The sequence below is a fragment of the Lissotriton vulgaris genome, chromosome 5, assembly GCF_964263255.1.
Source record: "Lissotriton vulgaris chromosome 5, aLisVul1.2, whole genome shotgun sequence".
Classification (NCBI taxonomy): Eukaryota; Metazoa; Chordata; class Amphibia; order Caudata; family Salamandridae; genus Lissotriton; species Lissotriton vulgaris.
In genome coordinates, this window is record NC_141693.1 from 1,060,364,221 (window position 1) to 1,060,508,399 (window position 144,179).

The 144,179-nt window shown below is 44.9% G+C and overlaps 1 protein-coding gene across 1 annotated transcript; it reads right to left on the bottom strand.

Annotated features, from left to right (window-relative positions):
• Nucleotides 1-1,394: 1,394 nt before the first annotated feature.
• LOC147712008 (calcium homeostasis modulator protein 3-like) lies at nucleotides 1,395-93,084 on the bottom strand. The gene is made up of 3 exons (XM_086920277.1): nucleotides 92,806-93,084; nucleotides 40,565-40,820; nucleotides 1,395-1,976 (listed from the first exon to the last, which is right to left on the bottom strand). Exons 1-3 carry the CDS (start codon nucleotides 93,081-93,083, stop codon nucleotides 1,545-1,547), a joined length of 966 nt encoding a protein of 321 aa, XP_086776403.1. The 5' UTR covers nucleotide 93,084; the 3' UTR covers nucleotides 1,395-1,544.
• Between the last annotated feature and the right edge of the window lie 51,095 nt (nucleotides 93,085-144,179).

The following is a 144,179-nucleotide window of genomic DNA, read 5'->3' on the forward strand; positions in this document are numbered from 1 at the left end:
CAGAACATTTCAGGGATAGACTCATTGTCTGACGATATAACCATGGCAGAATTACATCAGGCCATTGCTTTATTACCTGCAGGAAAAGCGGCAGGGGAGGATACAATACATCTGGAGATATATAAAGCATGTTTAGAGGAATTAGAATCTTTGTTGCTGAAGGTAATGCAATATGTTGGGCCAAATGGAAAAGCTCCTAAATCATGGAATAGGGCGAAAAGAATCTTTTTTTTTTAAAAAGACAAGCCGAAGGAGGAGAGAGGGTCATATCGACCCATCTCTCTGATAAATACAGATGCAAAAATATTTGCAAAAATTTTAGCATTAAGACTGGCCCCTATCATGCCTCAAATTATTAACCCACAGCAACATGTGTTCATAACCGGGAGAGACACTACAACACACGTCAATATGGCCATCACGGCATTTGATGTAGCAGAGACTGAATCCACCCCACTCGGCATGATCCTATTAGACGCCGAGAAGGCTTTTGACCGAGTGGGGTGGGACTATCTCTGGTGCGTCCTGTCCAAAATGGGGTTCGGGGGGCAATTTTCGCGGGGCATACAGGCGCTGTATGATAATCCAACGACCTGCACCAGCTATGGGGGCCTGACCTCTCCAGATTTCTTAATCCTACGTGGCACTCATCAGGGATGCCCCCTTTCACCTCTTCTATTTGCCCTCTCGACCTACAGGTAGCTCTCTAGCTACCTGTGAGTAGCTTTCTTGTGTGCAGCCCAGCCTACTTACTTAGAAACATATGCTTTGTTTAGTCAATATATGAGTACCAAAATTGAAAAGCATGTATTCAAGGCGAAAGGGTGTGCATTTTCAGAACTTTTTTCAGAAGCTGATGTTTGGAGAAAATGGTTGAATTTGCAAAATATATTTAAAGCTGACATTTGAGTGCAAAAACAAGTTTTGAGAAATTAGCATTTAAAGAGGGACTTAGGTTGGGCATTGGGGCTAAACTTCAGAAAATGCTAGTGAAAACTGTACGGTTAAGGATCCGCAGATGTCTTTGAATACAGGAAATCGAAGAAAATTCTAATCCTATTGGCCGAGGGAGCTTTTTCTCCCCTTGGCCATTTCAGATCTGTGGATCCTCAGCATGAGCCATGGATCCAAAAGGATCTGATTGGCTGACTGCAACATGAAAGACAATGTTGCAGCCCCCAAAACCTACTCAGGAACCAAACTGCCCAGTTATTTTAAATTGCTGGGAAAAAGTGTACAAATCTATCTGTGCCTAGGGCTCATTTGGCAGACACTGCTTGAACAGGCTTCACTCGCAAAGTACACTTTTGCTAATTATTTTTATTTAAGAACACAGCGATGACAAATATTCCAACTTGTTTAAATTTAATACATGCTAATGATATCGTCTCTGATCTCCAATGTCCATGTGCAAGTGGGAAATAGTAGGACAAGCTTTGTAAATAGTAAATATAGTAATTTCCCTTCAGACTGTCCTCTGCCCCAGGCGTGTGGAGTCTCTGTGATTTAGTACAGGTTCAACAATGGCAGAATATTGTCCACCACTAAGCGACTTTATCCACAAAGTCCTTGCCACAGGAAGGAGCATGAGTTTTATTCTGTGGAGGCGTGTTGTGGCTTCTGATGGACACAGGTGGCTTACAGTTATACCACGTTTCCAATATCCCCATTAGGTGGTCTGGATATGGTCTTGTGCAGAAGCTCTCTTTCTCTGCCAAGAATTCCATTGCCTTCTTAGAGTTATTATTACTTTTCATCCGGGGTTTGCCAAAGGATTCAAAGAAATGCTTCATGTACTTTTTGGCAAATGAATGGTTCTGCTGTACACAGGCCTCTTCGAAGAACTTTTCTTCCAGGTCAGTATAACAAGCCCAGTAACGCGCTTGAATACTCTCTGTACTGGTGAACAAGGGCCCTAGGAGGCGTGCTAGGGCACCAAGGAAGATGAAGAACAGAACCAGGCTCCATCCAAGGGCCTAAGGATGAAAAAGGAAACAAACACAAGTATTATCAATGTGGCTGCTGAGGGTATGCTGACAGCGATTCACTCACACCACAAAAACTGTGATATAAATGCGAGAAAGTGATGGCTAACAAATATCAAATAATCTCAAAGCAACAAATATATCAATAGAGAAAACAATTATCAGGAAAAATAGACTTGTGCACGGTCAGACGTCCATAAGGTGAACTTTATCTAGGTCCATTGTATTGACTTTTCCCACTAATTCAAGAACTTCAGGGGACGTATTACCGGATTGTCCCACGGGCACAATGTGTATTTACGCCCACTTTGTGCACCCCTGGGGCACTTTGGTATTACAGAAGGGGCCACAGACTCTTGTGCCTCCCCTCTTGTAATATCGATAGCGCTGGCGCACATAAAGTGGCACTGTTATCATCAGAGGGCGTTCCCTCATTTGCAACCTCCTGCAAGGGGATCTCTAACCCCTCTAAAAGTGCTTGCGGGTTGCTGCCTGCCCAGTGAAAGATGGAGTGGCTTCAAAGCAGCCACTCCATTTTTCATAGGAATGCCCTGCTCACAGGGCAGGGCGAGTTCGCGACTGCCCTGAGGGACAGCATATTCATGCTATTATGGTGCATTTTCATTATTTGCACCAGGTGCCCCTTTTAAAAGGTGCGTCTGGCACAAACAATGAAAATGCATCATACATTTAATACAGCCCCAGAAGTTCAAAATTTCATGCAAGAAATCGCCAACTCTTTGGGGCGAACATGCCATGAAAAAGTTCCATGGGGGACGAAACATGTATCGGCTGATGATCATGTACTTAGTTGGAAGCATGTAAACACACTAAAGACAATGAAAATATATCACAACCTTGAACTTGTGGATTGACTTTTCTGGTTATTCGTCCTCTAACATTGTTATGTATACAAATTGTTGGAGTGCTACAGTATATAGTTTTAAGATATTGTGGCTCTTCGTCTTTGGAGTAACTCCATCATTTCCCCTGCAGGAAGCTGGGGCATGTGTTGTGGTAGCATCAGTCTTTAAACAAGTATCCTTTCGGTATACATTCTACCCTGACTAGTTTGAGTACTGTGCGACATATGTTGTTATTGTCACAGCTACCTAAATGTATTTAACAGCCATTCATACATGCACTCTGTGGGGTCATTCGTGCATGGTACAGACTGGCACTATTGATGCATATTACAGTCTGACACTCGTTACTGAGCCTACTTATACTTGTTGCAAATGGGGTCCACTGATAAGTGTCACAATCTTATTTTCTATTGTCATTGGTGACGATTATTGTCTATATCCATTAAGGCACATTACTGGTTAAGCCAATTGATGCATATTCCTTTCTGTGGCCATTTATGCGTATACTGCCGGAATAATGACACATAAATGTCTAGGGTAATGGATTCATATATAGCCTAGGTCCACAGATCCATATAATGTGTAGGGGTCAAAGGCATATTACTGACTTGGTCATCTGTGTACAGTGCTATAAGGGGACACAGAAACACACTACTGCCTGAGTACATAAATGTTTATTACAGTCTGGGTTAATAGGTGCATATAAGGTCTTTGCACATTGAGACATATTACTGTGGTTGGAAATCCTCATCACTGCCCACAGACAATGATGCATGTACTCCCTTGTGCCACTTGTGAAAATAATGCCTAGAGCCAACAATGTATTCATTCTCTCAACCATTATTCCATATGCAGATAGAGGATTTTGATGGATATCTTTTCTGAGACCATTGTTACTCATGCTGCATTAGGGTGACATTTGCCTTTTAAGTGATGGTCTGTTGTGTACATCTAGCATGGATACCTTCATGTGTTATCCATTTGGTGACTTTTTGACAATGTGTTAAATTCAGTAGGAGGTCAGAATTGTACTACTTTAGTTGATGTCACTTCCTGTGATGTCATTGGAGAAGGTAGGTAATCCAATGTTAATTCCAGTGAAATCACTGATTCAGCTAAATTGTGACTCGCACCAAAGAATTTTGAAAAGTTGAGGGTCCTGACGTAAATATGTAATGAAAATTGTGAATTTGTCTGAATAAGATATATTTTTTTTAATTTGTTTATTGGTATTTCACACGTATACATCTTGAAATATATTCTGGAACAACAATGTCAGCATACAAAGTGTACTTTTCATCAACTATTTGTATTGTGGTCTGTTCTCAGGCCGTTCTATTTAGTAGTTCCAGAGATTCTATTATAGATAACATTTTCATTTTATTACATATCTTTTGAGTATCCTCATACAGTGAATCACTAATAAACATAACAACCATTAACAAGATCCCCCCTGAACCCCCCACCCCATCCCTTCCTGATCAGTATCTGTCCGGAGACCCAACCCTATACAAATTTATTTCAGTTTGTTCTGGATTGTTGGATTATTCATGTGCCACACAATTTGTACAGTGTAGTTACAGGCCTTCCCTTCCTGTGTGCTCTTGAGAAATCGACTCCTGACCTTTCTGTAGATCCATCAACATCGTGGTCGATGCCAGTCGGTCCTCTTCAACTTTTTCATCCTTTCTTACAAATTTCATTTGGACCACCGCTACGGTTGCCCATTCACTCATATCTATCATCCAATTTGTAAAATTCGGTGGTTGTGCCTGCATCCATGTTATTCTATACATCTTTTGGCTAAAACCAACACCAGATTAACAAAGCGTCTGCTTAGTTTTTTGTTTTTGGGCGTGGGCAATAGTCCAAGCAGGAACTGTTTAACCTTTTTTTAGCATAGTCCAACCTGCCGCTTCTAGATTCAATACCTCCTCCCAGTAGGGGTGTAACAATGAACAGTGCCAAATCATGTGGAGGAAATCTACCCCTCAGGTTCCACATCTAGGACAGCAATCTGAACGGGTTTGATACATTGCGTGTAATGTGCATGGAGTAAAATAATTTAATGCACTACATTATATTGGAGGAAATTAAATTGTACATTTGCACTGACCTTCTGCACCCCTTCATACACCCTTTTCCATTCATCTGCAGTCAAGGATTCGTCCATTAGCTTTTCTGCTGAAATGGTAATAGCGTTATGGGCAGGTCCTCACGGAGTGCCTGGTAAAAATGTGAGACTAGTCTACCCCGGTGCCATCCCCGTGCCATGGAGAGTAAAGTTTGTAGTATGTTGGTGGTGGGGGGGTTCCTCTGGGAAGCCCTACACTGGATATTTTACCATATTGGAGAAACTGGCCTATCCCTAGGTCAAAGGTGTACCATGCCTCCTTCCAGGACAAGAACTGTCCATTTGCATAGAGATCTCCGAACAACTGGCAGCTGCCATATTTCCAGCGACGAACAGACATAGAGTCTGCTATGGCCTTTAAGGGTCGGATCGCCCATAAGGGCATGTCAGGTGAGTACATTGCACGTTGCATGACCACATCCTCCCATGCTGTCGCCACATGTCGTATTATATAAGGATATTTCTCAGGAACTCGCCCTCCTAGCATTACCAGCTCGGCCAACGAACTACCACCATAAGTGCCGGCTAATAGTGATTTCTCCCAGTTTTTGTCATTATCTAACCAGTGGATTGCATGTTGAAGGTGGGAAGCCATGTAATAAAATTCAAGCCGGGGTACCTCCAGACCTCCCCGCTCCCACATTCTCTGTAGGGTCGCTAATCGCACTCGTCTGCGTTTGATAGCAGGTCCCCGATGAGACTCTCCAGTGTGAGGAAGTGAGATCACGGAATTAGATAGAGGGCATGTTGCAATGTATACAGACAATGGGGCAAAACAATCATTTTAATGATTGCAATGCATCCCATTAGGGATAACTACAGAATTGAACTGACCCCCTCAAACCCGGTATTACGCGACTAATATTAAGCTCATGATATGTGCCAGATGAATACCCAAATATCGCTCTCCTTTTTCTGCCCAAGGTAACTCAATAGATGGTCACAATGCGGTGAAATCTGAGCCGTTCTACCCAGTGGGACCAACCATGGACTTTGTACGATTAATATGGATCCCTGAGATCATCCCAAACCTTTGTATTTCTGATAGTAGTACTGGAATGGATCAATCCGGCTGAATCAGATAGACTAGAGTGTTGTCTGCATATAAGGAGACCTTGTGAGTGGTGTCCCCCAACTGTACACCCCATGGCTCTATCGAATCTCTTAGTCGAATGGCCATTGGCTCCATCGCTATTGCGAAAAGTAGGGTAAGAGCGGGCTTCCTTGTTGGGTGCCACGTCATTGTGCTAATTGTTTTGATACCATTCTTCCTATCCATAGTCTAGCTGTGGTGGCTGCGTAAAGTAGATGAATCCATTGAAGATAGGTGTCACCCACGCCCATTCGCCTAAGGACTTGCCACAAATACGGCCACTCCACAAAGTCGGACGCTTGCTCGACATTTAAGAGCAGCGCCTACTGTCCATCTCCATTAATCAAGGGGCCTGCCATATGTGTGTCTCAGGTTACAGGCCCTGTTCCTGCCAGGGATAAAACCCACCTGGTCGGAGTGGATTAATTGCGACACCATCGGGAGGAGTTGATCCGCCATAATAATGCTTAATATTTTCATGTTACAGCAAACAAATGATGGGCAGAATCCTGACAATGCAAACATTCTACCCCAGTCGAAAGATCTTGGTTAAATCCATTGTTCTTTTGTCCACTACGCCACCCCAGTTTGGACCCAGCCATATGCAAATCAGTCTTGACCCTGGTCCCCATGGGAACAGTCTAGACCGAACTGCCAGGCGAGGTTCTCCCTGGACCGGAAACAAGCATCCTGGGACCGGTTTCAGGGTATATCACCCTTCTTCAGCCAGGCTAGCTCTCCCCAATAAGTCGTCAACATGGGACAATCCCTTCCTTGCTGCATCTCTGGCAGAGCGCTGTGGTCACATTAAAATATGTGTTAATTTCTGCTGGAGTCAGGTATGCCCTATGCAGAATAAAAAATGGAACCAGCTGGAATCGATTATTTCTAGTGCATTTCCAAGGTCGTTCGATCAACTCAGTCCACACCTTCTAAGGGATCTCTCTACCCAAGTCCTCCTCCCATTTGTGCTTCAGCTCCACCAGGGGAGTGAGTCTCTCTTCCGTCATCCGCCATCCGTGACTGCCTTGATGGTACCTGCTGCTAATACTACATATTGGCAAACCATGGAAGTCTGCGATTCAGAAAGACACTCCCCCCAGTGTTTTTGAATGGCCGCTATTAGGGCCGAATGGAGCAGATAATCCCCGCAAGGCAGATTGTGTTGATCCCTCAGAGTCTCGAACGGTAAAAGGGCATTATAGTCATACAGATCGCCTAACGCTGTCAGTCCCAGGTCGCTCCATCGGTTGAGTGCCGACCAATCACCCCCATGTGGAAGTATCATACACAATATTTAGGGTGGTTGATCAGAGTCCTGCGTTGCTCACCGTATTAGTGGCCAGAGCCGGATTCAGCGCCCTTTGAACCGGGGGGAGCGGCTGTGTATAATTGGAAATTTTGTTCACCTGGGCTGCCTTGCCGCCTTTGTCTTTCACCATAGTTAATGCTTTATGTGTGTCCTGGAAAGGGTGTAAACGAGTTGGGGCACACATTCAGATTTATTTATGCAATTGTCACTCGATATGTTACCTGAGTTTAGTTAGGCTCAAGTCCCCTCCGGGTCCGGTTTACAAGGGTGTCCGCTCACCACTTGTTAGGTTCCTCATTCAGTGCCTACAGTCTTTTATATCTGCACTTGGTATGCTAAAACAGTGATGTTGCGCCGAGAATTACCCCACTTATGCTCACAGTATCAGTTTTAGCAGTAGCTCCTGTCCTTGAGCCTCCCCCACACAATGTATGTCTTGGGGAGTTCTTGGTATCTAATCTGGGGTCATTAATGTAATCCTCATAACGGTGCCACTCCTGAGGCGTCCTGAACTCGTCTCACTGGTATTGCTGCCCATGTGTATCGAACCCCCCCAAGGGAAGGTGCCTCCTGTCGTGCAGCGACACGCCCCACTACGTGATTCGCAGGGGCAATCCGGGGCCCCACCAGCTGTCGGCCCCAGCGTGGCAAGACAACGTAATATGCCCTCCGATGCAATTAATGGCGTGGAATGCAATGTGTTGAAATGCTTATGAATTGGGATCCTTACTCCCCTGGCAGTCCTCCCAGGCCGTATATGTCATCAGCAGGGCCGTTCTGCGAATTTCTTTCCAGCCACCTGATGTGCGTAGACGTAGAGACTGGCTCGTGTCGCGCGTCCTCCAGCTGACACAGCTCATGCGCCTCGGAGGCCCGGCGCAAGGTCTCACTCTCGCCCCTGGCTACAGGCCTTACTGTTGTTATTCCCACACTGACGCAGCCAACGACCACACCTTTTTATTCAATGCGGCATCGTCCAAGGAGTGGAACAAACACCGCAGGCCATAGACTGAGTCCAATATCCCCCCTCCCCCCAGTGGGAATTGTGATCTCCGCTACTTTCTGGGACTGTTTGCCGCAGCCGGGTCCTCCGCTGAAAACTTCAAGATGGCCGCACATTCTGTCCTCCTCCCCTCAGCTCCACCGGCTGTGAGTCACCATGGAGCCCGACCCCGATTCCAAACACACATCGAGGGAGGAGAGGTTGTCCCCCATTTATTTATGTGATAGGTTACGCTCTATCGCAAGCAGGATAATTATGGATGGCAGGATGGCCGGAGATCTCTTAACACATGTCCACTCCGCCATCAAGCTTAGCCAAGCCCCTCTTGTCTGAATAAGATGTTCGGAGAAATCATGTGGTGAATGTTTTGTGAATGACTGATGCATTTGAGGATCACCCAGGTGGGCGAAGCTCGAATTGGCATCATATTAGAAGTCCTGGATAACATCAGTGCTGTATGTAACTGGTAGACATATTTCCATGACTTAGGATGATTGCTAAACAGTATAATACTTGATTGATTGATTCATTTTGCAGAAAGGGTTGGCACATAGGGTTATATTTTGGGGTATATGGGCCCTCATTTATGAAAAGTGACGCATCGCTGCATGAAAACAGCGATGCGTCACTTTTCACTGCGCACTCCTTACGACATTCCTGATGCGTCATATTTAATGTATGACGCATCATGTCGCAAGGAGTTACAGATACGTCAGTATTTCTGACGTATCTGTAAGCGCAAAAGTGACGCATTGCTGGAGTGTGTCACAAAAGTGACGCAACTCCAGCAATGCGTCCTTTCACATGGGGAAAGCCCCACGTGAAAGGGCTTGCGTCAGTCTTACGCCTGCTGTGAGGCAGGCGCAAGATTTTGACGCAACAGCGTCCTAAAAGTGATGCAGTAAAATCTCATAGATTTCACTGCGTCACTATTACGAGGATTTTTGCGGGGGAACGCCCCCTCTGCATACATTATACCTGACGCAGGTATAATGTGGCGCAGGGGTTTAAAAAGTGACGCATCTACCTAGATGCGTCACTTTTTAAATATGGCGCAACGAGGCACATTTTTTACACCGCTGGTGCGTCACAAAAAGTGACGCACCGGCGGCGTAAAAATGACGCACAGCCTCATAAATGAGGCCCATGGGTTGGACCTTCAGAAGTTGTGGTTCACCTTGAGCAGTTTGGAGCAAATATTCATAAGGGGATAAGGAAACCGATTTTATGACATGAAATTGCAGGGTAACCTAGATAAATGGTAATCACATTGTAACTGCTGCAGAGAAGGCTTGGACACATGATTCAGTATTTCGTAGGAATAGACCATGCAGTTATTTGGAACTATTCCAATTTTAAAAGAGTGAGATTTTTTGGAAAGAGTCACACTTTGGATTAAGTTTAAGGGACGGGTTATATAATGTTGGAGGGTAGAAGGGAGATTTTACATACAGCTTGACCTTTTCAAAAGAGCGCACCAAGTATGTGGTGGTAGTGAGAAGGGCTTGGGTCAACTGGTGTAGTTCTGACATTGTATTGGCGATTGGCAGGTTTTTTAGTGGTTGGTTGAATCACCAGTTGTCATTGTAGGATGTCTGTTGGATGATAGCTGCCTTAGGCTCTGTGGGTAAGATCTGGGGCTAATGCTGATGGATAGTGTCAACAGGGAAATGGTCGGGTTGGTCTAGTTCAGACGATTGGGGTTTGGCATGCTTTTGAGTGTTTGTTAGCATCAATACTTAAACATTTTAGGGGTTTATTGCAACAGGGAGGTGGATGTCTTTGAATCATAGGGCTCGGGACTGGTGGCGGTTGTCTACGTTTATTAATCTAATGATAAGACAGATGGGGTTAAAGGAAGTTGCGCCCATCCTCTATTGTTTGGCTTTGGAAGGATACCTTAATGTTTGGCAGCTGCGTGAGGGAGACATTCCAACTGTCGTTTGCATTTAGCATTTTAGGGCTCTTGGTTGCAAATCCTGCTGCAAGTTACAATGTCTCTGTCAATCTGGGATTATTTGTTTAAGGTTGCATCTAGGAGTAGAGTTTTAGTAGAAAGGCTGCCTTTAGGTTCAATGCCACCTTTTGCCTCCTGAGAAGTTGATGGGAGGTCGATCAATGCATCTAAATGGAGAGTGACGCGGATCATGCAGGTATTATGAGGCTGATTTCTTGTTAGTTTCTAAATAGTGAAGACAGTTTTGTTCAAATTAAAATCCTGTTAGCAGACTAGTATCTCTTGCACGTTGCTGGTAGTAGAGCAGTATTCTGGGTCACGTTTTACAGGAGGATTATTATGTTCCTTAAACTGGCACAGCTACAGTACATGGATGTTGGCAGGAGAGAAGATAAGGTTTTGGGACTGGTACCAATGCAAAAGCAAAGCTTACTCCAGTCGCACTGTGTGCTCCTTCTTTTCCACTCAGTCCTCTTTCCCTTAGAGCCTGTCCTCTTACCCTTGCACCCTTCTTTTGCATCCAGCAACCTCCCATTGCCGTCCGCACTATCCCTCTGTGTTCTATCCCACAACCTTATGCACCAGTTCCATGCAATTCATTCTTTAGCCCCTCACCCATAAACCCCTTTAAATATGACTGCATTTGTATTGTGTCAAGCTCACAGCAGAAAGGCAGCATGACATCAGCAGTGCAATATTCCTTAATTTAGAGAACAGGTGGCAGCAGTATGTACGTGCTTGTACACACAGTAGGTTCAACATGTGCTGCAGCAGTACGAGATTCCATTTATGTATATTATTCAACTTTGTCTGTTTTGCCACTCCCCCTGGCGTTGCGCCATGCTTGTTGCCTGCCCACACGTTTAGCGGGAGCCGGGAGCTAGAGCATGAGTTGAGAGGAGAGAGCGGAGCCTCATGGACGGCTGACATGGTTCATAGTGGAATGGTTGCATCTACCCCCGCACAGACTGTTATGGTCATTAGTCTTACCGCACTGCATTCCAAGTTTTCCCCTGGGCGCCATTGAGGGCAGTGTGATTCAGCTAACGCCACAGTTGCCTTGGGGGCAGCACCATTGCTGGCTGTTTGTTTGTCTGCTGGTCTGTCTACTGGCCCGCTTATCCCCATCAACGTACCCGAATTACTCATGGAGGCGGGTGGATACGGTGTAAGGCAGGGCAGTGGGCAGGTGGGGCAGTTACTGTGGCGTTGAGCGGTGCAGAGGGCCCTGTGTTTTATATAGTTCTCCGATAAATCTCCAGTTTGCCTCTCCGACTTGCTTCACGCCATTATTGACCTCAGCTGTGGCGGTGAAGGTGGCGGCTCCAGTCAGACCAGGGGGGTGTAAAAAGCAGAAGAGGCCTGTGCAAGGAAGAGCGTTGGGGCAGGATGTGGAGGTAGTTGACAGATGATGATGAGGGGAAATTAATTTAAAAAAGAAAACTACTTACCTTGCACTCAACACATCGCTAACTCGACTGACCGAACCAAGCCAAGCCATATGCTGCCAGTAGTGTCCTGTGTCAGTGATGTTATCCCTTCAACTTTGGCCCCAGGGGATAGAACACTGTACTCAGAAAGTTGCGGTGCAGAGTGGTTGAGGATTTGGAGAGGAAGGATTTTGGGCAGGGGTAAGCCATCTCTGCAAGAACAAAAGCTGCACCCACCTAGAAGGGGTTCCCAGTCCTATCTGTCCCCTTCCACCTGACTGCTGTCCTTATGGGGCAGTCCTAGTCAGAGTACCTCCCTTAGCACACAACATAGAAGAAACCCAAACAGAGCTCAAGATCAAAGTCTGCCACTGGATTGTCAGTAATGCTGACTTTTTATGCATGTAATTGAGGACATATTGTTGGTGCGGAGGATCAGATGAATAGGCCACTTATACAAAACCACAGAATGAGACTGTGTGGTCATAAATTACAGGCATCCAAGCATGGCACTACGGCTGATTCGATTAGGTCACAGACATTGGGCTACAAAGTCAGCCACTGGCATTGTTCCTTTAGGGTTTTTTATAGACCTACTCAGCCCAGTGATAAGAGGGCCCAGCTACAAAGAGAGAACGTGGGGGATGCCTCCCTGTCGCAACCTATAACAGTTTCATGCCTTTATCAGGTTTGGATGCCAACGACTGACTTGTACCAGTCCAAGCAACGGGTAAGGCAATGTGCAACTATAAGGATAGTTGCATGGACACAGGGTAAAGTACTGTTGCAGTCATATCATTGGCCCCTAATGAAGCTCGCTGCACCTAGTAGGGGGAAGAATGATTGATCCCGCTGCAGCCAAAGGTCCCGATCTACTGTTCCATGATGACACTAGTGCCTTACAGGCTAGCATCTTCTACATTGCTCCAGTGGAAAATAACAAACTTTTCTCCTGGAACATTGCAGGTTTGAAGAACAGGATCGCTTATCCGGAATGAGCCCATTTTGTGAACCAATTCGAAATCTGTGCTTTACAGGAGACCTGGGCAACAGGTATCTTATTTCAAACTGGGTTTGTCTGTTTTGATCAAGCTGCCCTTTCAGGCAAGAGAGCCCGACTGTCAGTGGGCTTGGTGACATGAATCAATGTCACACTTGCATTTTCTTCCAGAATAATCAACCTAAGTTTCCCTGATATTTTGTGTTGTGAATTTAAAGTTTTGTAAATGGGCTTCTTTGTGGCCATATGATGCATATTGTAGGAATGATAATCACAAGGCCAGCCAGCAGTTATTTACCTAGTTAGCGGCCGTCTGGCATCTCTCCCACCTGACGCATTTAGAATAGTGATGGGGAATTTTAATTGTTGCTTTGAACCAATTGTTGCAGGGCCTGGTCCCATTAGAAGAGGATAAACTATGGGCGATACCTGCTTTTACTCTACCACCAAATAGGAGGTGGTCAGCTGCTGTTATGCAGCTGAATGCTTTTGTCCTTGAATGGTCTGAGGGCATGCAATGGGAGAACTTCATCAGATAAGTAGGGTAGGGATACATTTAATCAGCAGGGCAGTTCGAGCCAAATAGATTATATTCTGTTGGATATTAGGTTATGGCTCATAGTTGTCGACATGAAAGTGGTACAGTGACAAGATAGTGACCATGCAGCTCTGGACCTCATTCTTCGTTAACTGGGGCTTAATGCCTTCTCTAGTGCCAGAAAGATATTTGATAGGAGGCTTGTCCCCTCAAGTAACTGCCGAAAGCTGAGGTGGAGTGTTATCGGCTCAACCCAAAAGCAGATTTATGTGGTTCTTGTCATGGCCCTGGAAGCAGTCCTATCGCTGGGGGTATGTCTTGGCAGCTGCCGCATAGGGTGACCATTATATAATCCACAATTCTATGTTTTGCACATTTAAAGACGTTTTATGGTGGAATCCAGGTCCCTCCTAGAAAGGCTAAAGTGGCTCCATGGTACACCAAAACTTGCAGGGCTGCGCGCAGAACACTTTCAGATGCCATTAGGCAAGAGGGATTCAGTTAAGGAAGCAATGGCCTTTTATAAAGCCTTGCTAGGCAGGCCTAAACCCTAGTATGAGGTAGAGAAATGGAAACTCCTCCTGTATGCCACAAAACTGAAAGATCATCGGCTGTTTAAGCACACTCTGGCCGATAGGACTTCGGATTCAGCCGCTTTTCTGATCTCTAACATCTTGTCCGCAGCATGGATCAACAATTTTTCGGGGCTGTTCAATGGGGGGTCATGGACAAGGCAAGGACCTGTTCTGACAGTACTGCTAGGACAGTGGAGTCCCACAGTGTGGGGAACGGGTTGCTCATAAATGCTCCGTCTGAACCAAACGGGTGTAAATATCCCCTTTACGTGAGGTTACTGAAGCCATAGACTGGAGCAGTAGCAAGAAAGCAGTAGCAGCTGGCAGCAGGGGTGTATGCTTCGCTCTCCCGATCTGCGTTCCCTGCATGCGGCATCCTGGAATTGCCCTGAGCAGAAATACCCAGCCGAGGACGACGAGGAAGGATTGCTGTCCCGGCCCGCAGCTTTCACTCCCGCTCCCACCTGTTAGCATCGCTCTGCGCCCAGTTCCCTTTAGCCCTGATTTCCGCCCTCATTATCAGTTGGGGGGGGGTCATGGGCTGAGGCACGGTGTGCGGTCACAGATTGTGGTAGTAGCAGTGTGTAGCAGCCCACGACTCCCGTGACTCGCCAGTGGCTCGTGGCTTGATGCCTGGGGGCACGATGACAGTCTGAGCATTTTCTCTTTCACCGCTCACCTTTGGAGGGCCTTTGGAGGGCCTAAGGAGCGAAGGAAGGAGCAGCAGAGCAGAAGAAGGCCCATCAATTCTCTCCTCCTCCATCTCCTCCAATTCTGCCTCCTGCCTCGTCCTGACTGTGTGCGTGCTCTCACCTGTTCTCCCCCAGTGCCCCAGTGCTAGTGCTGCTGCCTTCTTGTTGTGGTGTTTTCACTGCTCTGTGGCTGCTGTGGTAGATGGGTGATCCTGTGGGGGTGCAGTAAGTCAGCTGAGGAAGCGTGGAATTGAGCTGACGAGTTGAACTGGCAGTTTCCTTCATTTTCTTTCATCAGTGATTCACCATGGCAAAAGGATAACAAGCAGTGCAGATTGAGCCTCCAGTGCCTGCAGCTCTACGCTCTACGCCCTTTGTCCTCTTCTTCTCGGTGTCAGACAGACAGCAAGCGGCAGGTAGGGACCATGAGGTGTGGTAATCAGAGTGACAGCAAGGAGCTGGAGCTGGAGTTGGAGTGGAGCAGGCATAACTAGTATACATAGAACATTTGGATGAAAGCTGTGTGATCAACAATTCTACAGTTCCAACTCAGGTTCCGGTGCGCTGTTTGTCGTGTGCTATTGAAAACGGCTGATAATGTTTGGAACCAAGAGGGCCAAGTAGTGCTGGAAGCCGATGTTGTGCTGGAGCTGCATTGGAGTCACCTGCTTGTCTACCTGCCCCCACCTACCCCAAATTCTAACCACCTATTGCCACAGTGCTGCTGTGCGGATTGAGCGGCGGAACTTGGGAGGCTGAAGCCGAAGCAGGTAGCAGGGAATAAGCAGTAAGAGGACTGAATTACGTTGTAATGCCATCTAGGTGTCTGCGCTCAAGTATAAAACAGGAGCAGTCTCTGAGTGCAGTCTCCCGAGTCCTCTCAAGCTTCAGAAAACCATTCGGCGCAGGCGAAATAGGGATCACCTTTCTCATTTGAAATCTTATCCATCAGTAATGTCAATGTTTACAAAAGTGTGAGGTGTTCTAAGCGATGGAAGGGCCTGAATGCAGAGATAAACGAGGTCCAGGAAGTTGAGGTGATGGACACACATGTAACATCAGAGAATGAGAAGGGTATCCTGCCCACTAATCCAGAACTTATGGCAGCTCTTTACCCTGCTGTAATTATACAACAGAACAATACTGGTGGAAAATCTGTACAGCCACCAGGTGAAACAGCTGCTTCACAATTAGGGGGGGGGGGTGTAGTAAATCGGAAATGGAGGTGGATTTGTCGGTGGACAAAGTAAAAGACCCCCCCCAATAAGAATGTGGCAAGAAAAGGGCACACCCCATTATCACCATTGGCAGGATTGGTATCCGTTTTTGACAAACTTCAAGTTTGTTCAAGAGGTAAGAACAAATTTGAGCCTTGTGTTTTGCTACCCAATCTAAGTGATCTGTCATTAAATGTGACACAGTGTATAGAACGTAGCATTGGCCCTGGGCAGGTGAAAATGGAGGATTATACTCTACCGGATATAGCCAAGCAAATGGAAAAGAACAAAGAACAAAGAACTAATGGCACAGCTGCAAAAGGCAGGCGCCTTAGAGATGGATCCAGAGCTGTCTCCGGTTTTAACACCTGGTCAACCACATATGCCTGCTCTGTATAGTAGTACACCTACTAGTTCGTCCCATGCTGTTTTACTAGAACTTTCCGTTGAAGGGATTTCAGGCTTATCAATGGACAAGGGGGCAGATAATAATATTAAATCATTTGAGAAGGTGCAGATGGGGGGTACCTTGAAGATTTTTTACACTTTAGAGAGAATTCTATCTGCAATTTTATCTTTGCTAGAAAAAAGCACAGTAAATACAGATCATGCATTGGATGCCCTCACGCCCATAGTAACAGGGGTTCAAGAACTTAATCAGAACAAGCAAGCCATAAAGAGTTTGGAAATGGGTTCTGAAGTACCCAGTCATGCATGTCAAATATGTAACAGGATGCCAAAGAGTGGTACTAAATTGATGGATGGGGAAAAGAAAGAAGCGAATGTGGGATCTAAAAGCGTCTCTTTAGAGGTAGCCCAACTGTTAGTTTACCCTCAGTGAAACCTCAGGAGAGCGCACAGTTTACTAGTCAAGGGGAAACATCAAATTTTAAAGGCTCCCCAGTAAATCCCCCATTACAACTTTACTCTATTTTTAAAAAAAGTAACCCAATCAACCAAAGCCCAAAGCCAACTGAAGAATTAGTAAATACCCTAGACAGTGTACCTTTAAGGGAGATCCCAGTACTCAATGAAGGCAATGTCAGAATTGGTTGAAAGGGTAAGAGGAAGACCAGGAACCGACGTATCCCTAAATGAAAACAAAAAAACTGCGGTTTCTTTTAGTAAGTGAGGAAATAAATGGTATAAACCTTCCTCCAAGTAGAATGGACACAGGGACTTTGGGGCAATCCAAATCCATACTGAATACGGGTCAAAAGACTGAGCATGAAAATAATAATCAGTAGTTTTGTGCGAACCAGGTGTAGATAGCCGCACAGTGTAAAGAGGGCCAGGAAGAAAGTGGGATAAACCATGAGAAAAGTAGTGACCCCATATTAGGAAAGGTAATGGACATTTTTTGTGAGCCGGTCATAGACCATTCGGTGAACTTAAGTGGTGATGTATTCCACCGAAGTGGGCAGGATACTCTTCTTGCAAGGATTGACCTTGGCCAGGGGACAGCTGGGGTGGGGGACTGGTTTACAATTCTTTTTTGATTTCACAATTTTTTTATTGGGAGTTTCCAAAACAGAATCAAAAACATACATACATAGAATAAAAAACAAAGTATAAGTGACCATGATGTGAGCAGAAAGTATGGTAGTGAGTACATTAAATCGACAAATAATGAAAAAACAATTACATTGATATTGACTATCCTATAGAGTCAGAGCAAATTAAGGCTAAAACTAAAATAAAAGCGATACTTGGAAGTAACATAGCATCATTCATAAACAACACATATAGTATCTACACAGAAATGGTGAATATTGGTATACAGATGTCAACCTTTACAGGGAAAGAGTCCCGGGAATAGGCGGGCATTTTACGGAGTAGGCTCAGAAGTCAGTGTGTAAATGGACCTCTGGGCACGAGGATCAGGAAGTGTGGAGGGGAGAGTCATGGGGGTTTATGTACGCTGAAGTAGTTGTCTAGTGAAGTCCACATTTGTCTATGAGGGGGGCGCCAAGGGGTGTTTTGGAGTTAGATATTGTCAGCACCTCTCAGGTTGGAGATCCAGTTTAACCAATGTTTAAAGGATGCTTTTCGGGTGTCTTTCCAGTTGTTCAAGATTATTTTCACAGCCGCTGTGAACAGCAGGTCAATTAAGGCCTTGTCATCTTCAGATAGCGAAATAGCTTTAGTAAAGCCCAGAACTAGTGTAGAGAGCTCTCTTGTGGGGGAGAGGGAGAATACTTTAGCGATGAATGCAAAGATTTTGTCCCAGAAGGCTGTAACCCATACACACTTTAGTAATAGGTGTTCGAGGTCGCCCTCTTTCTCGTTGCAGTTCCAGCAGGTGGCGTTGTCTCTAATATTATGTAAAAAGAGACGTGCCGGAGTCCAAAAAGCTTTGTGGAGGAGCCAAAACTTAGCCTGGGAAAGAGTAGGGCTTATTTTGTGTCTTGCGGTAGATTTCCAAGTTTTGGCCCATTCCACATCTGAGATTGGCACCGAAGAGTATGATTCCAGGAACTGCCAGAGATGTTTGTTGAGATTGGACTGCTGTGGACTCAGTAATTTATAAAGTCTGGAGACTTGGTGGCCCAGTCTATTGAGGGTAGCTTAGTAGTTTGGAAGGGAAGGTAGCTGCTTGGTTAGTTTTGCTTTAGAGATTGCTACTTTAATGTTCAGAAAGTTATAAAATTCTATTGCTTCTAGATCAAATTTATTTTGGAGTTCTGTAAAGGAGAGTAGGAAAGATTCATTAAATAGTTGGTATGGGAATAATATACCTTTAGCGATCCAGGTTTCATTATTGTGGGAGGGCATGTCTGATAAACAGGCGTGGAGGCTACAGTAGTGGTTTAGAAAGATGTTTATTGGCAACAGAAGTAGTTGTTAACGGGCTAGATAATTGTCTTTGAGGTCTTTGTTGTGCAAATTGGGTGATACTATGCGAACGTTATCTTCCGCATCTTGGGGAAAACAGAAAGCAAAACAGAAGGAAACAAGCAATGTAGTGTACCACTCCCTTTTTAACCCCACATCCCACCTCCCTTCCCCCCACCCCAAAAGTAAAAACTTAGGGTGTGCAACGGCAGTACCGTCTGTGAGCAGAACAGAGATGATAATTAAGACAACGGTTCTTCAGGCAAAACAAGATTAAAGCCTGTATACTTTAGATCCTAAAGCAATTAACCAGGAGCCTAGAGGCAACAAGTAACCAGTCAAGAGTAAGAGTTAGAACTGCATAATCACAATGTCGATATGGATCCAATTCGAGCCATATAGGAGCAGCGAGTATGATCCTGCTTGACCTTAGTAACACTAAATTACGCTGCGCATTAGTGAGTTGTGAACTAGGATTTACTCAAGATGCTAGCAAAGTTTTGGTAGGGAGGTGATTGCTCAGGGAACTCCTTGTGAGCATGGTAGGAGTCATAACAGTCCATCGTCAGTAAGGTAAGCACAACTTGTGCTTAGGACGGTTATTCAGTGACAATGGCAGGTGAAAGACGCAAGTTTCAAGCATGAGATGAGTCTTGGAAATCTGTTTTCCTCTTGTTGGATGTACCGCTTGACCAGTCCATGATCTGTGTCGGGCAGTCCTCCAGGTGGTGTGCCAGATCCCGGTGGTCCGAGAAGAAATGAGGTCTGCCATTTTTGATAATTTTGAATTTAGATGGGCCTGCAAAGGTAAATGGAATATTTTTCACTTTCAGCTTGTCTCTCAAGCGGAGGAACTCTTTCCCCAACTCAACAGTATCCTTGGAGAAATCCTGGTTGAAAATTATGCGCTGGCCTTCCCAGGAGATATGATGGTTCTTCCTTGCGAATTGCAGAATGGTCTCGACGTGTTGGTATCTAATAGGTTTGCAGATCAGGGGACGTGGGCCTTTCCTCCCCTTGTCATTGAAAGTGGGAATCCTATGTGCCCTGTCCAATTCAAAGCCATTTTGGAATTCGATCCCCGTTACCATTGGCATCCATGCCTCTGAGAATGACACACCTGATCCTGCGTCTTTTTCAGAGCTCTCTGGAACGCCAAAGATGCGGATGTTCCCTCTCCGATTGCGGTCTTCCAGCTCGGCGTTTTGTCTTCTAAGGTAGTCGGTGGTACTCTCGAGGCGCTTTATTATTTTTGACGATTGTAGGGACTTGTCTTCCACCTCGCTTAAGCGCTGTTCCGCTTCGCTGAGGCTTTTAATTCATAGCGTTCATATCTGCTCTAATTGCCGTAAATTCAAGCTGCATGGAGTCCGTGTTGCATTTGGTGGACTTGGCAAGGTCATGAACTTCAGCCAATTTTTTGAGGATCATGTCCATGGTGGCTGATATGTCTGCTTTGGCTTTGATGGGAGATTCTGAAGGTGTTGGTTCTGGTCACACCTTTTTGGTGTTGACTCTGCCTTCCCTCTCGGCCATTGTGGCTCTGGTCACCAGCGTTCGGGTCTTGAGCTACGGGTAAGTCGGCACTTGATATATGAAGGGTACAGGGCTGAGTACTGCGACTCGCCTGCCTTTTCGCTCGGACCCCATTGTTGAAGGCAACAAGTTGTGAAATAAGAAGAAGTTTGAGTGAATGGCTGTCTGGCGTGAAGTAAGATCCAGTCTGGGCAGGCATCCGTTGCAGGAGTACTGTGTACGAGTCGTAAGACACAAGTACGCAAGCTGGGTGCGTTATCACGTTTATGGTTTACTGCAGCAGTTGGATAGGAGTAGACCCCATGTAGGTGAGCTTCGAATTGCACCTAACTTCTCTTTCAGTTAGCCCGCCTTGTTCTGCGGTGGTTTTATAAGGCTCATTCAACATAGATAGTCCTGGTAATATGCACCGGGTATGAGGGGCAAGTTGTGTCACACCGCCATGTTATGAGACTTGTCGTAATGTAGGCAGTGACTTTATTCAATGATATTACACTATTTGTGTAGTTTGGTGCAGTTTCACTGCTGGCTGGGGTTCTAGTCTTTTAATGCAGATGGTGCAGAGGGATGTTTGCAAAGGATTGTGGCAGAAGGGTAGGAGCTAGATTGTTAAGTGCTCCTGTCAGGAGAAGCTTAGGCAGTGATGTGCCACCGTTTTAGGAACTTCGGTGAGGTCGCTTGACAAAGGAGCTTCTGCCCAGGGGATTATGCATAGGATCGAAGGATGGAGGTCCCCCCTTGCTGATAAGAGTGGCCGTAGATGTTAGTTAATGATTTTGGGGACCCTTTTGCATTTAATTGCATTCCTGTGAAACAGCGCTATTTCTTCCGACCAGAGTGGTCACAGCGAGCTCAAAGGCAGCATCGGGCTCAGCCGGGTCTCGGGCTCAGACGGGTTTTGAGCAGCAGGGCGCCGCCATTTTAGGACTCCCGTGCAGGCTCCACAGTCGCCGAGGGAAGCAGCGAATTAAGACGAAATCCGTGCCGTACCAAATGAAATTTGAAGCGCAAACGAGGCAGCTCGGTCAGGTGAGCAAAAGCCTGGTATTTTGGTGCCGCTACCTCTAGTTTGGCACCTGAAGAGAGGAGTATTCGCTCCTCTGTCTGCTGAGCAACTCGGCTAGGCAGCCATCGCCTCTGCCGTCCATGCCACGCCCCCGACCGTTCTTAATAACAAAAGGGGGAAGTCAGATAGAGACACAGCCATAGGGAAGCTCAGGAAGCCCGGTTTTAAAACAATAATGAGTACAGAACCTGGAGTCGGGCAAGTGAGCAGGACTTTGATTTTTGTCTCCCTGTTTGAAACAGAACCAATGTTACTGAATAGAAGTGCCCTACTACAGATGTTAACAGAAACCAGTAAAGATATTGAGACAGTCTATTTAGACTGGAAAATCACTCCCCCAAGCACTAGAGCTAAATTTACTTCAGGGATAGTGTCAGCACTGGTTATGGCTAATGCGGACTGCTTTAGGAAAAGTGGTATAGATGTGATCCCTCCTGTATCTCCTAGCCGAGTTCCAGTAGAAAGCGTAGGAACGATTTATCAGTCGCAAGAGTATGGGTGCTCTAATAATAGGGGTGTAAATATCCCCATAAATCTAAAAGATATTGAAATAACAGTAGGGAGAAACTCAGAAGATAGAGAAATTAACATTTTAGAACCAGAAGTCCGATGGCCCACTAACCCTAACAGAGAGAATGAGGTAGCAAAGTGGAGCTGGGTTGCAGGTACCCTGAATTGGTCAAAAACATCTACCATAAAACCCATAGTGCGGGGGTAGCAAAGTGGGAAATATTCTATCCTGGAATGTGGCGGGGGTAGGAAAATCAAGTTATAAACTTAAATCATTATTAGAATTAGACCCAAATATTATTTGCCTCCAGGAAACGTGGATGGAGGAGGAGTTTCAGTTCCAAAACTTTTATGTGTACAGTAGTACAGTAAAAAAATCTATAAAAGGGCACACAAGCGGAGGTTTAGCTATGTTGCTTAGCTGTGATATAGTATGGAATCCTGTGATTTATAAGCATCCATCAAAATTTTGTGTTGTAGCAAAACTGTGGATGGGTGTAAATAACCGGGGGCAAGCAATTTTTCTTTTTCTAGTAAATGTGTATATTACCCCAAGGAGAGTGTCAAACACATTGGTCGATTCTGTCTGTACTTTTGTACAAGGGTTAAGTAACAAAGAAGAATGTTCACCTATAATGATGGCGGGTGATTTTAACGCCAAATTATCCAATAGTGCAGTTATGTCCTTTTCTAACCCAGAACTGGAGGAGGTTTAGGCTATTCCAGATTATGTATTGCCGGTCCACATTTTATTTATTTATTTATTTATTTAGGAAGTTTTGTATAGAGCTAGCCTGATCGGAGGGTATCGGAGCGCTTCACATCAATTGTATAGCAAGACATGCGAGAGCATAACATACTACAATAAGCGAGCAAAGGGAGCAAACCAATAGCAAAACAGTGAGACAGTCCGGGTGTGAGTCGGAGTAAAGAGGATGATGAGTGGTCCATTACAAGGACTTGTTATCTCACAGCTGGGGGGTACAGTGTCCTTTTATCTGACATAAGGTCAGATAAACGAGGCTTGTTACTCCTGAAAATTTTTCGAAGCTTAGACCTGGTAATGTTAAATGGTAGATTCCAGGAGGATTCCCCCACAGCCTATACCTTCCGAGGGCCACATGGTCACTCTTTAATTGACTACATGGCAGTTTCTTTTCAACTATTTAATGTATGTACACAATTTAAGGTATCTGCCACAAACATGAGTGATCATAATATTTTAGTTGTAAATGTGGACACGGAAACAGAGAAGCCTGAACTTTGGAATCAGAGGGAGGAAAAGGTCTCTTATAATCGAAACAATGGGCGCAATTGCTGGTCAAATAATGTGCTTCCAAATTTTAAGATGGTTTTTGAAAATATCGCCTTCATTCCCTCTCAAGAAACACCCGTTCAAAGGTTCGAGAGAATCTTGGCCTTAATTAGATCCTTTGGAAAAAAGAAGCACGTTTTTAGTTCTACTCGATTAGTAATAATACCATGGGAAATTAAAAAATAAATCGGGAAATTAATAGTTTAATTAGAGACCAATTTAGGTTGCCCACGATACAAAGGCAGAGAGAAATAAGTAGGTTGAAACAGGTACGGAAAAGGAAAATAACTGCTGATCAAAGGAGGGTGAAAGACAACAAATGGGTTAGACTCCGAGAGGTGGCTCTTTCTGGAGACTCTAGGAAGTATTGGGCACTGATAGCACCATTTTGTGATGGGAGAGAGAAGTCAAAACCTATTTTAATCCCAGAAGCAGAATGGTCTATGTATATTTCCCAACTCTATGCTTTAAATCCCATAGTTGGACAGAACCAAGAGGTTAATATCACCCTATCTGTTTGGGGTGACTATGAGCCGCCATCATGCACAGAGATTGAGGGTTACATCAAAGGGGCAAGATATTCCAGCGCAATGGGCCCAGATTACGTACCAGTAGCTATAATAAAACAGGATGGTGAAGAATGGGCAAAATTATTGCACCTGTTGTTTGCCCATTGTTATACCTATGGTGATATTCCACAATCCTGGGAGGGAAGTATTCTGATCCCGCTATATAAAAAGGGTCCAAAAAATTCCCCGGACAGTTTTAGACACATTTCGCTCCTGGATGCAACGGGTAAACTGTTTGCAAAGAGTATTCTCACTTATCTCCAAGAGTGGGCATTTGGAAATAATTATATCCCATTGGAACAAACAGGATTCCACAAGAATAGTGGCACACTGAATAATATCTCCATTCTGCAAACGCTAACTGAAAAATATCCAGTAAGTCGGGGTATGCCATTATATTCGGCTTTTATAGATTTCTCCACACCATTCAATAGGGTAGATCGGGGGAAGCTGTGGAGGAAATTGGTCACCATGTGGACACCAGGGAATCTTTTAGGATTAATAATTGCTTTCCACTCTTCTACCTGGACTCAAGTATTATTAGGGGGAACACAAGCCCTTTCGAAGAAAATAGTAAACAACAATGGTTTGAAGCAGGGGTGCCTGCTGGACCCTTTACTTTTTTCCATCTATATTAATGATTTGCCAAGAAGAGTGGGGCTTAGTAAAGAGGACCCTCCTAAATTAGGAAACTTAGATATGAGCTGTCTGCTATATGCAGATGATGCCATAATAATGGATTTAACCCCTATTGGACTACAAAGACGACTTCGTGAGCTAATTAGGTAGACAGAGGATTATTATCTAAAGATAAATAATATGAAAAGCAAAATCGTGATTTTTAGTGATAAAGGATGTAAGGTCAGAAGAAATTTGATTTGGTTCCTGGGAAAAGAGAAATTGGAAGTAGAAAAATGTTATCCATATTTAGGAAAAATATTTACAAATAGGTGTTCAGCAAATAAACATATGGACCATTGCCAAGGCAAAGCTATTTCACAAGCCTTAGCAATCAATCGTCTGTACACGCACTGTGGGAAAAGACATTTCTCACATATTATTTTGGTTTATAAAATAAAGATTCCGCCAACTCTGAGCTACGCCAGTGAAACAATAGATGCACAACAGTGGGCCAAATTCGAGCGAGTGGAAGGACAAATTTGGAGCCAAATATGTAATCTGAATTATGCGGCACCAATTGCAGCGCTTAGGCTCGAATTTGGTCTCCTTAATACATATGTGCTTTCAATGGCCGCGTGCTTACGATGGAGTAATGCACTGTTAAATAGCTCAGAAAATGTGCTTCAGGAAGCATCGTACAGCGAAATATTTACAAATATGAAGGAAAAAAGTGCTATTTTTAGGAATAATTTAAAAGCATCATCAAGGTTTGGTTTAGATATGGAAGGGGTAGTGGTTCTCCCTAAGAGGGCATTGAAAATTATAATAAAGAAAACAATCTACGGGGCCTCTCATGAAAGAGATATTAAACTGTGTTCAAAGAATAGAATATGGATTGTATAGGGGGGAGTAGTATTGTCAAAAATCCCCAACCTTATGTTTTATGGAATCTTAAATATGGAGTGCGTAGGGTGATTTTGCTACTAAGATTGAATTCACTCCCCCTACGAATTGTAACAGGAATCTGGGAGGGTATCCCTAGATATGAAAGTATTGTCATTTATGTAACTCCTGTATACAAGACTTAAATCATGTTTTATTTGTTTGTCCCGCATTTCAGTCAATACGGCGCAGATATTTAAGGAATTGTTTTCTAAAGTATAATATTTTTACTGCAGAAAAGGCCCAAAATTGTCTGTTATCCCCCCATCCGAACTGATGTGTTTTACATTTTTTTAGCTTTTTTAAGCAATTTTTAAATATTTATTAAGGGCGTAAAGATCTTCTCAATATGTTTGTACATAGCACTTGCACTTTTTTTCTCATGTTTACAATTAAGCATATGCACTTTATAAACCATTTTCGCTGCTAGTTACTAATTATTGGATATCACGCACTTTACCAAAATCGTTCTGCTGCTAGACTATTATATATTAGACGATTATCGTCCTATTGATTAGTTTTGGAATTAAGTATGGGCACTATTATAAACTTCTAGTTTCTTATCCTCTAGGATTCCAAGTACCTCACTAAACTCCTGTTTGCTGCTAATCTATTGTAGATTACACACTAAAAGAAGCGTGTTTATGGTATTGATTTTCTTGTTACTGTCATTATGCTGTTGGTTATACAGTACAGTTTAGTGAATAGATAAATTGTCTTTTTACATGGTTCTTGTGTTCACGATCTAGTACTGTATAGCGAATTTTACATTTGTTTATTGATAAGTTTTAATATCGAATGTTTTAGGATAGCGCTTGATTATAAATCCCATGGAATTCATGTATGTCAACATGATTACGCAAAATTCAGACCCTCTTGCACAGGTATACGACTAGTCCCATTGCTTCTGTTAGGATTATACGGGTTTTTAGATGTAATGACAATATGATTTTATGTTGATATCTTTTGTGGAATGAAACGGGCTTTTAAGATGTATTTTTATGTGGATTTCTGCGGAATTCCAAATCATAATAAAATAAATCAAATCGATCGATTCGATCGAATCGGATCACTCAAGGAAAAGCACCGGGGTTAGACAAGGTGCCTAGGGACATGTTTAAGGCAGATAAGGCAATTTGGGGCCCATACTAAGTATTTTAATTGTATTCTGAAAGGCTTTCCCACTCCCCCTACCTGGGCAGGGGCCAAGATTGTACCAATTTACAAGAAAGGCCAACGATTGCTGCCATCTGAATATCGGCCAACCAGCAGCGGCTGTTTCTCCTCGGGTGCAGGGGAATTGATCCTCTATGCCACAAGCATATAATGTGAAAATTGGTCAAAAAAGTCCAGGCTCCGGACTCTTTAAAGGACAGGGATCACATTGCTGATGTTTGTTCATCAGGGGTGGGGCCAGTGCGGGCCAATCCTGATGATTGGCAAATTGAAATGGCATCCAGCTGAGGTCCAGTGTGCATGTGGGGTTGGACAGGTTTCTGACTATGTCCAACCAGACATGCGCACCTTGGACTTCTCAAACCCACACTCCTTTACAGTGTTTGAGAAACACAGCACAGACCATCAGTCTACCTCGGAGTGCTGGACTCCCCCGTCACACCAATCCTGACATTGCTCTCATGCTTTCTCTACTTGAAACTGCATGAGAGTAAACTCAGGATTGGTCATGGTGAAGTTAGAATATCTCTTTGGTACCGCGCATGGAGGCAATGTTTAGGACGGATAATTAAAGAACATAACCAATCATAGAGTAGCTTTATTATCAAGCAACACGGTTATTGGATATGTTTCTTTAAGGTAGACTGTGACACAATGCTTTCCCCTCACACATGGACATTTTTGTGCAGAAACATGAGGCTGACTCCAGTGGGATGCTGGGAAGAATTTGTTGCCCAGAGGACTGGAACCAAGTTGTCCTTGACGTCTACGTGGTAAGCTACCCATCATATTCACTTCTGTTTATATTTGTCATAATAGTCACCACCTGTCCACTCAAAAAGTCTTGTCTGACAACTCTCTATAGGGAGCTGCTGCATCTTTATGTTCTGTGAGCCGCCTGAAGGGTCCCACACTCTCTCCCTGCCTTCTCTCTGTATGCATTCCAAACTAATCGCCTCTGTGACCCGAGGGCACAGTAGTAACACAACATTAACTGCATTGGCTGTAAACGTTTTTAAGCACAATGTATGTCTGTTTGCTTCTAAGTGCTTGATGGCTTACAATATGTGTGTTGCTTCTGTAGAGTGTGACCGTTTTCACCGCACATAAATGAATGACAGATATTTTCTGTAATGTATCTTTTGGAAATCTTTTCTATGCACAGAGGGAACTGTCTGGGCAATTCCCTACAAGCCCACCGTTTTCTAGAACCACTTAAAGTGGAACTTGCAGGAAAAGCACACATTTTTACAAATTATATTTTCTGCTCCATTATTTTGGTAGCTAATAAGAGTATGTGCAAAACGGCAAACCAAAAAAGTGTGTAAACTTGAAGTAGTGAAAATATCCGTACACCTTCACAAATACCATAAAAAAGCTGTGCTACGTTGTGTGCCCCAAACACCGTTGATTCCTCGTGGGTTTCACGTTCTATGTGTACACTAGGGATACAAATATACACAGACAGGAGCCTGCAAAAACCAAGCGTGACGCCACTTGCTTTCTGTCGCTGATATGAATGTCACAGCTGGAGGGTAAGCGGGGTGGGGGGTAACTGGGTATTGTCACATATTCCATGTCTAGAACAACATAGGAGTGACGAAAAGTGCAAAAATGACAACCCAAGGTGGTGTTGCTAGGATTTGCAGCTTCCAAATAATAAGAAGGGAAGTACACAATATAAGGGTGTGTGAAGGAGTGGAAAGTAACCTTTGTTAAAAGGTAGAACCCTCACTCACCAACATAGTTGATGACATGCTTCATCATAGGGTTCCACCAAGGAGACCGAATGTCTCCCTGGTGTGCTGCCACACGTGGATTACAGCGGAGCTGGTATGTAGAGGACGTGTGAGATGGTGCTCAAAAGGATAAGTGAATTAAAAGATGGCGGACTGATCTCCAGAGAAACTTTAATGAAGGGTCAGACCACGATTGTTAAAACCAAGTGATTCGGACACTAATGGCTATAAATTCGAGCCAAATGTATCCTATGGAGTGAATAGGTCGACATGTTTCTGCTTTTAAACGCTAGCCCAGCAAAGCTTTCGTCAGGTCCAGAATAGAAATGAAAATAAAAACTCCCCAGGCGGTAAACGCACCATAAGGCGTACCCTAACCTTGGGGATGTGTGTGCATGTAGAGGTAAACTCACGGTTCTACCCGGTGCTTTTAGCATTACTCACACTCCTGAGGCGGAAAGCCGGGAGGTTAGACTGTTTTTAAAATTGTGCTTTTTAAAACTGTGCTCTGTTACCTTGTGGTTTTGTGCATTTAACCCCTGACGTCTCGACGCTTTAAGCAAAGCGGACTTGGGGCTCTCTGTCATCTGGCCTGGAACGCTGCTCGCCAGCGCCTCGCCCAGACCGCAGGCCACGCCCCTTCCAGGGGCCACGCCCACCGCCCAAAATCTACTAAAGCGACGCTGATTACAAGCGCCGTCTTTAGCATTACTCACACTCCTGAGGCGGAAAGCCGGGAGGTTAGACTGTTTTTAAAATTGTGCTTTTTAAAACTGTGCTCTGTTACCTTGTGGTTTTGTGCATTTAACCCCTGACGTCTCAACGCTTTAAGCAAAGCGGACTTGGGGCTCTCTGTCATCTGGCCTGGAACGCTGCTCGCCAGTGCCTCGCCCAGACCGCAGGCCACGCCCCTTCCAGAGGCCACGCCCACCGCCCAAAATCTACTAAAGCGACGCTGATTACAAGCGCCGTCTTTAGCATTACTCACACTCCTGAGGCAGAAAGCCGGGAGGTTAGACTGTTTTTAAAATTGTGCTTTTTAAAACTGTGCTCTGTTACCTTGTGGTTTTGTGCATTTAACCCCTGACGTCTCGACGCTTTAAGCAAAGCGGACTTGGGGCTCTCTGTCATCTGGCCTGGAACGCTGCTCGCCAGCACCTCGCCCAGACCGCAGGCCACACCCCTTCCAGAGGCCACGCCCACCGCCCAAAATCTACTAAAGCGACGCTGATTACAAGCGCCGTCTTTAGCATTACTCACACTCCTGAGGCAGAAAGCCGGGAGGTTAGACTGTTTTTAAAATTGTGCTTTTTAAAACTGTGCTCTGTTACCTTGTGGTTTTGTGCATTTAACCCCTGACGTCTCGACGCTTTAAGCAAAGCGGACTTGGGGCTCTCTGTCATCTGGCCTGGAACGCTGCTCGCCAGCACCTCGCCCAGACCGCAGGCCACACCCCTTCCAGAGGCCACGCCCACCGCCCAAAATCTACTAAAGCGACTCTGATTACAAGCGCCGTCTTTAGCATTACTCACACTCCTGAGGCGGAAAGCCGGGAGGTTAGACTGTTTTTAAAATTGTGCTTTTTAAAACTGTGCTCTGTTACCTTGTGGTTTTGTGCATTTAACCCCTGACGTCTCGACGCTTTAAGCAAAGCGGACTTGGGGCTCTCTGTCATCTGGCCTGGAACGCTGCTCGCCAGCGCCTCGCCCAGACCGCAGGCCACGCCCCTTCCAGAGGCCACGCCCACCGCCCAAAATCTACTAAAGCGACGCTGATTACAAGCGCCGTCTTTAGCATTACTCACACTCCTGAGGTGGAAAGCCGGGAGGTTAGACTGTTTTTAAAATTGTGCTTTTTAAAACTGTGCTCTGTTACCTTGTGGTTTTGTGCATTTAACCCCTGACGTCTCGACGCTTTAAGCAAAGCGGACTTGGGGCTCTCTGTCATCTGGCCTGGAACGCTGCTCGCAACGACACCTTACTGGTATCCAAACCCACTATGGGTATTGAAACTCTCCCGGACCAGTTTGGTGTCTTCGGCGGGCAGAGAGTGCTTGATATCAAACTACAAAAAAATAAAGTACATGTTTTCAACCCCAGTCATACGACCCTCCCAAACCCGTCCTCCATTTAGAGAGTCTGCACCTTTGAGTATCTGGGTCTCACTCTGATTGAGAATGTTGGCTGGTCTGCTCAGATCTGCAAGAGCAAGGTGAAACTTGAACACAATGCAGGGGGCATTTTGAGGTTTTTTTTAGGGCTCCAGCTTTCGACCCATTTCTCTGGCCATCCACATTTTCAACTTGCAAGCATTGGGTGGGTCTCTCTATGGGGGAGCACTGTGGGGACATGAGAAGATCACTGAATTAGTGGTGGGCGAGAACCAATTTATACGATCCTTGGCGAGCCTCCCTACCAGTACCCCACTCCTGCCATTACGGCTGGATCTAGGCCAAAGGTCCATCGCCCTTAAAGCAGCCCTTAGAACTTTGCTGTACTGGAGATAGATCTAGGCCTCAGTGGACCCTGTTACGTATCGGACAGGATTGGAGGAGCTCCTTCGGTAGCCTGGGGTCTCCAGGATCCCCTGGTTAGGGCATATTAAGACCTTCCTGGTTAAGACGGGTGTGAACATCTGTGGACTAACCCTGGCTGCATTCAAGGGGATGTACTGGAGGTATATAGAGGAAGAATTGAGTAGGATCAGGAGTTTGGGCACTTTGACACTAGCCTTCTTTGAATTCAAAGATAACTTCTTTATTAAAGAATACAAGGACTCCATTGGCAAAAACCCTGTTTCAGGATTTTACCACTGTGCACTTTCACTGCTAACTGAGGTTTCATGACAGCGATCCAAACCTGACCTAGCCTTTTATCCCCAGGCAAAAGAAAGTATTAACCACATATTATTTTTCTGTCAGTGCTATTCAAACAACAGAAAGAAGTGAAGACTCCCACTCTATCGGAGTATGGGGATTAGGAACTTTAGGGTTATCTCCAGAATCCTTAGATCCAACACGACAGCCTTGACCGTGTTCGCTCTGTCCTGCTTTTTTATCAGAGTATGGAGAATCATACAGGGTAGCATTTGGCCCTGAGAACGGCACTGCATTCTGCTGTTGTTAGTAACTTGAACAGTATAACATTTTAACCCAACCCTCTAATTTATTGACCTTCCATAATGGGGTGCTACTGGAACCCAAAAGAACACGCCAATGGCCCAGCCACACTGTGAAATTCCATGACTAATAATGTTTATTCATCAAGTTGCTATATAAGAAATGTCCATCAATGATTTTATCATGGTTTTGAGGATTTTATTGTTTTAAAGTTCTTATGTGAATTGTATCTTTGTGTACTTGTATGGCAGCATTTGCCAAATAAAGAATATGATACTGATATTATTCAGGCTTGAAAATCTCTTTTCAAAACAGAAAAGTCAAGAGAGTGAGATTAGTAGGAAAATCTTTATTATACCTTGGACCAAAATACTGGAACAAACTTCCCCTTTCTCTAAGAGAGTGCTCAATCATCTAGCTTTTAGGAAATTACTTAAAACCACTCTGTTTTGCTTTAAAAAAAAATGCCCCATAGCCTCCGCTGTACAGTTGATATGCCTCCACAAAAGCGCAGAGAACCTCATTGGAGTCGATTCTGGCGCTATACAAACCCTTAAAATAAAATACATAAATAAAATGACTGATGTTGTCAGTGCTTGTTGTGAATGTAAAGGTTTCCTGGGCTATCAGGGCTATACTGGTGGAGCAATCCCAGTGCAGCAAAGTGGTGAGGGCCAGTGTAGGGCTGGTGGGGTAAACCAGAAGGTGGTTTAGGGAAATATTTTGAAGATGGAGGAAGGGTGTGCCGTAAGCCCAAACACCTTAAGGAGGTAGTAGGAAACAAGCATTGGCAAACCAAATAGGTCTCAGCAATGCGCAATCTATTAATTGGCCTAGTCAATGTGAATGTCTTTTAGCCATGTTGTCCAGCAGCACATTTGCTGTTCAGCTTGGATGAAAGTTAATGAAAGCCCAGAATCACAGAATGCTGAGCCGACGCCCAGTCTCTCCACCCCCCAGGTTGAATTTATTGTCCTGGCCCTTCTACCACAAAAAGCGATATGACTGGCCTGAGCGAGTCACATCCTAGCACTTTTTCAGTGCTTTTCGGCCATTCTGAACAGCAGTTGTGCTGCTAGACAACATGGCCAGAAGACATTCACATTTATAAAGGTCAACAGCTCAGGCATTGCTGAGATCTATTGACTTTGCCAATGCTTGTTCGGTGTTGGCGGGGTCTTGCTGAACAGATGTGGAAGTGATAGTGAGAAACAGTTCAGGAGTTTTGAAGTGAAGTGAGGATGAGGCATAATGTTCAGAGCTGCCTGCAGAGGAACTGGGAAACCAGGTTCGAACCTTTGGGTCAGCTGATCAATTTGTGATTATGGGCAAATCACTTGCGCTTCCCCCTGCCTACGACAATGAATGTGTCATTGTGCAATGTCACTGGTGAGCACAGAAAGTGCTCCAATACCATTAGCTGGTGTAAGCACTATAACAAGATGGAGGACGGAAAAAATAGAACATCAGAGATGACGGGTCAAGCAGCGAAGCAGGAGGGAATGGGGAGGTGGGCATGCAACAACTGGGAAAAAAAACTTACATTAAGCAGGATCAGTGACAAACATGAATGTGTCATTGTGTAATATAACTGTAATCGGATGTATGACGTTACAACGCATGCTTTTACCACGCATGCTGTTACAACGCAAGTATTACAACGCAAACCTTTACAACGCATTACACTTGGGGGTGCTGGATAGTGAATAGTTTAATTTACTATTCCAACTCCAGTCCCCGTGGACACTAGGGAAGGTGTTGGATAGTAAATTAAAACTATTCCCTATCCTAGAGCGCCCCCCAGTGTAATGCGTTGTAAAGGTTTTCGTTGTAATACTTGCGTTGTAACAGCACTGCGTGGTAAAAGTTTTGTTGTAAAGGATGTTTCCCCTGTAATCGGCTTGTGTTCGTGCTATGGCAAGAAGGACGACAGAGTAAGCGCTCTAATACCATCGGTTAATGCACAAATAAATAAACCAGTACTGTTCGTGTTTTAACAATTTTTTAATACATGCAATAGTTTATGTACACATGCATGCATTTTAGTGGTATGTTTGTATTTGTACAAGGGAGACGGCCCAAAAACAAAAGTACTCCTATGCTTGAAAACAATTAAAAAATTGCTCCGCATATCAGGAGCAGTGTAAGGAACATGTACTTGGTCCATGCGCTATAGGAGGGCCAAAAACAAGAAGAGGGCACGACATTCACATGCCATGACAAATGGCATCAAAGAAAATGAGAGGGACGCTGAAGTTAACTAATGGTTGGAGATGGGCGGCCTGTAAGCCCACAGATAGAATACAACACACCTCTTCTATTCCCAGCATGTGCTTTCTAGTCAAGACCTAAAAAGAAGTATTAGCTTGCATTAAGTTATTGCATTGTAGAGTCTTGTTGCAGTATTTATACCATGGGTCCATTTTCCATTTCCTCTCACTTAAAAGCAAGTAGAGAGCTGTTCTCTGCTCACAGGCAGACCCTTTGTAATGTGTGTGCTTAGCCTTGGGGGGTCTTTGAAAATATGACCGATATTCATGTGTATATTGTCGCAAAACCCAGAAGCAACGGATCCCCCATAAGTCCATATGTTAAGGAATGCCAATTATATGGTTAGTGTTTTCTGTGAAATGTTGTTCATTTGCTACTGGAACACATCTTCTCTCCCAAATAGCTAACCAATTCACAACAGTTCACAAAGTTGAAGTTGAAGTTAAAAGTTCTTGATAGAGCGCACTGTGACCAAGCGGCTTCCTGGCGCTAGAGTTTAGACTGAGAATCACAGAAGTCTGCCAGGATAAAATCAGCAGGGGTACGCTTGGGAGAACAGGAGAGTCTTGAGCGCCTTACGGAAGTGAGAGTAGACAGGGGTGGATCTAATGGACAGCGGGAGGCTGTTCCGGAAGCGGGGTGCTAGTACAGAGAATCTAGTGCCACCGGTTTTGGATCTGCGGAACCGAGGGACATTAAGGAGAGCCTGATTGGAGGAGCGACTGGGGGTATAGGGGCTAATGAGGGAGTTAATAAAAACCGGGGCAGTACGAGCACGGGCCATGAAGGCCAGACATCCCATCTTGAAGAGGGATCTCTGGCAAATGGGGAGCCAGTGAAGGGATTTAAAAAAAGGAGTGATGTGATGGGACTTGGGAAGATGGTGAATGAGGCGGGCGGCCTGATTCTGAATAGCCTGAAGACCGCAAAGTTCGTAGGCTGGGATACCCACATACAGGCTGTTCCCGTAGTCAAGACGGGAAATAATCATGGCCAAAATAATACGTTTAAGAGCATCAGGGGAGAAAAAACGGGAAACTTTCCGAATGATCCGGAGGGATAGGAAACAGGAGGAAACAACAGAATTAATCTGGGCATGCATGGATAGGTCCTGACTGACTTTAATGCCCAAGGTCTTTACTGAGGCCGCCAGGACTGGAGGAGGGCCAAAGATGGAGGGCCAAAATGTGGCAGACCAGGGGGAGGTGCTAGCGCCTGTCAGGACCAGCTCCTTCTTGTCCGGGTTTAGTTTGAGGTGGTTATGGTTCATCCATTCAGAGATGAAAACAAGGGTAGAATGAAATTTCAGCAGGGAGTCAGAGGAAGAGGAGAGATCAAGTACAAGCTGGAGGTCATCCGCATAGTTGTACACGGAGACCCCCATATCTAGAAGGGAAAGAATCAGAGGGAGGATATAGAGGTTAAAAAGGAGGGGGGACAGGGAAGAACCTTGAGGGACCCCACAAGGAACCAGGCGGGTAGGGGCAGAAAAGCCAGAAAGATGGACCGCCTGGGTCCGCCCTTTAAGAAAGGAGGCAAGCCAAGAGAGATCAGTGCCCCGAACGCCCGCTGCGCTGACACGGCCGCGAAGGATGGAATGACAAACCAATGAGTAATAAGAATCCCTATGGATATTAAGCCAATTTTACGAGTTTATATAAGCGTTGGAATGCAGAATGATCAGTGCTTGATGAAAGGAATTCAAAACTGAGGTCACTAAACATTATTTTGGTAAACATGCTCCTGAACATTGTTCACTGTTAACCGGCAAAGTGTATTGGACGTCTTTGCCACTACTGGTACGCTGTGAATTCACATGCACCCCTGGGATGGGCGCAGGCAAGGGGATAAATAAATGGGACATGGACCATCCAAGGATACACTCATGATCAGTACTGATGTCTCTCTGTGTGTCTGTGTTTCTGTAGCTGTATTACGGATGTTCCCTGGGGCGCAATAGACATTTGTGCCTGCTTTGCATTCCCCCGGGGCACTTTGGTATTAAAGAAGGGGCCTCTGATGCTTGTGCGTCCCCGTCTATAATACTGATAGTGCTGGTGCACATAAAGAGCCAGCGCTATCATGAGAGGGCATTCCTTCATTTTCACAGGGGTGTGGCCCCATGCAAATGATTTGCACCCTCACTGTATTATAGGGACTGGTGCAGAGGCAAAGAAGCTGTCAGGAGGTGCACTGATAGTGCGCCACCTAAAAGGCAGCGCACTGTCAGAGTGCCCGCTGATGGCAGCCCTCTTGAGGGAGTAAAGGGGGTCTCACTGACCCACCAGACATTTCCCTGCAGGCGGGTGCAGTCACTCACTGCACCCGCCTGTAAGGGGATCTCTAATCCTCCTTCAAAATGCAGGCGGATTCCCGCCTGCACTGTGAAACACGAAACGGCCAGCGCAAACAAGGAAAATGCACTGTATCTGTGATATGGCTTCTGGTGTTTATTCAGGTGGGGCTAGCCCTTTACACTGGCAATGACACCAGTGTGTATCCCCATACATGCCACCACATTTGAGCAAAACGTCACTCACCTCCAACAGCACTGCTTCAACCCACCACATTACAGCTGCCATCATATTTGAGGTGGCCAAGGTGTCCCCAGGCTGCCTACTCCCTTGCCGTTTTCGGCTGAGGACCGTAGTGCGGCTGACATGCTGCTTAGTAGTCGCAGTGAGTCACTCGCTACCTGCTCACAATTAAAGTAAGCAAGATTGCTCCATTTTCTGGAAACAACACTACCTTCTAGCTGACAGGCCTCAGCCCAGGCAGAGCGTGGCCCTCCCAGAGCAAGGGGTGGAAGCACTAAAAAGCCAGGGAAGTTCTCATCCCTACTAGCACCATGTGCTCACCCCATTGCCACTCTAGCATTTCTCTGCTTACAGATAAGACTATAAGCAGAGAAATGTGGTCATACAGTGAGCAAGCAGTAGACAGACACACAACACATAGGAGCACCAACCAAACAACAAAAAGAAAAAAAGCAGAAACACAGACAGTGGAAGAACAAGCATATGCTGGAGTGCCAGCAGATAGCACATCTGTAAAGATAAAAATATATACCAAAGAACTAACCATGGCTGATGATCAACAGGAACAGCCAGCACCATAGGCACCACAGCCCACAGACAACGGTGTGCACACACTGATGACTGTTCTGCCATGCACTGCGACAGCCGCTCCTCAGTAGAAGATATGGATAGGGAGGCTGAACAACTACATCCGCACCACCTGCGAAAGCGATGGCTTGGTGAATTGATTCCTAAGCCTGCACTTCAGAGGTGAGGAAATCTACAAACCTATTGTGAACCTCCCCGCAACGTAGGCAGACGATGATTATGACGCTGCGGTGGTAGCTCTAAACACTCACTTTGACACAAAGCTGAACCCAGCTTTCGAGCACATCATGCTTCTGCAAGCCCATCAATGAGAAGACAAATCATTGATGGGTTTTATGCCAGACTGAGGGCACTAGCCAGCACATGCACAGACCAGAAGAAGGAGGTTTGCACCCAGTTCATTCAAGGCCACTGCTCTTCCTTTCTAACACACTTGAATCTCCACCAACCTGGCATCAAACTTGAAGATATCCTTATCTTGGCACAGTTGCATAAATTAGCCAACAGCTTGGTGGAGGAGCTAGACCTTTGCTAGCGAATGTAGCAGCTCCAGCCCCTGAAACAACAGTGACCAAATTAAAAGAAGAAACCATTGATGCGGAATGCAAAAAAACAACAAACCTTCAACCAGTGAGACCACGGTCGTCAAACCAAAGCAAATGTCATAATTACGGACTGGAATTTCCTTGCATTCAATGCATGCTTGGCACAAGAAAATTCGTGCTCCAGCCAGTTTACTCGTGTCTGTTAGAGCAGCAACAGAGGGTGCAGAATGCGAACCCGACCACGGGGAGGTCGCATTCTGAGGCAGTTTACATTGGAGGATTACCCACCAGTGAATGGCCACAGGGTGGTGAAGGGGCAAAATAAAGGCTTGAAAGAGTGAAGATGATGAAATATTCTTGATCTTGTATTCTGCACAGCTTAGCAGAGAAAGGATATCACCACCATTATGTGCTATTATGGTGGGTGGGAGGACCGTCCAATCCTTCTTCAAGATACATATCCATGAGAACCAACCTGATGAAATCATGAAGGATCTCCACCAACTTTTTGAGGGCCTAGGATGTTTCAGAGGTACACAAATCTAGCTGCATATCGTCCTGCTGTACGCCCTATAGCACTATGGCACCGGTGAGTCACGTTCCACCATCAACCACTTGTAGAGGAAGAGCTCCACAAGCTTGAACAGAAAGCGTTAATCCAGAAAGTGTCAGGACCCACACATTATAGGTCACCATGTTTGTCGTTCTGAAATTTAAATCTATGCATCGATATGAGACTCCCCAACTAAGGCAACAGGCGGGAGTGGCACCTGATGCCTACCATGGATGATGTGATTGCAGACCTCAATGGAGCCCAGTGGTTCATTCAGCTGGACCTCAACACGGGGTACTACCAACTGGAACTTGACTTCTACAGTGGCTACATAACCACCTCCTCAACCCATCTATGGCTGCAATGCTACAAACACTCAACTTTGGCATTTTGCCAGCAGCATATGTGTTCTAAAACACAATTTGAGAAATGCTGTTAGGACTGGATGAGTACTGAACATCAGAGACAATGTTCTAATATATTCAACCACACTGGAGAAGCACCACACTAAGAGCCACTTTGACAAGGCTGGCCAGTCAAGGACTGACATTACCTCAACACAAATGCTCCTCCTTTGAATTGCTCATTGAGTTATTCTCATTTGCGTTCTCAAATGAAGGGATAAAAGTAGACCCCAGGAAAGCCAGCACCATCCAAAGTGCCCCAAAGCCTCAGACAGCAAGTCAGAAACTTCTAGGGGATGGCCACATATTGTCGCTGATTTATTCCCAACTTCGGCACCTTGTCAAAATCTCTCAGAGCACTCATGAAAGCAGGCACAGCCTGGAACTGGGACAGTAGGGCTGACTCAGCGTTCTAGGAAATTAGGACAGTGTAGCTTGAGGGCGCCACAAAAGCTTTTGTGGCGCCCTCAAAAGAGAGCCCCAACGACAAATGGAACTGTCCATGGATGCTAGCACGGGCAGTCTATGAGGGCATTAATATACGAGAAAACCTATGGGGTGTGGGTCACTATTGCATATGTCAGTAAAGCATTAACGGATGCGGAGACACTCAAAGCACAGACTAAGAGGCTGGCACTGGTGACCATTGCTGTCACCGTTTTCACCACTACCTGTACAGCTGGAACACCGGGGTGGTTACTGACCAAAAACCACTGATCCAGCCGGCACCCACCGTTGTGGATACAGAAATGGGCCATATCTTTTACAACTCTACAACCTTTATTGTCATCTACCAGGAACAGAAAAGCCCACCATCTAACTTTCCCAGAAGCTAGGAAGATAAGCATTGCGCACAGGCTAGCTGATGAATTTGTCAGAAGTATTGCTCAAGAAGCATGTACCCCAACCATGACAGTGGAGGAAATCAGGATGATAGAGACAACAGTCAGCAGAAAGCAGCAGAAGCCATGCAGCTGCACCAGTGTACGAAGTTCCTGGATGGGGCGAAGATGTGGAACCGGCCTGAGAAACTCAAATTGGCCCAACTATACTAAAGTCCATGACAAACTGAGTGCCACACCTGAAGGATGTATAATGAGAGTGAGCTTTATCGTAGTTCCCAAGTCAGTGTCGTTGGCCCCTGGGCTGCTAAAACAAAAGCAAGACTGAGGTCCAAGCTCTGGTTCCTGAACATGGACTGCTAAGTGGAATACAAGGTGAAAACGTGCATGCCCTGCCAAATCATAGGGGCAGTCCCGTCCCAGTTGCCTCAGCTTGCGGACAAAAGTGAGCATGGACTTCAGAACCTTCCCTGGCGGCCAGATGACTGTTGTGATTGTGGACAGCCATTCCAAGTATCCGGTGGTCAAACTGTCGTTTATAAAAGCATTCATATCTTGTAGGAAGTGATGTCTATGTATGGCTTGTCATCGGAAGTCAAGACAGACAATGGACCTCTGATTCAATAGTCTCGGGATCCAACATAAGAAGATCATGCTGTAGTGGCCTTAGCCAAAGAAGAAGCAGAACATTCAGGACGCCTTTAGAGAGAGCCCCGTAGCTTTTAACCAAGATCTAAGGCACTAAGGTCACAGCCAAGAAAGGGAGGCAAACTGTGACCCCAAGCATCTCCTGGTTCAAGAGTGTGGAAAATCTTGGGAAACCAATCGAAAAGGAGCCACTGGGGAGCTGGAAACTAGTCATGAGGGGCATGCGGGTCAGGGCACACCCTGTCTCTGAGACCCCAGCCGCCCTTGAGCAGGACACAGGATCCTCTGAAGGTAATCTGTGGTACTAGGAGAGATGGGACGGAAGGTCAGCCATGAAGCTACCGATACAATCTGCTACCTAGTCCTGCTTTGAGCCAGTCTCTGTGGGACTACCTGTGGACCATCTAGTCTAAGAGATTAACAGATCTTGCGAGGAAGGCATGCCCACCAATCAAGTTGGGAAGAAATGTAGTGGACCACCTGGTCAGTACTGCCACACTGTGATCTCACAAATAGCCCTGGGAAGGAGGCGGCTGAGGGGATAAATAAATGGGACGTGGACCACTCAAGGGCATTCCTGCAATGAGCACTGCTGTCTCTGTGTGCATCTGTGTGTATGGTGTTTATTTGGGCGGGGCAGGCCCTTTACACAACGGTATGGGAATTACTTTAAGACTTTGCTAAACTTCATAATGATTCTAATGAAGTAGGAATATTGTCTTTGATGGATTACCATAGTGATAGGATCTCCAATTTGGCCCAGATTCACTCCAAAAGGCCACACAGTCCTCTGTGACAATCTAATCTGCTATTATGTCCTAAAAACATGGACAAGATCTTCCTTTGCAACATTTGGACCCCAGAAGCAGAAGAAATCACCAAAATCTGCAGCAAGATGGTATGGGTTTGCTAGTAATGTTGAAAATGCATTAATATAAGCAGGTTACCTGTGATAAGAACTTGAGGAACCTTGCTGCAGCTTTCCTGGACGTAGCGTTCCTCAGAAGCTCCATGTCTTTGCAAGGTATCTTGGCAAGCAGCTGTGCAACGTCTATCCCTGTTGAATTAGACAATCCCCAAAAAGGTTCTGGATCAACAGACTCACTGAAGGCACAAACAATGAACTTCCCATCCAACAGGGAAATTATAATCCACATGATCGGAGGTGCCAGAGCCCGCAGCAACATAGATATCAAAAAACGTCTACATTTGGAGAGAAAACCAATTTTGAACACATTTTAAAAATTCTGTAACATTTTAATAACTGTATTTTAGTCTGTTAAAATAAATAATTATTGCTTATTGCACAGAATATGCTTCATAAAGCCTGATGACTTTCAACCACAGAATGTGTACTTGTGTGTATGAGGTTAAATATAAGTATAGTTTCAGCAAATCTCCTTGTAAATACATATATTGAACAATAATAAAACCAAAGCGCTTCAGTTTGAAGGAGGAAGTAGATAAAGGATGCATGTGAGCAAATCGCAGATTTGCTCATAGGATTGGGCCTTTGAATTAGAATGTCAATAAATTTAGGGCTCCTGCCATTCAGGGATTTAAAGATGATACTTCCCACCTTGAAGGAGCATCTCTGAGTTTTAGGGAGACAGTGCAACTTCCTCATAAGGGGCGTGACATGTTGACACCTGTTTTCCCGGAAAATCAGTCTTGCTGCCTGGTCCGGTACCAGTTGTAGTCTGTAGATTAGGTAGGCTGGGGAATGCCAAAGTATAGAGAATTAACATAGTCTATGTGGGATATTACCATAGCTAAGACTACCTGTATTTTAGCTTCCTGTGTGAGGAATCTACTGATTTTTCTTATGTTTCTCAACTGGAAGAAGCACGTTGAGATCACAGAGCCAATTTGGGTCTTCAATGTGAGATCACTGTTAATTGTTACGCCCAAAGTTTTGGCAGAGAAGGAAGGGGTGGGAGGCTGTCAAAATTCTGTTTGCCAAAGAGAATACTCCAAGGGTTCAGTGATCCCCGCTAGGATCACTTCCATCTTGTCTGCTTTAAGTTTTAAATGATTGCTATTCATCCAGTCGCTGATGAGTAGCATAGCAGTCTGAAATTCGTGGATGGATTCAGGGGAGTTATTGATGGAAAACATGAGTTGAAAGTCGTCCGCATAGTTAAAGGTGCACACTTTCCTTTCTTTCAGGGCATGGATCACAACAAGGAGGCATACGTTGAACAGGTGAGGGGAGAGTGAGGAACCATGCGGGACACCGCAAGTGTTCTCATTTTGGGGGCTGTGAACTGGCCTATGCGGACCGCTTGACATCGGTTTCCTAGAAAGGAGTGGATCCATTCGAGAGCTGAACCCTGTATTCCAGCGCTTCTGACATGATCAAACAGTATATTGTTTTCGACCATGTCGAATGCTGAGGAGAGATCCAGCAGCACCAGAGCCTGTGGAGAACCCCTATCGGCCTCCTTCCGAAGAGTGTCCAGTACTGTCAGTAAGACCGCTTAAGTGGAATGCGCTGGACGAAACCTTGCTTAATGGGGATCCAGATATTCATACTGTTCCAGAAAGGCAGAGAGACATCTGGTCACTTGGGCTTCAAGTACCTAGGCCAGATAAGGCAACAAGGGGATAGGGTTGTGATTTGTCTGAGTTTTAGGGTTGGTCCCTGGCTTCATCAGGAGGGGAATGACAATGGCCTCCTTTAAGGTGTCGGAAACATAGCCGTGGGACAATACCTCATTCAAGACAGACCTGGCTGGGCCAGGGACAGCAGAGAAGGCTTCCTTAAGTTCCAGGTGGGGGGGGCAGCAATCCCTGAGTGAGCCCGATTTTACTTTGGTCAACAGGACCAGAAATACTTCATGACTTATTACTGGGATCTGTTCAAAAGTGAAGGAGTTCTTTAGCACGGTCGAGCATACAGGGGTGGAGCATATGGGGATACTAGCCTTAATTTTGTCTATAAAAATTGTTTAGAGAGTCGCATAAGGTTTGGAAAGGCGTGGGTTTTAGTGTCACTCTGTCGGGATTGGACAGTTCATTAACTATTGAGAAGATTTCTTTGGACCCATTTGTGGAGGTCACAATTTTGAAGGAGAAATATGCTGCTTTTGTGGTCAGGATGGCTTTTTTGTAGTCTTGCAGTGCAGCTAAGTAGATGCTTTTTACCTCAGGAAGGTATTTACTTCTCCACCTTCTTTCAGATGGTCGAAGGGCTAGTTTTAAGGTTTTTATGTCGGAGGAGAACCATCTCTGTGCCACGTGGTGTTGGGCTCGATGTATTTTCCTAAGGGGTGCATGTTTCTTACTGGCTGCTAGTAACCAAGATGATAAGTTTTCCTCACTATGATTAATAGATGATTGGGCAGGCGGGACTGTGTTACTCAATGCCTTGAGGAATTGACTTTTATTGGTATTGTTCCAGCACCTAGCTGCCTCACCATCAGAAGTGGGTGTTGGGGCCCTAGTGAGATTTTTTATAGTAAATTTGATCAGCAGTGCTTAATTTGAGCCAGTGGTTTCCGGTGCTCAGCACTCGCACTTATTCATTGACACCGGTGCTTTTCATGAGCACCAGTTAAGGATACATTCAAATCAAATCAAGTCTTTATTTCGATTTTTAGAAAAATCATAAAAGACATCACCATAAAAGATTTATAACAATGTTGAATAAGCAATATTTAAAAGTGATCATCAGTGATTAAAAAAAGATAAAAGCAATTAAGACAATTGAAACAGGAGACAAGATTTATAAAAGTATATATACAAGGCAGCAGCTTTCCTACAGAAGGGATAAGGCGGGCATTTACAGGGGAGAGCTATTAGGAGAGTTTCATCGTATTGGCTCTAATCACCCAAGCCAATCCCAAATACTTTGCAACGGCTACCACTATAGCTTGTTCCGTGTCCGTCCTAAGAACCCTGGCTACCCGGAACACCAGGTTTTTACAGATGGGGCTCAACCACTTTAGTCTTGGGTTTCTATAGGACGGTCATACAAAAAGGTAGTGTGCAGTTGTCTCCAGCACTTCAGGGCAGAATGGGCAATGCTAAGGATACATTAATCTACAGGGAGATTAAGTGTTTTGCCCAGAATCACAGGATCTTGAGCTAACGCCGAAATTTGAAACTGGTTCCCCACCTCTGAATTTGGCAGCTCTGGCCATTACACCACATTCACTGCCCACTTTCATGGTCAGTAGTTGGTTCTGTTTTAGGCGGTGCTAACAGGAAAAATGGGCTGGTGAAAGCTGCCTCCTGACGAGAGCCCCTGCACTTATATTTGTACTAATTATTCACTGGATGACAGGATATAATGTATGCAGACCTTTACAATTGGGTCAAAGACCGCCCATCTGAATGTGACAGGATATGTAAGTAGTGGCTGTGAGGATCCTTTTTGACATTAAAGTGTCAATTCTTGCTTGAATGTCATTTTCTGCTTGGAAGGTCTGCTGGGGTTTTCATATGACACTTTGGGGGCACTTGAAAGAGGCCTCACCTGTTACAGGCACATGTCTGGCCCCTGGGCCTCTTTTTGACATTACAGTGTCAAAGCCTGTTTGACAAGCCTGCTGGGTTTAAATATAACATTTGGGATGCACATCAAAGGAGGGGAAAAATCTCAGGTTTGTTCTATCTTACTTTTGTCTCTGAGGTTGTTGTGGGTCCAGGACCTGCCTCAAACTGGATTTTAGTGTTTGATGTGAGAAGACACTAGGATTACCATTGTACACTTCCCACACACACACGCCTAGCCCTCAGAGCCCATGTTGAGTGTGGTCAAAGAGTTTAAGGTAAAAACTAATTTTCCCTTTTGGTTGCTGGTCATGAACGAACACTAACAATATCAAAATCTGTTCCAACCAATGTTGAAAACTAACACATGCATCCATGAAACATTTGTAAAAGAAAAAAGTAATTAATTCAACATTTGTATACAAAACTGGATATTTTATTTAGAACATTAAAAAACATTAAAAACACATTTTCCTCAATGTGGATAAAATAAGCAATTAAAAACACATTACAGTACATAATTCATACAGTTGTATTGGAGAAGAACAACCCCACGACAATACACTTTGTCTTTAGAATGTTAATCAGGGTTTTTTGTGGTACAACATTAGGCTGGATCTCATAACCAATATCCTCACTAGTGTTGACCCTTCCTGATTTAACTGTCAATGTAGCGTCGGCTTCATGGTACAAATATCAAACCCCCCCTCTTTTTTCAATAAAACTTCATAAGGTTTTTCGGGCAATTTTTTTCTACTAAACACTCCATAGTGACCGTGTTATTTTACCCTTTTAAGACAAGTACATCATTATCTTTTCAGGCACATAGTTGTGCCTGAAAAGATAATGATGTAAGAAGGGGATTTGATGTTTGTACCATGAAGTCCACAGTACAATAATTCTTTCACACTCTGGGTTGGGTGAAATGTACAAATAATTTTTATGAAATATTTTTTATCGAATGATAGGTTAAGAATGGATTATTAACTGTGGGTAATAGATTGATTTATCGTTTATATAGGTAATGCTGTACTAAGGAGAAGTAAATTGTTTTGGTCCCGAAGAAGGTGGTTGTAGACCAAGTTAACCGCCGAAACGCGCCGACACTGCATTGACAGTTAAATCAGGAAGGGTCAACACTAGTGAGGATATTGCTTATGAGATCCAGCCTAATGTTGTACCACAAAAAACCTTGATTAACATTCTAAAGACAAAGTGTATTGTCGTGGAATCACAGATTACTACAGGGACTCCCATACAGATCCACCCAAACAGAATAGTATCTCGGTCCCCCTGTTAATGTTTGCCGATGATACCCTTTTAATATCCAAAACCCAGGAAGGGCTTCAAAAAGCAATCGGCTGCTTTGAAAAATTCTGTAATGACTATGGCCTATTTGTTAATGTATCAAAATACTAAATTCATGGTAATGCATAAGCACAGGAACATCAGGGGCAGAGTTCATATGAATGGGGAACTCTTAGAAAAGACGGACAGCTTCAGTTACCTGGGCATACCATTAGGCTCCAGGCTTCAGTGGAAGCCATATATGTCATATTTAGCTTCCAAGCATGCACAGCTGGCTGGTGTTCTGTTAAGAGAGTTTAAGTCCTCAGCCACTAAACCAATGGCCCCAGTACTTAAAATCTACGAAACCAAGATGAGATCTTCCATGTTGTATGGAGCAGAACTGTGGGGGGTTTCCGATATAACGGGCTTAAAAAATGCACATAACAAATTTCTCCGCAGTATAACAGGGCTCCCACTTTCAACACCGCTAGTACCATTACGCATGGATTTGGGGAGCCATAGCATTCAGGACATCTGTAGGTTTAGACCAATTGCATACTGGAGGAGACTGTGGGTTACGCCTGAACTCTATCATTACGCGCTAGCACTTTTGGAGGCGCGAAACATGGACTCTGGAGGAAACATTTTATGGTTCCGTAAGGTCAGATCCCTACTTAAGGCCTTAGGCATGGAGGATCATTGGGAAAATCCCCAGGAGAGCATCTTCCCCTCAAAACAAAAGTTAAAAGAAGGATACTGGGCACTGGTATCCCAAGAGGAGTTTCAGTCACACATTGCTCCATCGTTTACTAAGGCTTTTTTGGAGCTAAAACATACTCCCTCGTATGAGAGGTATTGGGATCTCATTACAATGCCATATGACAGGAAATTGTTCCATCAGTTTAGGGTAGGAACTCTTCCACGTAACTCGGTTACTTGTAAATGGACAACTGGTAAAACTGATCACATGTGCCCCTTTTGCATAACACACCCGGAAAGCATAGCTCATGTCCTGTTTGTATGCCCAGAGTTTAAGGCTCCCCGCCATAAATGGATTAGGTCGATCTGTAGCCAAAAGGGGATCCAGACTGGGACCATAGCATTGAGGATATTCCAAACCGACTGCTCAGACACTATAGTGATTGCGATTGCTAAATTTTTAAAATGGATGTGGACAATCCGTAGTGGTAAACTGAAAGCATTGCAGCCCCTATAAATTTACTGTGGTATCTTTGTGGAATATCAATCTTATTAATTTTAAATGTTTTTATCAAACATAGTATCTATTTATCTTCTTAACTGGTCGAGTTGGTATACCTTGTATGTGGCAATCTTAATTTGAACATTTTAACCTGTATTTCCCTGTTAATATCAAATATAATGTAATGTTAATGAACTGTGATTTTTATTATGTTAATGTGTGTCTTTTATGACTAATAGTCGAAATAAAGACTAATTTGAATTGAATTGTCGTGGGGTTGTTCTTCTCCAATACAACTGTATGAATTATGTACTGCAATGTGTTTTTAATTGCTTATTTTATCCACATTGAGTAAAATGTGTTTTTAATGTTCTAAATAAAATAGTCAGTTTTGTATACAAATGTTGAATTAATTACTTTTTTCTTTTACAAATGTTTCATGGATACATGTGTTAGTTTCCAACATTGGTTGGAACAGATTTTGATATTGTTAGTGTTCGTTCATGACCAGCAACCAAAAGGGAAAATTTGTTTTTACCTTAAGTAATTTAGTGCTCCATTCCCTCTTGGTGAATATAGAGCCGCTCTCATTTCTTTGAGGTCAAAGAGTTTAGCCATCCTGAAAATGCCCCAAGTGTGTAGGTTTAGCCCCAGGAACCTTTACCTTATACTCAGGGATCATTCCCACTCATTAGCCCAAGCAAAGTATAAACATGGCATTTCCAGACACTCTTGGACCTGTGGAAGATCAGGAGAAGACTGAACCCGCTGTCTGAGAGGATCCTAGAAGACTGGACCTGCTCACCGTCTTGTACCCAAGACAAAAACGTGTCATAAGGCTGGCCTCCTACAACTAGATATATGGCCATTGGCAACTGGACCTGACTCGACTCTCTTGTTGGCTTCAGCTGCCTCCGTGTGAGTCTCTAAGTGCCTCCCAGGGTGGGGGGGGGGGGGGGAGGAAAGTATACTCCTGTTGTAGATTGAGACCTAAAAGGACGAGATTCAGAAAGTAAAATGTTTGATTAGGAAGAACCTGGTTAGCATATCCAGATGGAACTCCATAATGGTCAGCATCAAATTGAGTCCTGTTCTTCCAGGACCACTGAATATCATTGGCACTTTGTGCTTCTTGCTGCTATTTCTACCTAAAACTTTAAACGCTCATATCCCGGTTCTGGTGGTGTCCTTTTGTTAATTACATTTTACTCAATTCTTCTGTTTCATTTTGGAATTTTTATTGTTTTGCATTTTGACTTTAACGTTACTATTGCATACATACTTTACATATTGCCTCTAAGTGAAGCGTGTCTGTTACATTCTGTGCCATAGCTAGCAGGGTGTTAGGCTCATGTTTGTTTATTTTAATTGCTGTCCCTGACAAGGGTTGTGACTATAACTTGAGGTTGGCACTTAGCACCTTCAACTAATAACCCATTTTTTACAGAGAATGATTCAAGATGAATTTGCAGCACCCTCAAATGAATGAAACCCCTCAAAGGAGAGAGAGAGAGAGAGACCCTTTACTATCAGATCAGAATGTGCGCATTTAGATTTTGGACAGCAAAATGGGTTCACCTGACTGCATACAAATCAATGTGAGCAATGTAGGTCATCAACTCGAACAACTAAGTTCAAATAGCTAGCAGCCAAGGGTTTCCAATACCTGCTGTCAGGGCCATTATAACAATGAAATGTTATTGTTCATTCACCCAATCCCACTTTCTTATTGATGTAGGTTAGAAGAACACCAATGCATGTCTATGTTATTTGTGTTAAATGGAAAAAAGATTGCCACAGCTGAAATCTGTATAACTTGTGAATGTTGGTGGGACCAAGCCCAAAGCCATATCCATAAGGAGGAAACGGAGTGGGTAAGTGGGGCGAAAGGAGGGAGTCAGAGCAGTTGATCAAGCAATTTATAGGGGCATGCCATGTTGTCCATTTACATAAGCTGTGGATGGCACAGAAAGCAGGACAGTCCTCTGTCCTGTGTTTTACTCTACAACCACAATGGAGTATTACAGAGAGACCTACGAGATCCATTCAGCAATGCTGAAATGTAAGCTTAGACCAGTGTAACCCACTGCAGGTCATGAGCCAGTGGAATCACATCACGAGAGATGCAGAATGTTCTCCAGCCAGAGGGTGGGGGACATTCTGTACCACCGGGTAGGTGAGGTATTTGACTTGATTAAAGATTCTAAAATCCAGATTTTTATACAAATCACAGAAAAGGCCTACTCTACTATCTTAGAACAGAGTCTATATAACACTTTTGCTGAAGATGCTAATCAAACGGGAACATTACAAATAAATGCACAATTCTGGAATGATAGTTTCTGCTAGTATGAAGAGTAAGATCCACCATACGTGCTCAATCAAGATTTATTTTATTGAACAAAGAAAAATAAAATACCTTATCAGAGTATTGGGTATAACCACTGGTACATTTCTCGCTGGATATTACACGATGAGAAGATAGCAAATCTACCTCGTTCCTTGCTATCTCTTGGCACTCCACCTTATATGCGTACTACCTAAGGACTCTTGCCCTCTTAGCAGTGCATGGTCTGCTCAGTTATAATTCTAAGTCACAACTTTATTCATTTATTTGAGATGAGCAACTGGACATGTAGAGCTGAAATGCAGTACAGAGTCAGCACATAGCCTGATATGCAGCTAAGGTAGGGAACAGAAACAAGAGAATTTGATTGCAGAACTGTAAAATGTGCGATTTGCTAAGAAAGAATAACAAAACAAGTACAAAGCGTAAACAGATTACATGGTATAGCCAACCTACTTGCAGTTTCCTATGGGAATTAGCATTGTAAATGCCATTTTTTTGACCCACTCACTGGAGTAACATGATTTCAGCACTACAAACACCAGCAGGCAGCGCCTGCTGTCACGCCCACTGCGGTGAGTTTCACTTGAACACAGGTGGTGTTAATTGACTCTGGAGCTACTTACAAATACCAGCCCGTGACCAAGTGATCAGGAAGCACGAAACGCGTCTGGCGTTTGATTATGAAGGACATCGTTTTGACTTGGAGGCTGATGCTCTCATCCTGGATAAATGGCTGGAATGAACCCGTGGCTGTGTGGCTTTATTCAAATGGGCAGACTTTGTGTTGGGATATATATATATATATATATATATATATATATATATTACCTACTGGCGTTCGCCAGTAGGTATATATAGTTAGGATAAATTCCCTATGGGACTTTTGAAAATTCTATGTCTAATAACTTTGGCGTTTGTGGATGGAATCGGCTGAAATTTTCAGGAAAATGGCACATTTTGTTTCTGAGCAGCTCCTGAAAATTTGGGGGGGTTTCGTCAAGGGGGGGCTGAGAAAAAAGGGGGGTCCCAAAACGCGTTTTTTGCATTGAGTTTTCCATAGGGCGGTTGGACTCACTTTTAGCTCGAACGGCTGAATGGATTTGCACGAAACTTGGCAAAATTGTAGGGACTGTTAGCCCGATGTGCCTTTGCTAGGTCTCAATATATGTGCTCCAGTAGTTTTTGAGAAATTAACGTTCAAACCAAGATATATATCTGTAACAGCGCTCTGGGCAGCGATCCGGTCCGCTTACTTTTCGCTTATCGGAACTTTGCGCGCAGAAAGCTGATTGGCTCTCCGGTGTCTGTCAACATTCTAAACAGTCCGGAGCGGACGCCATCTTGTCTCTCGGTAGGATCGAGAGAGAAGAAGAGGTGGAAAACGAAGGGGGAATTTAATGAAAGGGGGCAAGGTATCCCCCTCTTGACCTCCTAGGAATGTTGTTGGGGTTATTAAAGGGTCCCGTGGGGAAAATAAAAAAAAAATGATTTTTCACGGTAGAAGCGCGGCCGCGAACTGGTAGCGAAACGGGAATTCGCCATTTTGTGCTTCGTAAATTAAATTACTAGTTATAAGTGGGTACGGGAGACGTATCCTAATCCCCTATGTTTCCTGAGGGTGGGTGAGGAGGCTGATATATGTTGATACATCTCTTCCAGCGGCTGTGCGTGAGCTTTTTTTTTTTTTTTGCTGCGTGACAGTCCGGAGCGGCCGCCATCTTGTCTCTCGGTAGGATCGAGAGAGAAGAAAAGGTGAAAAACTAAGGGGGAATTTAATGAAAGGGGGCAAGGTATCCCCCTCTTGACCCCCTAGGAATGTTGTTGGGGTTATTAAAGGGTCCCGTGGGGAAAATAAAAAAAAAATGATTTTTCACGGTAGAAGCGCTTCACGGGCCGCGAACTGGGCCGCAAACTGGTAGCGAAACGGGAATTCGCCATTTTGTGCTTCGTTAATTAAAGTACTAGGTATAAGGGGGTGCGGGAGACATATCCTAATCCCCTATGTTTCCTGAGGGTGGCTGAGGAGGCTGATATATGTTGATATATCTCTTCCAGCGGCTGCGCCATCTTGCCTTTTTTCGAATGCCACAATTTTGTCGTGCACGGCAGCCATTTTAGATGCCAGGCTGGTCCCAGGCTATCACCTACCCCTGCGGATGTAGTTTATGGCCCCAGCTGTAGAGAATTCAGACATGCCAATTCTCCTGATTCAGGCGTGTAAGTACTGATTTCAGTGCTAGTCTCCCGCCTCCCGATTTCTGCCAGCAAAAACCCGGGGGCATATTACTAACAACTAGCGATAATTTTTGTCTATAACTTGTTTAGAGACAAAAATTATCGCCGCACATCGGCGATTTTTATCGCAGATAAACCTTGCTATTATCGCAGAAAAGTCAGCGATATTCATGTATTATCGACCTAATGCTCTTAGCCATGTTATCCACCTCCCATTGGATAACATGGCTAAGACCTGCTCAGGGCAGGTGTTAGCTTTTGGAGATATTCGCGCTTAGTGCGAATATCTCCAAAAGTTGGTAATAGAAGGTAGCGATGTTAGGGACTGTTTCCAGTCGCTAACATCTTGGCACGCCACTTTGCATGTCATTAGTGATAAGTATCACTGACATGCAAAGCCGGGCCCAAGATGGTCGCTATCTCCTTTTAGGTGTCACTAACTGGTGTTAGCGACAGCTTGATAATAGGGAAATAATTTTATCTCCGCTTTCATGGTTTTTAAAGCCAAAAAAGCGGAGATAAACCCCCTTGCTAATATGCCCCACGATTCCTTGGGGGTTTCAGCTGATAGGGCTTGGTATTGTGTTACATGGTAATTTTTCCATGAAACGTCAGAGGGTCGATGTAGGGGTTCTAGAAGAGGTGATAAACCATTTAAGCCTCATGAACAAGCGCATGGTCTTTTAAAGATTTCTGAAGTACTCGGGGCGGCGGTGTGTGTGTGCCCTCTTTCAGGAGCGGGCGGGGGGGCACTGCCAGCAACTTGCCAGGTCAGGTAGTGTTCAACACGTGCATCACCCTTTCTCTGCTTGCTATTGCGCTCCATGCTTCGGAAAGGTAAGAAAAAGAACGTGCATTTGAGTTTGAAATGTCCGATCCTGCAGCAGCACACTTCCAAAGCCCACACATGACAATAACCCGATTCAAGGCCCCATTCACCCGTTTTTCAAAAAATAGATAACAGTCCAACAAAGTAAGGTTATAAAACTTTATTAACTTTTAACGATAATGAACAGAACAAAAACTAAAAACATTTAAACATTTATTAACACAAAAAGCAACAATGGTTAGAAGCTGTCTTTTGTGCGAATAGTCCCAAGGCAGCACAACGTGCAGAGTTCTGGACGGCACCCAGGTGATGTCGCCTGGGTGCCGCACTGGTTTAGGGATCCTACAATGCTGCTCCGAAAATTGGCGTGGGGCGTCCCGGGTGGGGCGGGGGGAGGCCTCGTCAGTAGCGGTCTGCTGTGCGAATAGTCCCAAGGCAGCACAACGTGCAGAGTTCTGGACGGCACCCAGGTGATGTCGCCTGGGTGCCGCACTGGTTTAGGGATCCTACAATGCAGCACAGAAAAACAGCGTGGGGCGTCCCGGGTGGTGCGGGGGGAGGCCTCGTCAGTAGCGGTCTGTGTCCAGTGTCACATGGCTGACACAACATGTACGACAGGCACCCAGGTGATGTCCAGTAAACTGCCGCACTGGTTTTGGTATCCTACAATGCTGCTCCGAAAATTGGCGTGCGGCGGCCCGGGGGGGGGGGGGGGGAGGCGGCGTGAACGGGCCTCCCCAGGTGGCGGCCATCTAGCTGAGTTGCGTCTCGCTCACCATGTTGTGGAGTTGCTCCCACTCTTGCAGTGCAGCGATAGGCGGCTGCCACATGGCTGTCAAAATGGCGGACGGCTCTTCGGTTTTGGGCCTGGTCCACTGAAATGGCCCTGGGACACCTTGGAAGTCGGACGCTTGCCTGCTAGGGCTTGGGCTCCATTCTCGAAAAGCGTCCCCTCAGCCGTGAAGATTGTATAAAAGTCTTGGGGGCCCCCGACTCCCGCAGGCTTCCGGTGGGGAGCGGCTGCCATGATTGCTCGCGGAATGACCACGACGGAGCCACGAGATGGTGGTGCTCTCATGCTGACGCCAGCTTCAGTCTGAATGATCCAGAAACAAGGTGGGGCTTTCATCGGTTGGGAAAAAAAATGTTCTAAACCAATGAAAAGTGTTATTTTTAGGTCATATGACCAAGCCTTCCATCTTTAGGAAACCAAAAGTAAAATGAACCAATGAAAAGTTTTATAAACAAGTCACATGACCTGTTCTGCGGCATAGGGCTACAAAAAGCGTAGAAAATCCGTTGGCACGTGAGGCGGCGTCAGTAGCGGACCGATGTGCGAATAGGCCGAAGGCAGCACAACGCGTCGAGATCCGGATGGCACCGAGGTGGTGTCCAGCAAATTGCCGCACTGGTGTGGCCATCCTACAATGCTGCGCCGAAAGACGGCGTGTCCAGCAGAATTGCGGTCACTGTTGCGGTACAGTGACTCGAACGCGCCGAGATCCGGATGGCGCCGAGGTGGTGTCCAGCAAATTGCCGTACTGGTGTGGCCATCCTACAATGCTGCGCCGAAAGACGGCGTGTTCAGCTGAGTTCCGGTTAGTCTTCCGGCACAGTGACTCGAACGCGCTGAGATCCGGATGGCACCGAGGTGGTGTCCAGCAAGTGGCTGCACTGGTGTGGCCATCCTACAATGCTGCGCCGAAAGATGGCGTGGGGTGCCCCGTTGGCTTATGAGGTGATGTCAGTAGTGGACTGATGTGTGAATAGGTCGGAACCAGCACAAGGCGCCAAGATCCGAATGGCAAGTCCTGGATGTTGAGTGCCTCAGTTGAGATTTCTGAGCAGTGCTTGTAGAACTGTCTGAAGCTTATTTGCACCTGCTGCAGCTTCACTAGGTCCGGCGGAACTTGTTGCCTTTTCCTTTGTGCTTCTTTTCCTACAATGCGTTTCTTCTGAAGACACGACCAGGTCCCTGAATGTGTGCAGGGGGACGCTATTGAATGAATGAACGCGCCGAGATCTGGATGGTCAAGTTTCATCTGGCAGTTTTTCTCCATCCCTCCTGGATCAAAGAAGGTGAATGCTAAATATGCCACCTGCCTCATCTGAACATATGAAGTTAACTTGTATACACTGTGGTGCTATGCTGTCCTATGGCAACATGAGCATCAACCTGATGAATACGGCATTCGAAAATCATAAATGCCCTAATGCACCCAAGAAGTAATTTTTTTTTTTCTCCAGTTGAGCCGTTTTCAATGTCTGTTTTTTGTTCTTTCCCCTCCATCAAAAACAAAACAAAAATACAAGGCGCTAAGATCCGAATGGCAAGTCCTGGATGTTGAGTGCCTCAGTTGAGAGTTCTGAGCAGTGCTTGTAAGACTGTCTGAAGCTTATTTGCACCTGCTGCAGCTTCACTAGGTCCGGCGGAACTTTTTTCCTTTTCCTTTCTGCTTCTTTTCCTACAATGCGTTTCATCTAAAGACACGACCAGGTCCCTGAATGTGTGCAGGGGGACGCTATTGATTGAATGAAAATGGCGGCTTGACACAAAGCTGACTCAAGCGTTACTGTTGGTGCTATACAGACAAAAATTGGTTTTCAGTTTGTACATTCTTCAGGTTTTTTTTTCCATCCAAGTCTGATTGAGAGTTTGTAGAAAAATGGCTTCAGATTTTCCACATACTACTCTTCAACATTCTTCCTAAATGTAACAATGTGAAATTCACTAGGAGAACGGCTGTTTCTGTTTCCTTTCAAAATGCTGCCACCAATATTTTCTGAATGGAAGACACCATCTTGTAGCATAAAGGGCCGAAAGGGGTTCTGGTCTGGCCGATGGTTGGTGGAGACATTTTGACTATATCTTGGACCTGCCCGGCCTCGCCCAAAATGGCGCCGGTATAAATGGGACTCGTAACTCTTTGCCCGCAAATGTATATCTAGAAAATGTTATTGTAAGTGGCCCTGTCGTATTTTAATTACAAAATGTACGTCCACCGATTCCGCAACTGTTAGACACCTTTGTTCTTGTCACCTAATGGCCCGCTCGTTACGTTCTTCTACAGTGTAAATGTCTCCTCATCATATACGATTTGAGTTTGCTCCGTGGCCGGCCCACGTGGTTATAGGCCCGTATTTGTATACTGACATTTTCACAATAAAGGTTTTTAAAACAAAACACGGTAGTAGTATTTTCATTTGTAAAGTTTTTACTTTTAGTGACTGTTTTCGAATCAGTAAAAGGCAAGTGAAATAAAGCAGTCCAATTACATGACGGATAAAAGGTATAATATGTAGGAACGCAGTAAAGATAAATGGTCAAGGGCAGTTGTGTTTTTCATGTCTGCAACATAAAGTGATCGATAAGAATCTGATAATCAGGCGTATCGGCGACTAAGACAGCAGGCCGAATCTCTTTTACTCAACGGCTCCGTCATGGAAGGAAGAAACGCCCTTTTTCTCGAAAAAGGAATATATTTTACTTGCCAGACAGTTGTAAATTTTCCGGGAAAGTACATTAGCTTGGAATATTATAACATATGTTTGAAAAAAAAATATTGTTAGAAAATAATAAAAAGCGTAATTTTTAGGTCATATGACCAAGCTTTTCATCATTAAATTAACAAAAGTAAAATGAACCAATGAAAAGTTTTATTAACAAGTCACATGACCTGTTATGCTTACGTTACGCGCTGCGCGCCGCGCCTCGGATCACTTCCGGGTGCGCTAACGCGGCGTGTCATAAAACGCATTACGCGACAACGTAGGTCAAGAATATAGTCTAAATGTCTCCACCAACCAGCGTTCAGAACACAACCCCTTTCAGCAGTCCAAAAAGTTCTGTTAAATGACAACAGAGGGGACAGGCAACAAGAACCATCAGTCAAAGAGGGGAGGGCAAGTTCTTCTCTTCCGGGTCATGTTGGGGCGCTACCGGAACTGATCGAATTGGTAGTCTACAGTGTTTCTGGATGTTTCAGACTAAAGCTGGCGTCAGCATGAGACCACTACCATTTCGTAGCTCCGTCGTGGCCATTCCACGAGCAATCATGGCAGCCGCTCCCCACCAGAAGCCTGCGGGAGTCGGAGGCCCCCAAGACTTTTGTAGAATCTTCACGGCTGAGGGGACGCTTTTCGAGAATGGGACCCAAGCCCTAGCAGACAAGCGTCCGAGTTCCAAGGTGTCCCAGGGCCATTTTAGTGGACCAGGCCCAAAACCGAAGAGACGGCCGCCATTTTGAGAGTCCTGTGGCAGCCGCCTATCGCTGCACCGCAAGAGCGGGCGCATCTCAACTACATGGTGAGCGAGACGCTGTAGTCGCAAGAGCGGGCGGAAAACAGCTGAATGGCGGAAGAGGCACAGTGTAGCAAAAGCGGGCGGAATGGCAACTAAAACGATAAAGGGGCGCCCCACTACAGCTTGTCTTCAGGTCAAACGGATTGTGGGACAAGGTCCAGAATTGAAGAGTCATCAAAAGGCAAAAAGTACCGCCGGACCCCGGGAGCCGGCCGCCTATGTCCGGGGCGATCTCAGGCTACACCAGTGCTATAAGACTTGGGGAGGGTGTCGGAGCCAAGCGTCTTCTCCGAGTCCATGGCCATCACAGCGCCCCTCAGGGGCCTCCGTCAAGCTGTTTAGGAAGGTAACATATGACATTGTTTTCTAATGCAGTCAGGTCCACAAACGACACTCACTTACTTTGAGAATAGTGAAGCTGCAGTAGGTGGAAATAAGCTTCAGACAGTGTTACAAGCGCTGCTCAGAACTCTTAACTATGGCACCCAACATCTAGAACTTATGCTATTTGAGAATGGTAGTGACATCGAAGCATCTCGGGGACCAAAACCATTAACGTACTTTCACGTATGAAAATCTTACTTGGGGAGGGGGCAGGAGCGAAGCGCCCCCTCCCAGTCAGCGCCACCACATCGTATGTTGAAAATCTGAAGCCATCGTTCTACAAAGTCAACCAAACTTGGATTGAAAAATCTAGAAAAATGTACAAACTGAAAACCAGTTTTGGTCTGCATCAGTAGCAACGCTTGAGTCAGCTTTGTGTCAAGCCGCCATTTTGATTCAACAAAGCACAGGCATTGAAAAAGGCTGAAATTCAGAACTCTAAACTATGGCACCCAACATCCAGGAGCTTGCTCTCCGGATCTTGGAGCCTTGTGCTGTTTTCGATCTATTCACACATCGGTCCACTACTGACATCATCTTATAAACCAACGTTATGTAAATAGTTTTTTAATAAAATGTTTTACCCTGTTTCTTTGCTGGTGTGTTGTCTATATTTTTAATATTTGCATAGGGTTTGTCATTATTTTGTGCGGGATGGGTGATAGAGCCGAGCTGTCTTGCAGCCCTCATGGTGTGGAGCTCAGTTCATCTCACTATTTTCGTATTTCTCAAGAAGGGTTGTTCCTAATATTTCTATTTTAGCGAGGTCAAAAAGAGATCCAATTAGTGGCCTACTGATTTTGCTCGATTACTTTTATTTTTTTACACGATTTTTCACTATCTGAAAAGACTAAACAGAGGATTGCGACTTTGTGCTTGTTTGTAAATAGAGAATGATCCAAAGAGAACCAATTCTAAAACAGTAAATGCTTGGACAACAATCAATCAAATGGAGAGACAAGGAGGTACGACGGATTACAACGGGGGTAAAGGCCTGCGTTAACTACTCTTCTGTATCTGCAAAGAGAGAGTACTAACAAAGGCAAAAGAGGGGAGGGGGGGGGGGGGGGGCAGCGTTCAAAGCACATCAGCGTGCATAAATACGAAAATGTTTTTATCTATCACGTACTTGACATTTTAAAGCTTTTCATATTTGCTATTAAAAAACCAATGAAATTCACAGAAAAAACCATAGGTTATAGTGGATATATAGTTAGGAATTTGCATTTACAAAACCTTGAAAATTCAATGAAAAAACCATAGGTTATAGGCCATATATAGTTAGGAATTAGCATTTACAAAACCTTATTTTACTCGCATAAAACCATTGAAATTCCATATATAGTTAGCTAACTATAAGCGCTAACTATATATCGCGCACCCGCAATCCACTGCTGATGATGTCACATATTACATCATTCATGACATGGTCAGTGACATCACTGATGACATCACTGATGACATCTCAAATGACATCACTGATGACAACTCAAATGATATCAATGATGACATCTCAAATAACATCACTGATGACAACTCAAATGACATCACTGATGACATCTCATTTGTCATCACTGATCACATCACTCATGTGATAATACAATGAACCTCTTCAGACTCTAATATAACCTTACATACACTCAGTATAAACAGACACTCACAGACTGTCACTCATCCATGGAGTTACTCACACACCTAGTCAGTCATGCAAAGAATCAATCACACCTCCATTTCCTCAACTATACAGTTATACACATCTTACTTATTCAAACATATAATAACACATATTTACTCTCTTATATAATCCCTGATACAAGCTCACAGTGATCGATACAGCCACTCACACATTCACTGGCTCTTATGTTCAGTTATTTATATATGTCAACTCTCACATGTATTGTGTTTTACATACGTACTTACTTGCACATGTAGCAATGAGAAATCCATTCACTCACCAACACACCCATGCACAGTCAACTGCCCATATAGCTGTTTCCACATGCACTCTTGAACTCATACTCCTAGTGAATCAACTGCTTACACATCTATGCACAGAGTCACGCACCTCCCAGCCACCCACACACACACTCAGCCTCCCATTCAAATACTTGGGCAACCAATCAATAACCCATATGGCCACTCTTATAGCTACTGATCAACACATGCAGCAGCTTACACAACAACAAACATACTGATGCACAAATTAAGACAGTTTAGTCACTAACCCATGCACTCAGTGAGACACATTTAATCACTCTTTCATACAGTCAGTCATGCACCTACTAAATTCTTCATCTAGACACTTATACATCCACTCATTCTTCAATATGTAAAACATATTTAAACTTTACAGACACATACAATCACTGGATGTTGTGATCAGTGATGTCATCAGTGATGTCATTTGAGATGTCATCAGTGATGTCATCAGTGATGTCACTGACCATGTCATGAATGATGTAATATGTGACATCATCAGCAGTGGATTGCGGGTGCGCGATATATAGTTAGCGCTTATAGTTAGCTAACTATATATGGAATTTCAATGGTTTTATGCGAGTAAAATAAGGTTTTGTAAATGCTAATTCCTAACTATATATGGCCTATAACCTATGGTTTTTTCATTGAATTTTCAAGGTTTTGTAAATGCAAATTCCTAACTATATATCCACTATAACCTATGGTTTTTTCTGTGAATATATATATATATATATATATATATATATATATATATATATATATATATATATTCACTGAAAAAACCATCGGTTTGAGGGACGTTATAGTAAGTTGGACATTTCACTTGTACAAAACCAGAGAAATTCCACTGTTATAGTTAGTTGAGCTAACTATGACTCCCGCCCCCATGTGTATGGGTGTGTTGGTGAGTGAATGGATGTCTCAGTGGTAAATGTGCGAGTAACTATATATGTGAAAGGAAATATATGTGATTAATGGTGTATATAAATAAATATATGTAGAGTGGATGATTGTGAGAGTGGCTGTATGGATTAGTGTGTACTTGTATCAGTGATTGTATAAGAGAGTAAGTATGTGTTAGTATCTGTATGAATAAGTGAAGTGGTGTGTATAACTGTATAGGTGAGTAAATAGAAGTGTGATTGATTTTTTGCATGACTGACTAGATGTGTGAGTAACTGTGGATGAGTGACGGGGTGTGAGTGTTTGTATAGGTGTATGAGTGCATTTGATAGTGTTGTATTGATGAGTGACTGCATGTATGAGCAACTGTATGGGTCAATGAGTGGATGTGTGTGTAGACCTAGGAATCAGTGAGTGTGTATGTAGTATCTGATATTGGTGTGTCTATAGTTTCGAAAATGGTAGTCTGTATTTTAGAGTGAGGGGATCAAAGGTTATATTAGGGTGTGAGGAGGTGCATCAGATTTTCGTGTGGATGATGTAATCAGTGATGTCATTTAAGACGTCATCAGTGATGTTATCAGTGATGTCACTGACCATGTCATGAGTTATGTAATATGTGACATCATCATCAGTGCATTGCGGGCGTGCGAGTCATAGTTAGCTCAACTAACTATAACATACAAATGAGTCAAATGTCCAACTATAAAGTCCCTGAAACTTATGCTTTTTTCAATGAATTTCTAAAGTTTTTTAAATGCTATTTCCGAACTATAACATTTGTAAAACCTATGGTTGTTTCAGTGAATTTCAAAGGTTTTTTAAATGTTAATTTCAGATTTTAATATTTCTAAAACCTACATTTTTCTAATTGTTTTTTAAAATTTTGAAACTCTATCATCCTTTTTTTAAACTTTAGAAATTATGTAATCTTTTATATCTTCCCCACAAAATATGTATATCTTTTTTCTTTTTTGGGAGAAAACTACAGTCCCGTACTGGTAGTCTACCAAGCTCGATCAACACGCAAATCCTATCCACCACATTTAAATGATGATGATTTAAAGTATGAGGTCGCTCCAGCTGCTACTGTGGTATTCGACCAGTACGCACTACCAAGTGGCACGTTACGTTATGTACGTATGGGGTGGCACCCACTGCATGTTCTAAATGCGATGAATGCACGCTGCCACGCCCTGTGTTACATCATGGACGTACGATGTTGCGCCGCATACGCCAGTCCCTCATTTTTTTTATATCTAAATAACTTTAAAGTGTATATGAGAGCAAGCGATAATTACAAATATTTTAAACAGATATATTTCAAACTGTAATAAGCTTATATTATAATAAATATATATTTTTCAAAATCACATCAGGTGCGGTCTCATTCGCACTGGCTGCGCAATTGCCATGTGACCATAAAAAAGCATTTAATTAGTTCATAACATTTCCCATTGTATCAGTTAGAAAACGCCACCCATTTTAGTTAATATATGTACTGCATTTCATGAGACACACCTCATCTGCTTAGAGAGCTTTGTTCTAAACTTTTTGCAATATACACATATCTTACACTACAAGCAACATGCAACCATCATTTTCATCAATATTTATGATCTGTAAAGTAGCCTTCCACCTATGATAGCAATACACCTAAAAGTTACATTACCGAAATGTTCTCCAATACCACAGGTAACATGGTTGCATATGCTATCCACAGCACAATGTATTATAGTACGGCCCAGAGACAGTATCATGCATAGATAATAAACACACAGACACAGATAGATAGTAGAAGTGGATACGGGCACGTACGCTCGACTTTTTATTACCATGGTGACATATCCAGTGACGTCTGTGCTGGATGTGTGTGCGTTAAGTGTAAACTAGCCTTCAGGGAATGGTTGCTGCTAGCATCAACTACAACAGTAATCTTTGGATCACACACAGAGATTCAATATTAAAAGAATCAATAATTTATGCTGCAGTAAGGTAGGGACAGTAGATGTGAAATAATACAGAAATAATTATATGGTAAAAGAACAACAACTTGTGGTATACTGACACACAATCAATAGATCTGAAATAATACACAAAAAGATTATATCATAAACACTGCATCAGTTCTAGTGCACTTACATAGCCACATCAAAAGCATTCAGCATGTGCACAGCCACCGATAATGCGTGCTGTAGACAGGTCGTACTAGGAGCAATATCTGTTGCCATCAACACTGCAAAAATAACAGTTGATGGACAGAATGCAGAACAATGTCACACATTCACCCCAGTACAGAGATCTGGGCCTAAATCCATCGTTTTTTTTCTCACCATGCCATTCCAGTCTGAACCCAGCCATATTAAAATCAGTCTTGATATGTGCCCCATGGGAACAGTTCAACCCGAACTGCCAAGCCAGGGCCTCCCTGGACTTGAAACAAGCATCCTAGGACCGGTTTCTGGCTTTCAGCCCTCATCAGCCAGGATAGCTTGATTCCAGTGGCATGGAGAGCACAAGACTCACATCTGAGCATACCCGTCCCACTCGGGGTGACAAATGTAAAAACAACAGTTGATGGGCAGAACAATGTCATAAATTCACCCCAGTACAGAGATCTGGGCCTAAATCCATCGTTCTTGTGTGTTTTGCCATCAACACTGCATCCATCATCTTTAATAGCGACTCAATCTGAATTATGAACACTGCTGTCTGCAGTGTAGGCCACAGAGAGCAGTCAGCAAGGACCCACAGGTACGTAAGGTGACTCCACCTGCCCAGTTTGTCATCTGCAAAGCAACAAAAAAGCATGCATGGAGCCTGCAATGATACATATGCATGGTGCAGACAGTACGCACTGGAGCAATGTCTTTTCCTACAGGACTACCTCATCTACAAAAGCGACTCAATCTCACTTGTGAAGACTGCTGTCTGCAGTGTAGGCTAGAGTGAGCGGTCAGCAAGGGCCCACAGCCATGTGGCATTCACTTGAGCTTTACAGGTTGCAACACGCAAACCAAAAAAATGTGTGCAGAGCCCGCAATAATGCATATGAGTGGTGCAGACAGTACTCACTGGAGCAATAACTTTTCCTACAGGACTACCCCATCTACAATAGTGACTCGATCTCAGTTGCGAACACTGCTGTCTGCAGTGTAGGCCAAAGAGAGCGGTCAGCAAGAGCCCACAGCCACGTGGCATTGACTTGAGCTCTACAGTTTGCAATACGCAAAGCAAAGAAAACGTGTGCAGAGCCTACAATGATGCTTATGAGTAGTGCAGACTGAGTGCACTGAAGCAATGTATTTTCCTACAGGACTGCATCATCCACAATACCGACTCAATGTCAAATGTGAACACTGAAATCTGCAGTATAGGCCAGAGAGAGCGTTCAGCAAGGGCCCACAGTCACGTGGTATTGACTTGAGTTCTACAGTTTGCAATGCGCAAAGCAAAAAAGACGTTTGCAGAGCCTTCAATGATGCATATGAGTGGTACAGACAGTACGCACTGTAGCAATGTCTTTTCCTACAGGACTACCTCATCATCAATAGCGACTCAATCTCAATTGTGAACACTGCTGTCTGCAGTGTAGGCCAGAGTGAGCAGTCAGCAAGAGCCCAAAGCCACATGGCATTCACTTGAGCTCTACAGTTTGCAATACACAAAGAAATAAAAACGTGTGCAAATTCTGCAATGATGCATATGAATGGGGCAGACAGAGCACACTGGAGCAATGTCTTTTCCTACAGGACTGCATCATCTACAATACCGACTCAATGTCAAATGTGGACACTGAAGTCTGCAGTATAGGCCAGAGAGAGCATTCAGCAAGGGCCCTCAGCCACGTGGCATTGACTTGAGCTCTACGGTTTGCAATACGCGAAGCAAAGAAAACATGTGCGGAGCCTAAAATGATGCATATGAGTGGTGCAGACAGAGCAAACTACAGCAATCTCTTCTCTTACAGTACAGCATCATCTACAATAGCAACTCAATCTGAATTGTAAACACTACTGTCTGCATTGATAATTGAAGGTAGTACTCACACACGCAACCATCAATACGTTTTCTCACTCCCTCTTTGCAAAATAAAACAGCATAAATTACAGAGAACTCTACAATTAATAAATCAAAACAATTTGAATTGGGATTTCATCTGTCCACAGTCTACACTATTCACTGTTCCTTTGGACTTGCAAGATGAATTTGGTCATTTTACTAAACCTATAACTCATATAAAAAAACTTCTTCAAGCAAGTATCCTAAAACAATATTGTGCATGTTTCAATAGACGTTCTAATTACTTAACTACTGGATTCTGTAATTAAACAATCACCACTTAATCTAAATTGTGAACTCTGCGAACCGCAGTCTAGACCAGATGCAGTGGTCATTAACACCTCACAGACACATACCGTTGGATACGAAAGCACGGAGTTGGTTGCACCTGATTAGAGGGGGCACACAGAAATCATCATTGACTTTAACTTATGACATCCTCAATCATATAATCAAGACCCCATTTCACTGTTCGCACCTGCTGTACCACTGCATACTCCACCGACTAGTGTCAACCAAGCCCAATAATCATGTGCAGCAGTTAGCTATGGAAGCACAGAGTGTGATGCACATCAACACACGAACTTCTAAGAAAAGCAAGCAGCAGGTAATATTGGACATCTTCCATTGTTGCATCAAGTCACTGTTCCACTGTTGGGACCTAGAGTTGATTGCTCCTGATCGAAGAGAGTACCTTCATCTCCACTCTCAAATGCAGTTCTAACATCATCCATTGTGGAATCAACAAACCGTTCTACTTTTGGAACCTAGAGTTGGTTGCAGCTTGTCGAAGGGAATACCTCCATCTTCACTCTCAGATACAGTTCTAACATCGCCCATTGTGGGATCAAGACACCATTCCACTGTTGGGACCTAGAGTTGCTTGGACCTCATCGGAGTGGGTACACAGAAATCATCACAAACTTTATCTTCTAACATCCCCATTTCACTGTTTGGACCTGCTGTACCGCGGTGTATTCCAGCGATAGCAGTCAACTAATCCCAATAACCATGTGCAGCACATAACTACAGAAGCACAGAATATGATGCAGCTCAACAGAGGGAGTTCTGTGAAAAACCAGCAACAGGTAATATTGGAAATCGTCCATTGTGTGATCAATACACTGTTCCACTGTTGGGACCTAGAGTTTCTTACACCTACTCGAAGGGAGTAACTCCATCTCCACTCTCAGATCCACTTCTAACATTGTGCATTGAGGAATCAAGACACCGTTCCACTGTTGGTACCTAGTGTTGGTTGCGCCTCATCAGAAGGTATACATAAAAATCATCACACACTTTAACTTCTGATATCCTCAATCATAGAATTAAGACCTTGTTTCACTGTTCGGACGTGCTGTACCGCTGTGTACTCCAGCAACTGCCGTAAACCATGCCTAACAATCATGTGCAGCAAAACACACAAGATGATGTACAGTATGTGCACAATGGCAAAACATTCACCCCCAGTCACAGATCTGGGTTTAATCCATTGTTATTTTGTTCACCTAGCCACCCCAGTTAAGACATGGCCATATGCAAATCAGTCTTGGCCCTGTGCCTCATGGGAACAGTCCAGCCCGAACTGCCAAGCCATGTCTTTCCTGGACCGGAATCAAGCATCCTAGGACCGATTTCTGGCTATCAGCCAGCTTCAGCCAGGATAGCTTGACTACAGAGGCTTAGTAAGCAAAGGACCCACATCTGGGCATACCCTTCCCACATAGGTTGAACAGCAAAACACGAAAGATGATGGACGGAAAGTTGCACAATGGCAAAACATTCACCCCCAGTCACTGAACTGGGTTTAATCCATTGTTATTTTGCTCACCAAGCCACCCTAGTTCAGACATGGCCATATGCAAATCAGTCTTGACCCTGTGCCTCATGGGAACAGTCCAAACCCGAACTGCCAAGCCATGTCTTTCCTGGACTGTAATCAAGCATCCTAGGACCGGCTTCTGGCTATCAGCCATCTTCAGCCAGGATAGCTTGACTCCAGAGGCTTAGTGAGCAAGGGACCCACGTCTGGACATACCCTTCCCACATAGGGTGAACAGCAAAACACACCAGATGATGGACAGAATGTTGCACAATGGTAATACATTCACCCCCAGTCACAGATCTGGGTTTAATCCAACGTTATTTTGCTCACCAAGCCACCCCAGTTCAGACATGGCCATATGCAAATCAGTCTTGACTCTGTGCCTCATGGGAACAGTCCAGCCTGAACTGCCAAGCTATGTCTTTCCTGGACCAGAATCAAGCATCCTACGACTGGTTTCTGTCTATCAGCCGTCTTCAGCTAGGATAGCTTGACTCCAGAGGCATAGTGAGCAAGGGACCCACGTCTGGGCATACCCTTCCCACATATGGTGAACAGCAAAACACACAAGATAATCGAAGGAATGTTGCACGATGGCAAAACATTCACCCCCAGTCACAGATCTGGGTTTAATCCATCGTTATTTTGCTCACCAAGCCACCCCAGTTCAGACATGGCCATATGCAAATCAGTCTTGACCCTGTGCCTCATGGGAACAATCCAGCCCGACCTGCCAAGCCATGTCTTTCCTGGACCGGACTCAAGCATCCTAGGACCGGTTTCTGGCTATCAGCCGTCTTCAGCCAGGAAAGCTTGACTCCAGAGGCTTAGTGAGCAAGGGACCCACGTCTGGGAATACCCTTCCCACATAGGGTGAACAGCAAAATACACAAGATGATGGATGGAATGTTGCACAATGGCAAACCATTCACCCCCAGTCACAGATCTGGGTTCAATCCATTGTTATTTTGCTCACCAAGCCACCCCGGTTCAGACATGGCCTTATGCAAATCAGTCTTGACCCTGTGCCTCATGGGAACAGTCCAGCCCGAATTGCCAAGCCATTTCTTTCCTGGAACGGAATCAAGCATCCTAGGACCGGTTTCTGGCTATCAGCCGTCTTCAGCCAGGATAGCTTGACTCCAGAGGCTTAGTGCGCAAGGGACCTACGTCTGGGCATACCCTTCCTACATAGGGTGAACAGCAAAACACACAAGATGATGGACGGAATGTTGCACAATGGCAAACCGTTCACCCCCAGTCACAGATCTGGGTTTAATCCATTGTTATTTTGCTCACCAAGCCACCCCAGTTCAGACATGGCCATATGAAAATCAGTCTTGACCCTGTGCCTCCTGGGAACAGTCCAGCCCGAACTGCCAAGCCATGTCTTTCCTGGACCAGAATCAAGCATCCTAGGACCGCTTTCTGGCTATCAGCCAGCTTCAGCCAGGATAGCTTGGCTCCAGAGGCTTAGTGAGCAAAGAACCCACGTCTGGGCATACCCTTCCCACATAGGTTGAACAGCAAAACACACAAGAGGATGGACGGAATGTTGCACAATGGCAAGCCATTCGCCCCCAGTCACAGATCTGGATTTAATCCATCGTTATTTTGCTCACCAAGCCACCCCAGTTCAGACATGGCCAGATGCAAATCAGTCTTGACCCTGTGCCTCAAGGGAACAGTCTAGCCCGAACTGCCAAGCCATGTCTTTCTTGGACCGGAATCAAGCATCCTAGGACCGGTTTCTGGCTATCAGCCGTCTTCAGCCAGGATAGCTTGACTCCAGAGGCTTAGTGAGCAAGGGACATGTGCAGCAGTTAACTACAGAAGCACAGAGTTTAATCTACCTCCTCGGAAAGAGTTCTGTAAAAATTAAGCAGAATGTAATATCGGACATCTTCCATTGTGGAATCAAGACACCGTTCCACTGTTGGAACCTAGAGTTGGTTCCACCTGGTCAAAGAGAGTACCTCCATCTCCACTCTTGGATGCAGTACTAACATCATCCATTGTGGGATCAAGGCACTGTTCCACTGTTGGGACCCAGAGTTGTTTGCAGCTGGTCGAAGGGAGTACCTCCATCTCCACTCTAAGATGCAGTTCTAACATAGTCGACTGTGGGATCAAGACACCGTTCCACTGTTGGGACCTAGAGTTAGTTGCACCCGATTGGAGGGAGTACACCAAATTCATCACAGACTTTAACTTCTGACATCCTGAATCATAGAATCAAGAACCCGTTTCATTGTTCGGACCTGCTGTACCGTGCTGTCCAGCGACTACAGTCAACAAAGCCCAATAATCCTGTACAGCAGTTAGCTACGGAAGCAAAGACTGTGATGCATCTCAACGGAGGGATTCCTATCAAAACCAAGCTGCAGATACTATCGGACATCGTCCATTGTGGGATGGAGTGAGCCACCTCTCTCTTTTGTCTAATACAGTGTACGGCCTTCGGGTCGGAGAGGTAACCCTCCTATATCAGTCTAATGGAGCCACTGAAGACCTTTGGTTTCAGTGAGAAGCAACTGAATAAAATTCTTAGTACACATAACCGGAATGGTAACCATATTACAGTCATCCCTAATGGGGGGGGGGAGTGGAATCAGTTAACCAATCTAAAGAAGAAAATGATTAGAACAGAGCTCCACGCAGAATTCCTGGTAGAATATGTCCAATCAGGACCAATACCATAGGGCTCCAGGTAAGAAATGAGCCGGGCCTCTTTGTTAATAATAGGACATTTTTGGAGACCTGGACATTTATTTCTAATCGGTGTAGTAGAGGCTGGTTATTATTAAGTATAGACACCGCACAAGAAACCATTTTAATAGAAAAAAGAGAAATAGAAGAACTAGAGAAAGCCCTACAGGAAAATAAGGCCTTAGAAGAAGCTAAAAAAAAGATGAATGAGAATAATCAAGATATACATGGTTATCGCGATTATCTCATCAACAGAAAAACTCTTAAATTAAAAAAAGATATAGCTAGATTTAACCAGGAGACAGTATACCCATACGTAAAGAAAGATTATTATGCGGAAAAACTAGAACAGAACTGGGAGAGACCACAAAGAGGGAGATCCTTTCAGAGACGCCCTAAACATGTGAACTTCTCCGATACCTCTGAAAGCAACAGGGATGAGGAATTACAAGCGAGGGGTGAAGGACACAGACAGACGTTTGATAAAGATTATGAGGATTTTTTAGGGCAACGTCCACAGAGATCCCTAAGGGGATACTCAAACAGGGGAAGCACCAGGGAACAAGGGAACCGCAAATGCAGGAGTATCAAAGGAACCCTCCCCCTCAGGAGTATTTGAGAACGAGAAACAAGAAATATTGGAAGTAAAAAAAGAAAACCCTGTCATTAATGAGTAAAATAGGAGGGAGTACTAGAATGGGTTTTAATTGTGTCCCTTCTAAAATTAATACATTTCAGATGGAGAAAGATCTGAGGGCTTTCGTCAGGAAAGTAAGATTGAGGCGTTTCTTTGAAAATAGACCAGAAAGGTAAGCCCAGGTGGCCTCGAGTCTTCGGGCCAAATCTACGTTTACCCCTAGTTTAGGAATGGTGGGAAAAAAACATTGAAATCTTTCAGACCATGATTAAGATGGAAGTGGGACATCTTTTTACAGAGAATCATTTCCAAACACACAACTTATAAAAACTACAAAAAGAAGCCATTGAGTCCCTCTTTTAGGACTGTACAATCACTATAAAACCAGCAGACAAGGGGGGAGGAGTCGTAGTCTTTGCTACTAAGGATTATGAAGATAGAGCGATGTGCCTTTTGTCTAATGAAGAACACTACCAAAGAATCCCGCAATCTAGACTAGACCATCTTAAAGAGGAGGTAGAAACTATGTTAAAGACAGCAAAAAAAATGAAATTATTACAGGGAGGAATTTAAATTTCTAAACAATAGAAATATTAAAATCTCTGCATTTTATGGACTTCCCAAAGTCCACAAAAGCCCAGAACCCCCCCCCCCCCCGAGACCCATAGTTGCATCCATAGATTCGCTGTTGGAACCATTGAGCCAAAACGCAGATACATTCCTAAAACCGATAGTACAAAAACAGAAATCCTACATCAAAGATACCACCGACATGAACACCAGGATTGAAGGTATACAGTTTAATGAGAGCAGTGACTATATGGGGACCCTCGATATAGAGGCACTGTATACGAATATACCCCAAGTAGACACTATAGAGGTGATCAGAAACACCCTGGAAGAGACAGAAATTACAGAAGCGGATAAGGGTTTTTTTCCTGGATTGTGTATCCATGGTTGTCTTGAACAATATCTTCTTGTTCAAAAAGGACCTGTATATACAACGGAAGGGGACCAGCATGGGTGCATATATATGTAAGCTTTTTTGAGGAACAACACATATGCAATGAAATAAGTCCCTTTTTTGAAAACATACGCAACTGGGCCCGTTTCATAGACAATATTTTCTTCATATGGACTGGACCCGAAAAAGAACTAATAGAGTTACTGGAATGGATCAATTTGGGAGACAAGAATCTGAGGTTCAGGCGTCAATAAAGCAATAGCAGAGTCAATTTTTTAGACATTAGTATTAAACAGGACAAGGGGCATTTGGCGGTAGAATTATTCTCTAAGGAAACAGATCGGAACACCTTACTACATTACAACAGTTATCACCCCAGATGCCAAAAAGATAACATTCCCTTTGATGAGTTTCTTCGGTTGTGAAGAAACTGCACCTCACTAGAAGATTTCTACAAACACTCTGAAAAACTAAGAATAAGTTCCGAGCCAGAGGTTACCCTAAAAGACTCATCAATCACTCTTTGAAAAGAGCTAGATTTTATAATAGGGAGTCCCTTTTGGAAGGTAAAAAACAACAGCAGAATGAGGATAACATAGTTATGGTCAAATAATTGTCTAATATTAGTAATAAAGGGAAAAACATCATTAACCATAATTGGAAGGTGTTGAATGAGGGCGAGGACGACAAATTGCCTAAACCCATGTTTGCATATAAGAAGTAAGTATGGGTGGAAAATTTGTTCCGCTCGCGAATTTGCGGATTTTCCGCAATTTCTCGATCCGCGAATCACGCAAAATCGCGGCAAAATCCGCGAATTCGCGAGCAGGACGAATTCTGCTCAGGAAGCACTTACAGGGTTACAGCAGGTGCCCAAGTTGAAGTTCATTTCTTTGTAACCAAAATGGTTACAAAGAAATTAACTTCAACTTGGGCACCTGCTGTAACCCTGTAAGTGCTTCCTGAGCGGCGCCTCCTTGCCTACTTGCAACTATTCTCTGACCCTGCTCTGACCCTCGAAGCAGTCTCAGAGAATAGTTACAAGTAGACAACAAGGCTCCTGCAGGAAGCACTTACAGATATAGATAAAGCAGGTGCCTGAGTTGAAGGTCAAATTCAGTAACTCCTTAATCAGCCCCCAAAAAATGTGCGTTTTGTCAAAGCTGGGCAATTGTGTGTTCTCCCCATATCTACCGTTGAAAATTAGCTATGATGCTTGATGGAGGCCTTTGCATCCTTGACTTTCACAAGCTCTATCCCTGTGCAGTTCCTGTTACCACAAGCTTCTTTCTCCTCATCTGCTGCTCTGATCGGTGCCTGTCCTTTTATACACAGAAGAGGCATGTGAACTCGCATAGCAGCCCCCCCGTTTGCCCCCCCCCACACACACTAGCGGTGTGCACCGTCTTCCCGCCCTTTAGCCACTATGATGGACAGCTCACTCGAGGGACCACGGCACCCTTCGGCGCGATGGCAAAGTTAATCAGCCCCCCAAAAATGTGCGTTTTGTCGAGGCTGGGCAGTTCCTGTGACCACAAGCTTCTTTCTCCTCATCTGCTGCTCTGATCGGTGCCTGTCCTTTTATACACACAAGAGGCATGTGAACTCGCATAGAAGCCCCCCGTTTACCACCCCCACACACTAGCGGTGTGCACCGTCTTCCCGCCCCTTAGCCACTATGATGGACAGCTCGAACGAGGGACCCCGGCGCCCTTCAGTGCGATGGCAAAGTTAATCAGCCCCAAAAAAATTGCGCTTTGTCGAGGCTGGGCAGGTGTGTGTTTTCCCGATATCTACAGTCGAAAATTAGCTATGATGCTTGATGGAGCCGTCTGCATCCTTTACTTTCACGAGCTCTACCCCCGTGCAGTTCCTGTGACCACAAGCTTCTTTCTCCTCATCTGCTGCTCTGATTGGTGCCTGTCCTTTAATACACACAAGAGGCATGTGAATTCGCACATCTCCAGTACGGGTTTCAAAAAGGAGTAGGAACAGTGGACCAAGGGTTACATTTATTTATCCTGCAACAAAAATATATCAGGGTTAAGCGGGAGCGCATTTATTTTGTTTTCGTTGACTTGACGTCAGCGTTTGACTGCGTTTCACACAGTAACCTATGGTCCATCTTTGGAAATTTGGGGGTAGAAAAAAAAATAATCTATTTTCTGAGAGAACTTTATTCTGGTGCTACTGCTACAGTGCGTTATGGAAAAAATTGAGAATGTACTAGATTATTTGGCATGGAGCGCGGGGTACGCCAGGGATACGTTCTCCCACCCTTCCTATTCCTAGTGTACATAAATGGCCTTGAGAAAGCCCTGTTGAAAGCATCCAATGATATGCCCATGGTAGCCAAACGACCCATCCCTGCGCTTCTTTACACAGATGATGCGCTTATCATGGCTCGGACGCCTATGGCACTACAAGGTCTAATATCATCTTTTAACACCTTTATGTCAAATTTAGATCTAAACATTAACTGCACTAAAACATTTTCGATGATTTGTGGCTCTGGCTCTAACAAAAAGAAGAGGGCTATGTATATTAACGATAGTCCCTTAGATTGCAACCCCCACCTTCTCATATTTAGGCATTTTGTTTCACAAATCTGGCACATGGGCAAGTGCAATAAAAGCAAGGAAACTTTTGTTTGGTAAATCGATTATGGCCCTCAATTTTTTTTAAAAAGAAATGGGGAAGAAAACAATAGAGGAACTTTTAAGAATTTTTAATGCGACTTGCATCTCAATTGTTGTCTATGGTGCTGGTATATGGGGTTATGCCAATATAAAATCAATCCAGCTTGTAGAAAATATGTTCTTGAGGTACATCTTAGCTGTACCTGAGAGTGTCTCAAGCTATATTTGCCATATGGAACTTGGTCAAACCTGCATCGAAGACACAATTAGGGTCCAGCCAATATTATTGTGGCACAGGGCTTGGACAAATGATGAGTGTTTACTGAACCGCGCTATTTTAAAAGATGTGTTAAGTTTAGATCATGTGGGTAGGATACGATGGCTTGTCTATGTAAAAGACTTCCTTGTGAAATTGGGCTGTCAGAATTATTATGATGACCCACTGTCAATGTTTAATATTTCAAGGAAATCTCTGAAAGTATTATGCATGCGTTACTTGGAAGATATCAGAGCAAGCGAGGAAATAAAGAAAAAGGCTGTTGTAGCTCACCAACTGATATTGACCCATGGTAAAATACAACCATACCTAACCCGTACTATGAGTGAACAAGAGCGGTTTCTCTTAACTCGTTTTAGGTTAAATATTTTTTTTAGAGTTATAAGTTTCCCCGTTAAGAATTCCTGGTCACGTGATTTAATTAAATGCCTGTGTGATGATTTATCCGAACAATCGGATATTCATGTCTTATTCTTTTGCAAGTTTTACATATTACCTCAAAAACGATTAATTGTCCCCGTCCTGAAAGAGATGGAAGCAAACCGCTGCCACCCAACTTTTTTAATATTACAGAAACTGGATGTTATCCTGATTGTGGCATCTATCTCCGAATTTAAAAAAAATGTTTTTAGGTTACGTAATTCAATTTGTATCTGAGAAATTTTTAAATGTATTAACTTTTCTTGTGTTGACCTTTCTGTTTCCCTGCAATGTACTTTTATATTTGATTGATGAAATTTCATATGTACTTTTATGGTTATTTGTTTTAACCGAATAAAGTTGAATTGACTTGACTTGAACTCGCATAGAGGCCCCCCTGTTTGCCCCCCCACACACACTAGCGGTGGTGCAAAATTGCAAAAAATCTGTGATTTCGCTGAGAAATCCCCGAATTTGCGGATTTTTTTGCGATTTCGCTTGAATTCGCGAACCGCTGATTCACAAAATTCGCCCATACTTAATAAGAAGAACAAAAATGTACGTAACTCGCTAGTCTACACTTATAGAGAAGATGTAGTGGAAAACCAACGGACTATCCATGGGGATAAGGCAATTGGTAACCTCAAATGTGGAAACTGAAGTATCTGTGAACTCTGCATGACCACGAAGAGCATAACTTTAAACTCAGTCAAACATGACATCAGAACCCTTAACAATTGTAGAAGCAAGAAAATCATATACCTTATCCTATGCCCATGTGGACAGGGATATATAGGAGAAACAGGGAGAGAACTGAGGCAAAGAATATGTGAACATAGATCTGCAATAAACACAAACAAGGAAAATGCACCCCTAGTCAGTCACTGGCGAGAGAAGGGACATAAGGCCAATAAAATTAGGTGGATCATTCTAGAAAAGATGAAAGAGCAGAGGAGGCTAGGAAATTGTGTACAGTGCAGAAAACACCAGGAACAGTGGTATATGATTACATTTGACACTATCAGAAATGGGCTTAACAGCAGAAAGGACTGGGAGAAAATGATGACAGGCTAGGTAGATTTGAGACCCAATTTGTATAAGTAGGTAATTTTTAATAATAACAAAAAAGAGACACACTGCACTCCAAACCCAGTTAGGAAACCCGTGGGAGGTATCTGTAGATGAAAGCAAGCTGAAATGTACAACATAATTTCAATACAGAGACAAACATAAAGGGCCAGATGTAGGTCGCCCAATACCGGTCGGTAACAGCAGAAATTACCGAATTACAGCCGTTACAGACCGGTATTTGGCTTTTGCGATGGTAGGTGACATGATTCCTGGATTCGGTATTTTACCGAATCGGTAATTTAAGGAATCAGTAAATTACCGAATCCTTAACATACCGATTCGGTAAATTACCGAATCCATAATGTAGGGAGCACTCAAGTTAGTGCATTCCTGAGTTAAGGATTCGTTATTTACCACCAACTACAAGTTGGTGGTAAATATCGAAAACCTTTGAAAAAACAATTATTTTGCTTTTACAACAGTCCGATTCACTATTCAGGGGTGCAACAGGGTATCACTGTGACACCCTGCCACCCTTGAAAATGTTCCCCCTATTACTGATTCGGTATTTACAGAATTGGTAATACTGAATGGCTTACCATTCATTCCTATGGGCCTCCAGGCCCATAGGAATGAATGGGAATTACCGAATTGGTAAATACCAATTCTTAATTACCGAATCCTACCAATTCAGTAAAATTTACCGAATAATTATCTACATCCCATTTGCCTATTCTTGAAATACAGAATCGGTAAAATTCGGTATTTAAGAATAGGTAAATTGAGATTACCTACATATGGCCGAAAGTAATTTATATCAAGGCGCTGTTCTAACAAAAAATAATGATAACAAAATAAAATAATTTAACACCTGTGTACACCGCCTATTTTAATGAAAAGGGCGGTAGAATGTAGAAAACAATGTTTTAAGTGTTCGCCCTTTAGGTATCTCTGTATTAATGGTCATTAGGGAATATTGTCAATTTACTTTTACTCAACACTCTAGAATTCAGGCAACACTTCTCTGTTTTTTACTTAAGTGATATAACGCCGGGAGGGCCGCCAGAAATATGTATGGGTATTTCTGCGAAGCTTGCGTTCTGTGAAACATAGGCATTCGGGTGCTTTATTCGAATTCCAGACCAGTACACCCAAGATGGCCGCTAGACATGTGCGGCTCGAGGTAGAATGACATCACGCCCCACGTTACGTACATTCACGCAAATGGTCAAATAAGGAAACAGAGAATGGCGCCTCCTACATGCAGGAAGCCAGCAAGCAGTATATGGGCGCGAACAGGTAATCGGGAACCAGCCACGGGTAGTTTAAAAGAGAAGGTTTCTTAACGCGCGTTTTCTGTAGCTCTTGGGCCATGCTTAGCAGATAGGAAAGGCAGAAAACGCTTTTAGACAAACAGTGCCAGGAAACTGCCGTTATTATTATATCGGGTGTCCCTAAAATTAGGAGCCACTCCGGCACGGCGTATGGAATCAAACCATTTATAGGGAAGTAGGCCCGCCAAGCAGGGAGAGACCTAGGGGGAGGGGAGGTACTCTAACCCACATAATAATGACATTAACAGTGATAAGAGTAGAGGGACTGAACCGCTTCGATAAAGTCGGATTGAATATCCCCATATCATTTGAATATAAAGGCCAGTTAAATCAGGTCACAGGGAGGAAGGAGAAAGTAGGTGGGGCAGATATAAAGAATATGAGCACTCTTTCCCTGTGGAATATATCGAAAATAGGAGATATAACATAATTGTAATGGAATAACATTAATGCAATGGAAGGACATATTGTTGCTCGAGGGAGGGCACTTTGACCCAAACTTAGACCACGAAGAAGAGGGTAAAAAGTGTAACTAGAAGAGCATCAGTATTGTACACCTAGAACTATAAAGGGGATTATTTATAGGAGGGATTAACAGATAGGAACTCATTGCACGTGTAAAGAGGTTGCCTATATTATTGATTTTGACAGATAACATCAGGAAACCTACAACTGAGGAATTCTGGTGTATCCCCAGATAAAGACATCTCAGAAGTCATTGGGTGGTTGAGCCTTATCAGAAGGTGAAAAACTTATTTAAAGAACTGCACCTTAATTAAGGTAAGCATTTAAAGAACCGCATGGGATAATTAACACATATAGAGGAGGAAGTATAGGTTAATAACATAAGATCCTCCCTGTTGTTCTTATATTATCTTCCAGGGTATCAACCTTAATGGTACAAGCAAAGAACTCCACGAGATGTGTAGGAAAGGAAGGTTTTTTAATTTGAGCAGCGTAATCGGCATTGGAACCAGTGTATGCTGTACGTGCCTCCTCCAATAATCGGAAGGTAAGGTGGTTGATAATAGAGTAAAAGCTGAGATAGTATATACGCCACCTAAAGCAGCCACAGCAATAAGGTTATGTTCTCTCATGTTGTCCCAGATATAGAAAGTGGACCACCTGGTGGAAAACACCCCATCTAAGAAAACAAAATACACGTTAGGAGGCAATCATCCCTCCCATTTTACGGTCAGTATAGAAGGTTTAACAGTAAAATATTTCTGGTATGAGTATGGATGAATGTACGGAGTGAATTGAAAGGCTTGACACATGGGAAGAAACATTTCTAATGAGGGAGTTATGGGGGTGGCACCCTGACTAATGACGTCCAGAGTGGAAGGTAGTGCTGTACTGAATGTCAGGAAATTGTTATGCGAACTGAAATATCTAGAGGATCAATAAATGGAAATGTCAAGTTGGAGACAAAGATTTTATTGAGAGAGAAAATACAGTGCTCTGTATATGTAAATAGTATAATTTTGGATATTGGGCTGACATCTGTTTTTTCTTGTCTAGATTAACCTGTCGCAAAAATGGAAAATTGAAGAAGGTGTTTGGGTAATGAGTTCTGACACCACCGAAAACGCGTCAACACACTTTTTAAAGAATCCAAACCTTGAGGGATTTCAGGATAAAAGAAAATATACTTTTTAACGAAATTCCCCTTTTTATAATTCACATTTGATTTGGATCACATTTTTACCACTACTGTATATTATGATTGTGTTGTTGAGGTCATAGGGTCTTGTGTTTTAATTATAAATGTCTTTATTGAATGTTTTCTGTATATACACTGTATGTTTTTAACTTTAATGGTATTCTCAAAGAAAATTCATGAAGGAGCTTTTTAATATCTGTACAGAAGCAAGTACATTTTTTGTACTAGCACTACTTTTCAGTTTGGTCTTAGATTTATGCCACAGTTGGTGAATAACTAGAGGGGCATCTGAATGGGGGAAGAATGAATGTTTAATTTGATAAAGTTGTGAGATGCAAGATATAGCTGTTGTGAATATATATTTGTAAACTTAAGTCCAGGGGAATTCTTCTTGCTTTCCATTGTGGGATCAAGGCACTGTTCCACTGTTGGGACCTAGAGTTGGTTGCACCTGGTCGAAAGGAGTACCTTCATCTCCACTCTCAAATACAGTTCTAGCATCGCCAACTATGGTATCAAAAACACTGTTCCACTGTTGGTACCTGTCAGACTACTGTGTTAGTAGTATATAAAGCACTCCACACTCCTGGGCCTCAGGCTGGGCGCTGTGTGCCTGTGTCCACTTCCCTCAGTAGACCATCAGTGTATGTTGACATGTTCATGTCTGTGCTCTGCATACTCAACAATTTGCATTATATACTTTTATAACCAATAATTACCTTCGCACATACTTTGCTTCCATCTCTCCCTGCCTTCTGCATTGTGAGGCAGAGGTGCCATGCCATGTTTAGTTTGTGTACATGGCTAGCCACGGTTCCCACAGTATGTAGTGTTGTTGTGTCTGCTAGGTGCACATGTTGTTTGTCATGTTGAATGTGATTATATAAGGTAGCACATTTATTCACGGCAGTGGTTTATCCCATTTACATATCGCTGACTTAAAGAGCATACAGACGTTTTTCTCACAGGTGAATAGTGCGACCACAATGGCAGTCATTCATTACTATCCAAGAATGTCCAACTACACGGCGCTTCTAAGCTTACAGCTTCCAATCTTGCGTCCTGTCTTAAAAGCATGCCAACTCCCACAATCACACCAACATTCACACAGCTTTCTAATGAGAGTTATCTGCTTCTCAATAACATGCACTCCTATGGAATGTGAGCTGGCATACCGCATGTCCTTACTGTTTCAAACACAGTAACTTCCTGTGGCAATATCTATTACCACCCACACAAACTAACCCTCAAACTTCAACTTGGCCTTCAATACCTAGTTTAAAAACACATTTCAAGAAACAAACCAAACTAAAAGCACCTTTGTTCAGAACAGAAGTCTCCCTCACTTCTGCAAAAGAAATTTATCGACTGCAGATACCACAAACTTCAAATAAAATACGCTCCCTTTTAAATACGAACCGTGCCTACAGCCTTCTAACACGCTTTCAAACTGTTCTTCTTTTAATACCAGACTACATTCTGAGATTCATTTTATCATCTCTGGAATAGCAGGAACAGTGCCCATAATCCTCGCCCTCTTTGCGGCCATCCTACTACTAATTCTACATCAAGAAATGGCTACGCTCTCTATGGTAACAACTATGTCCGATAGAATACGCCTCTATGCCAAGCTACATCAATACTGTAAAAAAAACTGAAAAACGTTTCGCCTACCTGCCTCTATCTATTATCGGAGCTAGCTACAACATAACATTTATCTACACTTATGCAATATGCGTACAACCATCGTTTGATTGCAAAAAATGCCCATTTGACTGGCGAATGGATGTATGCCTTGCCAGCATCCCAACAATCGCTCCCGATATCCAGCAGGTAATGCAGTATCTTGAAAACCATGAACATGATTGTTCTGGCAGTGGAGGAATGGCGAATGCAATGCAAAAAGGAATCGCAGCGGAATGGGATTTCTGCGCAGCTGCTAAAGATCTCCTGCAACGTGCTACCTTTCACAACATCGTAGATTGCCTGCCCATTCAAATTGCTGCTCCAACATTCAAAGAACATTACTGCCCCTTCAAGGATATGAATTGGATCGCTTCACTTTTCTCACATAATGGCAACAATAGCCTCTTGGAACATTATGCATCTCACGCCGCTGAAGAACTTCTAGACTGGAATCTCCAAGACTTGTAAGAAACACACATTATTCTTGAATGGATTTTTTTCCATCTTTTTTTACTTTTTCCTTTAAATTTTTTATAATACACTTCAATCCTACTACTTTGATATAATAATTTTCTAAGTATACTCAGACATTTGAACTCTATCTTCATTATTGCCCCTTACGTCTCCACTCTAACCAGGAAAAGGTGATGTATGGACTATGCAAATACGCTATTTACTTCCTAAATTAGCCTAAACCCGACACCCATTTAGAAACCACGTCTATTCTTTGTGCACACGCCTCTCTGCCTGCCTGTTATTCACAAAGCCCTTTCACACAATTTTACTCAAAGTCAGCCTCTGCTCAGAACCTTACGATGAAAATGTAAAAAGACGACATTGTTTAGAAACTGGTTGGCACAGTGTGGTAATCGTAAACTACTTCTATTTTCATTATACAATTTATTCATTCATGTCTAATAGCTATTGTGTAGGTCACATAGAACTGTAACATATAATGTGCAATTCACTGATGCAGGAGCTTCGATTTGACTGCAGCAGAAGCGGTTGGAGTTTGTCTCAGCTCGATGCCTTAGCTCTCTACACAAAAATGTTTTTTTGAAGCAACTAAAGACAATAATGTACGGTTTGACTACAAAGGTACCGAATGTGCTTCTCAGAAGCGCAATGTTTATATTCATCCTCAAAGTTCCAATGTGGGTAGAACTAGTACCAATTCTGACATGCCCCACATTGAATCTAATGTACAACAGATTGCTAACTATTCTACTGTTGATAATTTTCTGTTAAAAAAAGCACTGCCAAGGTACCTAAAAAGTTTGATGATTACATTTTGCAATTTCTTTTCTTAAAGGATATATGTGGTAATCGTGGCCTACCTTTATTTTCCTTATAGAATGTAGAGTCATTCAAGTGTAATAGCTATTGTTTATTTCACATGCAACTGTAACATGTAATATGCAATTCACCGATGCAGGAGCTTACTTTTGAATACAGCCGAAGTGGTTAAACTTTACATCAGTTGGATGCCCTAGCTCTTGCACCAGTGGGTCCAATTATGGCACTTAAATAAAGACACTTTCTATATCATTTTCAAACTCCATCCCTTTATTACACACAACCACTTTCTTAGACACAAGTCATTTTTCCAATTTTCTTCTCTGGCATTGCAACATTCTACATTATATTCTTCACGATTATTTTTTTGTTCCTGCTTCCTAAAACATTTCATTCAAGTCTTCAGACCAATAGGGATGTCTAGTTTGTTTCCCACTCCCTGTACAGAATAAATGCACACTAACACTACTTACACAGGTATACTACAGCGGCCAGTATCCTACAGCACCCACAGCACATCACTTCACAGCAATAAACTCACGACTTACACTCACAGTTTCATCCCTGAGACTTCAGACCAGTACCACAGAGTAGTTTGCTTCTCACTCCCGCTATACTCTAAACGCATACTAACACCCACTATGCTACACCTCCCAGAGTACATCAGTTTACAGCACTCAGCCCACAGTTTAGGGGCCCGGTTTCATCCCCGAGTTTAGCGGTACCTCACCTCTGCACCATCTCACTCTAGACAAAACAGCACTTTCACACCGGTAAGGGTAAATACTTTGCTTCTGCCAGTATACTACAGAGCACTCAACTCACAGTTTAGGCACACACTTTCATCTCCGAGTGTACCGGCATCTCACCTCCGCACCATCTCACAGTACTTTCACACCTGTAGGGGTAAATACTTCACTTCGGCCTGTATGCTACACCACCCAGAGCACATCAGTTTACAGCACTTAGCTCACAGTTTAGACACACGGTTTCATCCCTGAGTTTAGCGGCACCTCACCTCTGCACCACCTCACTCTCGACAAAACTGAACTTTCACACCGGTAAGGGTAAATACTTCGGTTCTGCCAGTATGCTACAGACCACTCATCTCACAGTTTAGGCCCACGGTTTCATTACTGAGTGTACCAGCACCTCACCTCAACACCATCTCACAGTGGGCAAAACAGCACTTTCCCACCAGTGGGAGTAACTACTTCACTTCACACTCCCTCTATAGCACACCCTAACCACCCTACAAACCTCACAGAGCTCCTACCCTCCTCTTTCCCACTTTTTTTCTCCTTTTTTTCCCCTTACTCGCTTCAGCAGAATTACAAAATGGCGGCCAACACTTCCTAGTTGCAACCGCTTGCATCGCTCGCACCCAAGCAGCAGCAAACTCATGCTTGTAACGCCTTTAGCCAATCAGATGGCAGAATTCCCAAATATCAATATCTGTAAATTTTGATATTTCTCAAAACCGAATGAATGTATTTACACCAAATAAACAAAAACGTGCGTTTTAGACCAATACACTTCTTCCTGCCAAATTTGGAGCAATTCCATTCACCCGTTCAACCTGTAGCCTTGTCTAAAGTGTCCTATGGAAATTAACATGGAAAAAACACGTTTTGGGACCCCCCTTTTCACTCGTCCCCCCTTGACGAATCACCATCAAACTTTCAACATAGGAGCTGATATCAAGAAAGAATTTGTTTTGAAAATTTCATGAAGATTCATCAAACAACACTAAAGTTATTGGGAATAGAATGTTGCGATCTTCCCATCGTAACTAGGTCCTAACTATAATATTTTCCCACAAAGAGATCCTTCTTGCTCCGAGAGCGCTCAGCAGCGGGTGCTCTGCAATATTGGCTGGATCCAGGCCAGAAAATCATTATAATGCAAAGGATGCGGCACTCTTGGATGGATTTTAAAGCTTCTTTATTCAAGCCTTATCACCCCACCAACGCGTTTCAGCCAGACAGGGCTTTTTTCACGCTCAGTAAGCCTTTCTTTACTTTCACTATTTATCCCATGTCTGCCGTCAAGTGGCATTATGGGATTTGTAGTTTGACTATTATATTCAACAAAACTTTACACACAGCAGAAAGACATTAGCGCTTCATGTCATTGCAATTCATAATTATTGTGTCTGATACGCAATGTGTTATAAACGGCTTGCATCATGACGCAGTTTTTTTGGTTTAGTACCACCTTTGGTTCAGTTCTTGGTGTCAGTCTATAAACATAGTATATGGGTATAGTACCCGTTTTATCTAGTTAACTGTCTAATCTAGAACACACAGTCTGAAGGTTGATGTTAAAGATGTACATAAAGTTCTTTGTCGTGATTTATCCCACCAGGGAATTTAGTCCTGAATCTTATTATCAGGCGTGACTCGATTTGTCGTAGCTTTTTAACCCGGTCTCCTCCTTGAACTCCCATTGATACCATTTTGATTCCGTAGAATCACATTGCTCTCCAATTTCCGTTTTGGAGGTGCTTAAGTGTTTAGCTGTTGCATACAACATGTTTGAATTTTTTACTGACCGTATGTGCTCCAATATTCGCTTCTTCAGCATGCATGTTGGGCTCCCTATGTATCTCATGCCACATTTACATTCTATTACATAGATAACAAATTTGGAGCTACAAGTGTTGGTTTGGTCGATTTGCATCATTTTTCCACTTGGTTCCTTGATTTTAGTCATGCTACGACCTATCTTGCATGCTTTGCACGAGTTACAGGGTTTGAAGCCTTTTCGTTGATTAGTTTTTTTTTTTTAATCTTTTTTATTAGCAAAGTTAGCAAGAACAGATACAATAATTCCGTTATAGGTATAAGTTCTGTATTCTGTAGTTGTCATTCGTCAGCAATAGTGAGTCATTCATCAAACATTTTCATTTTTTGCATATTCCCAACTATTCTCTTGTGAACTCCCCCACCCTTTCATTCCCTCCCCCGGCACTTACATTTAGACACATTAATCATTCATAGTACGCGATCCAACTGAGCATAGCTAATTCACAATCATTGTCCTGTCACAAACCTATATAGGACTACATACAATATGATACATATATGTTCTTCATACTTTGCACCTAGAACTACTCTCACCCACCGGAGCATGGGTTGGCACTAAGTATAGGGGAAGCTCCACATACCCCGAGCACACCACCCTTCACCCTAACTATCAGTAGTTGATAAATTAGATGCAGTGTCGCCACCCGCATCGAAGGCCCCCAACATAGTATTCCAATCTAAAGACGTTAGGGTCTTCCTGAGGCCCCTACACTCTTTGCGCTGCAGTGTCGTACCCTCTGCTTTCCCCCAATGCACTACTTCTGCCCTCCACACCTCTGGGTCTGGCGGTCTAGCCGACTTCCATCTCATTGTTATGGTACGCTTGGCAAGCAGCAGGGCCAGATCAGTAAAACGCGTAGCTACGCTTTTTTCCGTTCAGCAGGTCCCAGCCCCAGTAAGGTATACTCCAAAGAAGCGTACGGTTTGGAAGGAGCCAGTTTAAATAAAGCATCATGGACCGTCTTCCAATAGTACCCCAGTTTCGTGAAATTCCCTAACATATGCAGTAGTCGCGCATCGTCCGCGCCGCATCGGGGGCATGTGGCAGCTGTGTTAGGGAACATTGCGTGTAAGTGATGGGGTGTTAGGTACGCCCTGTGCAGGACCATAAGTTGAATGAATTTAAATTTCGGGTTCCTCAACACTTTCTTTGGGAATTTGAGGATTCGTTCCCACTCCTTGTCCCTGACTGTTCTCCCTTTATCACCTTCCCACTTGTCTCGCAAAGGTTGTAACGAGGTTGCCCTCCCCGTTCTTATACCACTCGTTATCCATTTCGTTAGGTGACTGCCCAATCCCATGAGGTACTGCATTGTGAGCAGCGGGTTCGTGGGTGGTTCGTCTCCATTCGACGCCCATGTCATCGCAATATAACGTCTCACCCGGCGTGCAAGAGAAACAGTCCTCCCGGGGTATGATGCGTGCTGCGAAAGTCCTCGAAAGACATAACTCGGCCATCCGCAAACAGATCCCCCACCTGGGTCACTCCCGCGTTGTGCCAGGCAGTGAGTATCTGATTCGACAGCGGGCCCGTCCCTATCGGGAGTGCCAAGATTGGTATCGTGGGGGCATAAGAGGACGTAGGGGTCGTGTATTTCACCACCCTCCTCCAGCAGTTTATCGCGAGCCTAAGCAGGGGAGGCGCCAACCTAGGGATCTCCGCCCTTGGCAGTAACAGGGTGTGGATGACCCCTCTTGCCCAGTCCGCCTCTGACATGACAATTTCATGCAAGTTGCGTCCCGCCAAACAGTAGGCCAGCCACTGCAGTTGACAGGCATAGTTATATGCCTGTAAGTCCGGGACCCCCATACCGCCCGCCGCAGTGGGAAGCTGCAGTTTAGTCAGACTAATGCGTCGCCGTCCCAACCTCCACACTAGCTCCGTAAGCATGGTATTCAACATCCTAAACATAGAAGCAGGGACCATGAAAGGCAGGCTCGTGAAGTAATAAATAAGACGGGATAGTACTACCATTTTAGAGATGGCCCCCTGACCCGCCACCGATAATGGCAACGCGGTCCAGAATTGTACCTGTGATTTCAGCGTTGTGATCGCCCTTCCCAGGTTGCCATCGATCATATCCTTCGCCCCTCTGTATACCTGTATCTTCGTTGATTAGTTAACCAGTTTGTTTGTTGTTTCCTTTGAAAATGACTATTTACCAATAGATCCTTAAGGGAGACATTTTTTCGGTATGTTATTGTTGGTGATTTGCCCACAATTTCACCAACATTTGGATACCCAGATATTAAGTGCCAGTATTTCCTCATTTTACTTGCAATGAATCCACTTTCCTTGCTGTAGGTAGTTATAAATTCCGGTGGATCATTTTCTTGGGTGATTTTAGGTTTCTCAATTAGTGTTTCTTCTCTTGATTTTAAATCTACTCTTTCTTTACATTTTGTTTAATGTTCGTTCGTTATATCCTCTGGATTTAAATCTGTTTCTACTGTCTTTAATTTTTTACTTCTGCATTCTCTTTTTTTGAACAGTTTATTTTCATACGTATGAACTCTCCATACGGAATGCTGTTCAGTAGTAGTTTGGGGTGGAATCTGATTCCAGGTAGAACACTATTAGTTGATGTTTTTTTACGGAACAAAGTAGATTCGATCTTCCCATTTTCTATGTACACTTTGGTGTCAAGAAAATCTATTTGCCTTTAGTTTGTAGTGCACGTGAATTTCAGGCCAACCTCATTTTCATTTAGTATAGAAAAGTAATTCCTGAATTGATGTTCTGTTCCGTTCCATATCAGGAACAGGTCATCTACGTAGCGGACCCATAGAATGACCCGCTCCAAATTCATTTGATGTTCAGTGTTCCATGCAATGGTCCTCTCCCACCACCCCATGGTGATGTTTGCATAGTTCGGAGGAAATGAAATTCCCATGGCAGTACCACACTCTTGCCGGAATAGTTCTTTATTAAATAGAAAGACATTGTTGGTTAAACAGATTTGTATCATCTTCAGCAGCATTGCTGAGTGTTCCAATTCTGATATGTTTCGTTGCTTCAGGAAATATTGGCACACTGTTAATCCAACTTCATGTCTAATTGAAGTATATAGCGAAACAACATATATTGTCACCAAAAGATTTCCTGGATCCCATTCTATTCCTGTTAATATCCTGAGGAAGTCACCTGTATCCTTTAAATAGGAACTCATGTTCTGTGCTATGGGTGCTAGGAACTTGTCCACATATTTAGACATATTTTCATATATGGAGCCACATGAGGATACTATAGGCCTTCCTGGGGGGTTTATTAAAGTCTTATGGATTGTTGGTAAAAAATATATACAAGGTGTTACAGGAATCTGTATTACTGTGTATATTCACAAATGCTTAACACACTGCCACTGAGATAAGCCTGTCTGCTGGTGCCAAGCTACCAAGGGGGCGAGCAGGGGTTATTAAGGAGTGTAATCCCCTTATCCTGACTTAGAAGTAAGGGTCCCCATTTGGACAAAGGTGAATACCATTGCCAACTAGAGACCCCCAGATCTAACAGTTATGGTATCTCTGATGTCAATGTTAAAATTTGAGGAGCTTGTGTATTACATTTATATTTTTTACATGGTTTGTCGAATCCACGGATCCATTGTGATTTCACCGCAGGAACTAGTAACTATAGAGTACTCAAGCGGGCTCCCCTTTCCATTTTACTTCAGATCGATAAAATGTATATTTGAATAAAATGTATTTATATACTTGTGAAATGCATACTGCTAAATTGAACATAACCCCCTATTCATTCATACATATCCTCTTTACTCATACTTCATTTGCTCCACATGCAACCAAATCCAAACTCCCAGTCCATATTTATAAATTGATGCAAAAGAAATAAAAAGGAAGATAAAATGTTTGTAATAGGAGAAATAATTGTATTCCCTATTAGTGGACTCATGAAAAGAAAGTAAACAAGGAGTGCATACAAACTGTAGAAATTAATGTGACTTTTCAAGACCTTTTTCCTGAATTGTCATGGGCCAATATTTTATATGAACTGGAAGCATGGATTCAGTTGCATGCGGGTTGGGGGATCAACGTTCCATCTCCATTCGGTGTGTAAATCTTAATAAAGCTGGAGATCCCCCTCCTGGGTGTAGGGAGTGGGGGCAGGAGTATTAGCCAGGCTTATTTATTGCCAATGTTCTGAGGGGGCCAGTCCGCACCGGAGGACCCACGACACAATGGGGGCCCCGGTGAAACCACACCCAGAGCCGTGCGGGACGCAGTCACAGAAGTTGCAAGGCTCCGGACATCCCCCAGGGTCATCGTCTTCCCTGCTGAAGATCACTGTATCCACTCCAGTGAGGCGAGGGCAGGGGGAGGGGGGCAGTCGGTATCCTCGTTAAGACCAGGGCAATCTGTGTTTTCTGCAGGCGACGTTGACCACCAGGGACCAGCTAGGCCTGCATCCAGGGCCCACACACGAGCCAGCGCACCAAGAAGAATGGTATCAGTCTGAAGAGGGGGCCACAGGGATGGCTGTCACCTACCAACGTACCTCTGTATTTGCAGGCCTGCTCGGAGTTGTTGAGCTTTGAGATCTCCACCCCCATCGGTGGAAATGGGTGCCAGCTTCGGATTTTGCAGGTGTTGAACCTGGTCCCCAGTGTTGGGGAGGGGCATATGATTGTTTCTTCTGAAGAAGGAGGAACGCCCTCCAGGAAGTGGTGGAGTGGCATCACTATGGAGATGCCTGGGGAACCCCTACACTCTTTATTCTAAGCTGAAATATTTCTTATAGAGCCCTCTCAGGACAGTGCCTGACCTCAAGATGGCATCTGATTTTTGTTTAGCCTACGGTATCTCATCTCTCCAACTCCCCCGCTTTATTATGACATTCTCTGATTGCAACTGATCATTATCCTGACAGCGGAGTCAGAGCACTCTGTCCGATGCCCGGTGGAGCTGCTCGGTTCAGCTATAGAAGAGTCTGGCCCGGGTTCATCCCCTCGGCCGTCACCTTCCCAGCCGGATATTGGGCACAGTTTCTCCCCTGTTTTTTCTCACATCCCTCCCCTGACAAATTTCCGTAACTTTGCTTTCTTTTTTCCTATGCTTATTTTTCTCTTGGAACAAATGTAACTTGTAACCTGTAACTCTGATCCTCATGTAAATACTGCCTGTACCTGCGCAAAATGACAGCAGCAACAAACCCTCCTACTTCTCTCCTGACCTTATCTCCCTCCTCCCCCTACCCCCTACCCCTCTCCGCTCTACTCTCCTCTACTTTCCTGCTACTGACCTTTGCCCTCACCTTTCCTGACCCTTAGTCCCCACCCTGTTTATCTGTGAATTTTCTCTCGTCAATTGAAATCTAGCTATTTTGTCTGATGCCCGATGGAGCTACCTGGTTTAGCTATGCGGAGACAGGCCGGGGATTCCCTCCTTGGACGTTACCTACCCAGTCTGTCTTTAGACAGACTTCCTTTCATCTCTCCTGTCGTCTCCTCCCGCATCCTCATTCTATTTATGTCTCTCCTTCTCTCCTCTCTCAGTGTATTGAGACTGAACTATTTTGCCTGATGGCCGATGGAGCTACCCGGTTTAGCTATAGGGGAGATGGGCCGTGGATTCCCTACTTGGCCGTCACCTACCCAGTCGGTCTTTAGACAGACTTCTTTTCATCTCTCCTTGTTATCTCTTCCCTTTTCCCCCCTTTCTCACCTCCCCTATCCCCTATCCCCTCCACTACTTTTCTCTCTTCTTTATCTCCTCGCCTAATTGTATTGCCTATTTTTTGATGTATTGTATACTTGTTGATCTTTTTCTGTTACATTATTGATTCTCATGTAAAGCGCTCTGATACCTTATGATCTAACCAGCGCTATATACAACTCTTTAAATAAATAAATAAAATAAAAAGTAACTTCTCAATTTAGACCTACACAAAGGACCTCATTACGAGTGGCGGTTCGAGGACCGCCAGACTCAGGGGAGGGCGCAGTGATAGTAGTTCAGGCACCAACGGTCCGACAACCCCATTACAAGTTGGGCAGTCAGACCGCCATTGCACCGCCACAGCCGCCAGGGAGCCGCTGTTCCCTGGTTCTGGCGTGACAGTCAAGGCCTCAGTAATATGCTGATGATGCCACTGCGGTACCGCTATGCATATTACGATTTTCAGGACCAACAGCAGTGTCAAGGAGAGCTTTCTTCCATGAAAAGGCCTGTGGTCTTGAAACGTAGTCCATGTGCATGGAGATACATGCAGGGGGGGGCACAACATGTGCCCCCCCCTGTGTGTATGTACCCAAGTTCCTGCACGGCATGGACTTGATAGTATGTGCCGTGCTGGAACTGTATTTGATGTTTCCATGGTGGTTCCCATTTTCAAATGCATGCTGTGAGACCACCAAAAATAGCCTGCAAGACACGAGGACACCATGCAACCATGGGTTTGGCGGTGCGGGATAGGGCCGCCAGCTCCCACACTGCCAAACTCATAATCGAGCCCAAAGTGTTTATGAGACAACAAGTTATGTGTATATTTTCTTTAATATTGCTTAAAATGATGGATTTCATAAACAATTGTTGAGTGAATCTTTGAAATTTCGGATAGATAAATGATAAAAATAAAAAGGAAAAATATCAGATAAAATATATTTTATACTTTATATTGTTGTGAGCCACATATATATTGGAATGCATATATAAGAGATTTGTGAACTATGTATGGATGAATATGGTTGCCAAGGGATTAATCCCTAGAAACTCTTCAATTGTTACTCCTTCTCTTTGAGCCCTTTCACCTAAATGAAACCTTTTTACAATGGTGCCTACTAGTTAGTGTATATCACATTTTGTTCTGTACATTTTGAATTCTTTATATCACTGTGTTTCTTCCTTAGATAACTATGTCAAGTGATTAAAAACTTCCGGACCTAGGAGGTGCATTGATAATGAACACATTACTTACCAGTAATCTTCATTACCTGAAACCTCAGTCCTTCCCATCCCAGTCCATACTATATGAGGAGGGCCTCCTTGAAGACACAGTTAGGAAAGTCCTCTTTGTATTTTTCTTTACTTTTTTTATAAATGGCCCCTCCTCATACTAAAAATTGATTTGATAGAAAGCTGCATTGAGGAATTGAGACCAACATGGTGTGCATGGAAAGGATCTTGAACAGTACCAGTAGTCGAAAAGGTGTGCTACCACTGGCCTCGGAGAGGTGTCCCGATAATCAGTGTGCCCTCTTGAAAGAGAGGAAATTTGGCATTCGCCTCTCAGCGCTGTATCGAATGGCCACTTCTCCAGGAAAAGTTCCATGCTGGGAATTTCTACTAGTTCATGCATGCCAATAATTTGTATGTTTTTGCATCCAGAACGCCCTTCTACATCCTCAGCTCTGCTCTTAAGGATACAGACCTTTTCTTTTAGGTCCGCCATTTGAGTTTGTGGCTCCTTAACAGTCATGTGCATTGGTGCAAGTGTAGACTCGTTATTTTCCACTCTGTCAACCAGTTTTCTATCCAGCACCATCAAGGTTTAAAGCATAGTTTTACAATCCATCTCACCTGGAGCATCTGCCTAAATTTCCTCAAATGTTCGTCTCTCAATGTTGAGCCACTTGTGATATGGAGTCCTTCATGTTAGCGGACTGAGTCATCACATCAAACAGTCCCTCAGTCGCTATGAGCTTTTAGAATTAACTAGTGCTGTGGCGAAGGGTGCAAGTCTTCCATCAGTAGCTTTGATGCAGGCAAAGTGCATGGTGTATTGTGACTCTTGCTTTAAGGGAGTGTTCCATAGGATGTGGGTGTCCCATGGAAATTCTTGCAATGGGTTTAACCAGTAGGTGGCAGTGATAGGTCAGCTTGTGCCAGGGGATAGGTCCTTAACACCAGGGTGTGTCCCTAAGGCCAAAAGTGCAGCCTTGAAACTTTCTTTAGCTGCCACTCAGTGATGCATCAGATTTAGCACAGGGCCATCTTACAATGCACTTTCCAAATACCTATGCAGTCCTCCAGTGCATGGTTACTTTGTGAAAGAGAGGCAACTCCCTACAGGGATGGGTTTCAAATACATGTCTATGATGCAGCATCCCTAAATATGGCAAGGAGGCCACCCAATTGAAAATCGTAGGAAGGAAGCCTCAACCCCTGTTATAAAGTCCAGGAGTCCCCCATATCAGTGTCGCACTTCTCAGAGAGTGCAAATTGATGAGGTTCCAGGTACCACCACCAGCGGTGCCACCACGCGACAGTCTCTTTAAATGTTTACCCCCCCCCAGAAACCACTGTGAACACCTTACCTTGCGGGCCACATGGAAGGTCTGGACTCTGTTGTAGGGCTTGTGGTGTAGCTTCACTTTCCAATATCACCACCACCATAGAGTCTTGTCAGTGTGCCAATGCTTTCTCTGCCACTTAGTGGGGTGTACTGCAGCTCGCACCAGGCTCGTACCAGAAACCCGGTACTGCTTCCTTGTGGCCACTTTGGTGCCCGAAAGCCTTTCTTGCATATCACCATTCTGATGCTGATCAAACTGTGCTTTTTCCAGGCTGTATATCCCCCTGGCCCATAGAATGAGGTCAGTTCTGCCTTAAAGGCAGCTCATGAAGCAGCAGTGCGCTGTTCAGCCTCCTCTCTGCCCCGGGGTACCTGCCAGTCTCACAGTCTTCAAAGGGGTCGACTTGGCGCATCTATCCAGATCAATTTTTTGCGGGGCTTGGGAGGGGTGCAGGGAACTCAGTGTCTTTGAGATCAGCTCCGTCGCCATCTTGGCCACGCCCCTTAATAGTAACGTAAAGTTTTATTCTTAAAGCGCCTCATTCGCTTCTATCATCAGCTCCAGGTGTTAACTTCATCCGAATTCAATGTTCTCTTTTATCTGAATCATAACATCCTTTGCTGCCCTTACAAAATACATGTATTTTACGCTGACAATTTGATAATACTAGCCCTTTATCCCTAAGTATATCACAACGCTACTTTTTGCCCACATCACCAGTTCACTGTGCTCAGTATTTTCCAGACAGCCGTCTTTGTTTATGGAGCATGCAAAAAGCTATTCGATGTCTGATGCTGGGTATCATCTTTCCGAGGGTTTACTAGCCTTTTAAAGCTAATGAGATATTGGCAAACATTTTCCTTCCCAACATAGTATACAGTTAAATGTCCAATGTGAAATGTAATTTAAACCTTGCATAATTTAGCAGATTGTCTCCACTTTGGCATCACTGCTCTAGAGATGCGATACCATGCTCACAAAGCCCTCCACAACACCGGCCCTGCCTACATGAACCACACACAGCCTCTCGTTCCATTCACCTCACAGAACCCTCCGCTCGGCCCAGCTTTCCCTCGCCATGGTACCGCACATCAAGAAGACAAGAACAGGAGGCGGTTCCTTCTCCTTACTCGCAGCCAAGGCATGTAACAGCCTCCCTCTCCACCTCCACCAGACACCAACTCTCTTCAGGTTCCTGAAGGACCTCAAGACCTGGCTCTTCAATGAATCACCATGAGCGCCGGCACCGCACGTACCCTGATGGGCCATGAAAGACCTCTGAACCCACTTGGCCTTCGACAAAACACTGTGAGTGCTTTGGAGCTGTGGCCCCCCCTTCTCCCCCTCCAGCGCCTTGAGACCCTTCCGGGTGAGTAGCTGCACTTAACAAACTCCTGTTTGATTGATTGATATTGAGAACCCTACAGGGTTTCTGATGAGGCTTCATCAGTGCTGTGTAGCATTGTAACACAAACTCCCTTTGCTACTGATGTTACCTTTTCCTTTGTTCAACAACTGTTCTCAAATTCTCCCAATGAACCTATCCAAATGTTTAACCATGTTAAGGACATCTAATATACACCACAAGGTGCATGCAACTTTTACTAACCAACTGCGCACCTCTTGTAGTGATTAGCTTAACACATACAATATTATGTTCGATATATTTTCCTAAATACTTTTCCATCTTTACCCACCATATCCAAAAAGTAGGTCAAATTGTATTTTAATGCAGTTAGGTCAGGCACATAAAAATAATGACTGACACAAAATCTAACTATTAACTGTCTTACCTTGTAATGGCCTTGTTTTTCTCTCGTCCGCCACTGGGTCTGGCCATCTCCTCCAGCATCATTATGGTGTATTTGTTAACAAGGACCCCAATAAGGAAGAACACCAGTGGTGGAAAAAACATGACTCCCAGAGCATAGATCCTGTTATAGCCTGGTATGCAGGGGCAGTGGAATTCAAAGATCACAAATATCCTCATACTTATTAGTATGATAATCCCACAAATTACGTTCATGGTGGCCTCTGACGTGGACTGCAAATATTTCAAGACTCGCTCCATGTTTTACTGTGAAAGACGTAAACACACATGCAATAAGAACAAGAATGAAGCATCATTTTATTAAACAATATTAGAGTTCTCTCGTAAATACCAGTGATGTCATCAATGATACAATTTATGAAGTCAACTCTGATGTTATGTGTGGCTCCATGATCTGTGCTTTGAGGAGTTAACGTTGTATAGCTAATCTTAACCGGGGAATTTAGGATCTTCTTAGGTTTTGTAACCCACAGAACCTTAAGATACCATCAACTCAAGCTTGTGCACAAAATACGTTGGGCAATACCATGTACACAACACAGACTGAGTGGGATACCCATAGTGCACGGGCAAATACCATGCCTGTATTTGTTTTCATAGTGCTTGCCCAGCACATAGTAGATGCTCGAACCTTTGCACAATAGTCATGCATTTTGCACAACACCTACCGGTACAAGTCTTCAAGAAGTATTAGTGTTATGAAGAGGCCATTAGGTGCCATACCAGCATGATGCAGAGCAATGTAATAGTTAAATGAATACATTCTGCACCTTGTAGCATGGCTGCTGGCCTTGTCCTATGTATAATGCATAATGAGTCTAGTACAAACAGGGCATTCCCTCTGACCATAATTTGTATGGAGTTAGCAGAGAGATATCCTTCGGCCATGTCCTGTGCTCATTTCACCAGGTTACAGTACGGAGCACAGGGCCTGGGTTGATGCTTTGCACTATGAGCTTTACAGAAGCTATATGCATATTACACCATGCCTGTACCTTGTATTTTGGGTTGGTGGACTCTAATCTGTTTTCATGGTCCGGGACCTACGTTTGTCGGGCTAACTGAAGTAGTTTGAAGGTGCTAATGTGTTATAAAACAATCTAAAATTTAAATGACCCCTATTCTAAGGACCTATATTCCCAAGTTTGGGTTGACCCCACAAACACATTTTGGGAATACATGGCCATCCTAGTAGGTGATGTCTATTGTTCTTCAATATGATTATATGATGTTACAATGCAAACAATTACAATACATGCTTTTACAACACTGTTTTACATTGCAACTCCCATTACATCGCATGATTTTACAACACATGCCATTACGATGCATTTTGCAAAACTACCATTACAACGCATCCCATTACAACGCATACCATTTCAATGCATACCATTCAACGCATAATACTGTTAGGACAATAGTAGGGTAAGTGTTGGATAGTGTGGGGGTGCAAATTACTATTCCCACTCCAGTGAATGCAACAGTAGGGGAAGTGTTGGATAGTGTAGGGTTAAAGATTACTATTCCCACTCCAGTGAGTGCAACAGTAGGGAAAGTGTTGGATAGTGTAGGGGTAAAAATTGCTATTCCCATCTATCCCAAAACCCATATCCAACCTAAAACAAAAAAATGGCATGCGTTATAATGGCATGCTTTGTAATGGCATGTGTTGTAGTGATATGCATTGTAATGGCATGCGTTGAGTGGCATGCGATGTAAAGGAAGTTGCGTTGTAACAGTTGCGTTGTAATAGCAGTGGTATGTAATGATAGTGTTGTAATGGATGTTTCCCCTTCAATATAGCCTTAGAGCCTGTTGTTGGCACTACCAGCCATGAAAGGCCCTCTTCAGCGTTAAAGACCAAAGGCGAGGGCCTTTAACAAGGCAGTGGGCCTTTACAGGCTGGTAAAGCCCACTACGGCGGGCTCTAAGGCTGTTAGAAAATTCTGCCCCTAGAGGGTAGAATGTTCTAAATAGTAAAACAAAGGCCTCATGTGTTGAAATCCCCTCGGGCTCCATGAGGCCTTTGTTCAAAGCAACAGCTGTGAACAGACATTGGAATGTTGATGCTCCGGGCTTCTACCGGCCATTAGAAACCTGGAGCACTCTATTGTCTTCAAAGGAGCACTCAACATTCCAATGTTCTAATATGCCATAATTTCCCATTGAGGTACGCTGGCCTGAGATGGAGGCTTAAGTTAAAAGTTCCATTTAACATTAGGGAACCAGAGCACAAGTTCAAGCTCATTTTAGGTTCACAGTCAGGTCGGCAGACAATCATCAATAAGATGTATGTGTAAAATTAAGATAGCTCAATAATCCCTTGAGTGGATTTACACCAACCCAAAATTAGCAGACTTTCTAGATCCAAGTCTGATTCCAGATCAGAGTCCATTGTGCTCTTCTTGATAACTTGTTCCCTTTGTAAGGCTGAAATCCTACGGGATATATTTACAAGCCCCTATCGCCACCACAACGTCACTTTTAGTGAGGTTGTGATGGCGATAGGGGCCTCACCTTATTTACAAGGCAGCATTAAGCCGCTTAACACTGCCTTGTACATAAGGCACCCTTTCACACCGTATTTAGCGTGAAAGGGGAGGGCAATGGGTGTTGCGGTGCCTATTGATTTTGACACTGCCTCCTATTTAAACAGGCAGCTTAAATAGGAGGCATGGGCAAAATAAGACCAGGGAAAACCTGGTCTTAAACAGGTGAAGGGAGGAGAAATGTATTATTTCTCCTCGTTTTTGCTGTTTCCATGTGTACTGCCTTGTGCAGCACACATAGAATCAGCAAATTGCTTATGCTTGTTTATGTGCAGGAAGGTCCCCCTTCCTGCACATAAACAATCATTTTTTTAAAAAAGAATTCTGTTTTGTTACTTTTATGTGTGCTGCATTAAGCAGCACACATAGAAGTTAGAAAACGGCATTTAAAGATTGTTTATGGGGGACCTTCCTGCACATAAACAATCTTCCCCTCAACACAAGCACCCTTGCACTAGTGCAAGGGTGCCTGTTTTGTCGCTAGGCAGTTAAAGTTAGAGCCAGCGCAGGGCTGCACCATACTCGAGTAAATCTGGCTTAACGACACGCTTCGCCAATCTATTGTAAATATTCCCCAAGATTTGGAACTTTCCATACACATTGAATTTTTGCCCCCTTGACCAACATGCACTAAACATGCCAGGATCAAACTTAAATGTTACTTCTGGGTAATGTAAATGTGTTTAATCAAATAGCCGGAGTTATCGTCACTCCAAAACACTATTTTCCTGAACTAACTAACTTACAGAGTCACTATCACCAACTGTACCACATAAGCATATGTGGTTTACATTCTCTAGGAAAGAATAATTCACATGAATGACGCGACTCCTTCAACCTCAGAGAGTGCATATTTGCCTGTTTGTTTGATTTCTTAAGTAATATGGTCTCTGTTCAATTTGGCTAAACTCGGGCACTGCTTCACTTCATGATAAATGTTTATATTGATGTAATTTAGTTAACGAATGCGCCTCGGCCGATTTATTCGTAAAATATAAAACGTGGTACATTACCCTGTGCGATGCGGTTGGACGTCAACGGTTAACACTGTGCAGAAGGCTTTCAACTGCCTACTCCGAAAGTTCTATTTCCTCTTTACCGCAACACGGCCCTGGGTCGGTTGTAGAACTGGATTGTTCTTCACATTAGTGAAGAAAACCGTGTCAGCTATTCCTTTCTTCCGGGATCCTGCACAAGAACCTGATAGCCGAGAGGTCTGAGGCGCGAGAACCCAGGCCGGTTCCGTGTGAAGACGTTCCTGTCAGGCAAGCCTCAGTCCCACCCTTTTCTTATAGGTCTAACAGGTTTTCTTTCTCACGTGAAGCTGTCAGAAGCACAAAAGCAGGAATTTAAGAAGCATTTTGCAGTGTGCCGTAAATGTAATATACAATCCAAAAGTTTTTGTTTGCATTTTCGACTGGATAAATATTAAGGTACGTGTCACGTTTTTCCTACACACCTATTTTCACCATTACACCCAATATTTGGTAAAAAAATTAAAGGATCTCACCCGACGCCTTTCATATTTTGGAAAGAGTAACATCTCAAACGCAGGTGAAAATGGAGCACGTTTTCACCGTTTAAGGTATAACAGCACACCACCCTCGAACCTTACAACTTAATATATTGCAATAAAAACACACAGAGGATTATGTAATCCTATGATTTAACCTCATCAATAATGTTACCACTGAAACTATTACCAGTGTACACCTTGTTGGAACAAAGTCTGTTATATGAAATTTTTTGAAATTTACACATAATTCCAGGAGTTCTCTAGGACAGGGACATCTTAAGGATTTTGGGGGCCCTGGGCCAAACATATTTTGGGGGCCCCTGTTCAGAACAATCTTTGAATTTATGATCCACTTTGAGCCCCTGTTTCCCACACAGTTTCCGCTTCCTCAGCTGCTTTAGTGATCCAGTTTGCATCATAGGCATTAGCCTATATATTCCTGATGTAAATGGATGCGAGCAGCTGACAGCGGTAGGATTTAGTGTTTCCTGCCCTGCTACTAGGTTTTTCATATTTTTTAAATTGTATATGTGTGGCTGAATTACTCTTTGCTTTTTAAGAATTTCTCCTACCCACGCGCACTTGAACTTTACTTGATTCTGCTTGTCTACACCTCCTAAGCTGCTCCGATTTACATCTCGCTTTTACTCCAGTCCTGGTCTGTTATGGCTGATATGCCGATTGTACGGAGGGCTGGGGCTACTATCGGGCTCCTCACTTCCACCCTCGCAGTTGCCGCTTCCTCAGCTGCGTTAGTGATCCAGTTTGCATCAGAGGCATTAGCCTATATATTACCGATGCAAACGGACGCATGCAGCGGGGCGCTGCTGGCGCGCTAAAGGCAAGCCTGGAGGCGTCCGGCGCCAGCCATGCTGCCCCTCTGGTGAGTTTCATCCACTATATTACAATAGGGAAAAACTGCCTAGCCTTAGGCGGCTTCCATTATGTCAGTGTACAGCGGCTGATCCGAGCTTGGAGGTAGACTTTCGATGCAATAAGTACAACTGGTCTCTCCCCCAGCCCAGAATCTCATACCCAAGATCCTTCCATGCAACAATAAGTATAAAAACAATAAGAAAACAGAGGACTTAAAGGCCACCCTTTAAATTGTCGCTCTATTCAAAAGCATGAACCACACATTTATGGCCTACTTTTAGACGAACAACCTGATTTTTTATTTCTCACTGAGACCTGGCTGTCTGAAGCCTCCAACCCTACTATCACCTCAGCCATCCCTACAGGTTACAACATCCTTAGGAGGGACTGAGTGAGTGGGAAGGGGAGTGGTGTCGCCATAATTAACAATAAAAAACTAGACTGCTCTCCCATCCGGATGGAAAACATCAAGGGTGCAGAGTCCTTAGGCTTTCGCTGTACCTTAACCCCCCAACATAGCATTGCTGTTTTTCTGATTTACAGACTTCCCAATGCAATTGGAAATTTTATTACTATGCTTAATACATACACCACCTCCCTGGCCTTAAAATACAACAACTGCATTATTCTGGGAGATTTCAATATACATAAGGACAATGGAAAAGACCCTCAAACAATTTACTAGTTGGAGACGCTGCAGACCTGCAACATGTTTCCATCTATTTCTTCTGCCCACCCATGAGAAGGGACATACCCTAGACCAAATCTTTTACAACTTTGACATATCAGTAAGCCTACCTCTTCCCATTATCTGGTCTGATCACCTCCTTTTAAAATTCGTCATTTCCAACTCTGCTACAGCCCCTCTGGCTAACGCAGGGCAGAGGGTCCCTAATTACAGGATATTCCATAAAATATCCATCCTGATGTTAGCAGACACCCTCGGTTGTTTCTCACCAGAGCTGCCTGGCTGCTCCAACTCAAGTGCCCTCTCAATAGATTCATGTCTCCGAACCAACATTGATACAGCGCTACTGGTGGTTTCCCGCTCCTCAAAGAGTTTGGCCCCATCAGCTCCATGGTTTAATGATTGCCTCAGATCTAGCAAAAGAAATTGTAGAAAAATGGAACGGAAATGGCGTAAATCCTATCTACCTGAGGACAGGAAGGTGTCTAAAGACAACTTAACAGCTTATTACATTCTTGTGTGGGAAGCCAAGAAAAACTTCTTTCAAACCAAGATAGAAAATGCCCAAAATAAGAGTAAGGAAATCTTTAGTATAGTTAAATCTTTTACCGCCCCGAAAGCCAGGAACAAAGGAAGGGCCGTGCATGGAAGAATGGTCCAAGCAAATAGCTCAATTCTTCCACAAACAGATCTCTGTGATCCAACAAGCCTTCACTAACATCTCAGAGGAAGAACTGACCTTCTACCTTGGTTCCAATAGCATTCTAATAGCATATTTCACCTCTTGGATCCTGCATCTTTACTAGCTTTCCCTGAGTTTCAGCTTAAAGAGTCATTGACCCTTCTCCAAAGCATTAAATCTGGCTCTCCTACCGACCCATGTCCAGCAAATATCCTGAATGTATTAGCTCCCACCATAAACCCTATGGTAAACCAGCTCTTTAATGCTTCCCTCTCCTCAGGCAACATGCCGAAATTATGGAAGAATGCTAAGATTCTTCCACTGACAAAAAGTCTAACGCCAAATCGACGGACCCTGCCAACTACAGGGCAATCTCCCTTCTTCGAGGCCTCTCCAAAATATTAGAGAAGCATGTAAACAAGGCCCTCCAAAAACACATTGAAGATGGGAAGCTCCTTCATGAGTCACAATCCAGTTTTAGGGCTAACTACAGTACGGAGTCCGCTCTGCTGGAAGTGACTGAATTTCTGAAGGGTAAGGTGGACCAGGGAGGTTAGTCTGTTCTGATAGTGCGCGATCTGTCAGCGACCTGAGAGGCCACATGAGAGGCTCCTGGAGAGACTTGCTAACATCGGCCTGGGGGAGACCATCTTAACATGGATGTCATCCTTCTTGGCAAATAGTTCTCAGGACATCTGACTCCCCCCTTTCTTATACCCGGTTCCGGCCATGAATGTAGGTGTCCCTCAGGGCTCCATACTCAGTCTTACCCTTTTTAATATATATCTATCCCTCCTTGAATTTCTGGTAGAAGAAGAGGGTGCCAAAATTGTTTCCTATGCTGATGACACGCAGCTGATTTTTACGTGTGAAAAAGGAACCAACTTTGACAGGGCAATGATTAGGTCTTGCCTCACAAACATTTTTAACAGGCTTAAGATCAATCAGCTGAAGTGCAATCCTGACAAAACTGAAGTTGTTTTCTTTGGTAATCCAGAAACGCCTGACTGGAGCTCTGGTGGCCAAAAGATCTGCCTCCCCTGCCCGCGGAAAAGGAGAAAGTAAAAAACTTAGGAATAGTCATAGACAAGACACTCTCCATGCGCTTACAAATCCAAAATCTAACTGGTGCTTGCTTTGGCATACTCCGGATGCAAAAGAAATTCCTGCCACTTTTACCACTTGAGAGCAGAAAGATTGTGGTGCAGGCGCTGGCGAAATCAAAATTGACTATGTTAATAGCTTGCACCTCGGTCTTCCCAAATCCCTTATCCAGCACCTACAAGTGGTACAAAACGCATCCGCCAGAGCCATCCCGAGACCTAAACCCGGATCTAGTATGACCCCTATTCTTAAGTCTCTAAACTGGCTCCACATAAAAGAATGGATCGACCATCATCTTTAACGCTTTACCCGGCTAAGGACCTGGCTACCTAAATAGGCAAGTTAACCGCTACAAAACATCTAGACCCCTAAGATCTTCCAATACCAACCTGGCCATCGTGCCTAAAATATACTGTGCCCGCACTGGAGGCAGATCCCTCGGGTTTCTAAGATGCAAAATTGTGGGACAGCCTCCCTGAGTCTCTGAGACTAACCACAGACCTACTCTTTTTCAGGAAGAACTTAAAAACCTGTCTTTTTAATAGCTGATGGGTCTGTTACATATGTTTTCCTCCCGCTGTTGCGTGCCAGGACACTCTAGTCTGAGTAACTACGTGCTTTATTAAATACACTATTTCATTTCATTAGGTCCCTGACAGTGCAAAGGAACACTCGTTCAAATTCTAAGGGCCTTATTTATGAGGCCTTGCTTCACTTTTATGTCACCGGTGCGTCACTTTTAGTGACGCACCGGCAGCGTACAAAATGTGCCATTTTACACCCTATTTACAAAGTGACGCATCTAGGCAGATGCGTCACTTTGTAAACCCCTGCACCACATTATACCTGCACCAGGTATAATATATGCAGGGTGAGTGTTCCTAGTAAAAAGCCTCGTAGAAGTGGCACATTGAAATCAATGAGAACTCATTGCGCCACTTCTAGAACGCCATTGCATCAATATCTTACACCTGCCTCAGAGCAGGTGTAGGACTGATGCAGGCAAGCCCCATGTGAAATGACACATTGCTAGAGTTGCGTCTATTTTCAGACAAACACCAGCAATGCACCACTTTTGCGCCTACAGATATGTCAGAAATACTGACGTATCTGTAACTCCTTGCGACATGATGCGTCGTACAGTAAATATGATGCATCCAACATGTCGCAAGGAGGGCGCACTAAGAAGTGACGCATTACTGTTTTCACACAGCGATGCATCACTTCTCACAAATAAGGCCCTAAATGTGTTTACATCTAATATTCATGGATAGTTATGTGTGTTTTCAATATTATAACACAGCAGCAGCTCACCAATATTACTGCAAATAATCTCTGTGACTCCCTCCCATTTCTTATGTAGGTCTTGTTTTGATCTAAACAAAACTTTTTTTATGTATATTGCATGAAACAAACACAACATTTCTCTGCAAAATGGCTGTACTAGACTCTCGCACATCAGGTACATAAAAAAATAAATTAAAGGAAAACAGTATCTGTTAAAGCAATATTGAAGGTCATTAGAGCAAAACTCTGGAGAATGGAGCTGACTGTCAGGGGGCCCCCTCAAGGGCTGGGGCCCTGGGCCAGAGCCCACTTTGTCCCTGTGTTAAAACGTCTCTGCTCTAGGAAGGCTGTGACAGTTGCAGAGTCCCATAAGTAGTTCTGGCATGCATTCTGGATTCAAAGTGGATCAAATGAGAATGTTCACGTTTTGATGTAGCAGATGGGACTTTGTTCCTGCAAGAACAAAATGCCAAAATGAAAGTGTTGTTGCTAATTTTGGGGCTGATTACGGTGGTGGACGGATCGCCACCGCCGGCCCAGCGGTGGAGATCCGCCTGCCATCGTAACCTGATTTACCCACCGCCAGCTTACAATGGCGGTGCGTAACGCGGTGGACGGAATGTACTTCCGCTGCTTTTCCGCCGGTCGGCAATCATTCCGATTGCCGGGCGGGCGGAGGTGGGGCACATATATGGTGCCAGTACCTAGCAGGCACCGTCATCCATATTATGATGTGTGGCATTGAAGGGCTTTTCATGGTGGAGATGCTGCCATGGAAAGGCTGGTACAGGGAAAAGGGGTCCCAGTAATAGCGCTTCTTAATGAGCAATGGAATATTTGAAACAGTTGTAAGCAAAACAAATTACACAATATTGATGAGTGATGTTATTTATTCACATCCTCATCCACATACATTTTATGTATTCAATATATACAATTAAGAAATGTGCCCAAAGACAGGCGTGGGGAGGGATGGGGTAGGTAAGTGATTTGTGAAGAATAGGGTTCGGTGTGAATGTTTCAAAGGTCAAATGTGGTCACAAAAGTAAATAGTTGGCATCACATAAGCATGTTGTAGAGCCTATACCACATAATAAAACACAGTAACAATAATCTGTTGTGCATGGGTAGGTTTAGAGGTAAAAGTCGACGTTTTGACCCCTGCTTGGTGTAGGCCCGGGGTCTCCAACCGGTCGATCGCGAGCTACCGGTAGCTCGCGGAGACCCCGGGAGTAGCTCGTGTAGCCCTTCATGGGCTATTTACTTTTCCGGCTGTATTTGCCCGCCCTCACCCAAACCAGCAGCTCGGATTGGAGCTTAGCTGAGGGTGGGGGCGGGTGAAGAGGATGACGCTCCTCTCCTGGAGCTGCAGACGCTTCTCGTGAGAGTCTGACTCCTGTGACGTCATCGAGGGCAGACTGGCACGAAAAACAAGGTAAACAGAGGGCAGAAGGGCATGAAAAACAAGTGGAAAACGAATGAAACATAGGGCAGAAGGGCACGAAAAACGAAGGAAACAGAGGGCAGCAGGGCACGAAAAACAAGGGAAACAGAGGGCAGAAGGGCACAAAAAACGGTGGGAAACAGAGGGCAGAAGGGCACAAAAAACGAGGGAAACAGAGGGCAGAAGGGCACGAAAAACAAGTGGAAAACGAATGAAACAGAGGGCAGAAGGGCATGAAAAACGAGGGAAACAGAGGGCAGTAGGGCACAAAAAATGAGGGAAACAGAGGGCAGAAGGGCACAAAAACGAGGGAAACAGAGGACAGAAGGGCACGAAAAACAAGTGGAAAACGAATGAAACAGAGAGCACAAGGGCACGATAAACGAGGGAAACAGAGGGCAGAAGGGCACGAAAAACAAGGGAAACAGAGGGCAGAAGGGCACGAAAAACAAGTGGAAAACGAATTAAACAGAGGGCAGAAGGGCACGAAAAACGAGGGAAACAGAGGGAAGAAGGGCACAAAAACGAGGGAAACAGAGGACAGAAGGGCACGAAAAACAAGTGGAAATGAATGAAACAGAGAGCAGAAGGGCATGAAAAACGAGGGAAACAGGGCAGAAGGGCACGAAAAACGAGGGAAACAGGGCAGAAGGACACGAAAAACAAGTGGAAAATGAATGAAACAGAGGGCAGAAGGGCACAAAAAACGAGGGAAACAGAGGGCAGAAGGGCACAAAAAACAAGGTGAAAACAAGTGAAACAGAGGGCAGAAGGCCACCAAAAAACGAGAGAAACAGAGGGCAGAAGGGCACGAAAAACGAGGGAAACAGAGGGCAGAAGGCACGAAATACGAGGGAAACAGGGCAGAAGGGAACAAAAAACGAGGGAAACAGAGGGCAGAAAGAGACGACAAACAAGGGGAAAACGAGTGAAACAGGGCAGAAGGCCACAAAAAATGAGGGAAATAGAGCGCAGAAGGGCACAAAAAACAAGGGAAAAACAAGTGAAACAGAGAGCAGAAGGCCACAAAAAACAAGGGAAACAGAGGGCAGAAGGGCATGAAAAACGAGGGAAACAGAGGGCAGAAGGGCACGAAAAACAAGTGGAAAACGAATCAAACAGGGCAGAAGGCCACATAAAAAAAGGGAAACAGAAGGGCACGAAAAACAAGGAGAAAACGAATGCAACAGAGGACAAAAGGCCACAAAAAATGAGGGAAACAGAGGGCAGAAGGGCACGAAAAACAAGGGAAACAGAGGGCGGAAGGGCACAAAAAACAAGGGGAAAACGAGGGAAACAGAGGGCAGAAGGGCACGAAAAACGAAGGAAACAGAGGACAGAAGGGCACGAAAAATGAGGGAAACAGAGGGCAGAAGGGCACAAAAACGAGGGAAACAGAGGACAGAAGGGCACGAAAAACAAGTGGAAAATGAATGAAACAGAGAGCAGAAGGGCACGAAAAACGAGGGAAACAGAGGGCAGAAGGGCACAAAAACAAGGGAAACAGAGGGCAGAAGGGCATGAAAAACAAGCGGAAAACGAATGAAACAGAGGGCAGAAGGGCACGAAAAACGAGGGAAACAGAGGGCAGAAGGGCACGAAAAATGAGGGAAACAGAGGGCAGAAGGGCACAAAACGAGGGAAACAGAGGACAGAAGGGCACGAAAAACAAGTGGAAAACGAATGAAACAGAGCAGAAGGGCACGAAAAACGAGGGAAGCAGAGGGCAGAAGGGCACGAAAAACAAAGGAAACAGGGCAGAAGGGCACGAAAAACAAGTGGAAAACGAATGAAACAGAGGGCAGAAGGGCATGAAAAACGGGGGAAACAGAGGGCAGAAGGGCACAAAAAAACAAGGGGAAAACAAGTGAAACAGAGGGCAGAAGGCCACAAAAAAACGAGGGAAACAGAGGGCAGAAGGGTACAAAAAACGAGGGAAACAGAGGGCAGAAAGGCACGAAAAACAAGGGGAAAACGACTGAAACAGGGCAGAAGGCCACAAAAAACTAGGAAATAGAGCGCAGAAGGGCACAAAAGACAAGGGGAAAACGAGTGAAACAGAGAGCAGAAGGCCACAAAAAACAAGGGAAACAGAGGGCAGAAGGGCATGAAAAACGAGGGAAACAGAGGGCAGAAGGGCACGAAAAACAAGTGGAAAACGAGTCAAACACGGCAGAAGGCCACAAAAAAAAAGGGAAACAGAAGGGCACGAAAAACAAGTGGAAAACGAGTCAAACAGGGCAGAAGGCCACATAAAAAAAGGGAAACAGAAGGGCACGAAAAACAAGGAGAAAACGAGTGCAACAGAGGACAAAAGGCCACAAAAAATGAGGGAAACAGAGGGCAGAAGGGCACGAAAAACAAGGGAAAAAGAGGGCAGAAGGGCACAAAAAACGAGGTAAACAGAGGGCAGAAGGGCACAAAAAACAAGGTGAAAACAAGTGAAACAGAGGGCAGAAGGCCACCAAAAAACAAGGGAAACAGAGGGCAGAAGGGCACGAAAAACGAGGGAAACAGAGGGCAGAAGGCACGAAATACGAGGGAAACAGGGCAGAAGGGTATAAAAAACGAGGGAAACAGAGGGCAGAAAGGCACGACAAACAAGGGGAAAACGAGTGAAACAGGGCAGAAGGCCACAAAAAATGAGGGAAATAGAGCGCAGAAGGGCACAAAAAACAAGGGGAATACGAGTGAAACAGAGAGCAGAAGGCCACAAAAAACAAGGGAAACAGAGGGCAGATAGGCATGAAAAACGAGGGAAACAGAGGGCAGAAGGGCACAAAAAACAAGTGGAAAAAGAGGACAGAAGGGCACGAAAAACAAGTGGAAAATGAATGAAACAGAGAGCAGAAGGGCACGAAAAACGAGGGAAAGAGAGGGCAGAAGGGCACAAAAACAAGGGAAACAGAGGGCAGAAGGGCACGAAAAACAAGTGGAAAACGAATGAAACAGAGGGCAGAAGGGCACGAAAAACGAGGGAAACAGAGGGCAGAAGGGCACGAAAAATGAGGGAAACAGAGGGCAGAAGGGCACAAAATACGAGGGAAACAGGGCAGAAGGGTACAAAAAACGAGGGAAACAGAGGGCAAAAAGGCACGAAAAACAAGGGGAAAACGAGTGAAACAGGGCAGAAGGCCACAAAAAACTAGGAAAATAGAGCGCAGAAGGGCACAAAAGACAAGGGGAAAACGAGTGAAACAGAGAGCAGAAGGCCACAAAAAACAAGGGAAACAGAGGGCAGAAGGGCATGAAAAACGAGGGAAACAGAGGGCAGAAGGGCACGAAAAACAAGTGGAAAACGAGTCAAACACAGCAGAAGGCCACATAAAAAAAGGGAAACAGAAGGGCACGAAAAACAAGGAGAAAACGAGTGCAACAGAGGACAAAAGGCCACAAAAAATGAGGGAAACAAAGGGCAAAAGGGCACGAAAAATGAGGGAAACAGGGCAGAAGGGCACAGAAACCAAGAGGGAAACAGAGGGCAGAAGGGCACAAAAACAAGAGGAAAACGAGTGAAACAGAGGGAAGAAGGTCACAAAAAATGAGGGAAATAGAGGGCAGAAGGGCACGAAAAATGAGGGAAACAGAGGGCAGAAGCTAAAAAAAAAGATGGAAACAGACGGCAGAAGGGCACAAAACAAGGGGAAAAGAGTGAAACAGAGAGCAGAAGGCCACAGAAAAAGAGGGAAACAGAAGGCAGAAGGGCACAAAACAAGGGGAAAACGAGTGAAACAGAGCAGAAGGCCAAAAAAAGCAAGGTAAACAGAGGGCAGAAAGTCACGATAAACAAGGGGAAAACGAGTGAAACAGGGCAAAAGGCCACAAAAAACGAGGGCAATAGAGCGCAGAAGGGCACAAAAAACAAGGGGAAAATGAGTGCAAAAGAGAGCAGAAGGCCACAAAAAACAAGGAAACAGAGGGCAGAAGGGCACGAAAAACGAGGGAAACAAAGGGCACAAGGGCACGAAAAACAAGTGGAAAACGAGTGAAACAGGGCAGAAGGCCACATAAAAAGAGCGAAACAGAGGCAAAAAGGCACGAAAAACAAGGGGGAAATGAGTACAGCAGAGGACAGAAGGCCACAAAAAACGAGGGAAACAGAGGGCAGAAGGGCAAGAAAAACGAAGGAAACAGGGCAGAAGGGCACAAAAAATGAGGGAAACCGAGGGCAGAAGGGCACAAAAAACAAGGGGAAAATGAGTGAAACAGAGGGCAGAAGGTCACAGAGAACGAGGGAAACAGAGGGCAGAAGGGCACACAAAATGAGGTAAACAGAGGGCAGAAGGGCACAAAAAACAAGGTGAAAACAAGTGAAACAGAGGGCAGAAGGCCACCAAAAAACGAGGGAAACAGAGGGCAGAAGGGCACGAAAAACAAGGGAAACAGAGGGCGGAAGGGCACGAAAAACAAGTGGAAAACGAATTAAACAGAGAGCAGAAGGGCACGAAAAACGAGGGAAAGAGAGGGCAGAAGGGCACAAAAACAAGGGAAACAGAGGGCAGAAGGGCACGAAAAACAAGTGGAAAACGAATGAAACAGAGGGCAGAAGGGCACGAAAAATGAGGGAAACAGAGGGCAGAAGGGCACGAAAAATGAGGGAAACAGAGGGCAGAAGGGCACAAAAACGAGGGAAACAGAGGACAGAAGGGCACGAAAAACAAGTGGAAAACGAATGAAACAGAGAGCAGAAGGGCACGAAAAACGAGGGAAACAGAGGACATAAGGGCATGAAAAATGAAGGAAACAGGGCAAAAGGGCACGAAAAACAAGGGGAAAACGAATAAAACAGAGGGCAGAAGGGCACGAAAAACAGGGGAAACAGAGGGCAGAAGGGCACGAACAACGAGGGAAACAAAGGGCACAAGGGCACGAAAAACAAGTGGAAAACGAGTGAAACAGGGCAGAAGGCCACATAAAAAGAGCGAAACAGAAGGCAAAAAGGCACGAAAAACAAGGGGGAAATGAGTACAGCAGAGGACAGAAGGCCACAAAAAACGAGGGAAACAGAGGGCAGAAGGGCACGAAAAACAAGGGAAACAGGGTAGAAGGGTACAAAAAACGAGGGAAACAGAGGGCAGAAAGGCACGAAAAACAAGGGGAAAACGAGTGAAACAGGGCAGAAGGCCACAAAAAACTAGGAAAATAGAGCGCAGAAGGGCACAAAAGACAAGGGGAAAACGAGTGAAACAGAGAGCAGAAGGCCACAAAAAACAAGGGAAACAGAGGGCAGAGGGGCATGAAAAACGAGGGAAACAGAGGGCAGAAGGGCACGAAAAACAAGTGTAAAATGAGTCAAACACGGCAGAAGGCCACATAAAAAAAGGGAAACAGAAGGGCACGAAAAACAAGTGGAAAACGAGTCAAACAGGGCAGAAGGCCACATAAAAAAGGGAAACAGAAGGGCACGAAAAACAAGGAGAAAACGAGTGCAACAGAGGACAAAAGGCCACAAAAAATGAGGGAAACAGAGGGCAGAAGGGCACGAAAAACAAGGGAAACAGAGGGCAGAAGGGCACAAAAAACGAGGTAAACAGAGGGCAGAAGGGCACAAAAAACAAGGTGAAAACAAGTGAAACAGAGGGCAGAAGGCCACCAAAAAACGAGGGAAACAGAGGGCAGAAGGGCACGAAAAACGAGGGAAACAGAGGGCAGAAGGCACGAAATACGAGGGAAACAGGGCAGAAGGGTACAAAAAATGAGGGAAACAGAGGGCAGAAAGGCACGACAAACAAGGGGAAAACGAGTGAAACAGGGCAGAAGGCCACAAAAAATGAGGGAAATAAAGCGCAGAAGGGCACAAAAAACAAGGGGAATACGAGTGAAACAGAGAGCAGACGGCCACAAAAAACAAGGGAAACAGAGGGCAGAAGGGCATGAAAAACGAGGGAAACAGAGGGCAGAAGGGCACGAAAAACAAGTGGAAAAAGAGGACAGAAGGGCACGAAAAACATGTGGAAAATGAATGAAACAGAGAGCAGAAGGGCACAAAAAACGAGGGAAAGAGAGGGCAGAAGGGCACAAAAACAAGGGAAACAGAGGGCAGAAGGGCACGAAAAACAAGTGGAAAACGAATGAAACAGAGGGCAGAAGGGCACGAAAAACGAGGGAAACAGAGGGCAGAAGGGCACGAAAAACGAGGGAAACAGAGGGCAGAAGGGCACGAAATACGAGGGAAACAGGGCAGAAGGGTACAAAAAACGAGGGAAACAAAGGGCAGAAAGGCACGAAAAACAAGGGGAAAACGAGTGAAACAGGACAGAAGGCCACAAAAAACTAGGAAAATAGAGCGCAGAAGGGCACAAAAGACAAGGGGAAAACAAGTGAAACAGAGAGCAGAAGGCCACAAAAAACAAGGGAAACAGAGGGCAGAAGGGCATGAAAAACGAGGGAAACAGAGGGCAGAAAGGCACGAAAAACAAGTGGAAAACGAGTCAAACACAGCAGAAGGCCACATAAAAAAAGGGAAACAGAAGGGCACGAAAAACAAGGAGAAAACGAGTGCAACAGAGGACAAAAGGCCACAAAAAATGACGGAAACAAAGGGCAGAAGGGCACGAAAAACGAGGGAAACAGGGCAGAAGGGCACAAAAAACGAGGGAAACAGAGGGCAGAAGGGCACAAAAAACAAGAGGAAAACGAGTGAAACAGATGGCAGAAGGTCACAAAAAATGAGGGAAATAGAGGGCAGAAGGGCACGAAAAATGAGGGAAATAGAGGGCAGAAGCTCAAAAAAAAGATGGAAACAGAGGGCAGAAGGGCACAAAACAAGGGGAAAAGAGTGAAACAGAGAGCAGAAGGCCACAGAAAAAGAGGGAAACAGAAGGCAGAAGGGCACAAAACAAGGGGAAAACGAGTGAAACAGAGCAGAAGGCCACAAAAGCAAGGTAAACAGAGGGCAGAAAGTCACGATAAACAAGGGGAAAACGAGTGAAACAGGGCAAAAGGCCACAAAAAACGAGGGCAATAGAGCGCAGAAGGGAACAAAAAACAAGGGGAAAATGAGTGCAAAAGAGAGCAGAAGGCCACAAAAAACAAGGAAACAGAGGGCAGAAGGGCACGAAAAAAGAGGGAAACAAAGGGCACAAGGGCACGAAAAACAAGTGGAAAACGAGTGAAACAGGGCAGAAGGCCACATAAAAAGAGCGAAACAGAGGCAAAAAGGCACGAAAAACAAGGGGGAAATGAGTACAGCAGAGGACAGAAGGCCACAAAAAACGAGGGAAACAGAGGGCAGAAGGGCAAGAAAAACGAAGGAAACAGGGCAGAAGGGCACAAAAAATGAGGGAAACCGAGGGCAGAAGGGCACAAAAAACAAGGGGAAAATGAGTGAAACAGAGGGCAGAAGGTCACAGAGAACGAGGGAAACAGAGGGCAGAAGGGCACAAAAAATGAGGTAAACAGAGGGCAGAAGGGCACAAAAAACAAGGTGAAAACAAGTGAAACAGAGGGCAGAAGGCCACCAAAAAACGAGGGAAACAGAGGGCAGAAGGGCACGAAAAACGAGGGAAACAGAGGGCAGAAGGCACGAAATACGAGGGAAACAGGGCATTAGGGTACAAAAAACGAGGGAAACATTGGGCAGAAAGGCACGACAAACAAGGGGAAAACGAGTGAAACAGGGCAGAAGGCCACAAAAAATGAGGGAAATAGAGTGCAGAAGGGCACAAAAAACAAGGGGAAAACGAGTGAAACAGAGAGCAGAAGGCCACAAAAAACAAGGGAAACAGAGGGCAGAAGGGCATGAAAAACGAGGGAAACAGAGGGCAGAAGGGCACGAAAAACAAGTGGAAAAAGAGGACAGAAGGGCACGAAAAACAAGTGGAAAATGAATGAAACAGAGAGCAGAAGGGCACGAAAAACCAGGGAAAGAGAGGGCAGAAGGGCACAAAAACAAGGGAAACAGAGGGCAGAAGGGCACGAAAAACAAGTGGAAAACAAATGAAACAGAGGGCAGAAGGGCACGAAAAACGAGGGAAACAGAGGGCAGAAGGGCACGAAAAATGAGGGAAACAGAGGGCAGAAGGGCACAAAAACGAGGGAAACAGAGGACAGAAGGGCACGAAAAACAAGTGGAAAATGAATGAAACAGAGAGCAGAAGGGCACGAAAAACGAGGGAAGCAGAGGACAGAAGGGCATGAAAAACGAAGGAAACAGGGCAGAAGGGCACGAAAAACAAGTGGAAAACGAATGAAATAGAGGGCAGAAGGGCACGAAAAACGGGGGAAACAGAGGGCAGAAGGGCACGAAAAACAAGAAAACAGAGGGCAGAAGGGCACAAAAAAACAAGGGGAAAACAAGTGAAACAGAAGGCAGAAGGCCACAAAAAAACGAGGGAAACAGAGGGCAGAAGGGCACGAAAAACGAGGGAAACAGAGGGCAGAAGGGCACGAAATACGAGGGAAACAGGGCAGAAGGGTACAAAAAACGAGGGAAACAGAGGGCAGAAAGGCACGAAAAACAAGGGGAAAACGAGTGAAACAGGGCAAAAGGCCACAAAAAACTAGGAAAATAGAGCGCAGAAGGGCACAAAAGACGAGGGGAAAACGAGTGAAACAGAGAGCAGAAGGCCACAAAAAACAAGGGAAACAGAGGGCAGAAGGGCATGAAAAACGAGGGAAACAGAGGGCAGAAGGGCACGAAAAACAAGTGGAAAACGAGTCAAACACAGCAGAAGGCCACATAAAAAAAGGGAAACAGAAGGGCACGAAAAACAAGGAGAAAACGAGTGCAACAGAGGACAAAAGGCCACAAAAAATGAGGGAAACAAAGGGCAGAAGGGCACGAAAAACGAGGGAAACAGGGAAGAAGGGCACAAAAAACGAGGGAAACAGAGGGCAGAAGGGCACAAAAAACAAGAGGAAAATGAGTGAAACGGAGGGCAGAAGGTCACAAAAAACGAGGGAAATAGAGGGCAGAAGGGCACAAAAAATGAGGGAAACAGAGGGCAGAAGCTCAAAAAAAAGATGGAAACAGAGGGCAGAAGGGCACAAAACAAGGGGAAAACGAGTGAAACAGAGCAGAAGGCCACAAAAAGCAAGGTAAACAGAGGGCAGAAAGTCACGATAAACAAGGGGAAAACGAGTGAAACAGGGCAAAAGGCCACAAAAAACGAGGGCAATAGAGCGCAGAAGGGCACAAAAAACAAGGGGAAAATGAGTGAAAAAGAGAGCAGAAGGCCATAAAAAACAAGGAAACAGACGGCACAAGGGCACGAAAAACGAGGGAAACAAAGGGCACAAGGGCACGAAAAACAAGTGGAAAACGAGTGAAACAGGGCAGAAGGCCACATAAAAAGAGCAAAACAGAAGGCAAAAAGGCACGAAAAACAAGGGGGAAATGAGTACAGCAGAGGACAGAAGGCCACAAAAAACGAGGGAAACAGAGGGCAGAAGGGCAAGAAAAATGAAGGAAACAGGGCAGAAGGGCACAAAAAATGAGGGAAACCGAGGGCAGAAGGGCATAAAAAACAAGGGGAAAACGAGTGAAACAGAGGGCAGAAGGTCACAGAGAACGAGGGAAACAGAGGGCAGAAGGGCACAAAAAACAAGGGAAACAGAGGGCAGAAGGGCACAAAAAACGAGGTAAACAGAGGGCAGAAGGGCACAAAAAACAAGGTGAAAACAAGTGAAACAGAGGGCAGAAGGCCACTAAAAAACGAGGGAAACAGAGGGCAGAAGGGCACGAAAAACGAGGGAAACAGAGGGCAGAAGGCACGAAATACGAGGGAAACAGGGCAGAAGGGTACAAAAAACGAGGGAAACAGAGGGCAGAAAGGCACGACAAACAAGGGGAAAACGAGTGAAACAGGGCAGAATGCCACAAAAAATGAGGGAAATAGAGCGCAGAAGGGCACAAAAAACAAGGGGAAAACGAGTGAAACAGAGAGTAGAAGGCCACAAAAAACAAGGGAAACAGAGGGCAGAAGGGCATGAAAAACAAGGGAAACAGAGGGCAGAAGGGCACGAAAAACAAGTGGAAAAAGAGGACAGAAGGGCACGAAAAACAATTGGAAAATGAATGAAACAGAGAGCAGAAGGGCACGAAAAACGAGGGAAAGAGAGGGCAGAAGGGCACAAAAACAAGGGAAACAGAGGGCAGAAGGGCCCGAAAAACAAGTGGAAAACGAATGAAACAGAGGGCAGAAGGGCACGAAAAACGAGGGAAACAGAGGGCAGAAGGGCACGAAAAATGAAGGAAACAGAGGGCAGAAGGGCACAAAAACGAGGGAAACAGAGGACAGAAGGGCACGGAAAACAAGTGGAAAACGAATGAAACAGAGAGCAGAAGGGCACGAAAAACGAGGGAAACAGAGGACAGAAGGGCATGAAAAACGAAGGAAACAGGGCAGAAGGGCACGAAAAACAAGTGGAAAACGAATGAAACAGAGGGCAGAAGGGCACGAAAAACAAGAAAACAGAGGGCAGAAGGGCACAAAAAAACAAGGGGAAAACAAGTGAAACAGAAGGCAGAAGGCCACAAAAAATGAGGGAAACAGAGGGCAGAAGGGCACAAAAAATGAGGGAAACAGAGGGCAGAAGGGCACGAAATACGAGGGAAACAGGGCAGAAGGGTACAAAAAACGAGGGAAACAGAGGGCAGAAAGGCACGAAAAACAAGGGGAAAACGAGTGAAACAGGGCAGAAGGCCACAAAAAACTAGGAAAATAGAGCGCAGAAGGGCACAAAAGACAAGGGAAAAACGAGTGAAACAGAGAGCAGAAGGCCACAAAAAACAAGGGAAACAGAGGGCAGAAGGGCATGAAAAACGAGGGAAACAGAGGGCAGAAGGGCACGAAAAACAAGTGGAAAACGAGTCAAACACAGCAGAAGGCCACATAAAAAAAGGGAAACAGAAGGGCACGAAAAACAAGGAGAAAACGAGTGCAACAGAGGACAAAAGGCCACAAAACGAGGGAAACAAAGGGCAGAAGGGCACGAAAAACGAGGGAAACAGGGCAGAAGGGCACAAAGAACGAGGGAAACAGAGGGCAGAAGGGCACAAAAAACAAGAGGAAAACGAGTGAAACAGAGGGCAGAAGGTCACAAAAAATGAGGGAAATAGAGGGCAGAAGGGCACGAAAAATGAGGGAAACAGAGGGCAGAAGCTCAAAAAAAAGATGGAAACAGAGGGCAGAAGGGCACAAAACAAGGGGAAAAGAGTGAAACAGAGAGCCGAAGGCCACAGAAAAAGAGGGAAACAGAAGGCAGAAGGGCACAAAACAAGGGGAAAACGAGTGAAACAGAGCAGAAGGCCACAAAAAGCAAGGTAAACAGAGGGCAGAAAGTCACGATAAACAAGGGGAAAACGAGTGAAACAGGGCAAAAGGCCACAAAAAACGAGGGCAATAGAGCGCAGAAGGGCAAAAAAAACAAGGGGAAAATGAGTGAAAAAGAGAGCAGAAGGCCACAAAAAACAAGGAAACAGAGGGCAGAAGGGCACGAAAAACGAGGGAAACAAAGGGCACAAGGGCACGAAAAACAAGTGGAAAACGAGTGAAACAGGGCAGAAGGCCACATAAAAAGAGCGAAACAGAAGGCAAAAAGGCACGAAAAACAAGGGGGAAATGAGTACAGCAGAGGACAGAAGGCCACAAAAAACGAGGGAAACAGAGGGCAGAAGGGCAAGAAAAACTAAGGAAACAGGGCAGAAGGGCACAAAAAACGAGGGAAACCAAGGGCAGAAGGGCACAAAAAACAAGGGGAAAACGAGTGAAACAGAGGGCAGAAGGTCACAGAGAACGAGGGAAACAGAGGGCAGAAGGGCATGAAAAATGAGGGAAACAGATGGCAGAAGGGCACAAAAAACGAGGGAAACAGAGGGCAGAAGGGCACAAAACTAGGGGAAAACGAGTGAAACAGAGAGCAGAAGGCCACAGAAAAAGAGGGAAACAGAAGGCAGAAGGGCACGAAAAACGAGGGAAACAGGGCAGAAGGGCAAAAAAAACAAGTGCAACAGAGGACAGAAGGCCACAAAAAATGAGGGAAACTGAGGGCAGAAGGGCACGAAAAATGAGGGAAACAGGGCAGAAGGGCACAAAAACAAGGGAAACAGAGGGCAGAAGAGCACAAAAAACAAGGGGAAAACGAGTGAAACAGAGGGCAGAAGGCCACAAAAAATGAGGGAAACAGAGGGCAGAAGGGCACGGAAAACGAGGGAAACAGACGGCAGAAGGGCACAAAAACCGAGGGAAACATAGGGCAGAAGGGCACAAAACAAGGGGAAAACGAGTGAAACAGAGAGCAGAAGGTCACAGAAATCAAGAGAAACAGGGCAGAAGGGCACGAAAAACAAGGTGAAATCGAGTGAAACAGGGCAGAAAGCCACAAAAATGTAGGGAAACTGAGGGCAGACGGGCACAAAAAACAAGGGGAAAACGAGTGGAACAGAGGGCAGAAGGGCACAAAAATAAGGGGAAAACGGGTGGAACAGAGGGCAGAAAGGCACAAAAAACGAGGGAAACAGAGGTCAGAAGGGCACAAAAAACAAGGGGAAAACGAGTGAAACAGAGGGCAGAAGGGCACAAAAAACAAGGGGAAAACGAGTGTAATAGAGAGCAGAAGGCCACAAAAAACAAGTGAAACAGAGAGCAGAAGGCCACAAAAAACGAGGGAAACAGATCGCAGAAGGGCACAGAAAACAAGTGAAACAGGGCAGAAGGGCACAAAAAATGAGTGAAACAGAGGGCAGAAGGGCACAAAAAACAAGGGGAAAACGAGTGAAACAGAGAGCAGAAGGCCACAAAAAACAAGGGGAAAACGAGTGAAACAGAGGGCAGAAAGGCTCAAAAAGCGAGTGAAACGGGGGGCAGAAATGCACAGTATGGGCTCTGATGAAATTAGGCTTAAAGTCAATGAAACTGGGCGTGGGGGGGGTCTCTCGGAAAAATGCGCGAGTTGCTTCGGGTTCAGTAGCTCACGACGATTTTCACTGGCCAGAAGTAGCTCTGATTACACAAAAGGTTGGAGACCCCTGCTCTAGCCTTTACTGTGCCATCGCGAAATGAAATGATAATGCAGCAGGTCCCAAGGACCGAAATGCTACCCAGCGCCACCCCATTTGGGCATCCATATACATTGTGCCACCTCTTGCCGCTCAGTCGGCGATTCCACCAAGAAAACTGCAATGATATGAACAGGGCTGCAAATATCATTTGTGATACAATCTGCTCAAGCAGCCTGTAAGAGTATGAAATTTATAATCACATAGCAGCACAGAGGTTGATGCTTTGTAACGGTGAATACATACACATACCCTGTGGGTGTCTTATCCTTGCGTAATTAGAAACTGGTGCTATAAACCCCATACAATCTTATTGCTGTATTAAAACTGTGTGCCATACTTCTTATATGCATAAGTGCTTTATTGCTAGTATCCTGTAATGGTGCAGCCACACTTTGGGGCCTACCCGATCATGCATGCCTCAGTTTCTTTGAGGCTGCGATTACCCCACTTGGATCACTGTAGGCTCCACCTGCCAACTTCCAGCACACCATAAACGGAATGTGAAACAACAGTTGAACAGTGCCACCCGGTGCCTAAAACACCCCCAGAGGGTAGCTCCGAAGCATATGCTTGTATTTTTTACTGCCAGTATATTACCATGGCTGGAAGCAGGGCTTAAGTGGGCCAGGGCGCACCGAGTCTTGAGCACAGGCAGTTGTTTTAAAGGGGGGCTTCAAAACAGGTCTCCTTCAAGCTCTGCTTGGTGCCTGCACTCCCCGCAGCCTGATATTTTCCAGGTTTCAGAGCCAGAAGGCACACATGTGCGCATGCTCACATGTCGGGATTGAAAGCAGCGCAAGAATACACAAGCGCCACTACCCTCACTCTGATGGCCAGCAGAGACGATAGACGATAGTCCTCCCAACTCCGCACCGCACAAACCCCAACAATGGAATATACCCACTATTCGAGCCTGTACTGAAAGGGGCCGGGAGGTGGATTGGCATCGGGGGAATGTTACTTCTGGTATCATCTGGTCGTTACACCACGAGGTTACTGGTACTGGGACACTGCAGTTAGAGGAGGGGACAGAGAGCAAGAGATTAATGCCACAAAGATAACTGTATGAACTTTGGTTCTCCCCCTTGGATGCAACAACCACCAGTTTCTCAACCCCATGTATCCGAGAATGAATCCAAGAATACGCACTGCGCACTAGCGAAAAGATTGCCAGAAGTACAGAGAAGTTAGCTTCACTTCTCGACCTACAACAATTTGTAGGTAACAAAGGTATATAAGGAGGGCTAATTGTACTAAGCGTTAGAAGCCACGCTTTGTAAGAACCACAATACACCTTGTGGAACGGTGTAGCCCAAGTAGCAGGTAGTGTCAGTAAAACCCGGACAGAGAAAACGGGAATCCCCAGTATATAAACAATAATGGCAGATGCCCTAGTACCAAACTAAACCATAACAATGAACGAAAGAACAGGAGGCGAGCCCGCACTCCTCAGGTATACTTGCACGAGAGAATATGGTGGGAGGGCGGGATTTTTGATCTCTATCTTATCACTCTAGATCCAAACCCCGTTCTGGTCGATTGAATCTTTATTGCCTGTCATTGAGGAAAGAAGTGCATCAATACCAGGTTAGTTTAATCAATAATGGGCTCGACTCTGAAAAACCACATACTACTTCTAAGTTTTAAAGGTTTATTACAGAGTCATTGATAACTGCAAGTACAGACATCTCAAAATGAGATTCAAAAGATACAGAGGCACTAATACAAACATATGTTCTCTGAAAGCTCTTAGGCGAGCAAAGAACACTACTAGAACTAGCTCCAGAATCAGCAGGGCTGCAAGCATAGACACAAATTGTGATCTATCCGTCATTTACAAAGGAAGGAAGGAATCAGGTTAGGCTGTCCCTACCCTGTACTAGATGGTATCCCTACTTAACAAAGTCCCAACCTACCAAAGGTGTCAGCTGTGAATGTCTTCCTAAGAAGATCACCCACTCTTAGTCTCTAGGTGAAAACCTATGATCCCCAGTCATGACCCCTCTCTGCCTACCCATCTGCTCTCTGAAGGGTCCTCAGGCATCTGCTCTAACTCCCCCCAGGGGTGCTGTCCCTAATACGATAACAGTTGAAACGCCCCTCACGAGACGCCCCTCACGTGGTGTCGGTTCTGGCTTTTTCCATGATGATCTTCCTCTGGGCCTTGTGTTCAGCGTTGACCTTGCTTCTCAGGCTCTTCTCCGGCCCGCTGATACCCCCTAAACATTCCGGAATCGTCCTCCATGTCTATACCAGTCTACTCGAACAGAGCTCTATTCATTAAACTTTTAATCGAAACCCCCTCGCACCTGCAGACAGACATCCGCAGCTTGAATCCCAATTCTCATAGACTTTCAACAGACGTTTGCAACTTATTTCTCAATACAACTCGACATGTATCAGCACGTGCAAATAAGAAAACCCTTTTTCTCTCTTCAGGCCTACAACCCTTCTCGCAGAGGTTAAACTAAAATAACATGTTAGCATCTTATTCTCGGATAATGAGAAAACACTTCTATGGAATATAAATCTAACGAATAAACAAAATCACTATAACATTAGTGCAATCCATGTTTATGTATAAGTGTACATTTCTAAACCCTTCTGCCCTGGCCATGAGGCCTGCTCCCTTCGATGCCTTGCAGCATGACATTCCTCCATTAGCAGCTACATAACATGGATCATGATTAATCACGTCTAATAAGAATACATTTTCCACACATTTCTGCGTCAGTCCCATTTCTATATGTATTTTCTATGTTAACTACACACATCTAAGTATAGGTGAATATCTTCAACCCTTACAAGCACTTCTATTATAATTGTGCGACTAACTTGTGCTTATGGTGCACTCATGCATTTTGTTCAGTTTGCGCTCTCTCAGTTCCCCCCTTTGATGACCTCTCGTGGTCATCACAAAATTCAAACTGAACTAGTTGCCATCCTCTCTCGTTTCAGCATTTCTAGAGCCCTCAGACTCTTGTACTGATTGTCCTGCAAGGCAGCTAATCTTCGTTCCTGTTCTCTCCTGGATCTCTCCAACCTATTTGATCTGTACCATTGGTACGACCTCACCAATCCCCACAACATGATCACACAGATCACTATTATGATGATAGGTTTCAGTATGTACCATACAAAGCTCTTCCCTATGTTGACGAACCAACCTCCAACTTCACCCATTCCATGACCCACCTTTTCCCAAACATTTACTTTAGTCAGGTCTTCGATCTCTTTGTGAATGTTAGTTATGTTCATAATAACTTTCTCCAGAGGTTTTGAATTGTCTGGAATGTAAGTGCAACATTCCTGGACCTTCAAAGCCTTACAGACTCCGCCCTCTTTTGCTAGCAGAACGTCTAACGCAAGACGGTTCTGAAGCACCATGGCCCTTATCGATTGCATCTCTCCTTCCACCAGCATTAAGGATGTAGCAGTACTGGCAGACAATCTGTCTACGACTGTTGCCAGTCTCCTAATTTTGACATCATTGAGGATCAGTCCTAAAATAGGAAATGCAGCACCAAATACGTCTCCAACTAGTTCTGCATCCCCTACGTCTCTTCTTCCTCTTGTTTGGACCTTGCCCTCTATGATCTCTAAGTCTTGAGCGTGGTATATTTTGGGGAAGACAATTGCCAAATAACATGATCCGTACCAGTTATCAGGTAGTCTCACGTAGGCATTTCTTCCACAGACAAAATATACATTTGGAATCACTTGCATTCCCTTCAAAAAGTCCTTTGTGTAGTATTCTAATCTAAAAGCATGTTCGCAACTGACCTCCCCTACGAATACATTTTCGTAGTACGTTTTGCTTCTGTGAAGGCATAACTTCCCTTTCTGAGTTCTATCCAAAGCTATAGGACCACTACTACCCTTCCTCTTGTGATCTTTTTCCTCCTCGGTCCAATCTGTCTTCCACTGTCCTGATTTTTTCAGAATCTTTTGCCTTCTATAACGATCATCCACTTGTCCTATAAACTTCTTTTCGACTTCTGACACCTTGCAAGTCAGATTATTTCTGCGGGCATGTGAAGTATCTAAAGTATCCCAAGGAATGAAGAACTTGGCCAATCTGTCTTCACTCTTATAATAGTCCCACTTATTCATTTGCTTATAATTTGGGACCTCAGGTAACACTGAATCATAATTAGAAAAATAATACTCAAAACTATCTCTACCATAAAATATGCTAAGCAATAAGCTACATGTAATGCCATAAGTCAATGGGAGATGATGATATCTAATGCCTTCATCTACCGATGCAGGCAGCTGCATACAGACATAACAGTCTTTGACTTCCATGGCATCTGCATACTCGTATAATAATTTGGCATAAGCATTTGACCTATAGTCGCCTTGGGACTCATCCATGTGTAACCTACGGGCTTCTGCTGCTAATAACGCTTTCTCCTGTTCGGTTTCACCTTTCTTACCAGCAGCAGTGGGTTTTGGTGTCACTACAGATTTTGCGTCTGGTACCCCTGCCTCACTCTCGTGTCCCATCACATATGATACAGTAACTACTAAAGCTATAAGAAGTATCACTCCCACTATAAGTGTGCCTATTATACATTTGGCTCTGCGGTTTGGACTACCGGCCTCCATGTTCTTCAGACAGTACGGTTCCTTTCTCCTTTTCAACACAAAGTTCTTTCTCTTGAGTTCCTTTACAGTCTCTCTTGTCTCGACTTCAGTCTTTAGAACCACACAATCGGAAGCTGGCAATTTCTTTTTGCAAAGTCTTTTTGAACCTTAACACAGACAACCCTAGCCCTTCTCCGTCAACTTTAAAGGAAACCCCTAAGTTTTCTCTGCATTCCTAGGCGCTAGGTTATCTTCTTACTCTTATTTATTTACAAAGTCTTTAAGCATCTACAATGAGGCTGGAGCCAGCGGCTTGGATAGCGTAGTTCAATATTTCCAAACGAAGGATGTGCTCTTCATGACTTGTTATCGTTGTTCCAAAGTCGGGGAATTGCAATTCGGTGAAGAACATGTGCTTTAGCTTGCTCAGGTAGGGAGGGTTGGGGATTTTGAACGTTAGTGTCCCTTCGGTTTCGACTCCAGGCACCAACAGCTGTACTTCTACTGTGATGATGGGTTCAGAACTGGTCACTATCACCGCCCTTATTCTCCCTGTAGCTCGTTCCCAAGACATCTGTCGCCAGATATGTCCACTCAGGAGTGGCGTATCTTCTGCTAGGCACACGTACTCTTCTTGACCTTCTTGGACCTGCTGCCTCAGCGCCCATAGCACCTTCGTCCGGATCTGAGTCTTCGGATATTGGAGCAAGAGTCCTCTCTGGAGTTGACCTCAGGCTTGACCTTCTCCTCTGCGGCCAGGTAGCCTCTCTACGCCTTGCCCCTCCCCTCCTTGTCCTTCTGCTTTGCTCGGGCTCACTTTCGGCTTGGCCCGCGTCTGATTCGTACTCCCAGCTACTTCCTCCTTCTGTGGCGTCGTCTGTTTCACTATTGTACTGACCGTCCTCAGCTTGGTCAGACACACTCCCAGCTTCTTCTTGCACCTCTACAGCTTGGCTGGCCCCCTCTGTGGCTTCTCTGTCCGCAGCTGGACTTACATCCGAGAGAGGAGCTGTTTCTTCCAGAGGTGCTGGAACTCTCCGCGTGTGAGACGCGTGGATCCAGTTGGGCAGGCCTCCCACTTTCACAGCAGTGTTCGATATTAGGATGATCTGGTAGGGCCCACGCCAGCGGACATCTAGGCAGCTTCTTCTGACGTGCTTTTTGACCAGTACCCAATCTCCAGGGCACAGGTCATGACACAAGTCCTGGCACGACGGGACCTCGGCAGCCTGCACCTGAAGGGACACAGAATGAATGGCGTCAGACAGACCCTTACAATAGTCCAGGATCATATCATGTGTGATATTCAACAAGGCTGCAGTCGGTACTGATGGCAATCTCATTGCCCTCCCCATTAACACCTCATGTGGCGATAGTCCCGTTCTTCTTTCTGGGGTACTACGGATGCTCATGAGAACTAGTGGCAAGGCATCGGGCCAACTCAGAGACGTTGATGAACACATTTTGGCAATTCGGGATTTTATGGTGCCGTTTATCTGCTGCACAATTCCCGAAGCTTCTGGTCGATAGCTACAATGCAATTTCTGGTCTATGTTCAGGGCTGCACAAATCATCTTCACAAGCTCACTGTTGAAATGCGTTCCCCTATCTGATTCCAAAGAGGCCGGTACCCCGAAGCGCGGAATGAGCTCCCTAAGCAATAACTTGGCTACTGTGAGGGTGTCACACCTGCGTGTAGGGTATGCCTCGACCCATCTGGAAAATATGCAAACCACCACCAGCACGTATCGAAGGCGGTTGCACCTTGGCATTTCAATGAAATCCAGTTGCATTCGATTGAATGGACCTCCAGACCTCCCTATGTGACTCAATGCAACTGGTGTTCTTTTCCCTATGTTCAGCTGCTGACAGGTCACACAACGCTGGCACACTGCTTCTGCTGCTACTCTGAACTTGGGGTTGTACCAGGTTTGTCTGAATACTCTCAGCATAGCGTCTCTCCCTAGGTGTACTGGACCATGTATTTGTCTTGCCATTGGGCTCACCAACTCGTTTGGCAACACTGCCCTTCCATCTGCCGAAACCCAGAAGTCGGTTTCGCCTATCACACATCCTGCAGTTTCCCATGTTCTTTTTTCAAAATCTGGTGCATTTTCTTGTATACATTTTAACTCGTCCCAAGTATCTACGGTTTCCAATATCATAGCTAATTCAGTCCTTGCATTTATTCCACCCACTTCCACCTCCGTGAAAGAGTATCCCTGCTCGGCACAGTATCGTGCCACTTCGTCCGCGTACCTATTGCCCTGTGACACAAAGTCTTGGTTTCTTGTGTGTGCGGTACATTTCACGACGGCAATAGCTGCCGGACATTGCAAGGCTTCCAACAATAGGCGTACAAACTCTCCATTTCGAATGGAGGAACCTGAAGAGGTCATGTAACCCCTTTGAGACCACAATTGCCCGTAATCATGAACTACCCCGAAACCATATTGGCTATCGGTGTATATGGTGACTCGAATTTGGTTGCTTGCCAGGCAGGCACGCGTTAATGCAATAATTTCAGCTACCTGAGCGGAGTGTACTCCTTCCAGGCATGCGGCTTCCACTACTCCAGTAATTGTACAAACAGCATAGGCTGCTCTCAACTGCCCAACATCGTCTCTTACACATGAGCCATCAACAAAGAAAACTTCATCAGGGTCAGTCAGTGGCTCATCCACGATGTCGGGTCTCGGTTTGGTGCATAGTTCAGTCACATCAAGGCAATCGTGGTCTGTACATTCATCATCATCAATGTCACTTGGGAGTGGCATCAATGTAGCAGGGTTCAAAACAGAGCATCTCTTGAGGGTCACGTTCTTTGCAGCAAGAATGACTTGCTCATAGCGCGTGAGCCTGCTATTGGTCAGATGCTGAGTTTTGGTCCTGGTCATCAACAGTTCAACAGAATGGGGCACATACACCTCTAACTGGTGTCCCATAACGATATTCTCGCACCGTTCAATGCTGACACCCGTTGCAGCAACGGATTTGAGACATCCGGGCAACGCTGCGGCTACTGGGTCTAAGGTAGCCGAAAAGTAGGCGACTGGTCTACGGGCATTCCCATGGATTTGGACCAGGACTGACAAAGCACAACCCTCTCTTTCACAACAGTAAAGCAAGAATGGTTTGTCGTAATCTGGCATTCCCAGAGCAGGAGCACGACATAGGTCCTCTCTCAGCTGCAGGAACGCCATAAAACAATCTTTGTCCCATGGTACCGGATCACTCACCTCCTTGTGCGTCAGTTTTTGCAAGGGTTTTGCTTTCAGTGAAAAGTTCGCTATCCACTGGCGGCAATAACCCACCATCCCTAGGAACATCCTGACCTCTCTCTGTGTTTTAGGTGCGTTCATTTTCATGATCGCCTCTATTCTGTCTGGTGACACCTTCCGCTTTCCTTTTTCAATCCTGTGCCCCAAATACTGCACTTCTGTCAGGCAGTACTGCAATTTGCTCGGAGACACCTTGTGCCCGTTTACTGCTAGGTGATTTAGCAATGCAATGGAGTCCTCCCTGCAAGCTTCTTCAGTTTCTGACGCGACAAGTAGGTCGTCTATGTACAGGACCAGAACCGAATTCTGGGGCAGTACTAGACTTTCAAGATTTTTCTTCAAAAGCTGGTTAAAGATCGATGGGCTCTCTGTATACCCCTGTGGGATACGACACCATGTTAATACGCGACCTTCCAGCTTAAAAGCGAAAAGAAAGTGGCTATCCTCGTCCAAAGGGATCGAAAAGAAAGCCTGACAAAGGTCTATCACTGTGAACCATTCGGCTTGGAACGGTATCTGAAACAATATCACTGATGGATTCGGTACCACTGGACAACATGAGACAACTATGTTATTGATTTTTCGAAGGTCCTGCACTATTCTGAATTTCCCACTTGGTTTCTGCAAACCCATAATCGGGGAGTTACATGGACTACCCACGATTTCCTTCAGTATTCCCTGCTTAATCATTGACTCGATCACGGGTTTTATACCTGCAATCGTTTCTGGGGTCAATTTGTACTGGGGTGTTCTCGGAAACTCAGCATTCGGTTTTACTATGATTTTCACTGGGTCCACTCCCTTGACTAGTCCAATCTCTTCCCCAGTGAAATCCCACACTTCTGGTGCCACGGTCTCCCTTAGATCCCAGGGGAGCTCATCCACTGTCAGAGTGGGATACAGCTCCACGCACGTTCTTGAGTTTGCAACCTTAAAGTCAGCGTCATCATCATTAGTCAGTACCTCCACTCCCTGCGGTGTGCAGTATATTGTACAATTTAACTTGCACAATAAATCCCTTCCCAAAAGACATACAGGACTAGAATCACAAACCACAAACTGATGCTCATCGCTGTATTTCCCTATTTTCTCTAGCACTGGTTCTGTCAATGGGCTTGTCATTCTCCTGTTTGCGACCCCCACCACTTGAATCGTTTCCCCGGACATGGGCAGACCTGGGACTACGGCTGATCTTATCGTGGATCGAGTGGCCCCTGTGTCTACTAAGAAAGTCGTGGGACACCCTGCCACTTCGGCCTCCACGTACGGTCCCCTCTGGTCCACCTCTAAGACTGCCCCGAGGGTACAGTCTTCTCTCTCCACTCTCTGTCCCGTTAGAGGATCAACGTAGTAACACTCCTCTCCTCCTACGAAAAGAGGCATCTGTCTATAGGTCTTTCCCACTGTCGCTATTCGGGGGTTGGTTGAGGGAACTGGGCTCGTGGAGCTGGGGTCCCCCCTTTAACCACCTTTCCTTGGTATACTGTTGCCCCTTTTCCTGGAGTGTTTTGAACCTCTTCCTCCTCTATTTCTAGTTCTCCAATTTCAACATTGTAGGGACACTCGCGTTTCCAATGTCCCACCTCGTTACATTGGTGGCACCGGGTCGTCTTTTTCAATGTCGCAATATCTATCCTAGGTCTGGAGTTGGAGTTCTCTTCATTACCTTTGTTCTGGTTATTCTGTCTCCTGCCCCCTGTCCCTGTTCCCTGTTGCTGTTGTCCACCCTTGCCAGCTGACTGCATCTGGACCACCATCAGTTTTTCTTTTAGCTTTTTGGCTTTTGAATCTATCTCATCACTGCAGTACCTAGCATATCTCAGAATTTCGTCTAAAGGTTTATTTTGCCAACAAATCAAGTGTTGCTGAATCATTATGCAAATATCCGGTCTTAAGCCCAAAACGAATTTAGACACGAACTGCCCTATGTCTTTAGGATCCATTACGTCCAACCCGCTATATTGTTTAAACGCCTTCAGCAACCTCTCATAATATTCATGGACTGTCTCCTTGGGTCCCTGCCTAGTTCGATCTATTTTGACCCAATCTATATCCTGCATTGGCACCTTATCCTTCAGCCAAGTCATCACTCTCTCATATTTTGCCATTACTGTCTCGGACGGTCCATTAGTCCGTGCGTCCCTCTCTGGTTCTGATGTGGGCCATTCAGCACTGACCTTACAGGCTGACCACAAGTCTCCTGGTACCACAATGTCAAACAGGGTGTTCAGGTCAATCCAGAGTACTTTGGAGATTTTTACGAACCTCTCTACCTGCTTGTACCATTCCACTGGATTCTCCCTCAATTTAGGAAAGGAATTGGTAAAGGCAGCTAAGTCCCCCCTACTCCAGGGCACGTGCACGTAGCTCCCATTTGCAACCTCGCGCAAAGGGTATGCCTCTATCTTCTGCAGCCCTCCCTCAGGGGACATCCCAAGCATGCTCCTCCTGACGGTCCCTTTCTTGGACCATCTTTCTTCCCATTTATCCAGTGCTCTCCATGTCCTTATTCCAGTGATCAGTTCCCTTATGTGTGTTTTTAATCCGATTGTTCTTCTCTCGTCTAGGTCCTGATCTGAATAATGTAGCCTGTGGTTACCCTGTAATGCTTTGGTCCTTGACAAGTCTACCATGTACTTTCCTGCCAGTTCGACTAATTTCTCATGTGCTGCTCTCGCTTTCCTAGTGACGTCCTTTGCCATGAACAGTATCTCATCTTGCTCGTACATGTCCATTCTCTCCAAAGGCAAAGTACCATCTATCATGTCATCCAGATCTGATCTTAAACTGGCGACATCAAGTCTCTTCGCTTTTATCTCGGCTCGCAGTATGTCTTTCTTAGGGTGTTCATTGATATCTCTCCCATCCCAGCTCCGAGTCCTATGCCTAGGCTCAGGGGCGTTAAGGAGAGTCCTCCCTTGTTCCCATCTTTCTAAGTCCCATGCTCGGCCATCTTCCCTTGGAGGGTGGTGAAACACTGCCCTGTTTCCCCCAATTTCATTTTGTCCATCCTGCCTGTTCTCCTTGGCCCCATGATAGGACTCTCTGCTGTTCTCCACCCTGTCGCTATTCCCTCTTGGCCTAGTGTCACTCAGTATCTGGTAATCTCCTTCTCGGCTCCCCATGTCCCCCCTATTCCGTTCATGTCCGTGATCACAGGGGTCATGGCGAGACCTCTCGCAACCCTCGTTTTGTCCACTATTGCCAGACATATGGTGTGTGCACTTAAAGCTGTCCCTGTACTCCTTCGTTCTCCTATCCCCTTCACTGTGAATGGGACGAGATACCCCCCCACACTCCTGGCTCCTATTCTCCAGTACTGATCTACCTCCACTTCTGGTACGACAAGTATCTTCTCCAATTTCCTGACTCTTCCCGACCCACTCCGGACTGCTTTCGTCAGCCCCGCAGTGAGTCCGGGTCCTGCTATCTTGGCTTTCCCTTACAGCTTCCGCTGCTATCAGGCCCTTGTGAGCCTCTACTGTCGCATCCCATTCTTTCAGGTACTCTCTTAACTCCTGGAAGGATTTCGGTCCTGATCCCCTCAGATCCATCGGCCACCTCGGGCCCCCCTGATCTCTTGTGGGATCTACTGCTGTGTGTACTGGGGTACTCCAATCTCTTGGTCCTAGCAGCTGTCTTGGGGAATTGGTCGTATCGTCCCTCCTCACCATTTCTGCTCCCTCCCTGTTCAATCGTACCTGTTCCTCCCCGCTGGCTCTCTCTGGGTCATAAATCGATACTATAGGACCTATAGTAACAGGTACTTGCAGGGCGTCTGGCAGTGCATAGGATGTGGCACGCTCCGTTTCTGGCGCCTTTTGTACCACAAACCTTCCGACTACCCTCTGCACCGGACTAGGTTGAGGCAATGCTTTACTTGCAGTGGGATCCCAATCTGTGCTAGGAAGCGGTCTATACTCCCCTATGCCAGCCCCCCCTTCTCTGCTGTGCTCGGCATTTTCTGTCTCTCTGTTGTACGGGGGTGGCCTATCTGTTAGCAACCTATTTATCAGGCTGTCCTCTGTCTCGCTCTCATCATCTTCCTCGAATGGGCTCTTGTTTCCCGCCACCTCTATCACTGGGTACAGTTTGTTTACTTCAAGGTTATGCACTCTCCATCTTTTAGCATCCGCATCCCATTTGGCATCCTGTACTGCTCTTACCGATCTTTTCACCCTTTCTTGGCGCCTGTTCTGGTTTCTATCGTGCGCCGCCCTAATCCATGCATTGAGGGCTTCAAACTGAGTCGGTCTAGGCAGAGGTCTCATTGCGGTCATAACTGTTTTTAATCGATGTAATACCTCTAATCTAAACGTCCCGTACTTTGGGAACGTCAGTTCCTCATTCCCGTCTGTAATCTTACACCAATTTGAAATCCACAATATAGTATGCAACCCAACATTCGTTGCCATATAATCTGCCGGCGTACCCTCCGGCGGGGCTTCTTCCCCATCATAAGATCTCCGCCTCTCTCTCTTAAACGCCGCTCTTAACCATTTAAAACATTTCATGATTAAACGCACAATTTCCTGCTTCGCTATTCTGTTTACTTCCTGGTGACAATCCACCAATCCTAGCGCGGCTTTGCTAGCTGGCCTATCACAGCACGGTCTCACCCTTACCGGCCAATCCCAGCGCGGCACTTTCTGACGTCACTCGTCTCCCCTCTCGCAGCAGTTCCCCTCCTTTCTCAGCTTGTTTCACAGTCACGCATGCGTCCCATTCATACACCGAAAAATGACTACTTCCGACCAAGCGATCACTTTTCTTGACTGTACGTCCACAGTCTATCTGTAATTGTCACCACAACTGACGAAATGCCTTTCCAGGCAATCGTCTCTCTGATAGGTTGCTTACACACAGTAACTTCCGACCAGCATCCGTTACTCACACGCTCACTCTTACGTTCCCCCTATCACGGTCCTGCGGGCGATCAATGGTACCTCATGACCCCCTTCACACTTGGTTGACAATTACTCTGGATGTCCGATACACCCGAACCACTTAAGCTCTCTTCTGAACTTAAGATTTGCACCGGTTGCGCGCGCTCACAACCTGTTCCACAGTCACTCTACAGGCATTCAACTCCGCAAGACATTACAACATAGATGCAACACAAAAACACCGCAATCTAATACGCATGACCCTTTATACTCACTCTCGACCGTTACTGCTGCTTTTCTTTCTCGCGCCATCAGCACCCTCTTCGGCGGGCGGTTCTTCCGATCATCGATCACTAGGGGCCTTGGGGTAATCTAACCTGGCCTAGATCACCTTCCTCAAGAAGGCAACCATCCTCTATAGCTACCAACTGGGAGGGCGGGATTTTTGATCTCTATCTTATCACTCTAGATCTAAACCCCGTTCTGGTCGATTGAATCTTTATTGCCTGTCATTGAGGAAAGAAGTGCATCAATACCAGGTTAGTTTAATCAATAATGGGCTCGACTCTGAAAAACCACATACTACTTCTAAGTTTTAAAGGTTTATTACAGAGTCATTGATAACTGCAAGTACAGACATCTCAAAATGAGATTCAAAAGATACAGAGGCACTAATACAAACATATGTTCTCTGAAAGCTCTTAGGCGAGCAAAGAACACTACTAGAACTAGCTCCAGAATCAGCAGGGCTGCAAGCATAGACACGAATTGTGATCTATCCGTCATTTACAAAGGAAGGAAGGAATCAGGTTAGGCTGTCCCTACCCTGTACTAGATGGTATCCCTACTTAACAAAGTCCCAACCTACCAAAGGTGTCAGCTGTGAATGTCTTCCTAAGAAGATCACCCACTCTTAGTCTCTAGGTGAAAACCTATGATCCCCAGTCATGACCCCTCTCTGCCTACCCATCTGCTCTCTGAAGGGTCCTCAGGCATCTGCTCTAACTCCCCCCAGGGGTGCTGTCCCTAATACGAAAACACAATAACAGTTGAAACGCCCCTCATGAGACGCCCCTCACGTGGTGTCGGTTCTGGCTTTTTCCATGATGATCTTCCTCTGGGCCTTGTGTTCAGCGTTGACCTTGCTTCTCAGGCTCTTCTCCGGCCTGCTGATACCCCCTAAACATTCCGGAATCCTCCTCCATGTCTATACCAGTCCACTCGAACAGAGCTCTATTCATTAAACTTTTAATCGAAACCCCCTCGCACCTGCAGACAGACATCCGCAGCTTGAATCCCAATTCTCATAGACTTTCAACAGACGTTTGCAACTTATTTCTCAATACAACTCGACATGTATCAGCACGTGCAAATAAGAAAACCCTTTTTCTCTCTTCAGGCCTACAACCCTTCTCGCAGAGGTTAAACTAAAATAACATGTTAGCATCTTATTCTCGGATAATGAGAAAACACTTCTATGGAATATAAATCTAACGAATAAACAAAATCACTATAACATTAGTGCAATCCATGTTTATGTATAAGTGTACATTTCTAAACCCTTCTGCCCTGGCCATGAGGCCTGCTCCCTTCGATGCCTTGCAGCATGACATTCCTCCATTAGCAGCTACATAACATGGATCATGATTAATCACGTCTAATAAGAATACATTTTCCACACATTTCTGCGTCAGTCCCACTTCTATATGTATTTTCTATGTTAACTACACACATCTAAGTATAGGTGAATATCTTCAACCCTTACAAGCACTTCTATTATAATTGTGCGACTAACTTGTGCTTATGGTGCACTCATGCATTTTGTTCAGTTTGCGCTCTCTCAATGGCTTGCAACAAGAATTCTCCTGGAGTCCTGACCACACTGGCTCTTCGTCGGCGTTGATTGCTCCAACGATGACTGACCACGCTGGCTCTTCGTCGGCGTCGTGCAGATCAGATTTATGACCACGCTGGCTGTTCGTCGGCGTCGTGCTGAACAAGATCTCTGACCACGCAGGCTGTTAATCAGCGTAGTTCACAGGAAATCCACTCCGAGAGAGAACACCCAAATACTGCTACGAGAGAATACGGAACAAGATTGACAAGCCCCGTTGTGTTCGGGAGGTGGAGTTTATATAAGGTCCTCCCATTGATTCAACCCCCAGCGCCGGATGGCCTTCTGGGACTTGTAGTATTTCCGTAAGGGACGGTCAGTACGGAATCTTTTGCATTTGGCTGTGTTGATGGTAGCGATCGCTACAGAACCCCCTCTCGTGGACCGCCGTCCCGGCGGACGACCTGGCTTCCCGGGATACCGCTCATGGAATTGTTCAACCAAATCGGGACAATGTAGATGGTCCACAGGCTCCCAGGTTCTGTCTTCGGGGCCAAATCCTTTCCAATCAACCAGGTATTGAATTCTGCCACGGACCATGCGAGAGTCCAGGATAGACAGTACCTCATATTCCTCTTGCCCCTCAACTTCCACAGGACGAGGACGTTCAGGCAACCTTACGCTTGGAAGACAGGGACGCAGGAGTGACACATGAAACACAGGATGAATGGTCCACGACACGGGCAAGGAGAGTTTCATGGCTACAGCATTTATTACTTCACAAATACCATAGGGACCAACATATTTAGGTTTCAACTTCGTAAGTCCCCTAATATGCAGGTTGCGCGTAGAAAGCCAGACTTTGTCTCTAACCTTATACTCAGGTTCCGGGGTCCATCTCTTATCAGCAAAACACTTCTGGGCTGTTTGGGCTTTTTCCAAATTGTTCCGAGCCTCGATCAGAATAGCTCGAAGATGAGCATGATGTTCATGAATGGCAGGAACCAAGGATTCCGCCGGCCATTCAAATGGAAGCATGTTCGGGTGGAATCCATAAAGGCAAAAGAACGGAGAACAACCCAGGGTGTTATGCACGCGTTATTGTAGGCGAATTCCGCCAACCACAAAAGGATGGTCCAATCCGTGGTGTTTTGCAATGTAAAACATCGCAGGTATTGTTCAAGCGTCTGATTCAGTCGTTCCGTTTTACCATCCGTTTGCGGATGGTAACTGGACGAGAGACGAGCATCTATTTGTAGAATGGTACATAGAGCTTTCCAAAAACGAGAGGTGAATTGTGTTCCCCGATCAGTAATTAACACACTTGGCAATCCGTGTGGTCGTACAATGTGTTGCAGGAAAACTTTGGCTAAGTCACTGGAGGAAGGCAGACCAGGCAAAGAGATAAAATGTCCCATTTTCGTTAGATGGTCGACTACCACCAGAACGACCGTTTGTTTCTCACAAGGGGGCATTTCCACAATAAAATCCATGGACAAGGTGTGCCATGGCTTGGGTGGAATCGGTAACGGCTGCAACAGTCCTGGTGGTTTGATATGACTGGCTTTTGCCTGTGCACAGATCGCACAGTTTTTTACATATTCCTTAGAATCAGCTCTGACACCAGGCCACCAAAAAGATCGCTCCACATTAGCGGTGGTCTTGTGAATGCCCATGTGTCCCCCTAAAGCAGAATCATGTGCCCATTCCAAGACTTTGCGTTGCAACGCAGGTAGGGGTATATATAAGGCATGGAATGATATGCCAACTGATCCATTTCGCATCGATTGTCAGGCTCTTCTTGCACCCAGGCTGCTATGTCCTGGTCAGTTAGAGCGACTCTAACGTCTTCTAGAAAATCTTCGGAAGTGATTAAGGCAATGGACAGTTCCGAATGTTCGGTCCCCTTAAGAATAAAAGGGGGATCCATAGGAACTACTACTTCTTCATCTTCCAACCTTGAGAGCGCATCTGCTTTTCCGTTACGGGTCCCAGGTCTATATTTGATCACGAAATCGAAGTCTGAGAAGAAGAGGGTCCACCTCAGTTGACGAGGAGTCAAAGCCTTTGCTGTTTTCAAGAACAACAGGTTACGATGATCGGTAATGATTTCGACAGTATGTAATGCCCCTAGGAGGTAGTGTCTCCATTCTTCACACGCTCTTTTGATGGCTAAGAGCTCTTTGTCAGTGATGGTATAATTGACTTCAGATGGGGTGAGCTTCTTAGAGTAATATGCCACAGGGTGAAGCTGACCTGTGGTAGGGTGGCGTTGGGACAGGACTCCCCCAAGAGCATACTGTGATGCGTCAGTTTCCAACACAAATGGCATCTTAGGGTCCGGATGTCGAAGAATGGGTGCTTGCGTAAACTTCTCTTTCAGAAGTTGAAATGAGTTCTCGGCTTCCTCTCCCCATCTGAAAGGGACATTTTTCCTCAAAAGGGCAGTGATGGGATGGATGACCTTAGAAAAATCTTGAATGAAACGCCGATAATAGTTGGCAAAACCAAGAAAGCTCTGCACAGACTTGACGTTTTGTGGCGTTTTCCAAGTTAGGATGGCCTTAACCTTACTCATGTCCATTCGAAACCCTTGAGCATCGATAACATAACCTAAGAAGGCCACTTGCTGAACATGAAAAAGGCATTTTTCCAGCTTGGCATACAGTGAGTTTTGTTGTAGCCGTTCCAACACAGTTCTTACATGTGTGATGTGGTCTAACAGAGATGCAGAATAGATTAAAATATCATCAATGTAAACCACACAAAATGACTCCAAACACCCCCTTAACACCTCGTCCATAAAGAACTGGAAGGCGGCTGGGGCGTTGCATAGGCCAAAAGGCATCACCCGATATTCATAGAGACCAAACTTAGTTCTAAACGCAGTCTTCCACTCGTCCCCCTTCATTACGCGAACGAGATGGTAAGCCCCGCGGAGATCGAGTTTGGTGAAATAGCGAGCTCCCTTCAACTGATCCATCAACACTGGAATTAGGGGCAGAGGATAACGGTTCTTGATTGTTACTTTGTTGATGGCTCGATAGTCAATACAAGGTCGCAACTCCTCACAGTCCTTCTTAGGTATGAAGAACATGGGAGACGAGGCAGGGGAGGTGGAGTGTCTTATGAACCCAGATGCCAGATTGTCCTCGATATAGGTTTTTAGATACAGCGTCTCCTTTTCTGTCAGGGCATATACCCTGCTGCAAGGGATATCCGCACCCGGAATGAGGATGATCCTACAATCGTAGGTGCGATGGGGAGGCAATTGGGTGGCTTTTTGCTTGTCGAACAAGGCGTGAAAATCACTGTACTCATTGGGTAATGCGGTGGCACAGCAAAAGGAATCAACTGAACATGCACTTGCTAGGAAAGTAGCGGGTGATGGATCAGGTGGGAAGTCATGGTTTATCCCATCCTGACAATGTTCTTTACAATACTCAGAAGTCATACAGACTGTACGGGACGCCCAGCTTACCAAAGGATTATGCAGCGTCAACCAGGGCATACCTAGAATGAGACGGAACTGTGGGGCATCAATAAGGGCGAACTGGATGTACTCACAATGATCTTCTCCGAATCTCATTAACAAGGCAAGCGTATGGTACGTGACAGGGCCTGAAGTCAGTACAGTACCATCCACTGTTTTAACGCTTTCAGGTATATGTTTCTTTTCACAGGGGATACCCATGCGGAAGGCATAGTCTTGATCGATATAGTTCCCTGTTGCCCCTGAGTCTAACAAGGCATCGAGTCTTAAAGGGTCCTGATTAGCTACCCATAAAGAAACACTCACGTTCATATGGGCGACTGCAGGGTGTAGGGTATTTGCGACATAAGGGGAGCCCTTATCATGTGGTCGTCTCAAATCAGAGGTCTCTATCTGATCCGAGACCTTCAGTTTTCCGCCGGCTCACTGGAGCTAAGAGCAGCCTGCACTCGAGGAAGGGGATTTGTCCCTGGAACGTAATTCCTCGCTCTGCAGTCATTGATGAAGTGCCCACCTTTGCCACAATATAGGCAAAGTTTGAGCCTCTGTCTCCTGTCCCTTTCTTCCCTGGTGAGAGGACCACGTATTCCCCCAATTTGCATGGGTTCCGGTCCTTCTGGTGTCTTTACTTTTTCTTCACCCCCTTGCCGGGGTCTAACCATGGGGTATGAGTATCTATTGTCTCCCCTGTTTCTATCCCCTTTTCGTTCCAGCAACCGGTGATCTAGTTGGACGGTCAAATCTATTAATTCCTCACAGGTAGAAGGCATTTGCACTACCTGTGCTAATACGTACTTCAATTCTCCCCGGAGCCCTTGATAAAACAAGGAAATGGGCTTCTGAGCCGGCCAATCCTTTTCAACGATAAGGCGATTAAATGTGGTTATGTAGGACAACAGATCCTGGGATCCTTGTCTTAAGGTCATTAATTCGTGATCTAGGGACAACATGTGGGACTTTCTGTCAAATAATTTACGTAGTTCTAGGCAAAAATCGGAAAAATTATGCAAAACAGGGTCATTCCTTTCCAGCAAAGGAATGGTCCAACTGGACGCATTCCCTCCCATGTAGGACATCATGAAGGCTGTTTTGGAAGCCTCATCCTGAAAAACCATAGGCTTACATAGGAAATGTAGACGGCATTGATTCAAAAACGTCTCAAATTTTCGCGGGTCTCCATAAAACCTTTCGGGGGGAGCTAGAGGTATTCCCTGATTTTGGATTATATGGACCGTGGGAGTGGTCTCGGTAGAAGTGGATGGGGCTGCAAACGAACCCCCTGTTTGGAAGGAAGAAGGCAGCTGCAAGGTAGCCGGCCTAATCAACGGTTTCACCACCGGCTCTTTATGTGCAAGGTCGGACATGTCTTTGCGTAAATCAGAGACCTCTTTATATAAAGCCTGGTTCTCTGCACGGGAGGTTTGAACTTCTTGTTGAAGTTCTGTAAAGCTCTCCAGCAAGGAAGTGAGAATCGTATTAGTATCCATCGTCTAGGCTGGGCTGTACTCTTGGGCTTGTCAATCTGTCGGGATTGAAAGCAGCGCAAGAATACGCAAGCGCCACTAACCTCACTCTGATGGCCAGCAGAGACGATAGACGATAGTCCTCCCAACTCCGCACCGCACAAACCCCAACAATGGAATATACCCACTATTCGAGCCTGTACTGAAAGGGGCCGGGAGGTGGATTGGCATCGGGGGAATGTTACTTCTGGTATCGTCTGGTCGTTACACCACGAGGTTACTGGTACTGGGACACTGCAGGTAGAGGAGGGGACAGAGAGCAAAAGATTAATGCCACAAAGATAACTGTATGAACTTTGGTTCTCCCCCTTGGATGCAACACTCACCAGTTTCTCAACCCCATGTATCCGAGAATGAATCCAAGAATACGCACTGCGCACTAGCGAAAAGATTGCCAGAAGTACAAAGAAGTTAGCTTCACTTCTCGACCTACAACAATTTGTAGGTAACAAAGGTATATAAGGAGGGCTAATTGTACTAAGCGTTAGAAGCCACGCTTTGTAAGAACCACAATACACCTTGTGGAACGGTGTAGCCCAAGTAGCAGGTAGTGTCAGTAAAACCTGGACAGAGAAAACGGGAATCCCCAGTATATAAACAATAATGGCAGATGCCCTAGTACCAAACTAAACCATAACAATGAACGAAAGAACAGGAGGCGAGCCCGCACTCCTCAGGTATACTTGCACGACAGAATACGGCTTGCAACAAGAATTCTCCTGGAGTCCTGACCACGCTGGCTCTTCGTCGGCGTTGATTGCTCCAATGACGACTGACCACGCTGGCTCTTCGTCGGCGTCGTGCAGATCAGATTTATGACCACGCTGGTTGTTCGTCGGCGTCGTGCTGAACAAGATCTCTGACCACGCAGGCTGTTAATCAGCGTAGTTCACAGGAAATCCACTCCGAGAGAGAACACCCAAATACTGCTACGAGAGAATACGGAACAAGATTGACAAGCCCCGTTGTGTTCCGGAGGTGGAGTTTATATAAGGTCCTCCCATTGATTCAACCCCCAGCGCCGGATGGCCTTCTGGGACTTGTAGTATTTCCGTAAGGGACGGTCAGTACGGAATCTTTTGCATTTGGCTGTGTCGATGGTAGCGATCGCTACACTCACACTGCTCTCCTCACACTGGTGGAGAAGTTCAAGCCAGTTGAGCTTTGTTGGGTGAAGGGGAACCTCTAGAGTCATATTCTCGCTGGGCCTCCCTTCACTTTGCGAAACTCGGGAACAGCAACGCTGTCCTGGTGTCACGAGGGCTCTAAGTGGAAGCTTTTTCAATATTATATACAGGCCATATTTGCTACTCATGTATCCTATGCAACTAGCAACCATTGGCAAAGCCAATAGTCCTGACTTGTTGTAGGTATGCTATTACTTGTTGTATCATGTATCAATGTGCAATGACGAAAAAGTAAAATCCACACGGGCGGCACACTATGCTAAGCACCATTTTTTTGTGTGTGTTTTAGGCCACGCCCTAAATTGTATTGGCCATGCCCCCTTTGAGAGACCCTCCCGTTTTTTCATCCCACCCCAAGCTGTGGCGGCCATAGCGCATTCGGAACCGCAACAGATACACCTGAGAGGTGGATGAGGGCCGGGACAAACCCATGGCGTCCCCTATGCCCCAGCATCCCCTTACAGCCGTGCAAACAGTGATTCGGACCCACAGTATGGCTTAATTTGTGCCAGCCGCATTCTGTGTATATTATGTCCGTAGGGGCATTTCCTGCTCTACCGGCATTGAGTTCCCAAGAGAGTGTATTACTCACTCATGAGATTCCGTTAAAACTCCCATTTGCACTTTTGTCATAGTGAGAGCCGCGTTGGAAGCATTTTTATATTATGCAAACTCGACCCGCAAGTGTTGTAGCGCAAACATGAGCACTGAATTTACATTACACATTCTTCAGGCATGGGGAGATTAAGTGATTTGCCCAGCATTACAGGATGTGGACACGACCCCAAGGCTCGAATCCTGGTCTACAGAACCAAAGTCGGCAGTCCTCTCCCCTAAACTTGGTGCTCAGCATCGGCTCACATTGCTTTTCTAATCATGTGCCAAATGATCCTGTAAACATGTGTGCAGGCAGTCACATTCTCGGTTTGAATTGACGCTTCACCAACTATAATACTTCTCTTCAAGAAACCGTGAGGGATGCAACTATATACAAGCGCAACTGTATTGCCAAAAGTACATCGAAAACAATTCGCATCTCCAAGTATTGAGGTCTGTCTCTGCGGGCCGCCATCAACAGCTGTTGTGTGTATCTACTCGTAGCAGTTCCTGGACTCCGGGTTTCTGCCTCCCTGCCTTCCTGGTGGAAAATAAAACTCCTGCCGAGTTACCTGACATTTGAGAGCTGAGGCCGGGATCACACGGGGGAAGTTCCTGATTGAAAGGAGCCAGTGCGGACGCCCGGGACTGCGAGGACCAGCATTCTCTCTGACATCCACAGCTGGTGCCTCTTCCCGGGCATGCTCCGCCTCCACCCTCTGCTGTTACTTAATTTGAATCCCAACGCGCAACGCGGGACGCACGCGGGACAAAGCCCGGGGCGAAGCCCGGGCAAAGGGCGGGCCGTTTGAGGCCGTTAGAGAACGGTAGAGACCGGACCGGGCTACCCCCCTAATGCCCCTCTCTCAGGTATTTTCTCCGTCCTTTTACCGCCCTGCCTGTCTGCACAGAAGCTTGGAGTTAACAAAATGAGCACTAGAGAAACAAGAAGTAAGGCAACTTCCATGGCCTCAGGTACTTTGGATAACTTTTTAGCTAGGGCAAACATAGTGGTTAATAAGGGTCTGACTGTGCTGGAAAAGCAAATCACGGAGGGTATAGAAAATTCGCATCTGGCATCACCAGATTTATCATCTAATACTAGGACATCACTACTTCTTGATGCGACGCATTTATCACTTATGGACAGCATTGACCAAACCATAGAGTCTGTCCTACAACAGCTAAGGACACCATCCAACTCCCATAGGGACAGAGACTCACTACGTAACACTGATGAGGTGGAACCCTCCCCCACTGTTGAGATAGTACCATCTAGGGCTCAGTGGGACGGTCCTACATCAGTTAAATACTTGGGCCACAGAGAAGATGCTGCCCCGAAAAGGAAAAGATCTAGGAAGTCCAAAGGCACCAAAAGGGCTAAAGTTGATCCCATAGTGAACACCACTGAGGATAGCCTGGTTACCCCCGGAACATCTTTAATGGGGAACGATTTGGAAACGGCAAGCACTCCACCTCCCACTCCCATACCCACTCACACTGGCCCTTTCATTTTTGGCGGGGTAGCTCCTAACACCTCAGAGCACATTATTTGCTCACTCACTGGCATCTTCAAAAGCCTTCTGGATCCTCTCTCCCTCAAATTAGACTCTATAGAGGCTAGACTTCTAGCTATAGAAAGACTAAGTGGTAGTGGTGGCGATCAGCGAGGGCCAAGAGAAAGCACACATAGAGCCCATGGGGATAATGCTGGGACTTCTCATTTCCCTATTGTTACAAATACTATGGCCCCTACTCCACCAATAGCTCCCGCCGGGGAAAATATGAGTACAGCCCCGGTGCTACAGCCTGCCCCTGTACCCCTCCCTAGGCAACTGCCTCCGGTACCAACTGTAAGGAGGTCGAAGCTACCCGCTTTGGCCAGCTCACTTGGCCAGGAAAGACCATCGAATGAAACAGCTAACTGCCCAAACCGGTTAGCTAGTTCTAATAACCAGCGAAAAGCAGTTAACCTGCCTCCTGAGGCGGGAGCCTATACTGTGATTTTGATGGGGGTTCCAGAGCTTTCCAGCGACGCGGTAGAACTTTATGATTCCCTACGCAATAAGGTCATTAGCTGGTTAAATATTCAAAGGCCCTTACCACCTAATCTTAGAGGAGAGGTTCTTATGGTTAGAAGGGTCCCATGGGTTGGGTACACAGGCAAGAAAAGTGTGGGGGACTGTATAATTGTAAGCTTCAAGAGTCCCCAGGTTGCTACCTACATCTATAATTGGCTTGGGGGTTCAGGAAATACCTCCATAGAATTGGTCCCCCTGTCATACTTCTACCCCAATGTACATGACCTGACTATGAGGAGGGACGATGGTTGGACAAGGGTTGGCTTTGCTGTTGATGGGTCAAGATATAGGCCCACCCCTAATATTATTCTTGCTTACGGCACCTATGTACACCACAGCAGATTCAGCTGCCTTGATCAGGTCGATTGACTCCGAAAGGGTGCATCCTCACGATGTACGCAAAGTATCGCCAGTGAATCTGTAGGCGATACTGATGTCATCACTCGAGAAATTGATCCATCCCCCCAGGAAGGCTTAATTCCTTTTTGCTCCCCGGGCCGAGTAAGTAACTTACCCTGTAATCCACTTGGTCACAGCCCAACACCTGTAGTTCCGCCTGGTCCTAACCTAACACCCACTGCCTTATCCCTCTTGGAATCATCCCTGCAAGGGTCCGCAGTTCCACCACCGGAAACCGAACCAGAGAAAACTGGGTGGCTGGGATTAAAACCAGCAGCCGAAACCCTAAAGGTCCTCTCCTGGAATGTGGCGGGTATTGTTAATAAACTACACACAAATGACTGGGATTCCCTAGTAGGCAGTAGTGATATATGTCTTTTCCAAGAGACATGGGCCAGGGAACCCCTGTGTAGAGTAGGGTATGCAGTTTTTGAAATTAAAGCCAGGTGGAGTGGTAAAGGGAGGCCCTCAGGTGGTTTGGCGGTTTGGGTAGCTAGTCACATTGGGTGTAATGCGGAGAATGTACCGACGTTCTAGCAAGACATACAGTGTGTTCTACTCAAGTGGCCTAATGTGTTAAATCTGGCAATCATTAATGTTTACTCTCGCCCAGTCAGTGTGTCCACGGAGTCACCCACACTAGAAGATCTCTCGTCATTCTTGGGCCAACTCCACACTGATTGTAAGATAGTGATGGGCGGAGATTTCAACTGCCACTTTGAACCACTGGAAGGTTTAAGGGAGGGTGCCCTCACTGCTGAAGATGACTTTTGGGGTGTACCGTCATGTCAATCCCCCCACCCTAAATCCTGGTCCCCTCTCGCAGTGCAAATTATGTCCCTAACATTAAATTTTGCGCTAAGGGCCTGCAATGGACGCACCCCTTCTGACATCCCTTCATTGTGTACCTTTAATAGGAAGGACCATGAATCGAGGCTGGACTATATTTTTGTGGACTTTGGTCTGTGGTCCAAGGTACAGGATTTTAGGGTAATCGTAAGAACAGACAGCGACCACAACACACTTTTATTAGATATGGTGCACCCTGCACCTGTGGTTGGGTCATTACCCGACAATCCCAGTGAAGATCCAGGGAATTTGGTTCTTAGCTCCAATAGACGTAGGGTAAAATGGGGGAAACTGGTTAAATCAGAAGAGAGTATAACTAAAATCTATGAATTAGCTCTCCCTAAGCTAAATGAACTAGATGTACTAATTAATCAGCCCAGACCACCAAACTACAATGAGAAAGTAGCCCAAATCCATGTAGACCTAGTGGGAGCTCTTGGTGAGGTTTTTTATCCAGTGGTAGCCCCATGGAAGAAAAAGACCCGAACTTCAACCTGGTATAATTCTTCCTGTAGAAAGATCAAGACAGAGTTAATAGCCACAATAAAAGCAGGTTCAGATAAGGGTAAGGTCGCTGATCTTAGGCGGAAATATAGGGAAGCCATGGTAGTGGCAAGGTCGGAAAGGGATTGGAACAGATGGCAGGATCTCTCCCTAGCGCTAGAAGTGAGGGATTCCAGAAAATTTTGGTCTTTGGTAAACACAGGCACAGGAGAACCAAAAGCTGCAGTGGAGTCAAACATTGCATCTTCCGTCTGGGAAGACCATTTTGGCAAATTGTACCAAGATACCTCCGAATTTGCCAATGATGTGCACCCGGATGTTATATCCAATCCTGTAGCTGGATTAGAATTTACCCTCGGTGAGGTGGTCATTGTAATAGAGAGATTGGAGAAGGGGAAGGCCCCGGGACTAGACAGATTGCTTGGTGACCTCTTTAGACACCATCCGGAGATATGGGGCCGGTACCTACTCATATTGTTCAATTCTATCGCGGGAGGAATGGAGTTCCTCTGTACTTGGCTAGGGCGGAGATAGTGCCTATTCTTAAAAAGGGCTCTCCTCTTCTCCCAGCCAACTACAGGCCGATCAGCCTCATAGATGTCCCCCAAAAACAATTTTCCCGCCTTCTCTTGGACTACCTTCTGGATTGGATGGAGGAAAATGAAATCCTGAGTCCCCTCCAGGCTGGCTTCAGGAAAAACACGTCCACCATGGATCAGATTTTCCGCCATGTTCTCCTCTATTGGAAAACTGTGAGGATCGAGGGGGGGAGGCTGCACATGGTGTTCGTGGACCTGAGGTCAGCCTTTGACCTGGTTCCCCGCAAGAAATTGTGGGAGGTCCTGAAGGAGCTGGGTGTTCCTATCCATCTACTACACGCTATAGTTAGGCTCCACACCAGTAATTTTGCACAGGTTAGGTGTGGGAGGGATGGAGCGTTGTCATCCAGGTTCCCAGTCCTTAGAGGGGTAAGGCAGGGCTGCGTTTTGGCACCAACCCTGTATTGCCTCTACGTTAACAGTGTCATATCCCATCTCGACAATGTTAGGGACAACAACACTCCTTTTTTGGCAGGCAGGAGGATACCGGCTATCATGTTCGCCGATGATACCCACCTGCTTTCCAAATCACCGACGGGGATCCAGCGGATCCTAGATGGATTTGGTCTTTTCTGCAGACAACATGGTCTTGAGATCAATACAGAAAAGACCAAATTCATGATATTCAACCCCTCCCCTAAAACCAGACCTAACCCATCTTTGGGCTCAGCAAGACTGGAAAGGGTAAAAACCTTCCAGTATTTTGGTGTAACCCTACATGAGAACCTATCTTGGGACCCCCAAATAGTAAGATCCCAGCTAAAGCTTTGTCAATTGTCTGGTGCAATTTTGAAGGTTGCAAACACTTCTACTTTTAAACCCATTAGCCTGGCAATAGAAATGTATAAAACTCAAGCCAAAGCGGCCGCTTCTTATGGTAGTGAGCTATAGGGGCACAAAGCAGGGAAAGAACTTCTCAGTGTAGAAAATAACTTCCTCAGACGTCTCCTAGCCCTCCCCGTGGCACACCCCTGCTCCCCTTGAGTCTAGATGTGGGTCTCCCATCTATAGCTGAGGATCTGGAATTAAAGCCTTTAAGATTCTGGCACAGGCTTTGGACCACAAGCAAGCTTGCTCATTATAGGCAAGACCTCATTCATGTAATGAACTTGAACAAGCGTGACAAAATTCTTTGGTTGGTCTTCATTAAGAAAGAACTGTATCGCCTGAGACTCCTGGAGTTATAGGAGGCTCCTGAACAAGGCTGCCAAAGGATCTCCCGCAAAAGACTGGTGGAAATACACAAGGAAAAAAGTTTATCTACTCAGGTATCTGCACCCAATAACGGCACTTTAACAGACCGATTTTTGGATTCCAAAAATTCCTATCAATTTGAAGGTTTTATGGACATTATTTTCCCCATTTTAGCACGGAAATTGTTCATCCAATGGAGGTTGGGCACCCTGCCTATTAAAACTTTTACTTGCAAATGGAGAAAGAGTGATGATAAAATCTGTCCGGGGTGCAGTAATCATGATGAGGAGGAAATTCATGTTCTGTTCTTCTGCCCAGCCTACAATAGACCAAGGAAATATTGGCTTGTGCCATTATGTAGGAACTTGGGCATAAGGAGCCATCTGAACTCTTACAGAATACTGAAAACTAGCACTCTGCCCCACATAGTCTTTGCAGTTGCCAAATACATAATGGCCAGGTGGCAGAAAAGGAATAAACTTCTAAAAGACTGAACATTGATATGAACTGTAATGTACTCCCTCTCATGAATAGACTTCCAAGGAATTTAATTTGTATGCAATGTTTTTTACATAAGGGAATGTTTTTTAAGCTTGAATGTTTTTACTGTATCTTTTATGGTCTAAAAAGACCGAAATAAAGAATTTTTGGATTCAATTGGTATCCAAGGCCGGCCTAGCATCGCTAATTGTCAGTTACGGTCCCCTAATTCTTTCATCGGCTCCGGGCACGGACCCAAACTTGAAACATTTGTGCAGAACAAACAGCAGGCGCCCCACGACCAGCGAGGACAGGCATGGTCAATGCTCACAAAACTCAGGGGCACGGCCTCTGCCTATGTGCCAGTCAAATTTGTCACACCCGATGCGGCGTTGGGTAATCGAAACCAACTCTAAGTACCCTTCTCCTGGTACTAATACAAATATATAGCAAGGGGCCAGCTCCTGGCGCCGTATTTTTCTCGGCGGACAGCCTTACAGAGACGATCGAAACAGAAGCAGTCCCAGGTCGAACAGTACAAGCTTGCCCCCTACTCACCGGTAAATTCTCGCAATGAACTGTAATTATTCACTCAACCGTGTATGATAAAGGCAGCCTCACTACAATAGTCCACCCCTCTCGAACAATGTTAGACATGTCCCCACCAATTATATTCGGCCACACGGAAAA

Coding starts and splice junctions, on each gene's coding strand:
- LOC147712008 (XM_086920277.1), bottom strand. CDS start 93,083: ATGGAGCGAGTCTTGAAATATTTGCAGTCCACGTCAGAGGCCACCATG. Junction 40,821..92,805: donor AAAAACAAGGCCATTACAAG/GTAAGACAGTTA, acceptor CTCCAAATGTAG/ACGTTTTTTGATATCTATGT. Junction 1,977..40,564: donor TCCTCAAGTTCTTATCACAG/GTAACCTGCTTA, acceptor TTTCATCCTTAG/GCCCTTGGATGGAGCCTGGT.